Here is a 124,913-nt window from a genome sequence, read left to right as displayed (position 1 = left end):
GCGTCTCTCAGCGTCGGGATCGACGCCGCTCTCGCTGCCAGTGTCTCCGCCTGCGCCTGTGCCAGCCCCTCGCCATCACCCAAGTTGGCCCCCTCGAGCCGTTGCCGTCACCACCCTCGACGTCGGACGTCTCAGCGATGACTGCCGCCGGTACCTTCCTGACACCCGCTGGCTTACCACCAGCATTCGCCGGTTTGCCGGAGCTTGTAGCCCTCGTACTGGCCGGTTTACCGGAGCTCGTAGGCTTCGCACTGCCAGGTTTAGCGGCGCTCGTAGCTTCCCCGGGCTCTGAGGCTTGCCAGAAGTCGGCCTGCCAGTGGGCTTTGCCTTGCCAGACGTCGCGCCAGACGTCGCGCTTGTAGTTGCCTTGCCGGGCGTAGTGGCAGCAGGAGTTTTGCTTGACGACTGAGGCTCCGGTGTTGTACAAAGCAGCGGTTTGCCTGATTTCTTCGCTACAGTCAAGATTCAGTGAATATATTCTGTTAAAGACTCGCCTGGCCAAACAAGCCTGTAAACTTCTTTTCCCTGATGGTCTCTCAAACGGTCACCACCTCACATTAGATGTCTTAAGCTAAGAGAAATTTAGTGTTAGCGTATACCAACAGGTAACTGAGGTCATCTAAACACTCTACATTCGTCTTAAGTTACCATAAGCCTCTTAGTTGAAGTACGTAACCACTGTAAAGAAGTGTTGTGTCCGAATAGCTTCAATAATAATATGGGTTTTTCCTGATGAAGGCCGTCGTCATGTGGATGGATAGTACCTGCTGACTGGGAGCGTCCTGTTAGTCACAAGCCGGGTCATGGCGTACATCAAAGACTTGGGAATGGGGCATGTGGTCTTACCGGAAGAGTCATTGCCCGCCCGCTGCCCACAACAACGCTGCCGAAATTCGATCTTTCAAATCATGGCTGAGCAAGATAACGACGAGCATGAAGGAACGACAATCAGCATGGTTGAAGCGCAAACCCTCGCTCTAACAATCGGAATGCTGCTGCATGACTTAGAAAGTCATTGTCGAGCAACCGTGATAAGTATAACTTACCAGATCACGTACTTAACACTCTGCATGATCACGCGTTCGTCAAGGATCACCTCCTGTATGCTTGCAAGTCACTGGCGAAAGAGTGGGAGGAAGTTCCAAAGCGGTCGAAGCGGCTCATGAATCCTCCAGGTACCGGGTCGGATGCATCTGCCATTGGCACGAGGATCCGGAAGCGCGGCCGCAAGGGCGAGCCCGTGTCTCCGACGAAGGGGCAACGTGCCGCCAAGAAGCCCCGGCACTAGTGGGAGGGTTGGTAGAAATGATGGTGGGAGTGTTATTGCATTGAATGGCTTGTTTCCGTCGGCGAAGAATGAGAATAACGAATGTATTGCCTTGTCTTTGTACTGTGCGTACAATACAGATTATGTGGGACCGGACGCCCGCCACCGGACGCCCGCCGCCGGATGAGTGCCACCGGCCGGGCATTAGCTGAAAGTGACAACACACATCCGCCGCTGCATGTGGTCCCGCTGGCGGAATCAGCCAGTACTAATCGAGAGACAATCATGCGATTTCAACCCCTACATATGATATCGTACACCGCGTAAACTAGGCACAAGTTCGGACGGCTAACTACAGATCAAGACAGGGGAGTTGGCTCCCGGGACGGGTTGCGAGGATGAAAATTGTACCGGGGCTGTACCGGTTCAGCGGCCTTCTCCTTGCCTGTCTGCGGCGGCGGATCGAAGCACCTGTGCATTCTTGATCAGCTCGCGGACCAAGCGGTCACATCGCTCACTCACAGTGCGAGGGGAAGCTCCAGGTTCTCTTCCGCGGTGCAAAAATATTGCAAGTTGTCGCTCACAAAGATGTTTTCCCCGGCCACCAGATTCGCGTGTTTCACAAACCAGTCGCGCGCGCGAACCTGCCTGTCGTCTTCCGGGATCCGGGAGACCCCCTTCTTCTGATCCTCGTATCCCGTGACGATGACGGCAGTTTCGCCCCGGTCCGGGAGAAGCCCTGTTTTGAGGGGGGCTCAGTAATGGAGCCCGTGTGCTTGGGGATGGTACTCACAGCTCACAGGAGGCACGAGCTTGCTCCTCTCCAGACCCCGAATCCAGTCGATCATGCACAGTATGTCGTTCACGAATGCATTGAATTCGCGAGGCCCCTCGACCTCCGGAATTTCCTCGGGCACAAAGGGACCGACCCAGCACCGGCAGAACCAGTGCAGGCTCTCCACCGGCAGTATGTACCAGAGATGACGCCAACCATGCTGTGGAGGTGCATCAGACAACTGTAGGACATGTCACAGGCACTTACACTCACCTTGTACTTTGTGGCTGCAGCTTGTGGGGGCACGGATTGTAGATCCAATAGACTCCAGTGCTATGTCATGATGGTTGTGTTACTAAGTCAGTCACGTGAATAATACCCACGATATGGACTTCTCCCGTGTGCCGCTATCATGGTACATGTGCCGGTGAGTGTTTCCTGCCGGATGTCAAACAAACTTAGGTGTGAGAACAAAGTGGTCCCATGTCGCGGACGGAACATACCCAAATATATTTACACACGTTCTGTATATTGTTGTCCGCACTAACTCCGTGGCTGGAAAGCACCCCGAGAAGGCCGGTGTCATTGCCTTGATTGTAGCTGCTACTATCGCAGCATGTATTGCGGGTCCCATGAGTGCGCTGCACATGTGGGTTGCAGCGCAAATTGCTATCTCAATGCAGTCCGGACGGGGCATCAGCTGTGTATCACCCAGTACTCTTCTACGGAAGACATATCCGGGCTTCTGTGGACAGTGGATAAGCATGCGACGTCGGGTCGTGTTCCACGACACAATGCACGCCCCTTGATTGGGCAGCAGGCATGCCTCCGATGTGGCCCTTGTGACCGCACTCAACAGCGGCACATTAGCAAGCAAGGCATTCCGACGTGTGATGTGCTTGGTGTATAAAAGGGCGCACAGCGCCGCCACGGATCTCAGCAGCGCAAGTCTCACCGCTGTGGTCGGACAGGCTAACATTGGAAACATGGTACGCCGGGCCGCTTCGATCGTGCACGCGAAGGACACTTACTATGTCCAGTTTTCTTTCGACGGTCACCCCGATGTGGACGACCAACTCCGCGAAATGGTCCACCACTGGCATTTGAAGCCGGCCTCCACGCAATTTTCCCAGTATGGCGCGTGGACAAGGTACTTTACCTTGTGATTCCCCCGTACCTTGATCAAGCCACAAGAGCCGCTCCGCCCGTCTGTCCCCGGACAGCATATCCTTGACGCGGTGCCGGGCGGGCGTGGAAATGACGAGCAAGCGGCCGCCGGTCAAGCGCTGGCTGGGCGGCCCCCGACTAGTGTCGACTGGGACGGTATGTACGATTTCTGCAGGGCTTCCGGACGCAACCGCAACTGATTATTGACAGGAGGGATTGTGTACTCGCGCACGAAGTCTGGCACGAAGTACCCCGACTTCCTCATCAGTTCGTACTACGGCCTCAAAGAGCCAGGGGGTCAGGAGCTGGAGCGGGAGGTGCCACGCCTCGTTGTTGAAGTCAGGTCGCTGCGTCCCGACGAGGTGATTCCGACAATCGACGACCGGATCGCTATATTGAAACAGCTGCAATCGTACATGGCGCGAGTCGTCGCTCATGTGGACCTCACGAAGCATGAGCTGCCGTGGGGGCTAGCGATCATCGGGACTTACACAGCATGGTTGCGCCCTAGCCGCCGCAACGCCCAATGCGCATGGGAGTACATTGGCGGCTTTCACTCCGGTCGCGGATACTGGACGAGCATCTACGGGCTCGAATTCCGAAAGTATATCAATGAGCGGGCAGACAAGTGCCGTCTCAACTCCATTGCCTACGCCCGTGCGTACCGGGAGAAGCTCGATAACCTCCAGAACGCGCCGCCGGAAGTCATCCTCCCAGCGTAGACAGTCAATGTATCATTTCAAGTTAACGAATGGATGTTTACGCAGAACCGCTTCAGCAGTTGTACCACCGCTTCAGAGTGCAACCGATGCCAGGTCATGAGGGTATGCAGAAAGTCCACCAAGATTTCCATCTGTCCGGCGTCCGGTGTCCGACAGCGGGCGTCCGGCGGCGGGTGTCCGGTGGCGGTTGTCCGGTGGCGGGTGTCCGTCGGTGGGTGTTGGGGACGGACGCGTGGTAAGCCACAGCCATGAGACGTCGTCAAACGTCGTCGCCGCTACATTGCAGCCCTTCCCCCTGTAGTTGGATGAGCACCGCCACCGGGCATCACACATTGCCCACATCGATAAACGCGCATCATTTTGACGCCTGTCATCTCACACCAGTGGCTGCGTGGGAAAGAATACCCGAACCGGGGAGTGCTAATCAGACGTCGTGGATCAGTAGTGCTCCTTGCTCTCTACTTTGATCTCGCGAGCAACTTGGCTTCTCTGTCCTTCCTACCCTCTACACGATGACCTTCCCAACCGCCCAAGAATTTGAGGCCGTGTTTCATGACAATGCGGTTGCTGCGGCGCAAGCAGCGGCTCAGTCAACCGGGGCCCACGGGAGCACTGCCGCAGAGGATCGCGTGCTCCTCAAATCAATGGTATTGTATTAACCTTTGTTTCCATTTGCTGTAACGCACTGACACTGTGTTTTGGCAGTGTATGGCAGCGATGATCACAGGGTTCCAGCGCCTGTCCAATGAAGACACGCTGATGGTGTTAGGCATTACGGACGCCATGGCCCGGTTTTGGGAGGTCCTCGATGCCCCGGAACAATCTGGGGCTGCAGCACTAGAGCGCTTGAAGGACGTGGTGGTCCTGAAAGATGTATCGATGGAGCCAGAGGGAAGTCAAGGCACACGGGGAGTGCCTCCGATGACCCGGAAGCATGGATTGGATGATGGTATGTCCCGCTGGCTTGTGCATTTCACCGACCCACCCTAACTGGTGAAGAAGGGAACGTGCTCATCCCGCCTGACAATGTTTCCCTTTCTGCATTTCGCATGGAAATGAGGGACACATTCGACACCGAGGCCACTCGAGTGGAGGCCGTCGAGGCCTTGCTCGATGCGGAGATCACCAGGGAGGACGAAAGGCGTATGTCACTCGAACGCAGGCACATCAGAGAGCAACAGGACGTATGTATCGGTGCTGCATTCACTTGCGCTCGGACTCACATCGCGACCCCTAGGGAATCGCACATTACATCAATAAGCTGAACCTACGCCTACTGCCGCCCATGGTCATGCCAATTCCGGCCAGTCCACCCGGGCAGTACAGACAACTTGCAAATGGCGAGCTCACGAAGGTGTTGGATCCGGCGGAAAAGGTCCAGTATTTAGACAACATCATTGATGCCCTGATGACGCAATATGGGATCATGGAGGACTATATTTCGGCCGAAATAGGCTTCTGGGAATCAGTTTTGGAGGGCAGTGAGCGGGAACAGAGTGACTGGTATGCGCGGGTTGCCCCGCACCCGGTGATGGAGGATTCAGACTATTTTGCCCGCGGATTTACCGAGTTTCGTGGGTTAGAAGACATGCAGGAGGAGTAATGAAAGTGACATGTCGGAAAAGGTTTCCGAATCTATTTGTATGTGTAATATACGTTGTACAATGTTCCCAGCGAAAGTCCGTAGTGTATGTCGACCTTCACAATGCTGAGTATGTGTCGACCTTGATGGAAGCGTTGACAGCGAGATACCACCCACGAACGCAGTACACCTATGACTTTTGCAACGGCTGCAGCTGCCACCATCTGGCTTGGCGGGTGTCCGGTGGCGGGTGTCCGGTGGCGGGTGTCCGGTGGTGGTCGTCCGGTGGCGGGCGTCCGCTCGTGCTCCACTGAAGCATGAGCATTCACTAAGCAAAGCTGGAAACTTCTATGTTCGAATCCATAAAGTTGTAGATGCAATCAAATTTCATCATCGTACATTACACGTATATAGTGTTATTATTATTGGCCCAAGCGAGTGTCACACTGCGTCGGGATCATCGCTTGACATGTCCAAATCACTACCATCATCCATACTGGCCATGTCGCTGCCATCCTGTGTGCACAACGCGGAAGCATGCCGGAGTGTGGCAGAAGCAATGACAGTGTCGTCGGGAACCTCGTGTACGTCGTGGCTTGCCAAGTTGGGTGCCGGGATGGCATGCCTGCTCAGCGACGATGTATCCGGGGAGGCAGGAACGTTCGTCTGCGCCCCATGATCAACCAGCATCTCCGACGCTGCCGCTGCTCCGGGCTGGTGTTCAAAGTGTGTGAAAGCACGGATACTGTCTGCCAATTTGATTTCAGTGCAGTATGGCCCAGGGACTTCATGTCTGACTTACTACGTGCTCTCAGGTGTTCACGGAGTGTCGCGAAGTCCTGCCGGAGCTCATCGCACATGGTGCGGATCTCAGCATTCTCCTGTCGCAGTTCTCGGACTTTGTATGAGACGTCCGCCGTTGTTTCCAGGAGCTCAATGCCCTCTGCACTTGGGTCCGGCTTCCGATGAGCCAATCCTGTACATTTATCACACGTAAATAATGATCACAGCGGAATGGATGAAACACTCACTTGGCGGGAGTGCCCCAATGTATGCGCGGACGAAGGTGCACGGTTTGTCCGCATCCAATGTGCACTGCCCGGCAGCGCATGATTCTTCCCCGCTTCCTCGAGGGGTGGTGGCGGTGGTTGAAGCATTGTCCTGCTCCGCGGGCGCATCCGCGGTGGATTCCGGAGGGCCACTTGCATCGGGCAGAGCAGACGGAGATCGGGCTCGGTGTTGGGTGTTTGCGTTGGGCGGGGTTGGTGTGCTGGATCGACCCGCCCCGACCTCGTCAGCCGGGGACGGATTGCGGGCCTCGCTGGTAAAGCACTTTTTGCCCAGTCGGGCGCACTCGTCACACTTCGTAGCAGGACGCTTGGCGTTGGGATCGCTGGAGATCCAGCAGTGAATGCCGGAGCACCGCGTGCATGGAGGCTCCTGCAGCGGCTAATGAGTTCCCGGCGATCAAAAGAATGATTCAAGCTCACCATGGTCCTCAGCCAGATAGCTTTGCGCCGTCCCCGAATCTTCCCGGCGTCCCAGTTGAACTTGGGCAGGCGCTTGACAGCCCGCTCCCTGTTGAGCAGACTTGGGCTGCCGTCCGTGGTTGCTCTAGGACTCTTCTTCGTAGAATCGAAGTCCGAGCATGCCTCTGAACTTTTGGAACTTGACACGGCCCAAGTTTTTGGTGAAGAGGTCTGCCGGATTATCGTCAGTGCCAATGAAGAAGACTTCGACCTGTCGTTCTTCAATTAGCTCCCTGATATAATGATAGCGTATGTCGATGTGTTTCGACCGCCTCTCAGTTACAGGGTTGGAGCCGATGAATATCGCTCCTTGATTATCCGAGCAGATAGGTAGTGGGCCAAGTGGATATCCAATCTCCGTGAGGAGCATTTTAATCCATACGACTTGGCGGCTGCAGTCGCTGAGCGACATGTATTCAGCCTCAGTTGAAGACAGTGCTACCGTCTTTTGCCGTCAAGACAGCCAACTGAACACTCCACCAGCTAACTTCATAAAGTAGCCACTCTGAGACCTCCGCATCTCCAGGTCGTTAGCCCAGTCGGAGTCTGTGCACGCCGAGACACCTTGTCCAGTTTTGCCGCTGTATACAAGCGCATAGGACTTGGTTCCAATTAGATAGCGGCAGATATACAGTGCTTTATCCAAGTGGTCTTGTGACGGGTTCGCAGCATGTTGCGCGAGTTTTGTCATGGCGAAACAGATGTCAGGGCGAGTTCCAAGCATAATATATAGCAAGGAGCCAATGACAGTCTGATACCGACTTCGAAGTGCAGGGTCAACCGTGCCAGTGTAAGGCTCAGGTTTGTAGCCCGCAGGGAGTGGAGTAGGCGCAGATTTAGCATTCTGCATGCCACAGCGCTCAAGCACCTTCTCAAGGTAGGCAGTTTGGTCGAGATGAATCTCGTCGCCTTTCCGAGTAATGCTCATTCGCAGGAATTCCTTGACGTCACCAAGGTCGCGACACTCCCACTTCTTCATGAAGCAGTTCTTTAGAGCGGCCACTAGGGCCTTGTCTTTTCTGCAGAAAAGGGCATCATCCACATAGACAATGATGAGGATGAACCTCCCATCTTTTGTCTTGTAGATGAATATTCCGGCATCGGATACAAGGCGTACACAGCCAAGTTCCTTGAGGGACTCATTGAGGGTGCGCCACCACGCAAGCCCCGCCTGTTTAAGTCCATAGAGAGCACGCAGTAGCCGGAGGACTCTGTGCTCTTGGCCTGGGACTTTAAAGCCGTCAGGCTGCTCCATGTAAATCTCCTCGTCGAGTTTACCATAGAGGTACGCATTACGGACATCGAGTCCGGAGATGTGCATGCCCTTGAGCGCAGCTAGCGCGAGTATTAGGCGCACGGTCTCAAAGCGTACGACAGGAGAGAAGACCTGATCATAGTCAAGGCCTTCAATCTGGGAGTAGCCTTTTGCGACTAGTCTAGCCTTTTTACGACCGTCAGTTTTGACGTCGAAGACCCAGCGGTTTTTGGTAACCCTACGTCCCTTAGGACGGTCTACCAACTCATAGACATTGCGTTTGCGTAGAGCCTCTAACTCCTCGCGACACGCTAGTCTCCACTTCTCTTGCTCCTCTTTGGGTAGCTTGAGAATATCGCGGTATGTCCATTCACGTGGATTGGACTCTGGAGAATCATGTTCAACAGATGGTAATGCGCATGAAAGCAGCATGTTGACCATTCCTACTCCCCCTTCCCGGCATAGTCGTGCCATGAGTAACTCCTCGACTTCTTCGTCTGAGCCCGAGGCAGATCCAGAAGGTTGGTCTGGCTGTGGTTCTGGCGCGCTAGGTCCGGGAACCTGTTGCTGCGACCCTGATTGAGGGTTAGGGCGGGTGCTACCCGACCCTTCTCCGACAATCTTTTTCCACTGCCCCTTCTTTTCAATCTCTTTGTACTGGTCTACGGGATTGTGATTTTCTCCGTAGACGTTCCCTGGGCGAGTTACATGCTTCCGCTGACGACCTGATTTCCGCTGCCCTTGAGGCGCAGGAATTCCCGAAGGTTGTGGCGGCGGAACTGGACTGGGCGCCTTTGGCTGCTCCTGAGCATCGTCACGCTCATCGTCCGTTCCCTTTGGAAGGTGGTAGGGACGAGAGATATCCTCATCGTCTGAATCCTCCTGAGAAGTGGGTTGGTGACCCGCTTTGTGGTCATGTTTTGGCGCGCTTTGCAGCCTAGTATTACCCCGCCGCTTCATGCTGGGGCATTTGGGGAACATACTCTCGTCGAACAACGCATGTGACGACGTGTAGAGCACATTATTTGGTGCACGCATGAACAAGTCACCGTGACCTCCGGGGGCGACACCGAGGTATGTCATTAACTCTGACTTTCTAGACAGAGTGTTCTTGCGCACGTCCTTGGGGATAAAGACGTATGCGCCGCACCCGAATACTCGTAGATGCCTAATGGCAGGAGCCTCGCCATTCAACATCTCATATGGTGTCAGCCATTTGAGGCGACGAGATGGTGTCCTATTGTACACATGGACAGCGTGGTTCACCGCAAATTCCCACCAGGATTCAGGTAGACACACTTCAAGGCGCATAGCCTGAGCTTTGTCCATTATCGTCCTGTTGAGTCGCTCAGCTCTGCCATTTTCCTGAGGAGTGTGTGGCGAGCTTTGCAAGATCTTGATGCCCTCGTCTTTCAGCATCTTATCAAACGCGTCAGACTTGTATTCTCCCCCAGCATCCGACATCCATCCTTTGACTTTCTTGCCATATTGGGTTTTAACCGTGGCGAGAAATTGGCGCGTAGACAAAATCGCAGCACTTTTGGTGCGCAGATTCACGGTCCAGGCGTGAGACGTGTAGTCGTCATAGTACAGTATGTAGTACCTGTACTTATGGTAGGAGTCAAGCGGGAACGACTTCACATCACTGTGAATGAGCTCGAAGGGCTCTGTCGCTCGCTTTGTGGATGGCGGGAAAGCCTTGTTTGGCATTTTCCCTTCTGCACATCCAGGGCACACAGGATCCTCCGTAGGGAACTCAACCCTGAGAGGGAAACCATCGGTGTGTTTTTCAGCCTTCCGAAGAACATCCTTTGAGGGATGCCCAAAACGGCGGTGCATAGTTTCATAGTCTACAGTGTAGACCGTATTGTGGATACTTTGCGCATCTTCCCCAGAAGCTGCAGCATAAATCCCAAAAATAGAGCCACCTGGGTTCAGCGGTTTAAACACATATAGTGGATCCCGCGATCCCGGCTCATAGAGGTTGATGTGCTGCGAACCACCGCGCACAGTCATGCCTTCTTTGAGGAAAGTCCCCATGGACAACAACCGTTGATGCAGACCTTGGAAATAATAGACAGGGTATAGACGAGTTGTTATCATCTCACCGTCTCCACCTAGGAAATTGATGAAGACGGTCCCGCGCTTCGTGCAGCGGGCCGTGCCATTTGCAGTCTGCACCAGGATGGGTTTGCTGAGATCCTCAACTTCAGCGAAGTCACTCATCCGGTTGGTAAAGTGCATTGAAGCACCAGAGTCCAACATCCAAGTTGGGTCTCCATCAGGGTAGGCTTCATTGCCACCCTCTAGGACATCCTCAATCTTCATTTTTCCTTTACACTTGGAGCACGCTGCAAACTCTCGCGCGTGACGACAGTGTATATATTTGTGTAATGAACTACCAATACATTCATTTATTACACGCGACTTAGATGATACTCTACTACATGCGGCTGTGGGTAGCGCATTGTCAGTAGGTCGCATGGGAATTGAAGGTGAGGGTACTGACCTGGCGTCCTCGTCCAGATCAAGCCCGGCGGCCATCGCGATGTCCTTGTCGACGTTCTCGTCGACGTCCTCGTCGTCCGACCCCCAGTTAAGGGGTTCCTGGGTCTCGGCCCAGGTGCCGTCGTTGTACGAGTTGTAACCCGCATTCACCTCGTCGATCCTCTCGGCCATGTCGTTGTCGTCGTTGGAGAGACGAGCGCGCTTGGATGCACGCGACTCCGTGTCAGAGAGGTAGTCCTCGATCTGTGCGGAGTTGTCGACAACTTGAGTGAGCGTTTTGAGGCGCTCGACCGTTGGAGAGACGTCAACCTCTTCGGCCAACTTGAGGGCGCGTTGCAGCCATTGCTGGCAGTTGCGCATAGGGCGCTTCTGCACAGGCGCGTGCGTTTCGACGATGCGGACTTTGCTGCCCGAAGGCGCGATGTCCACGACGTGGGACGTAGAGGGACCAGCCACAGACGCCTGCGAGGCGATGTGGGCGTGGTCGTGGCCGTTGCTGTGGCCGCCGCCGTCCTTCTGGGCATGGGTCTTCTTGCCGCTGCGTTTACCGCGCTGCTTGCCCTTGCCCTTGTCAGCCTTCTCGCCGCTGCCGCTGCCACCGTCATGGCGCTGCTGCTGCTGCTGGAAGCTCGGCTCGCCTTGCTTGCGCTTGACGGCCGAGATATTCTTCGCGTCGTGCAAAGAAGACGCCTTCTTGCCTGAGCCTTGCTCAAAGGCGAGGTTGGCGGCGTGCCGGACATCCGAGATCTTGAGCTTCTTGACGTCCGTCGTTTGCAGCATGACCTGCACGACGTTGTCGTACCGTGACGGTAAAGCATTCAGGGCCATCATGGCCAGAAGCGCGTCGGGGAGCTTGAGATCATTGTCCTCGAGCTTCTCGCAAGCATCGATGATCTTGGCGAGGAAAGGAGCAGGATGCTGGTCAGCAGGAATGCGCACTGTCGTCGCAGTCCTGAAGGACACGTAGAGGTTTGCAGCGTTCTGCTTGCTGTACATTGTCGACAGCATGTCCCAGAGATCCTTCGCCGAGTCGTTTTCTTTGACGATCTGAACGACCGAGGGACTGAGGCGCAGGCATATCATGCCTTGCGCCTTCTCGTCCGCCTGGGTCCACGCAAAAACCTCCTGATGGTTCCTGCCGCCCTCTTCGAGTGTTGGGCGCTCACCGAGAGTCTGTCCGATCATGAACCAGACTTCCTGGCTCTGGAGGTAGGACTTCATGGCCTCCGACCACTTGGCGTAGTTGGAGCCGTCCAGGACAGGGACCATGTTGAGGAGAGCGTTGGACATTGTGTGAGAGTTGTGTTGAACGGGGGAAGTGTTTAAGAGCTGCTTGGCGAAGGCGACATCAGCGCTCTGTCACACAACGGACTGCAGCCAAAAGGCGCTGTCCACACACATGGACTCAGTGTCCTCATGGTGTTTAGCAGCGACGTGAGTCGCGCTTGAGACCTGCAGCGTTTCCGCGCATAGTCTCCCCCTGGCTTCAAGCCCGTGAGGGCGATGCCGCAGGTAAGCCAGTGCGCACCGAGTCGCAGCCGTTGAGGCGCAGTACTCAGGTGTCGACCGGGGCTCATAACCTGTTGAGCAGACTTGGTCACACGTAGTGGACCGCGCTCTAACTTACCTGCTTGAAGGTGTTGCTGTTAAGCTTGAGGCACACAAGTAGTGAATTGCAGGGGTAAACCCCCGGGTGTCCGGGGGCTTACCCGTACCCGTACCCGCCCGGGTACCAGACCCGCAGCGCGGGTACGGGTTTCGTGCGGGTGCTGCGGGTCCACGGGTCTACGGGTCCGTGAGCGGGTCCGTGGGCAGAATGGCGGGGGGGTGGGGGAGTGAGTGGGGGAGTGGCCACGGTGAGGAGGCTCGTGCAGGCGAGCAGGTAAGTATGCGAGTGCGCAGGCAAGCGGGTGGGTCACCGATGCACCCGCTGTCCTCCCCGCTCTCCGTGCTCGCGCTCGCGCATTCCCGCCATCGCACCCGTCCACCTGCTTCCCCGCTTGCTCGTTGTTATGGCCGCACACTCACTGGTCCTCCGCTCGCTTGTCCTCTGTTCGCCGGTCCTCTGCTCGCTCGTCCTCCGTTCGCTGGTCCTCCGCTCGCCCATCCTCTGCTCGCCCGCCTGCCGTTCATTGGCCGTGTCTGTGTGCTGGGCATTTGCCCAGCGCGCTCGTGGTCGGTGTGCGTGTCGTGGTGGTCCACGTGTTGTCCCGTCCGTGCCCGCTTGCCCACCCGTCTTCCTCGCGTTCCTGCCCATCCATCGGCGAGCTCTCTCGCTCGTCTGCCTGTTCTCCCGAGTCCTGCCTGCTCATCCGCCTGCTCGTCCGGATGCTCGTCTGCCAGCCCACCTGTCCGTCCGTTCACCCGTTCACCCGCTCGCTCGCTTGCGTGGGCCCGACTATTCGTCGGCCGTGTCTCCGTACCGGCTTGTTCGTCCTCTCGCCTGCCCGCGCGCCCACCCGTGTGCTCGCTTACCTGGCTCTCCTGCCCATCCACCGGCTTACTCGTCTGGTCGTCCGCTGGCCCGCTGGTCCGTCTGTCCGCCCATTGACCCGCTCGCTTTTCCTCCTGCCAGCTCCCTCGTGTACACGTTCGTCGGCCGTGTCTGCGCGCTGAGCATTTGCCCAGCGCGCTCACGGTTGCCGTGCGTGTCGTCGCCCTTTGATGTGCTGGCTTGCTCATCCGCTGGCCTGCCCGCCTGCTGCTCGTGTCCTTTTTTCTAGCCCATCCACCTGCGAGCTCGTTTGGTCGTCCGGTCGGGCAGTCATCCGGTCGTCCGGTCGCCTGCTCGCTGTCTGGTCGCCTGTGTGCCCGTTGTCCCACCTACCTGCGTGCGTACGTGCGCGTTCGACGGCCACGTCTGCGTGCTGGGCATTCACCCAGCGCGCTCGTGGTCGCCGTGCGTGGCGTGCTGCGCGACGACGCGCCCGTCGGCTGGCTCGCCCGCCTGTTAGTTGACCCTGGTGCCCGTGGTCCGCCCATCGGCTGTGTTTGCACACGGAGCATTCGCCCGTCGCGCTCGTGGTCGGCGTGTCTGCTGTACTGCACGTTGGCGCGTCCTATGCCCAAGGTCAGCGCGCTTGCTCACACGGCTTGCACTCACCTGGTCGCCCGCCGGCCTGGTTCCTCCGAGTCGCCTGCTGCCCACCCATTCACCCTACGCCCACATGCGGCCCTGCCCTTACGTCGCCCGTTCATCGGCTGTGTCTGCACGCGGGGCATTGGCCCTGCGTGCTCGCAGTTGTTGTGCGCGTCGCGATGCCTTGCGTCTGCTTTAGTGGACAAGCTCGTATGCGTCTGCACTCACCTGTAGGCCCTCGCCCGTCCCCGCCAGTCGCCCGTCCCCGCCAGTCGCCCACTCCTCCCCGCCGTCCACTCATCGTCCAGGCCTGCCGTCCGTTCGTCGCTGCGCCCGGGCTCGCGGTGTTCGTCGGCTGCGTTCGCCTTGCGTTCGCACGCGCGGTCTTTGCGAGTGCTCGCCGCGCGCGTGTGCGTCGTATTGCTGAGGCTGAGGCCGTGGGCGTGGGCGAGTCGACCTGGTGGAGGGAGACTCGAAAGGGGCAGACCGGGGCATCCCCGCGAGTTTGGGCGCTCGCGGGGTTGCCGCTTTGGGCAATACCCGCACGGCTGCAGGGCGGGTATGCGGGTACGGAAATCGCTACCCGGACCCTTACCCGCGAGTACCCGTACCCGCGACCCCCGCGGGTTACCCGAACCCCTGCAATGCACTACACACAAGTAGTTCCGGTGTTGGAAGTACTGGAGAGAGAGCTACGCTACTGGTGGGTCTTATATACATCTGAGAGACGCTGACTAATACTACTGTATAGTCCATTCCCACGCATGACTTGCTCTATGCGGTAAGTGCGGATCTAGCACGTGCAGTGCAATCCGGCCCGTGGAACCCGGCGGCCCGGTGGGCGCCTATATGGTTCAACACTTGTGGTCCGTGACAACGTCGACCGGAGATTCGGAGCCTTCGAGATAATGCCGCCACGTCTTGAAGGCTTCAAAAATAGCCAAGAGTTCCTTATCGTGAGTGTCGTAGTTCAGTTCCGCACCAGTCAAGGTCCGAGAGTGAAAAGCGATCGGGTGGATTTCCCCGGAGTCCACAGTAATGGACAATATTCCGGCGATTGCGTAGTCTGACGCATCGGTCTCGACGGTGATCTGCTTGTCGGGGATCCAGTGGTGCAGGATCGGAGCGGTGGTGAAAGCCTGCTTCAGCTCGTTGAACGCCTTACGGCAGTCCTCGGAGAAATTCCAGGCAACGGATTTCCGGGTGAGTCGGGTGAGCGGTAGGACGATTTCGGAGTAATTGTGAATGAACCGGCGGTAGAAATTGGCGAAGCCGAGGAACGATTGAACGTCTCGGACTTTGCGGGGTTCCGGCCAGTCCAGAATCGCCTTGACCTTAGACTCAGCCATGGTTAGACCGTCAGCAGAGAGGATGTACCCGAGGTACTCGACGGAGTCGGCGTGAAATTCGCACTTGTCCGCACGAGCGTAGAGGTGATGCTTTCGGAGCCGCCGGAGTACTTCCTTGACGTGTTTCCGGTGGTCCTCGGGGTTATCGGAATAGATGAGAATGTCGTCGAGATAAACCACGACGTGAACATCGAGTAGGTCGGAAAAAATCTCGTTGACAAAACGCTGAAACACCGCTGGGGCGTTGGAAAGTCCGAAGGGCATGACTTGCCATTCAAAGGATCCATATCGAGTTCGGAATGCGGTCTTCCACTCGTCTCCCGGAGCAATCCGGACAAGGTTGTAGGCGTGCCGGAGGTCAATCTTGGTATAGATTCTGGCCTTCCGAGGACTGTCCAGGAGATCGGAGATGAGGGGAAGAGGGTAGCGGTCCTTCCGGGTGATTTTATTCAAACCCCGGTAGTCGACACAGAGACGAAGCGACCCGTCTTTCTTCTTGACGAAGAGGACCAGAGCTCCGCACGGAGAATTGGAAGGGCGGATGAAACCAGAGTGGAGGTTCTCGTCAATGTACTCTCGGAGAGTGTCGAGCTCTAGCTTGGACAAGGAATAGATAGGTCCGAGGGGTGGAACAGCGCCGTCCTCAACGGTGATTTTGAGGTCGTACGGTGACGCGACCGAAAAGAACACAAAAGCCACACAAAAACCCAACCGTGAGGTCGAGCAGTGTTATGCGAGGCCTCTGCGTCTATGAGATGTACGGGGGACTGTACAGTGGTCTAGGTAAGAAGGAGGAGGACGGACAAGACTCCGAACGACGTGGGAGAGCTTCGAAGATGTCGAAGACTGTTAGAAGGCGAGGGCTAAGCCTCAAAGGTAGGAAGGAGGGTTTCGACAGACGTGTCGAACGAACGGTGACAAGGAAGGCGAGCGACGGCAGGAGGAGAAGTGTAGAGCCTCTCGGGGCAACTACGAGCTGGCGAATGTACTGGCGAACTGACTGACTGGCTTCGAACGAACTGACTGACTGGCGAACTTGCTGACTTTGAACGTACTAGCTGACTGACGAACCTCACCGGTGCGAGGTGAGATTGAGAGGGTAAGGGGGTCTCTGAGATTCGAGGGGAACAAGTCCCAGAGTATATACAGGAAAATACGGTCCGAAGACCAAGAGAGCCAAGAGAAATACAAGAAATGATGAATGAAAGTGATAAGGAAAGCAGCCAATCGGAGAATGTCACAATGCTCGACCCGGACCTACTAACACATGAGAGAATCCAACTCGGCCTTCCGCAGGTTCCGCATAACGGGCGACCGTCCCCGAACGGCGAAGGTCATAACCGGAGCCGGTGACAGTCCTCGAAGATATGAGACAGCTGCAGGAGTTCGCCTGACTTACACGAACATGCCGCACCTCGACCCAACTTCCGAAGCGTATGCTGCCCGCTACTACCGCCTCCTAGAGGTCCTCAAGACCGAGGGACTTGTCGAGCCGCGATACGATGCCAACAGTCCCGGAGAGTGGCTGGCTTGGGCCCACGGAGTCCGTTGGATGATTGTACGTGCCTCCGCACTTAGACTACCATTCGAACCATTGAACCGACCTTCGAACAGCGATTCTTGTTCGAGTCCTGCAGCCGGGCCATCCTGCTAGCGAACGATACACTTCCTGCTCCTAGGTCGTTCCCCGAGATCGACGAGTTGATGTGTTACCTCGACGAGGTCTTTCACCGCGATGGCAACCAGGGGGACATCCTAGGTTCGCCCTACCCTACGATCGCGTGGTCCGAGACCTTGGTACTGCTCGAACAAGTCAACCAGGCCGAGCGTCGTCCTCTCGCGAACCCGCAGTATCAGCGCGAGTCGTTGATCCTGTCCGACTTTCGCCAGCTGCCCGACAATCTCGAGTCCATGGGTCGAGCGATTCACAACATTGCAGTCGACCAGCGCCGCACGCACGGCACCCTCGTCGGGTTGCTCGAAAGCCTGCTCGAGCGCGTCAACACTGACCGTGGCTCCGACGCCGGTCCGTCTGTTCGTAGGGGGTGGCGGTCATGGGTGTGGAGGTCGAGGACATAGATACGAGAGTTGCCGAGGCCGTCACTAGTTACTATATCGGGTCACGATCTCGGCCACCTAAGCATTCGACAAGCCCTCCTCACTCTGTATGGGCCATAATGACCTGAATTCTTGTGAGGAGGTATGTTAAAAGACCTCAGGAATACGAGAAAAATATGAGAAAAAATATACGATCATTGAGTCGAGCTCAGTAGCTAACATTCTGGTCGAGAGTAGGGTGAGCCACACTGCTTACCAGAAATAGGTATCATCGCAAAGGGTGATTTTTCCTGCACACAGATCTCAGTGTATTGGCTTCAAATTCTGTACAGGCATTACAAGGATTCATTGAGACATGCTACGATTTATTTCATAGCTATAAAAGGGGTGATTGTTGAATGAGGCTCGAGTGACCGACTACCTAGGCTGTCCGAGATCGTGACCCGATATAGTAGTTTGACCTAGCCGTGTACTTGCTCCGGAGTCCTACCAATGTAGCGACACTTCTAAACCGCTTGCCTCTGTCACTAAGGGTTCCGAACATTGACGCTTGAGCTTCGAACATCGGGCGGTTCCCTTGAACGGACGGACAGTGCGTCAACCGTTCTGACTTAGTGTACCGTTGTATCGACCGTAAATGGCGTTTTCGGTGGGTAGATGAGCTAAGGGCTCATCATCTCCCCCTTACTGAGATACTGACCGTCCCCGGTCAGCGCGAACACGCCGGCGCTTGATTTGCGTCCGCGATCATCGAGATACTTCCGCACCAGGCCGTCCGAAGGTCTTGTCCAATGGCGAGCACTCGAGAAGCGATTAGCGAACGGCAGGACGCGCTTCGATCACGTTGATCCGAAGAATTAATCCCATTGGACGGGAGGTCAGCACTTCTTTCCCGTTTTTGACTGGTTCTGATGGGGATGATCCCCGTTGTTTCAGCGCCTCGAACGCGGTAGGTGGACCCACAAAGCTCGAGCGCACATATAGCGGGGGGGATCCCAGCCGAACTTCGCTTAATCCCCCGCTTCGCTCGTCCATCTTCGTCCCCACTTGCTCGCCCCATGTCCGCCTCGTCTGCTCCCGCGCCCACTCCCGCCTTCGCCAAGTCTCCCGAACCTGCCGGCGCCTCTGCGTCGGACGACAAGTACACCGTGGACGCGAAGACCGGCTTCCCCGTCCCTCACGACCCAAAGAGCCCCATGGCTCCTCTCGCCAACTGGGTCGTGGGGCACCTCATCCCCGAGAATCCGGACGCCATCGAGGAGTGGATCGAGGGCGCATACGCGGCTGTCGTGAGTTCGGGATCCGCCTCGTTTTGTTTGCGCTGACTTGAAGTGTTCGAAGAACCGTTTCACTCGCGTGACGAAAGGCGCGTTCCTTTCGCAGCGCCACGCGACGGCCCTTGGCCATCTCCTCGTCCTCGCCACGGACGTAAACCCGGACGCCGCACGCCAGTGCGCCGACAACATGGAGTGGCCTCTGCTCGAGGCCGCCATCAAGCACGCCGTGCTCGAACACGAGAAGCGCGCGCTCTGGGAGGCCGAACAAACCCGCCTTCGTCTGGAGGCCGAGGAGCGCGAGCGTCTGGAGGCCGAAGAACGCGAACGTCTGGAGGCCGAGGCCCAGAAAGCTCGCGAGGCTCGGGAGGCCGAAGAACACGCTCGTCGCGAGGCCGCCGAGGCCGAAGATCTCGAACGCCGCGAGGCCGCCGAGCTCGAGGAGGCCGCCGAGGCCCACAAACGCGAGGCTGCTCGTCAGCTTCGCGAGGAGAAGACTTTGCCGCGACGTGGTCGGTCAGGCGCTCGTGGCAAAGGTAAGTCCCGCGCGCAGTCCCCCACCGCCTCGGATGTCTCGACGGCTCGCGCCGAGTCGCCCGAAGTCGAGATCGTCCCGAGCCCAAGGGCTCGAAGAAGAACAAAAAGCGGAAGGCCCCGGCTGATGGCTCGGCCCCTGATGTCACGGACCCCGCCGTCCGCAAGCTCGTCGCTCGCGCGACTACCGTCCGTGACAGGACTATGGCGGTGAGTATTTCGGTTGCCTTTCTTTGTCGTATTCTTCTAACTGTTCGTGCTTTTAGTGCGACCGTTGCGCCGCGGGCTACGCGACTCCTAAGGAGTGCATTTTCGAGGCTGACGCGGTCGCCTGCAATCAGTGCCTGCACGATCAGCAGGGCTGCTACTGGGGCGCCGCCACGCTGGCGGGCACTCGTAAGGCGCGTCGTGCCGGTAAGTCTACTCCCTATCTTCGAAGACCGGAGGGTCGTTCGTAGCTGACATCTCCGTTTCGTAGGCAAGGGCGGCGACGCCGAGGAGCCTGCAGCCCCCGCACCTCCAGCTCCTGTCATGGTCCCGGCCTTGGGCGCTGCGGCCTTCATGACGTCGCGCATGCCTCTCCATCCCCGTGCCGCCGCGGCCTTGCACGCCGCGCAGACGCAGACCCCGCTGATCGATATCTCGGTGATTCTCCAGGCGCAGTGCGCCCCGGTCTGCTCGCTCGCCGAGGCCCGTGCCGCCTTGACTGCGACCACCGAGCGCGTCGGCAACGTCGAGGCATCGCTGAACTTGATGGGTCTCGAGCTTGCGGTGCTCGAGGGCCTCCAGGAGTACTACAGCCGTCGCGTCGACGAGCTGTACGTCGAGTCCACTGGAGTTGCGCGTGGCGCGTTCGATCCGCCCGCTGCTGGACCCTCGGCCGGGCCTTCGAAGGGCAAGAGTTTGAAGTAGGGTGTTCGTAGGTCGTGTTCGTAGCTTGTGTCCGTGTTCGGGGTCCCGTACCTGTACTTGTAGTGTCCTGACTATGTCTCGCGCATGTGGCTGCCGATTTGTAACGTCTCTTGTCCGCGTACTGTATAATGAGTATCTTGTTTCTAATGTTGCCACAATGTTCGAAGAATTGAAGTGAAAAGGAATGGTGGTGTTTTAAAGCCTGAATCTGTATAGGGTATACTTGCACGAGTCTCTTGACAGACTCATTCTTTGTCCTCTGAAGCTGAAGACTCATCGTCTAGCTCGTCGGGTAAACCGGACGCCTCTGGCTCGTCGTCCCCTAGAGTGTCTGACTGCTCCATCTCCCTCAAGCGTTCGAAGGGTATGTCTAAGTGTTCGAGTGAAATCGTGATTGACCTTCGAGCAAGATATGGGATGACTCGAAAAGCGGCGATAGGTCTGTCGAGGACCGTGCCATCTAGTTCAGCGATGATGTAGGCACCTCCTCGGTTCCGAGATACAACGACCATAGGCCCTTGGTATCGTGGACGCATCTTACGATTCAAGGCCTTTTCGATCGCTGTATTTCGGACGAGGACTAAGTCCCCACGTTGGAAGTCGAAGTCTTTGATCGTGTACTGGTGCTCTCGTTCGAAGCGTCGGGCCGCCTCACGCCTCGCTTCGTAGACCTTCGAATAGATCTTTGAAAGGTCCTCCGACCGTTTCTGAAGTGCTATGGCTCGTCGAGCAATCAAGTCGGTAGTGTCGAGTGCTCTCTCAGGCGGTGGGACAAGGTACGTTGCTTCGATGACGTCGAGAGGCAGTATCGGATGCGTGCCTGTCACCGCAAAGTATGGCGAACATCCCATTCTTCGACGAGTTGTTACGCGTTCGGACCATAGTACTGAATGGAAGACCTGTGACCAGCGCGACTGATCTCCGTCGGCAGCCTTAAACAACGCTTGTCTCATGTCAAAGTGCGACCGTTCGACGATACCGTTTGCTCGCGAGTTGTAGCCACTGATCCTGATATGGTTGATGTGATACTTCTTCGAGAGGTACTCGAGCACCTTGACCCAGGGTCCGCCGTTGTCGGAGACTAGTTCAACAAGCGTACCCCAGCGACAGACAATGTCTTGATATAGCCACTCGCCAAGGGTCTGAGCTGTCTCTCTTCGAAGCATTCGGGCTTCGGGATACGTGATCGAAGAACAGCGCGCTTGCGCTATGAGCTTATAGCCTCCCGAAACAGGCATGAACATCGTGTCGCAGAACACCTTCATGAATAGTCCGGCTGGCATCGCGACCGTCGGTGGGATGAGGATCTGTCGTAACTGACGCTTCTGACATAGGTCGCACGTTCGAACATACCAGCCTATGTCGGACTTGTGATCGGGCCACCAGAAGCGTTCGGAGACTGCTACGATCGTTGCGTGGATTCCGCGGTGTCCGATCCTATCGTGGCTCTCGCGTAATGTTCAAAGCCTTCGCTCGGGTGGTAGGACAACCTTATGCGCGCCTTGACCATTCCGTCTCCAGAGTCGATCCCCGGTGACGAAGAACTGTGTCGCGTACTTGTAGAACGCTTCGAACGCTTGTTGCGAAAGTCCATCTGGCTTGGAAAGTGTCATCAGGAAATGCTTGACTTGCTCGACACGTGCGTCTAGCTTTCGAGCTTTGTCTGAGCGTGAGCCCATCTAGCTAAACACCCTGTTGTTACCCGGCCAACCGACGTGAGATTCACTTATCGTTACCCGGTCACCCGACGTCGGCCGACGGTTTGACTCCGCCGTTAGTGCCCGGGTTGGCCGATGCTCAGACTTTCCGGCCGCCTGCGTGTCGGCCGACGCGTCAAACTGAATGAGCACCTCCGGGTCGGCCGCCCACCACAGGTTGTTAGCTCCTTACATTGGCTGCTGACATCCCTCGCCGGTCGGCCGAGAATGAGATTCCTATCTCCAGCCTCAGCGGCCGACGGTCAGAAATCCCTTGTCCACCCGGGCGGCCGGCGGTACGACCGGGCGGTCTATATCTGGTCGGCCGACCAGCGGGTGGCGTGTTCGTCCCGCGGCGGCCGCGCGTTGGATAAACCATGGTAGTTTTCCCGGCCGCCCTGCTGAGGATCTGCAGTCATTCTCAACCCAATCAGTGTCGCCTGGTGGGCCGATACCTTCCCTTGGCAATCATGCCGTAACAATACATCGGGGCGGTGGCACGTCGGCCGGAGAGTTCTCCAACAATAAGAGACTCACCATTATGTCCCGGTCGGCCGAGTCTGCTAAGAATGGCTTTCATGGTGCAGCAGCCGACGCACACAAGGCGATGCCGCTCTCCTTACTTTGTTGCCTCGGCCGGCATGAGGTATGTCGGATGCTGTCAGTTTGGCCGGGATGTGAGATTCCAGATCCCTATCGAGTCGGCTGAGACTCGAGCTGATCCGAAACTACATCCCTTTTCCTGTGGCTAGGGTGGTCAGTGGTTTCTCAGACCGCCGGGAAGCTAGGGGGGCGGGGCACTAGCATTGCTTTCCGACCAGCTGACATGATACACTGCAGCCATACCGAGTCGATCCCCACTGTCTCAAGCATCATCAGCGAGCCAGTTAAGGCTGCAAGCAATATATAATACACAACGGTTATCTAATTTCCACCACTTTTTATCTGCGCCGCAGCGCTCCTTCAGCCTCAGCAGCATTTCCCCGCCTTGCCTGTTTGCCTTCCTCATTTCTCGCAGTGCCTCCAATCGCGCCTTCACGACATTGCTCTCCTGCATCTGCCGTCGCAGCATCGTCAGAAGGGGGCCTTCGTATGTGGGACCCCGGACGATCCCGTGGGCAACTGTGGCACATATGAGAGATAATGGAATGCTCCATATGGAATCGGCCTACCTTGGAATTCCTCCTCCTCCGGCGATACTGCAGTGCGCCACGGCCCGGGCCACTCGCTGGGGGACTGCGATCGCCCGGCTGCAGAGGAATTCCCCCGGAATGGAGAACTGCTACCTGGGATATGAATCAACTTTGTGAGAAAGCCGCCACACCAGCGGATCGACCACCCCGCCCGCCCCCGGACGCCCGCCACCGGACGCCAGAAGTAGACTGGCTGTTCAAACGACTCACCTTCACCAGTGTTCGAACCCGACGGACCAGCAACATGTTCAGACCTGGCGGAGTCATGGGCCGGGCTACTGCTCAACGCACGTACACCCGAGCACTCTTCCACAAGGGGGATAGCCTGCAGTACCCAACTCGTCATCAGTTTGAATGTACCCACCATTTCGATGGCTTACCCTCGATAACGTAGCTTCAAATCGCTGTTCTTGTCCATCCGGGATGCTACCCAGCAAGACCCGTTCAATTCGCATACCGGCAGGCATCCTAGCTTCATCCCTTGGGCCAGTTGCCCCAAGCCCGAATATGTTTCCGAATCGGGCAGGAACCCGCGGTGGCCCACGACCGGCGGTCATCGTTGTGGGTCCCAGGGAAGGGGAGAACTGCGGACGGCTGGAGGAACGTGCCGCGTGCGGAGCGGCGACAGGCGTAGCCATTCTCGCCGGCCTGGGCGGGATGACTAGCAGTTGCTCGATGCCTCTCGACTCCATTTCCTCGTCACCCGATGACAAATCCAATGGCGTTGCAGCACGGGCAGGGGAGATTTTCGGATATGCAACGGCATGACCAGCCTGGGAAGCTGCGACCGGTGTAGCCTGCGGAGTTGCGACCGGCGTAGCCACACTTGCCGGCCTGTGCGGGATGAGGAACGGTTGCCCGTCCGCCCCCGAATCAGATTCATCGCCGCTTGATAGGTCGATCACCGTAGAGAGGAGGGAGCCGGTACGACTCGTCTTTGACCCGTGCGTTGATGAACCCGGGTGTGCTTGCCTGCTGGGGATAACAAAAGGGCCCACGGGTCCCCCTACATCCGACTCGCCGTCCGAGTCGCCGTCGGACAAATTGAGTGTTCCCGCACGCCCGCTCGATGCCGAGGTGGCAACGGTGCTTGCAGATCTCGACGGCATAGCCAGGGGCTTGTCCAGGGTGTCCAGATCGGAGTCAGTGTCCGACAATACCAGAGCATTCGTCACTCTACTGGCAATGCCAGTGGTTCCGGGTCTGGTCAGGCCAACTGACGGTCTTACCGGTGTATTGCTTTCGGGGTCTGAGTCAGGGCAAATAACTACGGGAGCACCCGGAGGCCTTCGCCGCGGGAGAGGGACAGGCATGACAAACCAACGGCGGGGTGGTGACGCCTGTTTGGTTTCCCCGTCGGAGACGACCATGGCATCAGCACCGGCACCATTATCTACACCGCCTGACGACGGGCCACCGTCCGGACTTGTGTCCTGCACCCGAGTCAATTGTATTCCGGGATTCCTGATGACTGTGCTCACCATGGCATCCGGTTCGGTGGGCGGAAGTGTACCGGGTCTCGGTGGGATGATCAGTGGTGCTGACACAGTAAGCCCGAGTCAATGTGGCATCCAGACTACAAGCCATTGCGACCCGACATACCTTGGTCATCCTCGACATCACTGGCATCCTGGGCGGCGTCACCGGGTGAGCGCACCATCCTATGTGAAACAATAAGTATCGACGCACCGACAACGAACCAAGCAAGTCACGCAGCTCCTGCGACCGCGTCTGGTCTGGATTTGCCTGTCCGGACGAAATACCGGCTGGCCCGGGTGTAGCGGGTGATCCTGAATATGGCGCTGTTAGGAATGCTTCCAATACGAGTATAAAAGTCACACTTACCATCTTTACGCTTCATAATCGCAACAACTGATTTCGACATGGTTGCAGGGAGCAAGAGGTTGGTTCAGATCTCATCAGTGAGATCGATCGGATGTCCCACGGCGCGGCTCAGCCACACAGGTCACGTGTCTGTGGCTGCGTTCCCACAGTTTGTCGCTGCCGCTCAATCGTCACTACCTGAATTCCATCACCAACGTCCACCCCATTGCCGCCTGTAATCCGCCTGCTTCGCCCATCCCTCGGCTTTCGTTTACAATGTCGTCGACAAACAACCCCGGTCCGGACGAAGAGGGCCCTAAGGTAGTGACGATGGAGCAAGTCATGGGATTGTTGGTCCAATGCGAGTCGAAACTCGAAGATTTTGTCAAGGCGGAGAAGATGCCCAAAGCCCAGGATGCGAAAGTAATGCAGAAGATCGTAAGTGCCTTTCTTTATATACACGGGACATACTGAACATGAGTGTGCGGACCAGTGGAACAAGGTCAAAAAATGGGGGGTGCGTGCATCCGCTGTAGCTGTCCTTGCAGCATTAACTAAAACGTTTGCCAGGTCGATGCTGCCAAGGCTCTCTCATCCGCGGCTGCAAACGAGTGGCCGGTGTACGTGCCACCATTGGTGATCTCCGCGATGGAAGAACTCGCGGCTCAACCACCATACCCTGACCATCATGGGCGCGTCGCCCGTATCACGCGGGACGACCCGAGAATCCTCCAGAATCTGTGGTATACCCCGCGTGGCCCTCCCATTGTGGCCTCGGGCAAGCCGTCACATGTTGTGGCCTCACCGCATCCCCTTCCCTCAAATTCCCGCCCCCAACATGCGGTCGCATTTGATCTCCCTGAAAACCACGAGGACGACATGGCCGTCGACGATTCCGGCGAGCCGGAAGTTAGTCCGAGGCCCACGAACCCCCCATTCCGCCGCCAAGTCACGCCCGTCAGGCCGGCGGCGAGACCGCCCACCCCGCCCACCAAGAAGTCCAACAAGCAGCGGTCAGGTGACGCCGAGCAAGGGGGACAGCGCCCCAAGCCCGGGCCGAAGAAACTGACCAGCACCGCGTCTGCTAAAGCAAAGGGAAAACAACGGGCGCGGAGCGTCGACTTTGCCGAGGACGCGGACGAGGAGCGAGAGCAGGTCACGCGGAAAACAAAGGCGACCCCGGGGACCAAGGCAAAAGGCAAGAAGCAAGCGGACAGCGTCCACCCTGTGAACGAGGACGAGGATGCGGACAATGTCCTCGTTGTGGACGAGGACGAGGAAGCGGAGCCCGTGGTGCCTAGGAAGAGCAAGACATCGAGCAGCAAAGCCCGCGGAAAGACATGGGAGGCAAGTGTCATGTCTTTGGACGATGACAAGGAGATGGGTAAAGGTGAGGAGCATATCCGTGGCGTCTAGCAGTCTCCCTGACGCCGCGCGCAGACCGTGAGGAATCGCCCACCGACCTTGAGAACGCAGCTGCGGAGGCAAAAGCATACTGGGATGTGGACATCACACCGGGTGAGGCCTTGGACCAACGCATTAGCAGGGCAATCAAGACAAAGGACATCAAGTATCTTGCGGATGTCGTTGCAGCCGAGCGCTCACAGGAGGGGCTGCCGCACTTCGACTGGGAGCACCCGGATATCATGAAGAAACGGCGCCAGAGATGGCTCAGAGTGCGCGTAAGTCATCCTGTTGCATTTCCCTCCGCACCGCTGACGCCTTTTGAAGCCCACGACTTGCATCAAATGCCGCTCCATGCATTGCTGGATCTCGAGCGACCCCGCGCGGAACACGAGGACCTGCGACGAGTGCTTCCGGGGCCACAATCCCTGTGTAGACTACGACACATCGGGAACCCATGAAATCAAGTGCGGGCGGTCCCGCACACCCACTGGGCGGAAAGCAAATCCGCGAAAACGGTCGCGATCTCAGTCAGCGACATCAGAGGCGACACCGCCTCCAGACTCTGAGTTTGACGGGGCAGCAGAATCGGACGCCGGATCAGTGGCCACTACGTCTTCTCGACGAAGCACCCGGACAGCTCGCCGTCCCGCAAAACGGCCGCGGATCGTGTCGGAACCAGTACAGAAAAAGAAGCACGCCGGTAGCAGATCTGCCACGAAGACACCGGAGTCGTCAGCAGAGCCAGAAGACGCAAGCACTCCAGAACCGGGGTCCCCGGGTCGCGTCGCCGGCCCTTCACAAAATGCCGGTCAAATTGAGCGACCACGCGTTGTCCCAGCTTACATCGGGGAGCCCCCGCATCGTGAGTTACTTCGTGGTGACCATGATGTGTTTCGCTCACATTGACCAGAAATAGCACCGCTACCTTCCGGGCAAGAGCCGCGGGGGGTTGTGATGCTCCAGTCAGCAAGCGTAATTTCGCAGGAGCTACACAAGTTGCGACAGGAGAATGTGGAGCTGCGGCAGATGTACCAGCAGCTTAGGCAGGAATTCGACGCTTTCCGTGCGCTCGTCCTTGGCCGTGGTGAGTCTTATTGGATGGATCCGTCGTAACAACACTGACGACTGCATTTCAGAGGGCCGCCTCCCTTCCGGCGAAACGGATACAGCATCGGGGCCGCCCGAGGCTTCGGGTTCCGGTACCCCTCAAGATCCCGAGGTCTTGTCGTCGACTTCGGACCGTGAGCCATCGGCAAGCGAGCTTCAAGACGCGCCCGTCTTGGAGAACGACATCAATATGGATGAAGAGCAGGTTGCTCCCGGCGCCGCCATCACACTCTCGTTCGCAACGGACGTCCAGGGAGCCGACATCGAGATGGATTGGTCGGCGGAGAACAACATTGGATGGGAAAAGGCGGAGAGCCCGAAACGAGCGGCGGGCCCTGTCCGCATGACCCCGCCTCCGACACTGAGCATGGCAGCGAGCCCCACACAGTCTGTTCGGTCCGAAATTCCACCCGCCGTGGTGGTCGAGGGCTCTGGCAGTGACAGGGCGCATCTCGGGCAAGATGACGCAGCGGCAGAGGCTGTGTCCCAGGACCTCGGTCCTGCGGTGCACGATGCCTCGCAGGTTGTTACCAGGCGGTCCCGAGGGCCATACCAGACTCCCCCGCCTCTCCCCCCCAGCCTTCCCAGACTCCCCCGCCTCTCCCCCCCAGACTCCCCCACCTCTCCCCCCACCGCCATGCCAAAGCCCTTCGGGTCTCGCGGTCAAAAACCACGATGTCAGAGAGAGTGGCGTGTCCGGCGACAAAGCAGAGGATGGGGGTGCATGTGGCCACTGTGACCCCCCGCCCCCCAACTCGCACAATACGGTTCCAGATTCACAGCCGCCGGTCACCCCTTCGCAGGAAGTCCTTCCCGGTATGACTCCGGCTGAGCAGCAGTCGTCAAATGAGGCCCAGGAGAACGTCGTGGAGACCCCAGGTAACGAGCCGGATAACGAGCCGGGTATTGTGCCACAAGGCACGTCTGCAGAGCCGGTAAGCAGCACGGTGCTCGATGCAGCGATGCATGCTCACAGCGTTGTGCAGACAGGCCAAACCCACGATGGGGAACGCCCCGTATCACCGAGTGTTACGCCGAACGCGCCCGGACTTCATGGGGACTCGGACGTGACAGCGCAGCGGACCGAGCCGCCGGATGACAATGATGTTGCGATGACATCCGGGGAACACGAACCCGGACCCAGCAATGATCAAGGCGGGGTTGCAACTCCACCGATGGTCCCCTCTTGGACGACGTTACAGGACTATGGCGGGGATTTGTAATTTGGTAGTGTAACGCACAATGTACTAGTAGATTCTGTATATATTGTTGGAACCTCTTTTGCTGGAACAAAACAATACATGAACATGAAATTGAACTTGGACAATCTATCATCCCTTGCACGCTTGCCCCGCCGCCGCACGCACGTCGCCGGTGCCCGCCCTCGGACGCACGCCGCCGGACGCCCGCCACCGGATGCCCGCCACCGGATGCCCGCCCCCGGGCGTCAGACATCAACATCCTCGTATGGACCGCCGGCCAATGTAGAGATTACCCGGCCGGCTGTGCCGGTGGCTTGGGTGCCGTGACGGCATTATGGTAAGGATATGTTGATATGTACTTATTTTGACCAATAGGATTTACTGCGGCCCCTCGGCCACATTTGGCCACGTGATCGTGGTTCGATTGCCACGCACGCCTGATCAAATGCCACCTGGTTCCCTCCCTGCACTTCGTTGATCTCCCCGACATAATCCGCTCACTTCTGTACTGCTCTCTGTCGCCTTTCATTCATGGCTTCGACCTCCGCTTCGTCATCCCACCATGCTCTGCCGGGGGCAGCCGCTGACCCACTTAAGGGGTACGACGATCCCTTGGACGCCAACTTGGTCCTCGCTGCATATGGCCGCAACATCGAAACCCGCTTGAGGCAGGCCGAAAATCCCCGTCTTCAGAATCGGACAACAATTGCGCGGCTCGTGAGTTACTCCCATTCATTGTTTCACAGGCAGTAACACTGGGATTCCCAATGACAGTGGAATGGCATAGAAAATTCGGTGGTCAGTCGTAGCTCAGATTGGCACTGGTTTCAACGCCTTACATGGACCTTAGTTCAAAATAGGCGCGATATTGGAATCGGCTTCAGCGAGAGAGTGGGTAGTATACGTACCCCGCTCGCTATTTCAGCGATGGAGGAAGTGGCCGGCAACGTGAGCGGAGACTATTCCACCCGCATGGCGCGCATCAAATCGGATGACGGGCCGAGAGTCTTCACGAATGCCTGGTACTCCGCAAGTCCCCCGCCCGGTGGCCACCCGCTGCCCAGCTTTACTGGCATGGTGACTTCCGCTGCCCCGGGAACCCACACGTCCCGACCGCGCCCGAAAGACATCGCCGGCTGGTGCATCTCGGCCTATGACGTCCCACACAGCGCATGCAGTCCGGTTCCAGCTCCCACACGCCAGCACTGATCCCAAGCACTGCAGTGAGACGCGGGAGGCGGAGCGTACTCCGGGCCCTGCGCTGCTGGGCGGAGAGGTGAAGTGTTCAACAGTGGGATGGAATTACATGGAGATATCGGAGGACAAGGCGGAACATTCTGTGACGAATGTGATGGTGGCTGCACCGGTAACGTTAACCGGGCACCGGCACGGGACAGCAATGATACCAGCGACGAGGAAGACGAGTTGCAGGAGGCCGTGGTGACGAAGTACAAGAGATCAGGGCCGGGAAAGCGAAGGGAAAGCGTCCGGCAAGCGAGATCAACTTTAGTGACGAAGAAGATCAATTGCAGGAGTCCGAGACGCCCACCAAGACAGTGAATCAGAGTGGGCAAGCTAAAAGGAAACGGCGGGGAGACAGTGTCGTGGTTGAGGTGCACAAAGACAAGAGACATGATCGTGAGTGACTCAGTATTGTATTGATTCATCCCGCCGCTTAAGATGTTGTAAGCGGTCCCGCACCTTCGTTCAGCACAGAAGAACCCGCTGCCCGTCGGCCCGTCAGCGGGCGATGTCAATGACGGCCCGGCGTACAGATACAAGGTCGACCAGGCCCTCAAAACCCACAACATCAATGCCCTCATTGATATCGTACAGGGGGAGTGTTGAACCATATAGGCGCCCACCGGGCCGCCGGGTTCCACGGGCCGGATCGCACTGCACGTGCTAGATCCGCACTTACCGCATAGAGCAAGTCATGCGTGGGAATGGACTATACAGTAGTATTAGTCAGCATCTCTCAGATGTATATAAGACCCACCAGTAGCGTAGCTCTCTCTCCAGTACTTCCAACACCGGAACTACTTGTGTGCCTCAAGCTTAACAGCAACACCTTCAAGCAGGTAAGTTAGAGCGTGGTCCACTACGTGTGACCAAGTCTGCTCAACAGGTTATGAGCCCCGGTCGACACCTGAGTACTGCGCCTCAACGGCTGCGACTCGGTGCGCACTGGCTTACCTGCGGCATCGCCCTCACGGGCTTGAAGCCAGGGGGAGACTATGCGCGGAAACGCTGCAGGTCTCAAGCGCGACTCACGTCGCTGCTAAACACCATGAGGACACTGAGTCCATGTGTGTGGACAGCGCCTTTTGGCTGCAGTCCGTTGTGTGACAGAGCGCTGATGTCGCCTTCGCCAAGCAGCTCTTAAACACTTCCCCCGTTCAACACAACTCTCACACAATGTCCAACGCTCTCCTCAACATGGTCCCTGTCCTGGACGGCTCCAACTACGCCAAGTGGTCGGAGGCCATGAAGTCCTACCTCCAGAGCCAGGAAGTCTGGTTCATGATCGGACAGACTCTCGGTGAGCGCCCAACACTCGAAGAGGGCGGCAGGAACCATCAGGAGGTTTTTGCGTGGACCCAGGCGGACGAGAAGGCGCAAGGCATGATATGCCTGCGCCTCAGTCCCTCGGTCGTTCAGATCGTCAAAGAAAACGACTCGGCGAAGGATCTCTGGGACATGCTGTCGACAATGTACAGCAAGCAGAACGCTGCAAACCTCTACGTGTCCTTCAGGACTGCGACGACAGTGCGCATTCCTGCTGACCAGCATCCTGCTCCTTTCCTCGCCAAGATCATCGATGCTTGCGAGAAGCTCGAGGACAATGATCTCAAGCTCCCCGACGCGCTTCTGGCCATGATGGCCCTGAATGCTTTACCGTCACGGTACGACAACGTCGTGCAGGTCATGCTGCAAACGACGGACGTCAAGAAGCTCAAGATCTCGGATGTCCGGCACGCCGCCAACCTCGCCTTTGAGCAAGGCTCAGGCAAGAAGGCGTCTTCTTTGCACGACGCGAAGAATATCTCGGCCGTCAAGCGCAAGCAAGGCGAGCCGAGCTTCCAGCAGCAGCAGCAGCGCCATGACGGTGGCAGCGGCAGCGGCGAGAAGGCTGACAAGGGCAAGGGCAAGCAGCGCGGTAAACGCAGCGGCAAGAAGACCCATGCCCAGAAGGACGGCGGCGGCCACAGCAACGGCCACGACCACGCCCACATCGCCTCGCAGGCGTCTGTGGCTGGTCCCTCTACGTCCCACGTCGTGGACATCGCGCCTTCGGGCAGCAAAGTCCGCATCGTCGAAACGCACGCGCCTGTGCAGAAGCGCCCTATGCGCAACTGCCAGCAATGGCTGCAACGCGCCCTCAAGTTGGCCGAAGAGGTTGACGTCTCTCCAACGGTCGAGCGCCTCAAAACGCTCACTCAAGTTGTCGACAACTCCGCACAGATCGAGGACTACCTCTCTGACACGGAGTCGCGTGCATCCAAGCGCGCTCGTCTCTCCAACGACGACAACGACATGGCCGAGAGGATCGACGAGGTGAATGCGGGTTACAACTCGTACACGACGGCACCTGGGCCGAGACCCAGGAACCCCTTAACTGGGGGTCGGACGACGAGGACGTCGACGAGAACGTCGACAAGGACATCGCGATGGCCGCCGGGCTTGATCTGGACGAGGACGCCAGGTCAGTACCCTCACCTTCAATTCCCATGCGACCTACTGACAATGCGCTACCCACAGCCGCATGTAGTAGAGTATCATCTAAGTCGCGTGTAATAATGAATGTATTGGTAGTTCATTACACAAATATATACACTGTCGTCACGCGCGAGAGTTTGCAGCGTGCTCCAAGTGTAAAGGAAAAATGAAGATTGAGGATGTCCTAGAGGGTGGCAATGAAGCCTACCCTGATGGAGACCCAACTTGGATGTTGGACTCTGGTGCTTCAATGCACTTTACCAACCGGATGAGTGACTTCGCTGAAGTTGAGGATCTCAGCAAACCCATCCTGGTGCAGACTGCGAATGGCACGGCCCGCTGCACGAAGCGCGGGACCGTCTTCATCAATTTCCTAGGTGGAGACGGTGAGATGATAACAACTCGTCTATACCCTGTCTATTATTTCCAAGGTCTGCATCAACGGTTGTTGTCCATGGGGACTTTCCTCAAAGAAGGCATGACTGTGCGCGGTGGTTCGCAGCACATCAACCTCTATGAGCCGGGATCGCGGGATCCACTATATGTGTTTAAACCGCTGAACCCAGGTGGCTCTATTTTTGGGATTTATGCTGCAGCTTCTGGGGAAGATGCGCAAAGTATCCACAATACGGTCTACACTGTAGACTATGAAACTATGCACCGCCGTTTTGGGCATCCCTCAAAGGATGTTCTTCGGAAGGCTGAAAAACACACCGATGGTTTCCCTCTCAGGGTTGAGTTCCCTACGGAGGATCCTGTGTGCCCTGGATGTGCAGAAGGGAAAATGCCAAACAAGGCTTTCCCGCCATCCACAAAGCGAGCGACAGAGCCCTTCGAGCTCATTCACAGTGATGTGAAGTCGTTCCCGCTTGACTCCTACCATAAGTACAGGTACTACATACTGTACTATGACGACTACACGTCTCACGCCTGGACCGTGAATCTGCGCACCAAAAGTGCTGCGATTTTGTCTACGCGCCAATTTCTCGCCACGGTTAAAACCCAATATGGCAAGAAAGTCAAAGGATGGATGTCGGATGCTGGGGGAGAATACAAGTCTGACGCGTTTGATAAGATGCTGAAAGACGAGGGCATCAAGATCTTGCAAAGCTCGCCACACACTCCTCAGGAAAATGGCAGAGCTGAGCGACTCAACAGGACGATAATGGACAAAGCTCAGGCTATGCGCCTTGAAGTGTGTCTACCTGAATCCTGGTGGGAATTTGCGGTGAACCACGCTGTCCATGTGTACAATAGGACACCATCTCGTCGCCTCAAATGGCTGACACCATATGAGATGTTGAATGGCGAGGCTCCTGCCATTAGGCATCTACGAGTATTCGGGTGCGGCGCATACGTCTTTATCCCCAAGGACGTGCGCAAGAACACTCTGTCTAGAAAGTCAGAGTTAATGACATACCTCGGTGTCGCCCCCGGAGGTCACGGTGACTTGTTCATGCGTGCACCAAATAATGTGCTCTACACGTCGTCACATGCGTTGTTCGACGAGAGTATGTTCCCCAAATGCCCCAGCATGAAGCGGCGGGGTAATACTAGGCTGCAAAGCGCGCCAAAACATGACCACAAAGCGGGTCACCAACCCACTTCTCAGGAGGATTCAGACGATGAGGATATCTCTCGTCCCTACCACCTTCCAAAGGGAACGGACGATGAGCGTGACGATGCTCAGGAGCAGCCAAAGGCGCCCAGTCCAGTTCCGCCGCCACAACCTTCGGGAATTCCTGCGCCTCAAGGGCAGCGGAAATCAGGTCGTCAGCGGAAGCATGTAACTCGCCCAGGGAACGTCTACGGAGAAAATCACAATCCCGTAGACCAGTACAAAGAGATTGAAAAGAAGGGGCAGTGGAAAAAGATTGTCGGAGAAGGGTCGGGTAGCACCCGCCCTAACCCTCAATCAGGGTCGCAGCAACAGGTTCCCGGACCTAGCGCGCCAGAACCACAGCCAGACCAACCTTCTGGATCTGCCTCGGGCTCAGACGAAGAAGTCGAGGAGTTACTCATGGCACGACTATGCCGGGAAGGGGGAGTAGGAATGGTCAACATGCTGCTTTCATGCGCATTACCATCTGTTGAACATGATTCTCCAGAGTCCAATCCACGTGAATGGACATACCGCGATATTCTCAAGCTACCCAAAGAGGAGCAAGAGAAGTGGAGACTAGCGTGTCGCGAGGAGTTAGAGGCTCTACGCAAACGCAATGTCTATGAGTTGGTAGACCGTCCTAAGGGACGTAGGGTTACCAAAAACCGCTGGGTCTTCGACGTCAAAACTGACGGTCGTAAAAAGGCTAGACTAGTCGCAAAAGGCTACTCCCAGATTGAAGGCCTTGACTATGATCAGGTCTTCTCTCCTGTCGTACGCTTTGAGACCGTGCGCCTAATACTCGCGCTAGCTGCGCTCAAGGGCATGCACATCTCCGGACTCGATGTCCGTAATGCGTACCTCTATGGTAAACTCGACGAGGAGATTTACATGGAGCAGCCTGACGGCTTTAAAGTCCCAGGCCAAGAGCACAGAGTCCTCCGGCTACTGCGTGCTCTCTATGGACTTAAACAGGCGGGGCTTGCGTGGTGGCGCACCCTCAATGAGTCCCTCAAGGAACTTGGCTGTGTACGCCTTGTATCCGATGCCGGAATATTCATCTACAAGACAAAAGATGGGAGGTTCATCCTCATCATTGTCTATGTGGATGATGCCCTTTTCTGCAGAAAAGACAAGGCCCTAGTGGCCGCTCTAAAGAACTGCTTCATGAAGAAGTGGGAGTGTCGCGACCTTGGTGACGTCAAGGAATTCCTGCGAATGAGCATTACTCGGAAAGGCGACGAGATTCATCTCGACCAAACTGCCTACCTTGAGAAGGTGCTTGAGCGCTGTGGCATGCAGAATGCTAAATCTGCGCCTACTCCACTCCCTGCGGGCTACAAACCTGAGCCTTACACTGGCACGGTTGACCCTGCACTTCGAAGTCGGTATCAGACTGTCATTGGCTCCTTGCTATATATTATGCTTGGAACTCGCCCTGACATCTGTTTCGCCATGACAAAACTCGCGCAACATGCTGCGAACCCGTCACAAGACCACTTGGATAAAGCACTGTATATCTGCCGCTATCTAATTGGAACCAAGTCCTATGCGCTTGTATACAGCGGCAAAACTGGACAAGGTGTCTCGGCGTGCACAGACTCCGACTGGGCTAACGACCTGGAGATGCGGAGGTCTCAGAGTGGCTACTTTATGAAGTTAGCTGGTGGAGTGTTCAGTTGGCTGTCTTGACGGCAAAAGACGGTAGCACTGTCTTCAACTGAGGCTGAATACATGTCGCTCAGCGACTGCAGCCGCCAAGTCGTATGGATTAAAATGCTCCTCACGGAGATTGGATATCCACTTGGCCCACTACCTATCTGCTCGGATAATCAAGGAGCGATATTCATCGGCTCCAACCCTGTAACTGAGAGGCGGTCGAAACACATCGACATACGCTATCATTATATCAGGGAGCTAATTGAAGAACGACAGGTCGAAGTCTTCTTCATTGGCACTGACGATAATCCGGCAGACCTCTTCACCAAAAACTTGGGCCGTGTCAAGTTCCAAAAGTTCAGAGGCATGCTCGGACTTCGATTCTACGAAGAAGAGTCCTAGAGCAACCACGGACGGCAGCCCATGGCGCCAGGATATGCTTCGTATGTCAGGGACGTACTTAGCAAGGGGGAGTGTTGAACCATATAGGCGCCCACCGGGCCGCCGGGTTCCACGGGCCGGATCGCACTGCACGTGCTAGATCCGCACTTACCGCATAGAGCAAGTCATGCGTGGGAATGGACTATACAGTAGTATTAGTCAGCATCTCTCAGATGTATATAAGACCCACCAGTAGCGTAGCTCTCTCTCCAGTACTTCCAACACCGGAACTACTTGTGTGCCTCAAGCTTAACAGCAACACCTTCAAGCAGGTAAGTTAGAGCGCGGTCCACTACATGTGACCAAGTCTGCTCAACAACAAGAACCTCGAATACTTCGCTACCACAAAACTCCTGACGCGACGTCAAGCGCGTTGGTCGGAGTTCCTCTCGCAGTTCAATATGATCATCCGATTCCGCCCCGGAAAACTCGGAAGCAAACCCGACGCACTCACGCGCCGTTGGGATGTCTACCCAAAAGAGGGGGATAGTGACTACTCCGTCGTCAACCCACACAACTTCCGACCTGTTTTCACGCAGGAACAGCTCGCTTCCTCTCTCCGGGCAACCATTCTCTGAGAACCAGTCCTCCGTGCATCCCTCATCCACGACGAACATCTACTCCGTTCCGACATCCGGACTGCTCAGTCCGCCTCCTTCCCTGACTCTGAGCTTGCTGCCGGACTCGCTCTGGCCTCTCAGGGCGACAACGCACGCTGGTCCATTGACGAAGAAGGCTTCCTGCGTCTTAGTGGTCACATCTACGTACCGGACGTGGACGATTTCCGTCTCCGGGTACTCCGATCCCGTCACGACCATCCGACCGCTGGACACTACGGTCAGAACAAGACGCAAGCCCTCATACTCCGGGACTACTCCTGGCCCGGACTCCGTCTCTTCGTCCGAGACTACTGCAAGTCCTGTACCATCTGTGCACGAGCCAAAGTCCCCCGTCATCTTCCTTATGGCACGCTCAAACAACTCCCAATCCCCAAGCGACCCTGGAACTCCATCTCCATGGATCTCATCGAGCAGCTTCCGGACTCCGATGGTTTCACCGCCATCCTCATCGTAGTCGACCGCCTCACCAAGCAGTCCATTTTCATACCTACGCACGACACCCTTACCGCTCCGGAACTCGCGGACCTCTTCATCCTCCATGTATTCTCCAAGCACGGAGTTCCCTCGCACGTTACCTCCGATCGGGGCTCGGAGTTCGTGTCCCATTTCTTCCGCTCACTCGGTAAAGCCCTCGACATGCGCCTTCACTTCACCTCCGGTTATCATCCGGAAGGCGATGGCCAAACCGAACGAGTCAACCAGACCCTGGAACAGTACATCTGGGTCTACTGCAACTACCAGCAGGACAACTGGTCGCGTCTCCTGCCCCTTGCGGAGTTTGCTTACAACAATGCTCCGAATGCGACCACCGGAATTTCGCCCTTCTTCGCCAACAAGGGTTACAATCCGGCCCTCGCTGTTCATCCCGAACGCGCCCTCACTTCCGCGCGCGCACGCGAGTTCGCTGTCAACCTCGACGAACTCCACGCCTTACTCCGGACGCACATTGCTCAGGCCCAAGCTCAGTATCAAGTCCAAGTGGACAAACACCGACTTCCGGCTCCGGACTTCAAGGTCGGAGATACGGTATATGTCAAAGCCGAGCATTTCCGTTCTATGTGTCCCGCTAAGAAGTTCTCTGAAAAGAACCTGGGCCCTTATACCATCATTGCCCAAGCAGGTTCCCATTCGTTCACCCTCCGACTTCCGGACACTATGCGCGCTGTTCACCCAGTATTCCACGTCTCCCAGCTCGAGCCTGCAACTCCGAACACCATTCCCGGACGAGTCCAGTCTCCACCTCCGCCAGTTCTTATCGACGGAGAACCGGAGTTCGAGATCTCCAAAATCCTCGACTCCAAAATTGACCGTCGTCGTCGTGCTTGCCAGCTATTATATTTCGTACGCTGGGCTGGTTATGAAGGAACTGACGAAGAGACTTCCTGGATTCTCGCTACGGAACTCGAACACGCTGCGGAGCTCGTCTCCGACTTCCATGCTGCTTATCCGAACAAGCCCGGACCTTTGGCTTCGCTATCATAAGTCACGCCGTTCACGCTTACAGGAGACAACAGAAATTATATTATATTAAAGGGCCCGGAGCCCGTACACTACTCCGCTTCACCATCCGTCTCCTCCTCCGCCTCCGGGTCGTAGTCCTCGTTGGAGTCCGTCATCTCCTCTTCTTCCTCCTCCTCCCGCATCTCCGCCAACTTCTCCAGCTTCGCGATCTTCTCCAGGCGCTTGACCATGTTGGCGAAGTACGCCGCCACGATCCGCTCCCGGCGGTTACCCTCGCGCTTCCACTCCATGCGGGCCTCCCGGACTTCGTGTCGGAGCCGTTGGACCTCCACCAGGAGGGCCTCGAAGAGCTCCGCGCTCGTCATCCCCGTGCTGGAGTCCCGCTGCCAGATGCGCCTGGCGTCGCTCAGGAGTACCTCGTACTCCTGAGCCGTGGCCTTCTTCTGGGCGGACCTTGCCTCCGACCTTGATGACCCGGCCACCGGACCCTCGACGACCTCCACGTCGGAGTCCGCGACCTCCGACCTCGACTTCTTCCCCATTTTCTTCGACTCTGCCCCCTTGTCCTTCTTTGTCCTCTTCCGGGTCGTCTCCGGCTTCTCCGTCGAACCCTTGCATGCCGCTTTGTCGCGCTGGCATGCGACGCAGGACTTCTTGCGTCCCACATTCTTGAAGACACATTCCAGGCCCTTGGCCCGGCATCGGTCGCACTCCGTGCTGTACTCCGTCAATTCCGAAAACCGGACCACGGACTTGGGTACTCACTGGGTCACACCGGGCACCTCCGGCTCTTCCGTCGCCTTGCACTTTCCCGCCCGCGCCTTCCTCAACTCCTCCGCCCTCTTCTCCTCCGCCTCCTTTTCCTCCACCACTGCACTCGCCCTCTGCTCCGCCTCGATGCGCGCAGCGCGCTCCTCCGCCTCCTTCCGCTCCCGCTCCTCCGCCTCCGCCCGCTCCTTCGCCTCCGCCTCCGCGCGTAGTCGCACCTCTTTTGCGGCTTTTGCGGCCGCGAGCTTCTTCTCCAGCTCCTCGACGTCGTCGACGGTGTTCTCGGGGTTGGTGGCGGCAATGTCGGACATGGTGAGAGCGACGGAGAGCGGGAGTGGCGAGGAGATGGTGGGGAGTGGAGGTCAAGTTGTGAAGATGCGGACTCCGAAAATTATCAGCCTTATATCCGGTCAGATCTCAGATCTCGGCCACTTGCCATCGCCTATGGATCTCAGGGGTTCGATCCAGTTGGGAGGCACTGTCACGTTCCGTGCCACCAAGGTCATTCCCGAATTCCGATTCCGTTCCTCCGTCTCCGTTCTCCGATTTCTGCTCTTATTGTCTTCGTCTATCTTATCTTCTCCCGCACTACAATTAGTGTACCGCATGGTCTCTGACTCGTACGAACAATTAGCTTATTGTATTCGCTCCGGATACTAATATCTCCGGACCTCCGTTATTGTTCTCCGTACCATTTCCTCCGACTTATTGTCTTCCGTTCACAATTAGGACTCTTAGTATAAAAGACCGAACTGTAGCACTGTTGTACTCCAGTTCGAATATCTCGTTTATCCTCGTTTAACCAATCCGATTTCCTTTCCTCCAAACTCCTGTCTGAACTCCGGACTTCCGTCCGACCTCTGTCTAGCTTCTCTCTTCTCTCTCTCGCTCTCGTCTTCTCCTCCTCCTTCCTCCGACTCTATCTCCGGACTCCGTCATAGTCCACCTCCGTCCAAGTCCAAATAGAGGACCTCGTCGAGTTCTCCCAGGGGCGTTGTTAATAGCTTCGCCAAGTCCTCACTCCACTGCGCTCCGAAACTCCGGACTTCGTAACTCCGACCTCGGACTTCGTCTCGAGCACACGATCCTAACACAGGCGATGGGTGAGGAGATAGGCGGACAGGTGAGCGATCGGGTGGGCAAATAACCGGGTAGGAGAGAGCTGACGGGCAAGCAAGCAGGCGACAGCACACGCCCACCGCGAGCGCGCTGGGCGAGTGCCCAGCACGCAAACACAGCCGACGGATGGGTGAGCAGGTGAGCGGATGGACAAGCAGGAGGGCAGGCGGACAAGCGGGGGAGGGCAGGCGGACAAGCCGGTGAGCGGACGAGCAGGCAGGTGGTCCAGAATGGGCGGATAAGCAAGCGGACAGGCAGGCCAGGCGGCGAGCGCGCAAGGAGGTGAGCGGGTAGGTAAGCGGACCAGCAGGTGCGGGAGAAAGCTGGTGGATGGGCAAGGGAGAGGACAGGCGGGCGAGAGGGACAGCGAGTGAGAGGGAACACGAGCGAGAGGGCCAGTGGACGAGGTACAGCGGGTGAGAGAACACAAGCGAGAGGGAAGCGGGCGGGTGCAGTGTGGACCAGCACCACATGCACGGTGACCGCGAGCACGCAGGGCGAATGCCCAGCGCGCAAGCACGGCCGGCGAACAGGAGGTGGGCGTGTGAGCAAACACGGGTGACCGCGATGGTGGGCAGACCCGCCCACTTGCCCGTGGACCCGCAGACCCGCCTGCACCCGTGCAAAACCCGTACCCGCCGTCGCGGTCTGTACCCGGGCGGGTACGGGTACGGGTACACCTCGGGACACCCGCGGGTGTACCCGTGCTCTGCACTAGTTGGTCCAAGCATCGCATTTTTCGGCAATGCCATTGTGACACTTACCGGCGTGAAGTGGAGCCAAATCCTGTCAAACGCACGCGAACCTCTTGCCACCGAGGACGTGGCAACCAAATTCTTGGCTGCCGAAGCATTGATCGACAACTATGACGACCTGTATTCGGACTCGTATTCCAACATTGTTGAGGATGATGTATGCTCTTCTATGCTAAGGCTCACCATCCACTGATACCCTCTGTCATACAGAACACGAAGTTTTGACCTCGTGGTGTCTGCTCGTAGCATCAATGCAGACCATCGGCACCACTGGCATGGCATTGCTTCGTACGCCCGGCGCCAAATTCCCTTACTATTCTACAGTCAATCATTCTTTGAAGCTGCTTCTAATATCTGCTAATCTCGCTTTCTGTCGACCTCACACCTCTTGTACTACTGCAGTGCACGTAGTATATTATGGACTAGTCTTCTTAGCCATGAGATGTGGCTTGAATATACTGTTTGTTTCGTATCTGGTGTCTGATCTGTCTGAACATTGTCTGATTGCCATACAGAGGTCAGTGTATCATATGTCTAATGAATGTCTCATGATAGTCTAGAATGGCTTGTATCAGACACGAATCTACTAATTGAACTTGTGTCGTCTATTTGTCCTGATCAGTCTAAATGTCTGTATAAGACCGATTAGGCGATCTTAGACGAAGTGACTGATTTGCTGATGCTGAAGATGTCAGTGATATCCTCGTCCATCCTCAGGTCTGTGTTTGGCCTGGTTGGTCTCGGAGTCGGTGACTCCAGAGTTCATGCTTGTTGTCTCATCATCCTTCTCCTTTTCCTCAGTGCTCCCTGCGTAGGTTTGCTCTATGCCTGTCATACTTGTCATTAGCTTAGGGGACCCAATGATTGAACTCGTGAGTTTTTTGAGGACTGCGTGTCCTTGACTCGGGGTTGTTGGTATTGGCGCCAGAGTCTCCAGCCTCACTCGTGTTTTTCCCTCAACCTGGTGGCCTTGGTTTTTTGGATTACCCTCGTGTGTGCATGTAGGATAGGGCTGGTGCCTATGATCTCCGCCGACCCCCTCTTGGGTCTCTTTGACTCTACTCATCTACCGGTTTTCTCTATTTTCCGAGTATGGGAAAAGTCGAGATGGATGTGGTAGTGGTGAGAGGCCAGCAGCTCAGATACCATGTCGCGTTTGTTGTGGAGAATAAGAACGATTAAGCGCCCGTGATGGCGGGGCCACGTGGACGGGCGCGCTGGGGACGGGTCGCAGTGGACGTGGTCGGGGCACGGGAGGCACAGCCTGAACTGTGAACATCGCCTTTGTCACGCTCTGCTGCACACGTTGACCCACTGGCCACATCACTTTACTTCTCTTTGCTATGAAGAAGCTATTCGGCCGCGATAAGTCGAAACCCAAGCTCGCTCCTTCCGACATCGGCTCAGGCGTACCAGATGTAGGTGAACTGGCTTTGGCCAGTACTAGGCTCACTCGTGGTGCTCAGAGCTATATTTCATCTGTGAGCGCGGCTCAAGGGCATGAGAGATCTCGGTCGGGTACTCCACAACCTTCCGAGGAACATTGGCATGTCGTCGACAGTGATGCACAATCCTACTCAGTCCGCTCCACCGTCTCAGCGTCCTACTCTCCCCCATTGGCCTCCTCAATAGCTCCCTCCCACATATCTACCCCTCGCGCTCTTCCATCGCTTTCTGCAGCACCATCTCCGGCGGTCAACGCAAAACAAAGCCAGAAGGACCGCGATCGAGAGCAGCCGCTACTGCGCAAGAAAGCACCGAATGGTCATGCTCACGGCGCGCTGGCCGCTGTTGGCATCCTCAAGGCTCTGGATCCACATCTCGAAGTTCACAACACCTCTGAACTGTCCGAGGACAACATGACAGAAATATCGACCCGTGAGGATAGGAAAGAGCGGAAAGGGTTCTGGGAACGGAAAGATAAGGACCGTGAACGAGACAAGGACAGGGACCGAGAGAGAGAGAAGGATCGAGAGAGGGGACGCGAGCGAGACCGCAGAGATGACGATGCACCGGCTGAGCTCACGCGCATGATCGGTATGCTAGTATCTTCACAGCGGTGTTTTGTCTATTCATTGATCTCCACAAGGCTACTTGACAGCAACAGCTTCGGAAGATTGGTCGCTCGTATTGGAGGTGTGCGAGAGGGCATCATCTAGTGAACCCAACGCCAAAGAGGCGGCCAAAGCCCTCCGCCGTGAGTTCAAGTGAGGCTCAGCTTGCTGTCGATCCTCCTGTCACTGACTGCATTCGTGGAGATATGCCGAACCGACTGCCCAGTTGTCGGCCGCACGGCTCTGGGCGATCATGCTACGGAATTCCTCTGCTGTCTTCACTCATCAATGTACATCTCGCAAGTTCCTCGACACTTTGGAAGATGTCGTCACGTCGTCACGCACATCGCCTGTGGTTCGTGAGCGTTTGCTCGAGGTTCTAGCTGCTGCGGCATATGCGAGTTCAGCTGGTGGGAGCATTGCTTTGCTCGACTCTACAACGACCGCTAATTCATCTGGTGCATAGGCAGTAAGGAGGCAGCCTTTCGATCACTCTGGAAGAAGGTCAAGCCCGCAGACAAACCCGATGACGGTGTTCCTATTGACACTGGTGACGCGATGTTCAGCCCACCTACTCCGAGACATCCCTCGCAAAAGTCCCAAACAACACCAGACCCTTCATCGCTGGCCGGATCCAGACCTCCACTAACGGTATGGCCAAGTATGAATCGCTGTTACTCTGTGGGCTGAACTTGCTATAGGTGATGCCCAACAAAACCAGAACGTCCTCCCGTAGTCAGGTTATTCCTCCGGAGGAAGACATGCGACGTCTCTTTCAGGAGTGCAAGGTCGGCCGCGGCAACGCTTCACTTCTGTCCGAAGCGCTTGCATTCGCCAGACCGGAGGATCTAAAACTCAAGGAGATCATACGAGTGCGCTCTCTGTACCAAAGGCTGTAAATTTCTCATTAATGGCTACGCAGGAGTTCTACGCACGCTGTCGTGCATCACAAGAGCTCGTTTCTGCGCAGATACCTTGGGCGTTTGCGCAGGCGGAACGGTCACGCCAAGCAGCGGGGCGCAGAGGCCAGCCGAATAGTGGTACTAGGCCGTCGACGGACTCGCGCACCCCCAACCGTACAGACTCACAAGTCTCCTTATCAACCATATCATCTACTGGCGAGTTGACACAGGAAGAACAGCTACTTGCCGCTTTGTTGGCCGCCAACGAGGACTTGATGGAGGCTTTGCGCTTGTATGACGACCTGGAACGTGTTGGCATGGAACGTGAAGCGGAGGAACGGAGCCGTAAAGAAACAAGGATGGATCGAAGCGTGAGATTGCCTGTTCCTATCGCAGATTCGCTCGCTCAACGATTTGCATACAGCACCTTCGTTATGAAGATCTGGATCATTCATACTTGGAACCAGGAGAAGCTCATCACGCTGGTGCATCGTCATCACGCAGTCCATCTCCTTCATCTCCTTCATTGTCTTCCGCACCATCCTTCGTCATTACAACGGTGACGCCTGCTCAATCACATCCCCTGCCACCTATCCCTTCAAATACGACGACACCGACCGCAAAACACCATCAGGCGCCCCCTATTACTACTCAAGGCTCTATTCAATCTCTCGCTCCCCCTCCTCATGCACCACTAGGACCGCGTTCGCCCGCTCATAGCACCGGCCCGCAATCGCGGACACCTTCGCCGGAACGCGCATCCTTGAAACAGTCTGTCCCGCGCAGCTCATTGGACTCTGCTCCCGGCTCGCTTGCTCGAGACATGAACAGGCTCAGCGTACACAACAGGGACAACCCTGAGGATATGCACGGGACACCTGTCAGACTCAGCGCAAAAGCTCTCGGAAAACGAAGGCAGATCGACCCAACAGAGTCTGACCGTGCGTGTCTCATTGTCGCATTTCTCGTCGTGGTGTCGTTGTGCTCATCAATGTGTGCAGGCGGCTTCGATCCAGATGATATCTTCTACGACAATGCAGACGATCAGTCTCGCCAGAACGACGATTCGCTCGAATCGGACTCGGACGATGGGCGACATCATCGGTGGCATCAGCCTGTGCAATATGTCTACGACGCTGCCGCAGAGCGCACGCAAGAGAGGATTCGACAAGGAAGAGTCGCTGCGGCTGCTCTGGTCGGCAGCGTGCATTGATCGGTTGATGTAGAGGGTTGGGAGAGGTGTGTCGTTACGCCCTCGGGCCCCTGTTATCTAGTGCCTTCTCAACGTGCAGTTGCTTGGTCTTTGCGAAAGCACTGTCATTGAGCTATGAGCTATCATGTCTGCAGTCGCGCATTTGCTGTTAGTTCGTCTGTGCAATAACTTATTACATGGACGGTGGATTGGGGGTTGTACAGGTACTCAAATATCTGAAGCAGGGCATCGAGGATAAGGCTTAGCGTGTACGGTAGAACTATGCATATATACCACTTATGTTCATTCCTATTTCGCCAAGTTCAATGCCAGAATATTATCCTGGTCGCCCCATTGCCATATATTGGTGGGTCGGAATTGGCCGAAGGATGACAGGCGTTCAGTAGCGATGGGATCTTGCTGATGCGGGGAAAGTCAACCGGTACGGATCATACAGTGGGCGGCTACACCGCTACAGAGGTCGCCTGAGGCAGTTGTCACGATGTACCGCTCGTTACAATCGCACATATATATTACGTCGACCATCCTACCTTCCGCCTATAGAACTTCAAGACGATGATGTTCCCTAGGAGGGCCCTGGCAGTCGTGCACCGACAGTATGTCCGAGAACTGTCCACTCGTGCGTCGGCGGTGCTCTCCGCTGTTGGTATTCCTGCAGATGGTGAGCTGCCCGGTGTGTATCATGGGGAATGGGTGGGCTCTGGGGATATTCTCGAGAGCGTATGTCCCACAACTGGTGAGGTCCTGGCGCGCGTTCGCTCCGTAGGTGCTCTGCATACTTTCTGAAATCACAGTGCTTAAGTGCTCCTGCGAACATAGGCTTCCCCTCAAGAACTTCAGACAGCATTGGAGAAGTCCAAGGAGGCATACACTTGGTTCAGAACGATGCCAGCTCCGAAGAGGGGAGAGATACTCCGGCAAATCAGGGAGGCGTTGGCTACGAAGGTCTGCCATGTCGTACGCTCTTGTGCACCGGCTAATATACCTCTCGTGTAGCGTGATGAGTTAGGTGCGCTCGTATCCCTCGAGATGGGAAAAATCAAGACAGAGGGAACTGGCGAGGTGCAAGAGTTTATTGACATAGTGCGCGAACATCCGTCTTACAGCTTTGTTGCGCGCTGAAGTGGGAACACAGGCTGACTACGCCGTTGGTCTGTCACGCATGATGAATGGTCGAGTCGTTGCCTCTGAGAGAGCAGGGCATAGTATTCTCGAAGGTACAGTTTCCTCTGTCATACTGCAAAGCATGAGTTATATGCTCACACTCATTCCAGTCCCCAACCCTTTGGGTGTTGTCGCGGTCCTCTCTGCCTTTAACTTCCCGGTGGCTGTCTACGGATGGTAATGATGGTGCTCTAAATGAACGTTTTACCTCTCTCACGCCGGACAGGAACTTGGCACTCTCACTCGCTGCTGGCAATGCCACGCTCTGGAAGCCCTCTCCGAGTACCTCACTCTGTTCGATTGCTATCACGAAAATTATCTCGGGAGTACTGGAGAGGAATGGCATACCAGGTGCTGTTGCTGGACTTGTAACCGGAGGGAAGAGTGTCGGCGAAGCGGTCGTCGAAAGTCAGGACGTTGATATGGGTGGGTCTATCCGCTAAAATCGGACATACAAAAACCGACATGCTGGAACAGTATCCTTCACTGGCAGCGAAGCTGTTGGTCGACAAGTAGGTAAGGTAGTACAGAGTCGCTTCGGAAAGGTGCTGCTCGAACTTGGCGGAAACAATGGCAAGTCACCGTTTCCAACTCGTTCTACCGTGAGCTGACGCTACGGGTTCCACCTAGCATCCATAATCATGCCCGATGCCGACCTCGACCTCGCAGTGCCTGCTGTCTTCTTCGGTGCTGTCGGGACGGCTGGACAGCGCTGCACTTCCACGAGAAGGCTGTATCTGCACCGGGACATCGCCCCAGCCTTCATCGAACGTCTTCAGTCACTCTACGCGACCATTCGCCCAGGGGATCCACTCGATCAAGCGACCCTCCTCGGCCCCCTGCACACGCGCGCTGCAGTGGGGATCTACTCTAACGCCGTGGACCGTTTGCGCAAGGAGGGTGCCCAGATCCTCGCCGGTGGCACGCCGTACCAAGGCTTGGCGAAGCCGCTCGACGGCGGTAACTTCGTCATGCCGACCATCGCGGTACCGACTTCAGTCAACGTGAAGGACGCCGTGTGGAGTCGGGAGACGTTCGCACCTGTGCTCTGTGTCGGCGTATTTGACGAACTCGAACAGGCGATTGCGTGGAACAACGGTGCTCCCCAGGTAATTCGTCCCTTGGGAAGTTGTATGGCTATGGAGAGTATGAGACAGACTGACGTGCTCTACCTAGGGATTGAGCAGTAGCTTATGGACGAGGGATCTGCGCAATGTTGGTAAGTGGATCGGGCCAGCGGGGTCCGATGCGGGCATTGTCAACGTAAGCTTCGTCAATAATTCTGCGCATATACATCCGAATGATCGAATCGCCAGGTGAACGTCGGCACAAGCGGCGCTGAAATTGGGGCAGCTTTCGGAGGGAACAAGGTAAGACTAGCGCAGCTCGAATACCTTTTGACTGAATGTGTCTGCCCTGTGAATTTGGTAGAGCACTGGATGGTATGTGGTGTCTCTCAAACATGGACACCTTTATACTGAGATTATGTCCAGGGGTCGTGAGTCGGGCGGCGATGCCTGGAAACAATACGTGCGCTGGAGTGCTTGCACCATCAACTTCTCAGACGAAGCCCCGCTCGCTCAAGGCGTGCAATTCTCTCCTACGGCGTGAACGGCCGGCAAGCGTGATCTTCTGGGACGGTCTCAGTCGGGGGCCCTGCGAAGGATTACCTCTGGTACGACTTGAGGCTTGTCCCCGAATATCGAGTTCTCTTCGTGACATCTTCGGTGATCATTACCTCCAATTGTTGATACATACAATAGTCGCAGCAGGCCGAATACTGCACTTACTATATTTGTAAATCAGCAGCTGTGGAATGTATCTTGATTGCACGTGACTTCAGGCCTAGTAGCGAGGCACCCGGGAGCCGAGACACTGCGACCCCTTTCCTCTCGCCATATCCCTCAGGCTTCGCTCACTTTGACCATGCCTGCTGCACTCGAGGATGATATCTACGACGGTAGGCGAAAGGGAACCCTCAACGTGCCTCACAGCGCTGAGTATTTGCAGACCTCTATGGCGATAGCACGGACATGAAAGAACCCGCATCTCAAGCCTCCTCGCCGACACAACATGCTTTTCATGAAGCAAAGTCACTACAGTCACCGCTAGAGGAGACCAAAACTCCGACAGGAGTTAGCTCTTTGCCAGCAAAACCATCCCAGTCTGAACTATCCTATTCGGCGCAAATCGCACAACAATTCTCTGCATACAAGCAGACTCCTGCACAGGAACGACAGAGCAGATCTTCGACGTCGCAGCCGTCGGGCGGAAACGACTCGTCGAACAATTCCCTTCAAGATGCCTCTGGTAGGCGGGCTGTGAGGCCGTCAGAGATGAAAGACGAAGGGTGAGTGCTTCCCCCTGTTCTGTCGAGCTCGTACAGGCGTACTGGATTGGACGACGCACGCATACATGGATATCTGGTACTTCACGAGTCAGACACGCTACGTGACACCTACAGTTCTGGCTTCGTATCGTCTAACACCATACGGTTGTTGTCGCTACTGTTACGCACCGTACGACTGTGCTGTGTCTCTGCCTCTGTCTCCCTCTCTCGTGCGTCTATGTTCCTAGCCTGTCTGCAATGCCTCGCCGCCTGCTCTCCTTACGACACCGACTAATCGCTTTCGACACAATCCATGGTACTCCTCAACATGTCACCGTACTTGTCTTCGCTACGATAACCGGACAATGCTATTATCAACAATTCTCTACTCGGTGCCTACATATCCAGCAAACTGTTCGTCGGTGGCCTGAGTTGGGATACAACTGATGGTACTCGTTGGTTCTGTCGATCTTGATCCTGCCATGCTGATTGTTGCCCTCACGTGCGTTAATCAGAGGGTCTGAGAAAATACTTCTCAGAGTTCGGCGACGTTGAAGACTGCACCATTCTACGTGACCAGGATGGACGCTCGCGAGGGTTCGCCTTCCTTACCTTCAAAGAACCGAGCTCCGTGAATACCGTGATGACACGAGAACACATTCTCGACGGGAAATCGGTAGGTAGATGCATTCAGAGCTCTATGGTCGCGCACTCACCGGTGTACTGCGACCTCTCCATAGATTGACCCAAAGCGAGCCATTCCTCGAGAGGAGCATCTCCGTAACACACGCTACTTTGTCGGTGGCTTATCGCATGTCACGGCGTCCGACTCAATGCGAGCATTCTTCTCGTCATTCGGCAAGGTCGTCGATTGCACTGTCATGGTCGACCGAGAGACCGGTCGGTCAAAGGGCTTCGGTTTCGTCACATTCGAGGATGCGAGCAACACCGACCAGCTCGTCGGTCGAAGCGACTTGATACTCGACGACAAAGCGGTATGTTGTCCGTACCCCGTGGATTACTCCAAGGCTCACGCCCAGCCACAGATCGAGGTAAAGGTTGCACAACCGCGCAATCAACGCGACCAATCTCGCATGGGCCGAACGACACGCGAGTCGACATACGAGGCCGGAGCAAACAGCATGGGTTTCCAGGCGGCGCAGCGGCCAGCCGTGAACCCCCAGCAGATGTCCATGCTGATGATGGGGCAGCTCCCCATGATGGGCGGCACCATGCCCATGGGCATGAATCCGATGGGCGCAGGCATGGGCATGGGCATGGGCATGGCAACACGAGTGGTGGTGGCGGTGGCATGGGCATGATGCCCATGAGCCCGCAGATGGGGGGCTTCGGCGGGATGAGCGGCGGCGGCGGGATGGGCTCACCAATGGGGGCCGGCATGGGCGGCGGTATGAACGCTTCCCGGGGCATGGGCATGGCGAACATGGGCAGCAACATGGGCGGCGGCAACTTGCGGATGGGCATGGGCCCCATGGGGATGAACACGCAGAACATGGGCATGATGCGAAACTTTATGAACAATGGGGGTCCGATGATGAGGCAGGGCATGGGGATGATGGGCGGCATGGGCGGGGGCATGAGCCCTATGGCACGGGGGAGGGGAAGTCCGATGATGAATGCGGGCGTGGGCCCGACAAGGAACGCCGTGCGGGGACAACATGGGTACCATCCCTATGCTCGGTAGTGGGATGGCCTATAATGCAGCTTTTATTGTATGTGGCTCTACGCTTCGTCATTTTTATAGTCAACCGTATCTTAAATAGCATCGTAGTCTGTTGATCGTATGCTCGCTAGGCTGATAGACCGTCCTCACGTCTCTTGGGAGCACAGTAGGCTCGTATATTTCAATGTCACAGGGGGGTTGATATGCACGATGCGCAGAGTTGGCCTGCCATAGCCTATGTCTGCAATGTCGTTCTGTGGATAGAACCTGCGTGGAATACATATGTAGTGTGTTCCGCGTCCCACTGTCCAATTGAGTTCACGAGGACGCTGGTAGAGAATTTGATTTGTCGAGAGGTACACTTTGACGGAGGCCGGTCCAGGAACATTCCAAGCGCAATAAGTTACCACTAGTCTATCCCGTCGACAATGATATGTGTAATGTCCTTCAGAATGACCTCAGAGAGATTTGTGGTTTGGGCGCATCCACTGCAGGACCTCGGTTGCCAACAGCCTGTCTGACAGAAGTCTCCAACGTATCGCGCATCTGCTGGTTGAGCTTGCCTGTCGCTTCCTTAAACGCGGCTGGTGAAACTGCAGCAATCGCAAGGAGTTGCCGAACACTCTGTGTGTGCATCTTCGACGGAATAACTCGGGTAGGATGGAGTAGCAGGATCATGGCTGGCATCAGAACACCCAGAGCTCGCGAGCCTATATGCAAAGATTATCAACAGCCTTTGAATAATAATGTGATCACTTACGAAGCTCCTCTGGGAGAGATGACAATAACGCGGTGAGTGCCTTGAAGATCTCGTCTGCCATGGCTAGCTGAGAATCAGTAGCATCGTCTGCAACAGACGCAGCGATCTTGGCAAGACATTCGACCATGCCAGGCAAGAGTAGTCTTGCGCAATGACGAAGCACAGCATTGCCAGATGTCGACGCAAGTATCAACGTCTTGGCGCAGTGAGCTGCCGTCAGTGATGCCTGCAAAGCGTCAGACGTAATGTCGTGTATCGACTGATCCAGAAATGCTCACCTCGTCCGCGTCTGACAGTTTCTGCGAAAGCAAGAAACAGCAGTGATCTAGGATTGCGCGTCCGACCTTCACGTTTGGAGGAATCACAGTCAAGATGAGCACAGCAGCTAGAAGGTTAGTCTTGATCTTTCTCGTTGAGATGACCCCTTGTCGCCCCCTGCACGTATGTTCATTGACTAAGAAATCACTTCGTCCAATTGCGAGAGGAGGACTGACCTCATCTCATCGACGTTCACCAAGCAGGCAGAAAGGATACCATGGATCGCTTTCTCGTACTTGTTATCAGTATCCACCAGGTCGGCGGGTTTATCGAGGAGGATCTTCAGCGATTGCAGGGTAGGCCCGACCAAGTCGACTTCTGAGGTCTCATCCTTTAGGAGGTCTGCATAGGAATTAGCTTTAAACTGCTGTGCTGCTACAGAATTGCGAGTGAACTAACCGCCGTACAACGTGATGCCTATAGCCCTAAACTCCTCTCTTTGTCTGGTGCCAAAGGATGACGATATCTTGACGAATGCCTCAAATGTCGCGTTGATGAGCTTTGCCTTGTCTAGAGGGGTTGAGCCATCGACTGATAGAATTAGATAGAATCAGAGTAAGGCAATTGTCACGTAGCACGAAGGACATGCAAACCCACCTACTGCACTAATACGTGGACCCGTGATAGCTCTCCGCAATACATAAGCACATATCCGCACGCAATGTACTTGTGGTAGGCTCATCAACTCCTGGATCGATGTACCTGGCCTGTTCACAGGGAGGTCAGTTGCATTCGACGTAGGCAAAAATTGTATGCGACATTGCCGGTCCACCCCTCTGCACTACGGCCAGGCCTTCCGCTAGACTTGCGACTGCCTCCACCATATATACTTGCACAACTGCCGGCTCTGTCAACGCCATGCGATAGAAGAGATTGACGAGTTCTTCGAACAGCACAGGGTCAGCAAATACCTTCCCGCAGTACTTCGGACAGACAAGCGATGTCAATGCCTGTAATGCAATCGTGCAAACTCGACGCGCAGCAGCGTCTGCGTCAGGAACCGCGGTACAAAGAGCCTCGTAAACGAGACCGAATACGGCGAAGAAGAATGCAGCAGGCTCTTCTCGCATGGAATCGTTGGACTCTCTTCCGGTGGCAGCAACAACACCCTCTTGACCGTCCATGGCGGCTACGATGTAAGGCTCGTCTTCTTCCATTGCGGTGGCCATTGCTTGAAGGATGACTGGCCATGATTCGACATAATACTACGGCACCTCAGTAGACGAGCGCAGACGATGTAAAACGTGATGACACACCGGTAAGAGCACCTCTTTCCCCAGACTAGTATACGACGAGTCTATCGCGCCAGGAGGAGCATCTTCGACAACCTCCGTATCGGCACGAACACTGGCGTAATCGCGTAAAGATGCTATCCATAGGGGGGCAAGCACCAATCGGTATGGTTTGACGACGTCGATTAAGTATTTCTGACTTTTGCTTGCTACTTGCAATTCGGCCCAGGCCGACAAGGTGGCAATGCGCAACATGACGGATGCGTTAGGACTAAGCTCGGCGGCCTCTCCAAGCGACAGCATTCCAGACTCTGCTCGCATCAATAAAGGCTGCAAGACACATCGCTGAGTGAATGTCACCTTTGGACTGCTCCAACGCAGATGTCAGAAGCTTGAGTATTCGGCCCATTCTGCCAACATCCTTCACCACTCCGCAACCAACAAACACGGCGCACGCTCCAATAGCTGTTGCGAGGATTTCCGGGGTCGAATCAGACGAAAAGGCAGGCGTCAACGCTGCGGTGACAGGAGCTTGATGTTGTTCCAGCAAGAGAGCGTCTTGATATTCTGGATCCGGTGTCCTTGCAAACATCTATCTCGCGATGAATATAACAGAGTCAGGCATTGACTGAGCCACTGACCTCTATGACGTCTCGTAATACGGTTAGGCCCTCTAGGCGGATTTCCATAACGTGAGCTGCCGAGGCAGTAAATGCAATCTTGATCAAGTCTGGCACTCGCGAGACCAGTAGTCCACGGACTGGGATGCCTTGACTAAGCGCGAAGACCATGTCCAGATGTTCTCTGCGCCCCGACGAGCTGACGATATTGCAGATGCTGTGTAGACACTGCAGAGCGAAAAGTTGAGTTCTCCACCGCGACGTTTGACGACCGCTAGCTGCCCCGGATTCTTGACTTGTACCCACACTCAGTGACTGTCCTTCATCATCCATTAAGTCGCCCTTCTTAGAAGCCGCGTCTGCAATCTGCTGGGAAGCGGTCGTGCGAGACATGATGCGTTGACATAGGTCAATCCAAGCGGATGGGTTGTGGATGACGGTCTGCTGCAGCCAACTTGTGATGACGTTCCGAACTCCGTCTACAGACGAGTCATCGTCAAGCATAGCAAACAGCTCCTCGACAAGTTGATCGCCTCCTAGCCTTGACATCGCGAAGGCGTCCTTTTGCACAAGCTGGTAGAGGGCATTGATCGAGGCGAGCTTCAGAGGTCGACGTGACGACGATAGATACCCTCTGAAGCGGACCACCAGGTCCGGTACGTTGACCGAGTCTGGCGCGAACATCAGGAAATGTTGAATACAGTTGATGGCCTCCACGCAGATGCCGTCGTCGTCCTCGCTGTTGAACTGATGAACAAGATCGAGAACAAGAGTGCGAGAGCGAGCTGAGTCCTGGATGTCAGGTCCGAGGACAGTGATCACGGCATCGATGTTTTGACAGACGACCTGATACGCGGGAAGATCACCGCTGACGTTCGCTTGGTTGAGCGCACCACCCTCCGGTTCATGTGACTCCATCATATACACTTTGAAGAGTAGCCCGAGTGTACTTGGGACGAACGGAGCATAGGCCAGACTAGCAGCGTCGATGACGCGCGCGAGTGCCGTAAGTGCCCAAAAGTGGACGACGGGGTGAGGGTCGTTGATCAGGACATGAGGACATGCACGGTGGTCTTCAGAAGTGGCCCAGCCGCCATACCACCAACGTGAGCATGAATCTCTCCGAAAGCAAGCGCACATCCAGCTCGTCCGTGAGGATCGCGGTTGCTAACGACCTGGTCGACTAGAGTTTTCGCTTGGTTCGTCAGGAAGTTGGTCCCCGCGATGTTGGCTAGGCGGCCGATGGCTTCAGCACGCCTTTACGCAAACTGAGTCTCCATCCACCAGAACCTCCTGCATATAAGTAAGCGTTGTGGCAATTTTTGAACTCAAGAGCTAGCAAAGCTTACCTTCAAGAACGGGGCCAAAAGAGAAGTCACCTGAGGACTACCGAGTACCTGTCGTGATCGGGCTCCAGTAACCTGCCTGAGAGCGAGCACAAGAGCTATCGTGACATTAAGAGACACCGCGGCTCTCCTACCAGAGTTCTTTTCGAGCTTGGCAGACCCGGTGAAATCAATTAACTGCGTCAAGGAACGAACGGTAACAGACAAATCCTGCAGAGGCAGGAGTTGAGCAAACAGGTGTACAGCCGCATTGACGGCAGCGGTAGCGGGAGGTGGCGGTTCGGGCCATTGGCTGGCAGTGTCGGTCGTTACCCGTTGGCAGAGAAACAACGGATCATGAGAGCATGATCTGAGGATTGGTTTTGTGTCTGACTACTAGTCAGTAGATGTTCGTATTTTAGTCCACAACATCAAGGCTCACCAATTCCTCGATAGAAACCTCCACGCTGTCCCGGTTCATACACGGCCTGAGTCTCTCTTCGATTTCCACATCAGACACGCCATATGCATATCCATCTGTGCTTTGCCAAATGGACGTAAATGAGCCAGTCGAAGAGGCGATTGCGGCCTGCAAGGACGACCCCGCGTATCCTCAGGACTCGCGAAGAGCGCGATAGCGGACTGCAGAAGGCTGGACTGTATCGACTCCGTCGCACCCGAATGGCCGATCAGCGAGAAACACAAGAAGATCCTCGTCCGCAAGAGCGCCTCGCGGTTTCCAACGACAGCTCCTTCGTCTCGGGCTGCGGCATCTCCGGCGTCTCCTCGACGCGTCGGGACGTGAACGTGTTCGCGAATGAGAGCGAGTTGCTGAGCATCGATGCGATGCGGCGCGTCACGTCGGGCGTGACGAGCGTCGGGGAGTTGTATTTCAGGAAGCAGTAAACGGCTCCGAGCGCGCTCTCGCGGAGGTGCAAGAGGAACATCCACTCGGCGGGGCTCCTCCCGGCCTGCGCGTCCTTGCTTGTGGGCTTCGGGAGGGCATTTCGCCAGAGGACGAGGAGCTGTGGGAGGTGAGCTCGCACGAAGTTCGGGCCGAGCGCCATCAATGCCGCGATGCACGTCCAAGCGACCTCCACCTCCGTCCTCGCCACCCGTACCTCATGCTCGCCCGCACGTTCAGGAGCTGTACAGCCATGTCGAACACTTTAGCACTGATGTCGTAGCTAACGTACAGTGGGCGCTCTGGGATGACAGCTAGGAGCGCTGCGAGGCCGTATGCGTGTCCGAGAGTGCGAGTAGTGATGTCTGCGGGAGCGGCGGGCGTGGTGAGTGTGCTGATGTCGCGCTGCAACATCTCGACGACGCTGAGGAGGACCTTCGGCAGGCGGAGAGGAGTAGAATAGCAGAAGCACCGGAGAGCCCACGATGCGTTCACGCGGATGGTATGATTCGGGTGCCCTAGAAGCGTCTGCAATGGCTCTACCAGAGCGTCCTGCAGCATGACGCGTCACTAGTGTGTCAAACAGGAATGGGCTCGAGCCTACCTGAACGGGAGGAGGTGCATTGCCTAGTTGTTGCAGCAGGCCTGCGACCTCCCTCAGCGCGACGGCGAGGCACAGTGGGTTCGGCGCCGTCTGACCCGGCATCAGTGCAGGCCACCGCTTCAGATACACGGTCGACAATTCCTGGATCGCGCTGATCTGCGCCTGCTCGCCGAGCATCCTCACGCCCACCAAGTCCCGCAGCAACACCTCCACTAGCGCCCTCACCAACAGCGTCTCATACCGTGTAGTCGAGTTCCTCGGGTTTGCCACGATCTCCGTCATCAAATGGCCTACGAGCAGCCCATAGTTCGCCTCCACCCACCCACTCCCAAGATGGGCAAACAGCGCCGCATAGAAGTCAAAGATGCCCACGCGCGTCTTTTTGCTCGCCTGCGGCTTGTTGAACTGGGTCGACAGCTGCGCGAGCATCTCCTGCGGAGTCATGATCGGCTTGGCCTCCTCCGCCTGGACGTGCATGCCTGGAATCGCGTCCTCGTCGTCCTCGTTCGCGTTCTGACCCTTCTTCGCCTTCTTGGGCGGCTCCGCCACGGGGATGACGCGCTGGACCTGCGTAGTCGCGAGGATGTGTGCGACGAGCTTGGCGAGGGAGCGCCGCGTGAGCTGGTCAGCATTCTCTAGGCTCTTCGTGCATGATACGACGAGAGGGTCGACGTCTGATACCAGTCGTGAGCTGTCGTCTGCCGGGTACATCAGGATCAGAACCTAGAGCTTGATGAGAGGGAGGTGCGTAGAATTGAACAGGACACTCACATCGCATGCAGCCCGCTGGAGAGGGAGGGCTTTGTCGCTGAGTGCATTCTTCATCTGCTTGGTGATATCCTTCACGAGCGCGTCAGTGACTGCTCGCTTTGCTGTAGACAATGTCTTCTCCAGAGCACCGAGAGAATGATACTTCAGGATGATTGGCTTGAAGTTTCATGAGCACAAGGGCATCGTTGGACAGTTTGCGTAGCACTCACCACGGAGGATGTGCGGTAGAGCTTCAGACAGGTGGTGACAATCTCTATCACGAGGGACATGACCTGTACAGCGTCGTGAGTGTTAGAGTACAAGATGACACATGCATCATTCCTACCTGGCTACCAAACATGCCCATCAACTCTGCGACACAGTACATCGCTGCTCTGGTTAGGACACCGTTAGTTGGACTACGGAGAGACTGGTACTCGGGGTGACTCTTCCGACACTATTATCCCCTGGAGCCTCATAGAGAGCCCATGTGCATCGTACACTGCATAATCTAGGATATGTTCTCCGTCGTGACGCTTGCGATCGAAGGATCACCCAAAGCACCACACGAGAAAGTTACGCACATCTTGCTCGAGTCCTTCCCCACACCCTTCGGCTCTCCGATTATCTTGAGGAATGACTGGATTGTATCGTACAGAGTCTTCGTCTCTCCTCTGGTGTATAATGCGGTCAGGCATCTCGCGACAATGCTTCTGACAGGTCGGCCGGGAGATGGGTATGGTTCCGGGGAGGAGATGATCTTGACTAGGGTCTCCTCAAGGTCTGTCTGGATCGTCTTCAAGTCATCCTAGCCGTCAGGTCAATACTATACAAGCGGTAATGGAGGTTGACATATAGAGCGCACCGTGCTGGCTTGCCGGACCGCTTTCTCGGTAGACGCGAGCCATTGGAAGAGGTAGATCTCCCCAGTCTCTTCGGTGAGCTGGGACTATGGACGTTCGTGAGGTTTATTATGCTCAGTAAACAAATAACAATCACGCACTTCGTCGACGGGCTCGTAGAGTGGAGGGGCTTCAGCGGACATGGAGGGGAGGCAGACGGGCAGTGAACGACTGCACCGTCCGCGATCTCGATCGACGCGCGCGTCGGTGGCGGGTCGCTCCTCCTTCTCAGCCACCGCCGCCGCCGCCAGCACTCTGCCTGCGCGTCTGCGGCTTGCTGTCGGTCAGGTCGCTCGTCCTCATCGTCTGCGATGGCAAGCTCAAGCACTGCAGTGGCGAAGGCACTGTCGCCTACAGGCAGCAGGAAACCGTCTCTGCCCCCGCTTGAGATACCCACACCTCTTCACTCGGACAACGCAGAAGTAGTCTCGGATACCAGCGAGACGGTAACACCAGTCTCACAACACTCACTGTCGTCTGTACCAGGATCATCGATACCCGAAAGTCACGTAGAGGTTGCCTCTTCCCAGTCTCACGAGAGCAAGCCACAGTCGTTCATAGCTGCTGCCTCCACAACCCCTCCCTCCGTCAACCCAGCGCCTCACACCGAAGACCAGTCTCTTGTTTTCAACAAGTTCATTCTATACGAGAACCGGCTGCGCTTCTACATTGTCGCATCTAACACGTCCGACTCACGACACAAGATCATCAAGATCGACAGGACCTCGCAGGATGAACTGGAGGTAGTCGAGGATGAGGCCGTCTACAGCGGGAAGCAGATGAGCGCCATGCTCAAGATGCTCGAGGATGGGAACCGGGGCAGCGGAGGCCTTGGGCGAGCGAGGGTGTTCTTCGGCATCGCTGGTGCGCCTTGCCGTGGTCAGTCTCATGTATTTGTATCAACGAATATATCAGGTTTCGTGCAGTTCACGGCGGGGTGGTACATGATTGTGATCTCGAAACGCTCTGTGGTCGCGCTGCTCGGTGGGCACTACATCTACCACTGTGAGAGCACGGACATCCTGCCGGTGTGCTTCAACCACAAGATCGACAAGCCTGCAGAGGAGCAACGCCTCATGAACATCTTCAAGCAAGTCGACATGTCCAAGAATTTCTACTTCAGGTGTGCCATAGCAGTCCCCCGTTGTCGTGAAGAATGAACCAACAGTGACCAGCTATACGTATGATCTTACATCCACTTTGCAACACAACCTCACTCGCACGGGTCTCCCTCCACACCGGCGGTGGTTGCTCAATGATCGCTTGCATGGAACAACCACATGCTGACCTCCCATTCAACGATGGAAAGTCACCAGCTCGAAGAACCACTGGCTATTGCCCTGATTCACGGGCATGTCGATCAGGCTAGTGAGTACATTCACTTCGTTGTTGCGTCTGCGCTCTGACCGGGTCTGAACTCAGAACTCACCGTGCTCGGACGTGTTATCTTCATCACCCTCATCGCCCGGCGGTCCAGGCATCATGCCGGCGCACGCTACCTCAAGCGCGGCGTGAACGACGAAGTGAGTCCACAAATATTTCCTCTAATCCAATAATGAACTTGTACTAGGGCAACGTAGCCAACGAGGTTGAGACGAGCAGATCGTCTCCGAGACGCTCACCACCCGTTCTACTACCCTGCGCGGCGCACCCCGGACGGCGAACACCAAAGCCGGCGACCAGCCCCAACTTCACGAGCTACGTGCAGGTAAGCAGCTCTCCCAACAGAACAACCTGACGCGAGCAGTACGAGGCAGCATCCCGTCTATGGGCACAAGAGACCAACAGCATGAGTCCCAAGCCGCCCATGAGAGTACGTCCTTCCTCTCAGCGTTCGTCGTCCGTCCCCTGACCGTCGTTCTCGCAGTCAGCGTCATGGACCCGTTCTACACTGCCGCGTCCCGACACTTGCCGATCTATTCGCGCGGTACGGCGCACCGCTGATGCTGCTCAACCTCATCAAGAAGCGCGAGCCCGTCCCGCGCGAGAGCAAGCTGGCGTCGAGTACCAGCAGTGCGTGGACTACTGAATCAGTTCCTCCCGCCTGAGAAGCGGATGATATACCGTGCGTGGGACATGTCGAGGGCGTACAAGAGTAGGGCGGTTTGCGTTCGGCATGTGAAGTGGCCTAATGTGTTTTAGGAAGACACAAGATGTGATGGGTACTTGAGGATATCGCTGAGGAGTCCATACAGATGACGGCTTCTTCCACTCTGGGCCGGAACCCTTCTCGCATGCACTCGACATCGAAGCTGAGTAAGTCCTCTATGCCCAAATCCTCTATGTATCCGTCACTGACATGCAGCGTTTAGAGGCTGAACGCGTCAGACAGGTCATGGCGTGGCACGATGCTGCTGCAGAACGGCATCTGTCGGACCAACTGCGTAGACTGCCTCGACCGAACGAACGCCGCGCAGTTCGTCTTTGGAAAGCGCGCGCTCGGCCACCACTGTACGCACTGGCGTAGTGGATTCGCCCAACCTTGCCTTTGACTCGGACGCAGTGAACATGCTCACCGAGATGTACCACGATCACGGTGACAGTGTGTACCGTTCCTTTCCCTGCACTGTGAACCATGCTGACATTGGTCATGGCTCAGGTTTGGCCCTCCAGTACACCGGGAGCGCCCTCGTCAACCGTGTCGAGACCTACCGCCGCATGCCCCACTGGAACAGCCATTCACGCGACATCATCGAGAACCTCCGCCGGTTCTACGCCAACTCCCTCCTCGACGCCGATAAGCAGGCCGCCATCAACCTCTTCCTGGGATCAACCCCGAGCGCGCCGTCGCACGCGCGCCGCAGAGGGGCAAGTACCAGAAGTGGTTCAAGGAGGAAAACCTTGAGCCTGCGTATGCGCTTGAAGATTGCGAGCGTGGGATCAGCCAGTTCATCAATACTCGGGGCGACTTCTGGATCGAGTATTATAAGCCGCTGTTGTTTACCTCTTTGGGGAAGCACTTTGCGTTTTCGATGAACAGCACGCTGAAGCTGCCTGGGTAGGCCCCTCCCTCCTTCAAGTCTCAAACACCTTATGTTGACAAGCACTGCAGCAAAACCGCGCGAGATATCAATCACAGTCCTTTTCTGCCCCAATACAACCCATCATCGCATCATCATCACCATCCGAAGTAAGCACTATAGACTCTTTACGTCAAGCATGTCACTTACACTTTCGTTCTACAGGCTGATGGACGGAGTACGGCGCTGGATGCGCTCTAGCCCAAAGGGCTCACACATGTCTCCCGTGGACGGAGTGGCACGTCCACGCTCCCGCTTCGTCGGCAACGCAGTAGAGCTGGATCCAACTTCCACTGAGGCAATCGCTACGCAGCTCCTCAACCCAAACGTGGCGCCGAAGGAAGAGGACGAATACCAAGAGTGTGTACAATACCCTCCAATGATGCATAGAAACCTTCCACTGACAGCGTACGCAGATACGTCAACCAGTACGAAGAGCTGCTTGTGACAACTGACGACGGCGTGGCTCGTGACGACCTCGAGAAGTACCAGAGCGGGTGTTCATCGCCCACGGTGAGCACAACTGGCTGCAAGAGCCGAAGGAGGACGTCTTGTCACGTATGTGAGAGCGTGAACCCGCAGAGGCTGGATGGTCCCCGCGATCCATACCGACAAATTCGACTACGAGAAGTGGATTGTAGGCACAGCAGTGCACTGATTGTTGCAAAATGTAGTATAGTACAATATTAAACGAGTGTGAACAGGATATGAGCAAGAAGTGAGGCCCGAAGCACAAATTCAACATATTAGAAGTGGAACAACCGAACAAGCCAGTCCGACCACCTACAACAGATCGTACAGTATGTAGATGCGAAGAAAACAGAACCAATGTGAACCATCTAGACATAGTACAAACACCAAAGACTCAATCTCACCCTGTCCATATACTAACGATACACGTATCCACAAACGGGACGCTAGAGCCTGCTCTCGACGAGGACATCGCTCCGTCTCCATCCAACGACGCCCTTCCCGAACGCGGCCTCGAGCACCTCCTCGACCGTGCGCACGAACACGATCTGCATCTCAGCACGGATCTCCTTGGGCACGTCGTGCTCGACGTCCTTGCGGTTGGCCCAAGGCAAGATCACCTTCGTGATCTGCGCACGGTGCGCACCGAGCACCTTCTCCTTGATGCCCCCGACGGGCCCGACGCGTCCGCGCAGGGTGACCTCGCCGGTCATGGCGATATTGCTTGGAACACATACACCCGTCAGCAATGATACAAATGCACACGTCTACGAGACCGCAAGTCAGTCAGGTCAACCAGGTAAACATTCAGATCAAACGCACCATTGCGATCCCCGCAGATGGCCCGTCCTTCTTCACCGCCCCACTAGGCAGATGCAAATGCACATCCACCGGGTCCGGGTTCTTCAGCGGGTCCTGCGCGCGTGTCTTCGTGATATACAAATCGTACGCATGCCGCTTCACCCAGCTCAGCGCGAGCTCGCCGCTCTCCTTAATCACCTCGCCGAGGCTGCCCGTGAGCTTCAGCTTCCCGCTCCCGGGCACCATGATCGTCTCCACGGGGAGCACGCCGCCCTCGCCCATGCCGGTGACCACGAGTCCGTACACGAGCCCACACCGCTCCTCTCGCTCCCGCTCGTCCTCATCCCACCGCGCGATGCCGAGGATCTTCTCGAGCTCGTGCTCCTCGACGGCTGCCCTGTACCCTGCATCTGTGGGACTGCCAGAGGCCTGTCGGGTGGCCACGTCCGAGAGGAGCGCGTTCGGGTCGGCGCCGACGCTGTCGCAGTACTCAGCCCATTCGACAGCCTTATGCCGGACGACGGCGCTGATGGCTCGCTCTAAGGAGCGCACACCAGCTTCGCGAGTGTAATGCGTCGCTATGTGCGTAAGCGCAGAGTCGCTGATGCTGAGGTGATCTGCAGTCAGGCCATTCGCCTGCAGCTGCTTCGGGAGAAGGAAGCGGCGAGCGATATGCATCTTCTCGTCATAAGTATAGCCTAAAGTGCTGGTGAGCAAGACTCAAGCATCGTCGGATCGGACATACCAGACAAATGTACAATCTCGCAGCGATCCAACAAAGGCGCTGCGATCGTCTCTAGTGTGTTTGAAGTACATATGAAGAGCACCTGGCTCAAATCGACAGGTACATTGATATAATGGTCCTGTCCGCCCATGAGCGACGCACGCAGCACGCACAGACGGTACACTCACATGGAACGAATGGTTCTGTTCAGGATCCAACACCTCCAGCAGCGCAGCCGCAGGATCCCCATGGAAGTTCCCGTGCGAGATCTTATCAATCTCGTCCCTGCACCGGCCTCATCAGCCTCCCCCCGCCCTCGCCCAACGCACGTACTCACAATAGGATCACAGGATCAGGCCGGCCAGCTTTCCTCAGAGCCTGCACGATGTTTCCCGGGCCACTGGCAACGTACGTCCGTCTGTGCCCGCGGATTTCGCCCTCGTCGCGCACACCGCCCAGCGAGATCCGCTGGAACGGCCGGTCAAGCGCGCGGGCGATGGACTGCCCGAGCGAGGTCTTACCCGTACCAGGAGGGCCGACAAAACTGCGTGTCACATGAGCTGAATATTACAGACAGAGAGTTTACACAGGAGTGACTTACAGTAGGATAGGGCCCTTTACGTTCTTCTTCCTCAACGGCCTCGAAACGGGAGCTGGCAAGGCCTTCGGTATGGGAATAAGCGACTTGCTCTCGTCCCTTCCCTGCGTCTCTGCCTTAGCCTCCCCTGAAATCTCTTGCTGCGCCTGCGCAGCTTGCTTCTCTCCCTCGAGCACAGTCAACTGACTCTCCTTCTCCGCTTGCAGTTCCTTGAGCCGCACGACCGCCAGATACTCGATCAAGCGTTTCTTGATCTTCTCCAGGCCGTAGTGATCCGCGTCGAGTTGCGCCCGCGCTTTGGTCAAGAAGCTACGGTCGCGCAGGGCCTCGAGGGAGGCGTTTGACTGCGCCTCGCGCGCGGAAGCGGGCCAGGGGACTGCAGTGAGCCATTCAAGCTGTGAACGAGAAACGAGTCAGGATACTGGGGAAGGACATATGAAACGAGCACATACGTAGTTGCGGATGACACCGTGCTCGACACTGGTGGCCGGAATCCGTCTGAGCCGCCTCCACTCTCGCACGGCCGTCTTGCGCTCCTCGCTCTCCTTCGCCATCGCCTCGACCTTCGCGCGCATGACAGACATCTCGTCCGCCTCCGCTTGCTCCTCGTCGTCCAGCTCCGACACCGGCGCGTTCGGACCTTTACTCTCCACAGCGTCCGGTGTGCCCGGGCGCGCAAGGGGCAGCGCGGACCGGTTGAGGTTCCGGAGCTCGCGCTGGATGGCGGCGAGCTGCTGTCGGAGGAAGAACTCCTTCTGTTGCTTGGACAGACTCTCGTCGACGGACTGCGCGATCTTCTTGCTAACCTCGGAGATGGACGTCTGCTTGACGAAGATCGCCGTCGCGCGCTTGAGGCGGTCATCCGGGCGAACCGCGGACAGGAAGTCTGGTGCGGACGGCGTTAGTGCGCGCGCGGATGGAGGGAAGGTGAGGCACAGCAATGATATCGAGGAACTTCTGCGTGAGATGCCGGATGACATACCCCCTCCAAATATACCGCGCGTGGGCTGCCTACAACAGCTGCGAAGTTTACTTTGGCAATGGTAGGCTCACGCGCGAGTGCAATGACCGACGGAGAGTTGGTCATTGCAGGTATGTTCCCCGATCAGGCGTCGAAACTGCACACTCGTCCGCCGGTACCATAGATGGTAACCCGCACTCGGAGACTCCGGTGTGCTTGCTGTGAGGGTGGACGGAACGGAACGCACCGATTTTGTCCGCGTATTCTGCGTTGAGGCTCGAGACGAGCATGTCAGCGAGCCAGGGGGCACGCTGGGCGGTCACTTCGTCGACCATGTTGGATAGCTTGACATAGAAGTCGCGCTTGGAGTCATTGGGCGCATCGCGGGCGAGGCGGTCGAGCAGCTTGATCGCGGCCGCTTTGAACGTGGCCGCGAGTTCTGCGGAGGGAGTACCCTCTGCGTTCGGATACTCTACGACGCGTTCCGCAAGTCCGTCGATCCTCTCTCGCGGGCTGTCCGCCTCTGGGAGGTGTACACGGGCGAGGCCCTGGAGGGTAAGTAAGTACGGCCGATGGGTATCGCGAGCGAGCGACCGCGGGGGTCGGACGACGCGGACAATGCGCGCTGCCGTTCCCCAGTCATGCAACGTCGATGCATCGGCCGAGGGGACAGGAACAGCAGCCACGACTGGTGGGGTGTCGACCTCCTGGACGAGTTCGAGGAGGAGTTCGCCGGCAGCATTGTTGACGGGGATTGTGATGCGTGCAGTTGGGAGAAGAAGAAGAGGGTAAGTAAGGGGTATAACAGGCAAGGCTTGTGAGGACATTGTGGAGAGAAGAAAGAGGAACTTGAATGAGGGAGAGTGGGAATGGCGGGCGACTGTCCCTTCTAGGCGCCCGTCCCCCGAGTACGCGTAAATGGCAGTCACGCGACACGTGCCGCAATCACAAGCATCCGCCATCCTCCTCCTCCTCGGCCTCCTCCTCGGCGAGTCACCAACTAATTCAGTGCATATGCACCTTTATGCATACCCACAGTTCAGTACAGGAAACCCTCAGCATGCATGGCTAGTTTACTGCGCAACGCCGCAAATCAGCACCCAGTGAGAGCGGAGACGTTGAGCGCGCACGTCGGAATCAGAGCAGCTTATTGTTTCCCCCTCACGGCGGTCGCCGAGAACGCTATGCGTGCATGTTACCCGACACCCGACACCCGCAACCATATCAAGACCGGACGCGCTGTCAAAGAAACCGTACACGAGGCAGCGACGTCGGGCACATCCCAATGCGGACATCGCGTCGTAGCGAACCGCCCTGGTCCCATACTTTCGAGAGGTCTCCGACTAGGAAGGCTCACGAACCTTTATTGCAAAGCTAGTGAGTGAAGTTGGCATGTCTGACTTCGTGTACATTGAATGCATTTTTATAGGCCATCGAGGTTGCGACGCTTGCCGACTTCTTTAGCACGCAACAGAGACTACTACGAACAAGCACATCATAACAACCGACTAGAAGTCCAATGCGATATTGATGCTCCTGTCCGAAGCAACATACGGCAAGATATGATTTCTCGTGTCAGACGTCGACATCGAGGCAGTGAGTGTTGAAGTAGTTGTTTATCGTGCACTGGTAAGTACTCGACGACACAGACAATGAAACATGACAAGACTGTATATTCAAGGCTTTGTAATAGCACAGGCTTCGCCTTCCTGGGTCTCGTATAACTAGCCTACTCGATTCGATCCGCGTACAATTCAGACTCATAGCGATGTTTTGACACAGGCTTTGGGTATTCAAATTCGATTGTGGCGAGTCCGATTAGAGTATTACAATGGCTCTAAGCCTCAGAACATAGCCAATTGAATGCATATCTGGCCACACAGAAGGTAGCGTTAGTCTTGGAAATTGAGCGTCGCAGTCCCATTGACCCCGCTCACTAGGTCTCCTCCTTCCACCCGTCAGAAAGAATGTGCGGAAACCGTCCAAAAGATATCATCGATGAACCGCGGAAACCGCACGCGCCGATGTTACAGCTTCGCACATATCCCTTGTGTGAGTAGCACTGTAACAGGCAGAGGTTTGCTCCGTACTACGTCACGATGCTCTCTGCGTGCCATAACGTGCAGCTCTTACGTTCAGCAGTTTAAGGTCAGACCGCAGCGGGGAGTCGTGCCCTCTTACCGTTATCGTCCGAGTCTCATATGGAAGTTACCCTGCCCTATACAGTCATTCACGTTTAATATGTTCGACGTAGCATCGACATACTTCAATTCGGAATCAAATACATACCTTCGGCGTACGAAACAGCGGCGCCATGCTGCGAATCGTAGTCCAACGAACACATGCAGTGCTGCTCGAGGCACATGTAAACATGTTCGGCACGAATCCATCCAGTACCCTGGTATGTGCACCTGCGCCTGTATCCTGCTGTTTCTCCTTGCCGTTGCCCACGCCATGCTGCTGTGACTTTGCCAGGGAGCTTCTTCACATATGCCTGGCTCCGGTCACTTCAAATCTCCGCCCGCTGAACCGTGCGCCAGCTTCCCCTTGCCCGGGTTGTGTGACTGTGAAGCAGCCTTAAACAGCCATTGAAGTGCGCCTCGGCAGAACCACTTTGTGGCTGGACCCCCTCTCGGGCGAGTCATACACTGAACCAGAGCCGACCTCGGAGTCCGACGGCCACCGGGCTCATTGGCATGCCCTACGTTGATACGTGGGGGAGGGCGGAACATTTACTGGTCGGCGAAGTACTAGTAAGCGTACCCAACTAGTAGGTTGAGGATGCTCAGGAGACACTACAGCCCCTGTTTGGGCAATCCAGTAGTTTGGTCTGGCGGCGGCGCGGGAACCCCACCTTCTATAGTCGACCCAGAGGACGCGGGCGGTGGCCGGCCGCAAGACTGTTATGCTGGTAGTGTTGAGCTGTGAGGCCAATTCGTCCGCTATGGCTCGTGCGATAGTGCGGCTAATCTTGAATGCCGTTACTGATCTCGGTGCGCCGCAAAGGAAGGCTATAAGAAAAGACCTATATACGCAACAAGGTGCGTGGTCATGCATGTCAGCGATTCTCTACACCCCCAAACAAGCACTTAGAAAGCACCCACACGAAAACTGGGTGAGCCAACATGCCCAGCATGGCTACAGCCAAAAGGCTCATAGCTAAGGGTCGGTCGTGGATGACGGGGTCCCATAGGCGTGTGCTGTGTGGATGCCACCTCGAGTCCAGCCTCAATCATAAGGCACATCTGGACCTATACCAGGAATCTAGCTGTTAGCATCGCCGCACATAGCAGCTCGATCCGTTGTATGCCAGTGGGGATCTGCCAAGGTGAGTGACAATTACGACAATCACGACAACACAGAGGGGACAAGAGATTTCCTACCCAGGCTGAGGCTGCGCTGAGTCTCCAACTCGTGGCAATTGGCAGTGCGGGTCGGCTGGCCGAGCACAGGTGGTCAAGCTGTCATGCAAGTAACGTGTCAAAAGGTAACCGGAATATAGATATAAGTATGAAGTCCGTCGTGAGCTATTAGACATAGGTGTATCAGAAGAACCCGCATCAAACGTCCGCAACTAGTACTGTAACATATCCTCGCCAATTGCAGCACAAAAGTGATTCAATCATCATACCCCTACTGCATCGTACTAGATCTCCTGGGAAGGTATCAGTGGCCCTTCCCATTGACCCCATACATGTCCCTGACGTTGACAACAAGCAGCATCGTGCTCGAAACCCATTCGGGTGCGACGTGGAACGTGTAGAACAGCGCTTTCGCCGTGGGACCGTTGAGCGAGCCTGGCCCCATCGACGTTAGCGAGGTGGTGAAGCTCATCATCGCTGCCAGTCGGTACACAGTGGTGACCATCTATCCCCGATGGCGAGAGGGATCGTAAGCATGAGCATCTGCTTCGCGGCGGCAACATGGGCACTCACGATGACACTTATCATGGCGCAGAGGTATAGCGCAGGCCGACGAGGTGTTCGCTTCGGGCGCGTCAACAACGCCCAAACAACCTCACCCAAAGCGAGCATTTGCAGGAACAGTACGATGATCGACGAGGCATACCTGCGATACATCGAACCCGTCAGACAATGAATATCGGTGAATCTCTACGACACACCTCGTTTGCTGCACGATGTTGGCCTGCACCACACTCACGACACCCATATAGAACGCACCGCCGGATACGACGGCCGTGCCGATGGCTAGTATTCGGACCAATATGCACGCGAGTCCGATACGTTTCAACCAAACGCGAATCCTCGGTTCGTCTTCGAAGACATCCTCCTCGGCGGTTGGCACTTGAGAGTACGACGAACTAGCATCCCTGAAAGGGTCCATCGGCGTCGTGAGTGGCTGTTCTTCCTCCATACGAGGTGCACATTCAGCCGGTGGAATTTGGACGGTGAAGGGAGTTCCCTCTGTCGTCTTCATGACGAACAGCCGCGCAATGTTACCGAGGTCCCCCGTTATACTGAGGAAACCCATGGCATAGGCGCTTTGCAGCCACGACACGAAGAAAACTCCGGTGCGAATGCTGGGCTTCTCGGCTTCAGCAGCACGGATGGCAAAGTCAGCGACACTTAGAAGGCGTGAGTCAGTGACTGCGAAATATTAGAGTCGAGTAGAGTACACTCACCGCTCTATCATGAATACCACGGTGCCGGCGATGGCAAGTGTCCGTGACCGTTTGGAGATCAGTCGGTAGATTCCAACTGGGACGACGATGGCATAGAGAATCGTAAATAATAAGGCGGGGGCGAAATCATGAGGAAAAGGAATGCCACCAATGGGCGAAGGAAAGGGATGATCACCAATAGGCATGATACAGACGGAGAAAGGGTGATGAGGGTGGTCTACGATGCATCAAGGCCCTTTTATACGTGAACAGCGAGTCGTGAACAGACGAATGCTCAGCCATCTTCTCTGGCTCAAGGCACGATTCGACCGGACAAAGTAGAGGTGTGGAGTGCGCCCATCACCGCCCCCTGTCGATGCGAGGATCGCTAGAAGACCTGCTGTGACCGCAAGTAACAGTCGTAAGCGCCGCAGCGTCGAATACCGGCCAGCCAACGGCGTCACCCCAAAGGCCGCATGAGACCATGTCTCGAAGCGGACGCCTATCCTACTACTACTGCCATGGCCGCAACAGTGCCGACCGCAGCAGCAGTGCCAGACGAGCGTGCTACCAGTGGCTTTGAAGCGCGCAGAGCGACCATTGGATGAATGCTGTTTCGTGCCTGTACTCCATGTCTATGCTATACACGGGAAATAGTGGCTCAACACGACGCACCCCGAAGCGGTGTAGGATCCGATACGTTGCACAAGGTTCAACGGCGTGGACCGCAGTGCAGATGGGCCCTTTCTGCCTCTGACTGACGAGCATCGACGACTTATAGTAACCATCACGTTGTATGTTCGGCGGTCACCCGAGGATACGTCGCGACCGTCGATGGTTGTGAACATTATGATGGTTGGCTGTGCCCGACTTGCCAAGTTGGGTGTCGAGTTGTTGTCCAGCCAATAAGTTGGCTCGGTTGCAACTGCGCCACTCTGAGAACGAACACAGCAGTGGGAGCCTCACGTAAGTGATGTCCGCTCGAAACATTTGTCACGAGTAGGCTGGCGAATCCCTCTTGTAGTTGAGAGGCCGAGGTGAGAGCGCGTGTGTGGCGAAGTCAAGGTGAGGCAGCCGCGGGCTTCGAACTAGTATAAGTAGTAGCACGCCCAAGTCGAATCCGTCAGGCTGATCGTGCGCGCACACTGCGTGGGTCTGCGTACAGGTTTGCCAACGGGGAGTTCTTCGGAAACGAATACTGAAGCCCTGAAGTTGCAAAATTTGCGTAGGCTATGATCTGCAAGCAGCAAGTCATCAGAGTGGAGTTCGAGTTTATCTTGCATTGAATACATGGGTGTAACGATTTCAACAGACCAGCATATGCAACAAGCATAATCGTACTACGCGAGTGATATCTTTCCCTTCAGGAAACCACGGCATTAGGAGACTCGGAGCTACTCCGGTCCAGACTCAGCGACATTATTGAAAACATAGGATGCAGCACCGGACGAGCGAAAGTGGGCGAGGGCGAGGGCGGGGAGAGGCAGACGATGAGATTGGACGGATGGGACCAGGGATACAATGGTGGAAAACAGGTGTTCGTCGACGGTGTAGAAGCCAATAGTCCTATAGACATGAGTGGCGGGCCCCGCGATGGGGCGCCCGCTCTACTGTGCAGTGCATGCGGATGACGTGCCTCCTTCAGAGGCGAGATGCTGAGTGCGAGACATGAGACGTAGGAGATGGATCGAGATTATTGAACGAAGAAAACAAAACGAGAAACACGACTGTCGAGCCCGTCGACGCAGCTCATCAGGATATCTATGCAGTGGCCCGCTTGACCATCTATAACAAAATGTCAGATATGGGTGGTAACACGGGATATAGTCAACCAACCTCGCGTGCCCAGCGCAGAGTCTTCTTCACGTCTTGTGGGTAACGACCCTTCGCACGCAGCTCGTTCATAGCCACTCCGCGATCAGAAGCTGCTTGATCTGGCCATCAGGGAAGGTGTCTGCGAGATCACCGACGAGGCCGAAAGACAACTTCACGACAGAGTCCGTCCGCTCGCTGTCCGCCATGCACTTTTGAATGAGCTCGAGTATATGCGGAATGTGAGGCAGGAGCAGCGTGGCTAAGCAAGCGACAATGAGTTGTGTCGACTCTGATGAGAAACAAGAGATAACGACGTACACTTCTCCGTGTTTTTGATGCCCGTGACGATACCAGTGTATGCCTCGAGGATACCTTCCCGCAGAGATGCGACGTACTCAACCATGTCCAAGTCGAGCTGCAATCGATGTTGAGCACGGCACATCACCCAGAGCATGACATACACCTACCGGGTTTGGTTGCACCGCCCCAGCTTGCCGCAGCACGCCCATTGTCGTCTGCATATACGGCTCGAACGCAGGCCCAATCGCCAGCGCGATGTCCCCAAAGCACGACAAGATCGACACCTTCACGTCGCGGTTCAGAACCTCGCTCGACAGATCCTCCAGCAGCACCCCCATGAACGCGTTCGAGTACTGCGCGCTGTGCTCGCCGAGCGCACGACAGATATCGCCGATAACGCCGACAGCGACTGTGCACAGCTGGGTGTCGTCGAAGGCCTTGAGCGCGGGGTAGAGAAAGGGGAGGAACGCCTGGATGTATGGCGAGAAGCCCTGCTCCAGGGAGGCTGCGAGCGAGCCGACGACGAGGAAGGCGTCCTCGAGAATGGTCGAGGTCTTTCCTGCTGCAGACATGAGCTGCAGGATGAGGGTCATGATGCGGTCAGCCAGTGGTTGGATGCCCTCGCCCAATTTGCGCGTAACACTCTACTCCAAGCAGGCGCATTTAGTCACCAGAACATACGATGAACTTCGTATACGCACGATGATGACGCTGCAGAAGTTGCTCTGCAGGTCGTTCCAGTTGTTGCGGTCATCGACGCCGACGATCTGATTCTGGACAAGGGTAAGCTCCAGTCCGCAGAGCCTCATTGACCTTAGGTTGACTCACTTGCATGGCAAGCAACTGCTCCATCCGCGCAAGGATAGCAACCACCGTGTTCTGAACAACGGGGATGGTATCCGCGGACGAGTGCGTAACGTAGGATGTGATCGCCTCGTACGCAGCGGTACGGTAGTTGCCTTCGTTGCTGGCACTGTTCGCGCACCATGAGATGCGTCGTCGCAAAGCATATATGCGTACTCACGTCTCAGTCACATGCAAAAGTGCCTGCACGATGCCGTCGACGTACGGCGACAACGGGTTAGTGTTCGCCGCCGATTGGTCGTCGCCCTCGCTGTAGCCTAGCTGGTCCGCAAGGTTCATCAACGCCCAGCAGCAGTTCGCGACGATGCGTGGGTTATCCTGCAGGCTGTTGACGAGCGCAGACACGAGCGGATGGAGGTGTACGTCCGGTTTGATTGTGTTGATCAACAGATCGCATATCCGGCCAAGCGTCCACGCATCCGTGTCCTTGACGTGCAGGTTCTGGTCATTCATCATGTCGATCAGGATCGGCAGCGCCTGGTTGACGAGGGGCGTGAGCACGGTTGGGTCAGGGCCCTCGAGGATTGAGCCGAACGCCATAACGGCTGCCTCGCGGTGGTGCCAGTCCTGTGCCTTGATGTTTGCCTCGATGAATGGGATGACGGCGGGGACAATCGTGTCCGTGACGGCCTGCGCGAGCAGGCCCAGGCACGTCCCTGCCGCCATGGAGATGTTCCACTCATCTTCCTCTGCGTCCTCCTCCTGGCGCGTGAGGAGCTGGAGTAGTACGGGCACAATCTCGGGCAGCGCGATCTTCGCGAAGAACTTGCTTTCGTTTTCGGGCAGCTCGCCGTATTCGGAGGCCTATCCCCGTACGTGGTCGGTATTTGGCTATTCCGGTAATCTCGGAGACGCACCTCTTGGGCTTCCCATGCCAAATCCGTCTCGATCTCGCAGACAGTCGACCAAAACTCGACAGCCTGCAGGGCGATGGTTTCCTCCGTGTGTTTCATGCCCATCACAGTAAGCTGAATGAACAGAATGAGGGGAACGAATTGGTGTGGCGATTGTGAATCACGACTTACGCCGAACAGAGCACGCTCCATGTAGAAGCTCATTTTCTCGTAGTAGAGGGTCATGATCTTCACAAGACACTCGAACGCGCCGACTTGGACGGGTACGGAGTTGCATTGTGTCGCCTCGCAGACAACTTGCATGATATAATTACGCTCGCCCTGCGCCGTTGTCAGCAGTGATAGACACAGCATATAAGTCTGCTCTCACCTCACGCTCAAAGTTCTCGCGTACGAACTCCAGAGAGTTCAACAAAGAGGTGATGGCCGCCAATTGAACATCTGCAGACGGCTCCTCTTTACGCGCACCGTGGATGACAGCCGTAAGGATCTCGTTCGAGCGCATTGCCAGGATCTCAGGTTTCTGGCGCGCAGAGTCAACATGTGGCGTCCGTGGCTGCTACCAACACACTCACAATGGTCTCGCAGATGAAGCCAATCGCCTGGAGCGTTGCGATGCGCATGTTCGTGTTGGACTGGTTGTTCACGAAGCCGAGGAGAATCTCGATCAGCTCGGACCACTGGCCCTGCGGGAGCTCGACGGACGCGATGGCAGAGACGACCTGGGCGGCGACGGTGCCGATTTTCGTGGTGGTCGAGCCGAGGGCCATCATGCCATCTTGCTTTACCTTGTTGCGCGTGCTCTCGTCGAGCGCGAGCCATCGGCCAGAGTAGTCTAGTTGTCGTGCGCTTTCCTGGGTCGGGGGTTAGGCCGGAGGGCGAGAGGAGACGGGATGATCTCATCACTTACTCGGGCGGTCAGAGCATTCTTAAGAGCGAGACCAGCCGCGTTCCTCACGTGTGCGGGCGAGCTTTCGTTGACGAGCTCGGTGGAGAGCATCATCATGTACGCGGGCTGTTCATCGCGGACGCATGAGTCAGAAGGGGAGAGGATGTGCGGAACGGGCGACACTGACATAGTTCTCCTGGGACGCGGCCTCGAGCTTTGCGGTCGCATCCTGACGCGTAGGTGCATCTGTGCGCATACGAGGACATCGTAGCAGTGAGTTTTACGGCGGAGGACGCGGAGAGAGGAGAAAGGGTCGAGTGCGCACCGGCAGATAGGGTATTCGCGAGGAGTTCGCTAGCGTTCATGGTCGTAAGTCGCGCTCGGGAGACGGCGTGTGGCGAGAAGAGAGAAGGGTGAAGGGATTTTGAAGGACCGTGGTGGGTTGTTGGGCACGAGGAGAGTGGCGGCTCGTGCGGGATGGAGGAAGGAGACGAGATGCGCTCGGGTGGGCTGGCTGCATCCGCACGCGCGGCGTCGGATTTTCAAAGCCACCTTCTCCATCCAGCTATCAACACGAGCCGCTCTCGCCTACCACAACAAGGCAGGCCCTCTTTGTTCTCTCCGTGGCCCAAGCTGACCCTTCATTGTTGCTTCGCAATGCTCAGGTTGCCCCGCGCGACCCGCATACACCCCGTGCACTCGCTTGGACCCGACGCGCTTTCCTACTCTTTATTCGTGTAGCACTCTCAATTGAAGACTATGGCCGACAGGGTATGTGGTCGGTCTTTGTCTCGTCTTTGTTCTCTCAGCTCATGTCCTTGGTGCTAGGGTCGTGGCGCAGCGAGGGGCGGCGCGCGAGGTGCAGGCTCGTCAAACAGAGGTCGCGGTTCACAGTACGTCCTTTGAACACTCGCTTGAGTGCTCGACTGATGTATGCGTGCTTTGCGCTCGCAGAGCTCAGCCAACGATGGACAAGCCGAAACGTGAGGCTATCCTCGATCTGTCCAAGTATGCAAACGAAAGGATACGAGTCAAGTTTACGGGTGGCAGAGAAGGTAACATCTGCGCAAGCTATCAGGATGCCTGTGCTCACCGTTACCAGTGACTGGTGTGCTCAAGGGCTTTGACCAACTACTGAATCTCGTGCTCGATGAGGTAGAAGAAAATCTACAGACAGGTCAGGGAGAGAAATTTATTCTCTTTGTATGTCCTAAAGCAGTATATCAACAGAATCAGAGTCTCAACCATCGACGCGTAAACTCGGCCTCGTCGTGCTCCGTGGACCAACCATCACCCTCCTCAGCCCTGTGGACGGGTTCGAGGAGATTGCAAACCCTTTCGCGCAGCAAGAATGAGGCGCACCGCCCGCAGCAACAGACATACGATATGGGAACTTGGCGGACATCCTGGGGGTACTGGGCCCGACAGCTCGATTTGGATATACCGATCTCGGTGTGTTCGCACAGAAGCCAATCGATTGATGAGGAGAAAGGTTCGCGCCGGCGATGACGAACTGGAGTACGTATGGACCATGGACTCACCTACGTACCTTGCTGATCTGTAAATCACCTTGCTGTCAAGTGTATCATGTATCTTGTACCGCCAACGCAGGCTGAGGACAGCCATTGTCAGTCTAGGCTTGAGTTACGAAGAACACTCGTTCACTCACCACAGGACGCGGACCGCTTCAGCGATGTAACGCCGCACTCGGTGGGCGAATAACGTTTCGCGAACTTGGGTACGCAGTACTTGCCTAGCCTCGAGCTCTACATGAACAGCTTGACGCGCAGAGGTTTGAAATGACTGCACGCACATGCTAGTATCATATGCATTGTAACGTACTCACTGCAATTCATTCACTAGTGTCACTCCTTGCAAAACGGCGTGAACAATCTCAAACAGCAAGGCCCTTTATCATAAATTTATTGACCGGCTTACCTCGAGGACACGTTAACCCTCTTCTCGCTTAACACGATGATCCAGTACTCGCACACTCTCCCTGACAGCCAGCATCGTTGCCTGTTACACTAAGCTAGGAAGCTGATTTGCGTCATGAACGTCTGAGTAGAAGCTCAAGAGTACCGAATACAGAGGTCAGACCAACACGAGGAGTAACGAACCCTATGACTAGTGTACAAGCTCTTTGTATTACGAGAAGACGACATGCGTAGATATGTACAGAAGCAGCACGTCTACCGATGGATGTATGTAATAAGCCACGCTGAGTCCGTCCAATGCAAGCAACCGGTCATGATGATACGCGGCAGGTGCACAGATAACCTCCGCCCAATGATGAATGAAGACCTCGAGGCGGCCTCGCACCTCACTTCCCCGCCGCAGGTGCGACGTAGTCTCGCGAGAGGTCGATCTGCCCCTTCAAATGCGTGTTCGTGATGCGTACCTGCCGCTGCCGCGCCGCCGATTTCTTCCCCTTCTTCCTCCCTGCCGGTCCTTTCGGGACAATCGCCTCAGCCGCGGTCGCTTGCAGGCCTTCCGACGCGAGCTGCTTGAGAAGGTCGACGTCGTTCGGGACGGTGAGCGAATGCCACAGGTCGTTGAATTCTGGGTTGTAAATTTCAGGATGTTATTAAGCCGGTCGAGGATTCCGAACGTACCTTTCTCGACCGCCATGCCCCCACTCTCCTCGTCGGGCTTGATTTCGTTCCAGAACACCATCCGCATCTGCCCGTCTTTCAATGTCCGTGTGACATAGACCTCACCCTCCTTCTCGAGCTCCTCAACCGCTTGTGGCGCCTCCTTCCAGCTCTCCTTCAGCGTCCGCACGGATAATCCGCCTCCCTTTCGTGTTTGTCGCTGTATTTCTGTGAGGAGCGCGGCTTTATTTCGTACATTGAAGTCATGCTAGCGAGACGAGTAAGGGTCAGTAATGGCGAATAGATCGAGCATACGCACGCGGTAGGAATATAGGTCCGTCCGTTGATCATGTACGACGCGGTCGTGTGCCCGGAACTTCTCTAGGAGCGCAGGAGTAGTGTCGACGGGGATGTTCGTAATGATGGCCAGGTCTTGCAGTCGCATGGGGTTGCCATTGGACTTGAGGTGGTTAACAAGATACACGAGCTGCGTGTTGACGTTCGTGCCCGTGCCCGTGTCCGCAGGCTGCGAATAGACAACATCTGCGCTCGCAGGTCAGCTGCGCGATCATGACAGGCGAGTCAAGCGGGAGAGACGTGCTCGACTTTGGCCGCTTCTTCTTCTTGTGCGGCGGTTCGACGGTGTCGGCGGCGTCGGCGGGGGGCGCTAGTATCGGTGGTGGTGGTGGTGGTAGTGCAGAATGGGGTGGTGGCGGCTGGGAGTGCCAGGAGGAGTAGTCCTGCCTGCTAAGGGCAGACTTGAAGGCCGCAGCATCCCTAGCGAGCGTGGTCATGGTGGTCAGAGACGAGGCGTGCAGTGTGCTCCCCGCTCAGCGCTCAGCCATCGAGTTGTGGGCGTCTGTTTGGCTGTGTGTGAGCGGCACGTGCGAATGCGCGCAGGATAATCGCGAACAGGTCGTTTGGTCAAAGTTGCTCTGAGTCCTGACCACCACCTGGCCCCGGATGGCTCAGGGTGACATGGCCTTCTTCTCCAGGCCCTCCTCTGCCGCCGTCAAGATAGTCGCTCCTTCCACTCAGGACCCACCGAGCCCACGGTCGGCCTCTAAGAAGGGTATGTTTCCTGCACTGCCCTCGGAGCCCTTGACTCACCCCCGCACAGACTCGACCCAGCGGCAGTGTAGAAATATTCTCATTTATGGGTACGTATTGCTTTCGGACACCTCGCAGGCCGTCTCGAACGACTCGCAGATCCTGTAAATTCCAAGACAAAGGCTGTATCTATTACCATCCTCCTGCCGTGCGTGCCTCCCCGCGCTGTGAGCCACACCGCACTCATCCACTTCCAGCGCGACGATTCTTCGCCTGTGTAAGCGTGTGTCTCCGCTCAGTGTGTCTGTGTGCTCACTCTCCCCAGACCACCTGATTCCCCTGTCCCGAGTGCAGCGCTCCCGGCCCAGGCTGTTAACGCACCTGTATTCGTCCCAAAGACCGTCTCCCCGGAGAGCCCTGTGCCTGTTCACGCGGTCCCGTCGCAGTTCTCGATAGCCCCGTACGTCTTCCGCGATTCGTCTATCGGCACACCCTCACGATGCTGCAGTTCATCGCCCGAATTGCCGCCGGACCACCAGTTCGACTACCAGGAGCAAGACGACCTCTTCGACCCGTTCGCGTACAACGGCACGAACGGCGACAACTTCAGCGATGGTTCCCATAGCGTGAGCCTTCCGTCGCGCGCCAGGTTCTGTGCCTCACGTCCACCAGATGGCGAACCCGTACGCAAACGATCCTGCGATGATGGGCTTCGATGGGGATCCGCTGTACTCTTCTCAGTTTACCTTTGCTCAGCAGCCGGTGCGTCCTACGTCAAGTTATTCTGTTTCATTGTGTTCTTTCCTCTCTTGTGCCGAGGGTCTCATCGCAGGGCTACGATGTTTGATCCTCAGATCGCAAAGCTGAGTCTTGGTGCTCAGCTAAAATTGGCCAGACGTCCTATATACGACCTCCGGTTTCTGCGTGGATGACATCAGGTCTCTGCGCAGACTATTGTTCCGTGTTCAGACTTCGTCGGGCCCGAACAGTGGCTGTCTAGTGGCCAGCAGACTAGAGGTCAGCGGAGTTGCTGCTACATGCTCTGCGACACCGAAGTCGTGCCCGCCGTACTTCACCGCAGAGATATATCTTTCTCTGGATCGCGTTAGGACCATGGTGTAGTGCTACCTGCCCTCGCGGTGGGCGCGCGAAGGCACGTCGTCCCTGAGGTCACGTGCAGTTTACCTGGCGAGCAAGGGTTCCGAGGCGGCGGACAGGTCTCAGGCCTCTTTCTCCACCCGGCTCTATTCCTTTCACTCGTCAGGTGAGTTGTCAGTCTGTGATTACCGTTGGATGATCTCAAACTCGCATGCAAGTATATGATGTCTAGCCATTGCTCGATGGGTTTTAGCCACCGGGAGAGGTTCAGTGTCCGCTATGGCATTTCTGAGTCGTGCAGCCTCAGCGATAGGAGGGACTGAGTGCGCTTACGCGTGGTCTATACGTCCCGGGGGGGTGCTTATTTTATCTCCGAGTACGTTGTTCCAGGCGTGACGGATTGTGGAGGGCTAGGAGGCCGAGCTTCGGGTGGAGCGTTACATTCATAGTGGCAAGCCATCGGTTGTGAACAGGCGAGAGGCCATGTCACCGGTCATTTCCATCCTCTCCTCGCATGGAGGTGGAGTATGCCATAACTTCGCAGCATCTACACGACGTTTACTTCCGTTTGGGACCCATGCGTCCGATCTCAACCATCTGTTTTCAACCTTCTGATACGTGCCCTTCTCGCAGTTAAATTACCATCTGTACACACAACCCCGGCCCGAGAACTTGGCTCACCGGTTCTTCATATCCGACACCGTGCGCGAGGAGCTGCAGAAACGCGCAGAAACGCTGTACAACTCGCCCGCGCACGGGCTGAATCTGCCGGAGGAGCTGCAGGGATACCATTCTCTGTTCCCCCTGGAAGCAACGGCTGGCGAGCGGCGCAAGTTTGGGCAATGGTACTCGACGATGTATCGCGCGACGAATTCTACGGACGGATTGTCCTACGCGCTGCGGCGCATCGAGAGTGAGTACAGTGCGGTTGACGGCCTGCCCAGTGAAGGATTGATCTGCTACAGATTTTCGCTTGATGCAGCAAGCGGCGTTCAGCGGGATCGAAGCGTGGTCCCGTATCCGACACCCGAACATTATCGCCGTGCGCGAGGCCTTCACGACGCGTGCCTTTGGCGACAACTGTACGTACCCGTCGCCTCTCTTCCGCAGTTCTTCTCACCACTGCTCGCAGCGCTGGTCGTCGTGTACGACTACCACCCGAACGCGCGCACGCTGTACGAGGCGCACATCAAGCCAAAGGCGCCGCAGTACCAGAACGGCCGGCTGATGACGCAGAGCCCGCGCCTGGCAGAGAGCACAATCTGGTCATATGTGATCCAGATCGCGCGGGCGATCAAGACGGTCCACGACACGGGCCTCTCCATGCGCATCACTGACGCGACGAAGGTGCTCGTCACTGGCCAGAACAGGTGCGCCCCCATCCTCCGAGCGCGCCCGACTGCGTTGACGCGGCATCGGCGGCCGCAGGGTCCGGATCAGCTCATGCGGCGTGGTGGACGTGCTGATGTACGATGCGCGCGCACCCGATTTCGCAATCCTGCAGCAGGAGGACTTGATGATGTTCGGGAAGCTCGTGTTTGCGCTCTGCACGAACAACCTGGCGGCGATGAACAACTTTGCGAAGGCAGTCGAGAACGTCGGGCGGCACTACTCCGCGGAGCTGAAGGCGGTCGCGCTCTTCCTCGTCTCGAAACCCGCACCGAACAAGGTTCGCCTGTCGAGCGCCTGTCTGCGTCGCTGGAACGGGGAGCTGATGCGGGCTCGTGTTGTAGACAATTGGTCATTTGTTTGAGATGTTCGGCGGGCGGATGCTCGCGGAGATGGATGAGATGCAGAAGTGAGTCGTGCCTGGGGTTTTTTGTGGGGACGATCGGCCTCGTGTTGACCACGCCCCTTCCTTCCCCACAGTACTGTCGATCGCCTCGAGAGCGAGCTGATGAGCGAGCTCGAGAACGCGCGTCTCGTGAGGTTGCTCTGCAAGTTCGGGTTCATCAACGAACGACCTGAGTAAGTTGTTTCTCGTTGATGTGGTGGGCAGTTCTGACTTGTAGGGTATCAGGTTTGCGCGGGAGCCGAGGTGGTCTGAGACGGGGGACAGGTATATCATCAAGCTGTTCCGTGACTATGTCTTTCACCAGGTGGACGAGCATGGTAATCCTGTGGTCAATATGCCGCATGTCCTGACGTGTTTGAACAAGGTGAGGCAGCGGCTCGATATCAACGCCCGGGGAATGCAACTAATTATGAGCACAGCTGGACGCCGGTAGCGAGGAGCGGATTATGCTTGTGTCTCGGGACGAACAAAGCTGCCTGGTTGTGAGTTACAAGGAGGTCAAGTCCTGTATCGATTCCGCATTCAGGTCAGTTTACTCAGTCTCAGACGCGGCGTATTGCTAATAATCGGATTAGCGAGCTTTCCAGGCGCTGACGAGGGAAGATAAACATCGCACAGAAAATAGCTAGAATCAGAAAAAGACGCAGAAATACAGACAAAAGTGACGATTCGGTTTTTCCTCACACACGGCCTTGCATTGCATGCTCCCGATCTGCTACCATATTGACGATAAGTCTGCCTCCGAGTCTCCTGACTGTTGGGGTCGTGGTGCGCGCATGGATCACTTCATTCTCCGTGTGTTCGCTCTCATTAGTGTGCTCGATCGTTCCCATGATTGAATTGGTCACCGGGAGTGCGCCCCGCCGAACCGCAACTTGGTCTGTGGCGTGTTTCGCAGGACGTGGGCGGAGAACACCTGAACCGCTCCCAGGACAGATGAGAGGGCCGCCGGCTGCCTGGGACGCCGCGTTTCAGTCGTCCGCGACATTCTGCGGCGAGTCAGTGCATGTCGGAAGTGCGAAGATACTCGTGCTGAGCGCAAAGATAAAAGCGCGTCTGGGCCAAGGGATAGCCCTTCTGACGTCCTGTTGCACGCGTTCTGAAGCGCACAGAACTGTCCTACATATTCGCGGCTTCTGTGCATGTGTTCTCATGCCATACTCTATTTGGCATTCAGCGATGACTCGTCTGTTCCTTCCGTTCGTAGCCCTGCGTTATGATTGTGTTCTGCATTCCTGAACATAGCGGCCTGGAATGCATCGTAAGTGTGCTTTGACACGCAGCCGCAGGGCCAGTGGGACCGCACTGGTGGCGAGGAAGTGTCCGGACTCAGCCACCCGGCGATCAGCGCGTCGCGTACTGACCACGGCACGTGACGGGGGATGCCGTCGGTAGGATGGTTTCCAAATATGGGATAAGAATATGGCGGGAAGGCGGGCGTGCTCATCACCTCGCCCTCTCTGCAAGCGTCGCCCGGCCACAGCGTCCCCCGCCACAGCACAGGCCGCCCTTCTTGCTCGCTCCCCGCCAGACCGCGCACCGTCGCAGGCCTCTCCATGGCTACTGCATACGCACAGCCCTCCAGCGCCCTCCAATCGCCCCACGAGCACTTCCTCCAGCCCAACCAGCTGCCGCAGCCCCGCAAGCACGCGTCCAGGCAGAGGTTCGCTCAAGAGTTCTCCCAATGTCTCTACGATTTTGTCATCCAGCTACTGCCAACCTCCGAGGAACTCGCCGTCAAAGAGGACGTCCGCAAGCTCCTCGAGCGACTGATCCGTACTATCGAGCCCGACAGCCGGCTGTTGTCGTTTGGCAGTACTGCGAATGGATTCAGTCTTAGAAATTCAGGTGCGCAAAGTCTGTGCGCGTCCTTGTCTCTCCTGGCTCACGACCGCCTAGACATGGACCTCTGTTGTCTCATCGACTCTGAGGAGCGTCTCTCCGCCACTGACCTGGTGAACATGGTCGGCGATCTCCTCGAGCGAGGTACGTACCCCCGCCCACCCGCCGGCGAACACAATGGCAATACTGGCTCCTCAGAAACCAAATTTCACGTCAAGCCCTTGCCTCACGCGCGAATACCGATCGTGAAGCTTTCCCTCGATCCAGCACCTGGCCTTCCGTACGGAATCGCCAGCGATATGGATTCGAGAATAGACTGGCACTAGAGAACACACGTCTGTTAATGTGCTATGCGATGATTGATCCGCCTCGCGTCCGAACAATGGTCCTGTTCCGTGAGTCGTTGTGGCCGCCTACTTATCACGCCACTGACCTTCGTGATATGCGCACTCTGCAGTCAAGGTATGGAGCAAGCGACGGTGAGCCTTGTGGCAGTTAATGTGCGGCACGACATGCTGACCGTGATGTAGGAAAATAACTCGCCTTATAAAGGCACACTGTCATCATATGGCTACGTCCTACTTGTAATCTATTTCCTTGTACATGTCAAAAGCCCGCCAGTCTTGCCAAATCTGCAACTCATGCCTCCCCTCCGGCCTATATCTAAGGTATGCATGCCCACATCGCGTATTGCGCATTACTCATGGTGTCTACAGGAGGAAACTCACCTAAATGGACATAATATATGGTTGGTATGGTGCGACTTGCGGTTGCGCACATGACTGACTATATGCAGGTTCTTTGATGATATCGAGCTATTGCGACAGCGTTGGAAGTCGTCAAACACGGACAGCGTCGCAGAACTGTGAGTTTGAGCTATCTCGCACAAGGTCATAGCTAACCGGATGTGCATACAGTCTGATTGATTTCTTCAAGTTTTATTCCCGCGAATTCCAGTACACGCATGGCGTAGCATCCATCCGTGCTGGCCTGTTGACGAAGGACAGCAAGGGCTGGGAGAGCGAGGTAGGGCGTTCTAAGAGGCAGAGATATGCGCGGTGCTGATTGCATGCAGTTTGAAAAGGGCAGTCCTCGAGAACGCAATCGCCTATGTATAGAGGTCAGTCCACACCCGTACCTTGATGACAAATGTTTCATGCTCACACATCGCAGGATCCGTTTGAGGTCGATTACAACGTCGCGCGATGCGTGACGAGGGATGGTCTCTATACTGTATGTACCCCCCGTCGTTGAACGTGTGCTTGGCCTAAACTACGACAATTGGTGTAGATACGCGGTGAGTTCATGCGGGCGTCTCGCGTCCTCACTCTTCGGCCCGAGCGCGCCATCGTCGCGCTCGCCCAGCTTTGCGAGGAACGCAAAGAAGAGGAACTTGCTCACCCACTACCACACAACGGCCTATTCATCCCGCCACGTCTATCCCCCCTTCCGCCACAAGTTCCGTATACCGTCAACAGCAGCCCCATGCGACCCGCGCGCCTTCCGGTTGCCGACCAGGTTTCACCATCGAATACAAACCCGTCTAGCCCCTCCTCGCCGCCAACAGCGTCCTCGGGTCCGTCTTCGCCGCCCCAGCAGCCAAAGTCGTCGCCTCCTGTCACTGTACCCATCCGTCTGCCGATGGATCAGCTCGAGCACATGGCTCCGAAGCGAGGGAAGTGGACGAGTCCCCCGCCACCTGATGCGCCTGAGGAAGATCGTTCCGCTTTCGAGAACCGCTTTGGGCAAAGCCTCTCGCTCGCCACTGCACTGAGTCCTGCTCGGCAACCTGAGCGCTCTCGACCGTCACATGCGACTTCATCCAATGCAAGCGATGCGTATACCGACGATGACTCCCGGTCCGACATGACGAACTCTGACGATGTGCACTCGGTGCAATCTTTCGTGGAGGAAGGTGCACCCAAGCGGCGACGCGAGAAGGAGCGAGGAAACGACCGAGAACCCACTGTGACCGTCGAGCGCCAGCAGCTGAGGCAGACGCACACTGATCCCATACCATTTGCCCCTGATCCATCTAGCTCGCGGTCTACACTCAGGCAGGAAGGTGGTATAGACCCCAGGATGCTCGCTCGAATACGTGGACGACCGGCCTTGCGGCTTGCGCAGCAACTCAGCGAGATGAACACATCCGCATACGTAGACGCCCAGCGCAGCCAGAATACCTTCACGCCTCCACCGCGCATCGACTCCCCGCGGCGGTCACTGTCGGGCCCAGCGCGGACGTCATTGCCCCAACGACTTTCGCAAATGGCTATACCCAACTACATACCCAACAACAACAGAGCACCATATGTATCCCTAGCGGACTACCAGTCCCCGCAGCAATCCTCATCCACATATATCCCCAGTGGCAACATATTCTACGAAACAACACCCGCGAAGGAGAAGCTCTCCCGTGCTGTACCATATGCCTTCAATATGTCCCCCGTGTCTCCTATATCTCTCCAGCAGCCCTTCGAGGTGCGGAACTATTACGACAGCTCCGTCTCGTCCGGCGCCTCGTCCTCGCCGTCGTCCTCGCCACGACATATGTCGACTGTCCCTCAGCAGATGTCGCCCTCACAGAGACAATCTGCTCCGAGGCACCTCCCTCCCTCCCTGCGGCGCAGCTCGAAGCTCGCCCAGCCTGCGGTGCTGACGCCGCCGCCCCGCTACGAGACGACGATGCTCTCCCCGACGATCGTCACGTACTCGCACTCACATACACACTCCAACTCGACCATCACGTCTGCGTCCACCCCACGAGCGCACATCCAGAGCTTCAGCAACGGGCAGACGCTCTCTCCGTCGCTCTCGCGCTCGCGCTCGCCCAATGGCCCGCCGAGCCGCCCGAACTCTCGCCCACACTCTAGGCAGCAGCTGCCGCCACGCCTCAGCGGAGGCGGGAGTGGGGCCGTGCGCCCGGCGTCCCCGTTCGCGTCGATCTCGTCGGGGAGCGCGTCGCCGCCGATGTCGTGCACGAGCTCGCTGTACGCGCCGTCGTGCTCGCCGCTGTCAACGTCGCCTCCCTCACCGGCGCAGAGTGATTCATTCGGTAAGCAGGCTGCTGTTGCTGTACCCCCGCATGCACCGCTCTTGCTGGAACATGAACGAGCGCCGGCTAATTGGCCCGAACATGAAGAGCCGCCACCAACCTCCCAGCCAGCGGATGCATCTGACAAGGACAGACATCGGCGCAAGGAGGTACCACTTCAGCACCAAGTTGTGAAGGCCGCACATGAAGAGAAGCAGATCCAGGAAGAAAGCGTGGCTGAGCGCTAGCAAACGGAGGACGGTTTTGCGCGCTTGATCCTCTCCCTCTCCCTCCTTGCTTGCAACGGACCGTGGCGCTCAGTGCGAAGTGTGCGCGAGCTGGGACGCTCTTCGCAGCAGTCTGCTTGCTTATTGTACATGCTATGGAACCCGCTATGTTCTGCATCGACCATGCTTTGGTTATCCGTCATGTTGCATTGTCCGTACGGCTTTCGAGGGTACTTATCATACGCATCTACATTAGTAACCCCTGTCCACTGTTCCCTCCCGAAGCCCGAGTCTCGTTTTCGTGCTGTGCAGGTTGTGTCTTGCTAGGCTAACGATGCGCGGTCTGCCCGCATCTAGAGCTTCGCGGCGGTGGTCTCCTGTCATGGCTGTGCGTGCGTGCACGAGTCTGTGACTCAGGCTACTTTCCGCTTTCCGTGCTTCGCGTGTTTGTAGCAGTACCGTGACACGTGTGTACTGTACATTGCTCAATACACCCGTTCACAAATTAAGGTACTGTCTGGATTTGCTGCGGGGACTTCTATACCCTGGTCTGCCGTTGATTTCTCCCGTTTTCCGTGTTGTTTCTGTTCACAGTTGCATCGCATTGAGCTGACTGATTCAGTTTCGCAGGTCAAATACGATCTTCCTCTACACCAGCATGCTCAGCCCGACGCTCCATCTTCCCATCTGCATGGCGCTGGTTCGGTGAGCGAGCGGATTTTTTGTTATGCGATGTCAAACTACTCATTGGTAATCATTGTAGAGCACCCATCGATGGCCTATTACTTAGGCTATCGCGTCTTTTCGCGTTGGCCTCGCATCTTCATGGCGATAGTTTGAACATTCACCCAAGGGGTCGATTGCTGGCATCCGTCTTGCAACGCCGTCCAGTCGATCTTGCGCAGAAGTCCATCAGCCGCTCTCGCGACAGCTGTCGGCGATGGCATGTTTCAGTACCTGGCGTCTTCACCAACCATCATTCGGCCATATGCGATACGGCACGCAGTGCAGGCGAAGTACTAATAAGTACGTCACAGACTCCTTTCGTGCCGCATCTGATTACACGGGGCCACTGTTTGCAGATCGTCATCCTGCATGCTTGAACGGGGCTAGCAGGCTCAAAGCACACCGCCGGAGTTGATCAGTTGGTTGGACTCACAGCAGATCCGTACTCAAGATCTATCACTGACTATCAGGTTCACACTGTTCTCGTTCAAGAACACCACTGGAAGCGCCGATACAGCACAGCAGTCAGGATGCGTTGACTCTGTCAATGATATTACCCAGTGAGTTGCGTCCGAGTTATAGCGATGCAACAGCATCATTTGTCGCTCTGCACGCGTCAATTAGTAGCACCAATGGCAGCGACCTCCGACGCGACTTAGGATAATGCCGATCCTCGGGCTGCGATACGAATTGCGCCCACTCTACTTACCAATGGCGCTGCTATGGTGGTCGCCATTGGTGCAATGAAGCAGGATACCGTCTGCCTTGAGGTAAGTCATGCTCCCGTCGTGTATGGACTAGGGCTGCTGGCCCAGTTAGCCGCATCGCTGCGGCGCTTGTGGGTGACAGGCAGTGGCAGTTCCCCGAGGCTCCCCGAGCGATCCCCGATGCATATATTGACAGCCTGAGGGGCGCTGATCGCCTGCATACCACGCCTCCGTATCGCATACTCGAAATGAGGCAGTCTATCCGCGACTCAAATTTGTCCCCATTACTCACACCGTATAAAGGAGACATCATGCACTGTCGGCTGGTACCTTCATCACCCTTTCTCCGTTCATCCTATGTCTTCTGGTGATCACAAGTTTCCTTCGCCCATTGGAGGCATTCCTTTTCCTCATGATTTTGCTCCGGCCTTGTTCTTTACAATTCTCTATGCTATCACCGCTCCAGTTGGAATCTACCGGATGGTCAACAAGCGGTCACGAACGCTTATGATCTTAGGCACCGTGATATTCTCGGTGGAGCGGTGAGTATACGTCTGTCGAACCCTCTGCAACCTGCTGATGCGACTTGTTTGTCAAGAATTGCCGACTTCGCCATTCGTGCTGCCGAGGCTGAGAAGCCCAACATCCGCACCACAAAGTTCTTCGTCGGTTGGCTGCAGAGCGCGTATGGCATGGGCTTCCTGAGCACGACGCAGGACCTCAACAACCTCGCGCGGCTCTTCGTCATGAAGACGACAGAGGGCACCTCCTTCCCCGTCGGAATCCCGCCAGTTGGCCGCACCGCCTCCCGCATGGAGGAGGAGCAGCCGCTCGCGGCGATGGGTCCGCTTGGGGATGCCGGCTCGTCTTACAGCAAGCTTCCGACCGTCGAGCAGGAGGTTTCGAGGACGAGCCGGCACGTCGTGCCCTGCTCCGGCGTACTGGGATCGCCACCTTAGTGCTTCGGCTTCTGGCGGTTGCTCTGGCCGGGGTATCCGGCGGTCTATACTACAACGGAATTGCGAGCGAGAGCCAAGCCAGTCTCGTACAGCACACGAGGTGCGCTGTGAACGTCGACGTGTTTCGGGATCGTCTGACGTTCTGCGTGTACGACAGGTATGCATCAACGATCATCGTGCTGTTCCTACAGTTCTTCGGCCTGAGTGAGGTCCTCTGGGCATTGGCGGCGCGTCCTAAACGGACACCGCGCGGACCCGCGCTATACATCTGCAGCATGATATGCATCATCGTGAGTCTTCACGGTGCGCTTTCAACAAAGAGGTTCTCACGACTTCGCCCATAGATGATCACCACCGTGTATCGCCTGACAGCGATGTCCAGCTACACCGACTCGCTGACGTCGATGGGCCAGGCTCGCTCAACGGGCCCACCGCGAAGGCGCTGTTTTACGCGTTCCACATCGCGCCCGAATGGCTCTCCGGCGCGATGCTGCTCGGTGTGAACGTCAAGGACACGTTCGGGCTCTCCGGGGCCTGAAGGACCGTTGAAGCCTTTCGAGAGGGTCTGGCGGACTTTTTGACGCGGCCGCCTTCTGATGTCTCGATTTTTTTAAGTATAGCCATCGTCCTCGTACTCAGGCGTATCTACATCCTGTCTCCTGCCTCTCGAATCTCGGTCGGATCGATTTTTCTGGCACAACCGAGACTGATGAGACGTCTTTCTGGTTCTCACTGTACAATTCAAGCGCCCTGTGTTCATCAAGCTGCCTCCCAAACAGGGATCGAGGTGCGTATACTCGACCTGGTGCTGCTATGTGTCCGTCGCCCGCCTGCCGAGTCGCAGACGAGCGAGTCGCCTACGGCAACCGTGGAAGGGTGGACCGGGAGACGCGACCTTCACAGACCGATCACCGTCGTGTATATCTGGAACCTTCCGTGACCGCTCGCGCGGCTTGGGGTGGATGGATCAGGCAGTCCGCACCCGACTGGGTTTTCGGAAGTGGTCGCGTACTTACAGTCGACTTGTGCAGCGCCGCTGTCTTGTGGTCATAAATCAGAACCGAGCAGTGCACATAGACAGATTGTACATAGACTCGTGCACCGCGAGCTCGACAGGAAACTGCGCATGTTCGCGCAGCCGTGGCGGTGTGCGCGTGGCGAGAGCTTCGGCGCTGCTTGGGTGCAAACCACTTGAGCTCGAGCTACGCCGGGGGGCCCAAATCCGCGATCTGGTCCCTGTAGGCATGCGAACCTGATTGAATGCAAGATGTTCAGCATCCTGGACTGCCCACCTCAAGCCCACCTACTCAACCTCGAATTTAAGCACGAGCCTCAAGACACCGATGTTACTGTCCGTATGCATCAACCCGCGCATGCGTCGACCCCAGACTTCCTCGTCCTGCTGGCACGTAGTCTCGATGGCATAGCACAAACCCACAGACTGACATCTTTCGTTGGTGTGACGGGCACGACCAATGTTCCGCCATGCATTTTCCGTTCGCGTGCGTATCGAGTTCTTCCTGGACTACAACCATGATGTTCAGCATTCATATGCGGAAGATGAAGGAACAAAAAGCAACAGAAGTCTTCCGCTTGGCTGACTCGAACAACCGGCCTCGTCATCGCGGTGATACTAGTGACGCGCTCTACCAACTGAGCTAAAGCGGATACATGGGCGCCTCCGCTCAACAAAGGACCAGAGCGATACCCGCTCATCCAGGGCCAAGCAAGAGTGCGTCCACGGATATTCATCCGCAACCACACCGCGAGGTTACAGAACTTGAACAAAGCGAACTCACCTGCGGCACATGCACACAGCAATTGTGTCTGGCTGTAGGTAGGGTCAGTATTCGTCGCGAGTGAAGCGAGCACACTTCGGCCTTGGCCCGTGTCCATGTACTGGAAAATCCTTGGAGCAGAGTTACGGACTCGACTGTAATGAATGCAAAAGATCGAAATTTGAGGTGGAATGGCGTGTGTCAGCTCTTACTTTGTAGCGAGCCTCTCTGCGTCAATAACCGATGTTGTATGGTACCCGGCGGGGGCCCCGGTCGAATGCGACGACGCACGAGGTTCCTAGATGCGGTTGCCGTGATGGGACCGTACAATGGACATCCAGCCATTCAACAGTCGACGACGTTCACGAGAGATGGCACGACGCACCTGAGTAGGCGCAGTTGTGTAGTACACACTCCGCGTACTGACGGCTACACGGGAATAAGAGTGTTACCTAGTGCCAGTCAAGTGCCGGAGCCGCGGCGATGCGTCTGCAACCGACGTTTACGTGCTGGGCCACAATCGATTCGCAGTGGTGTGCTCGCGAGGGGTCGTCAGGGCAGCGCACGATCGCACAGCGATTGGGCGAGTCGAGAGGCCGCGGCGGGGACGATCTCCTATCGATGGCGCAGATCGCCCGCGAAGGACCCTGCAACCGGTTGGCGGGGGGCGGGCAGCAGCGCCGGGAGCGGGGCCGGCGGGGGGCGACGGCGGCGGGGGGCGGGCAGAAGAGGGATCAGACAGACGGCGGGCGGTGAGGCGGGGGGTGGCCGGAAGAGGCAGGCGAGCTGCCAAATGGGGCGACGCACGTGGGCGCTCCCTGGCGGGGCGATGGAGACGCTCTGTCTTTTTGTATCGCCCTCTGTTCTGCGCGCGATGGCAGACACAGCGAGCGCAGCCCAGCTTCCCCAGCGCCGCACCCTCCACTCCAAGCGTTCCTTCGGCACACGCCACACCATGCAGCAGCACCCCACCACCGCCCGCTCGACTCGCCCGCCGCCTACGACGCCTCCGAGGAGGACAACGACCCCACCACCGACGACGCCGCCTCTGCCGTCGGCGTCCCCGCCCCCCGCGCACCCCCGCCGCGTCCCCCGTCGCACCCCGCGCAAAGGGCCCGCCCCGCGCGCGCGCCGCCGTCCTCGCCGCGGACGACGACCACAGCGGCACCGACTCGCCGACGTACGACGGCGACATCGAGAGCAGCACCACCACCCCCGGGCCCCGCGGCGGCCCCGCCTCCGACTACGGCTTCGGCTACGACTCCTCCGCCAGCACCAGCACCGCCCCCGCCCTCGCGTCCCCCGCCCCCGCCCCTGTCTCGCTCCCGCCGCCCGCCTCGCCGCTCCCCCTCCCGCTCAGCGTGCCCGCCGAGCCCGCGCCCGCCGCGGTCGCGAGGGACGCCTTCGACCCCGCCAAGCTCTCCCCCGCCGACATCCAGGCGTTCGCCGCGCGCGCGGTCGCCGGCGAGGACCCCGCGCGCGCGTACCGCATCAACGCGCCCCCGCCCGACCGCCCCGCGCGCATCTACGCCGACGGCGTGTACGACCTCTTCCACTTCGGCCACGCCCTCCAGCTCCGCCAGGCCAAGCTCAGCTTCCCGCCGATACCCGTCGCGCGCCTGGCTGGCGCGGGCGCGCAGGCGAGCGTGGGCGGCGAGGCGAGCGTGGTAAGGAGCCCGCTCGACCACGCCCCGCCCCAGGGCACCGTCCCCGGCGTGTACCTCCTCGTCGGCGTCAACTCGGACGAGCAGTGCGAGGAGCACAAGAACATGGCCGTCCAGAACCACGCCGAGCGGTGAGTCGCGTCTATGCACTTTGACACCAATGCCAAGGATGGTCGGCGACGCAGGTGCGAGGCAGTACGGCATGTCGGTGGGTGGACGAGGTCGTCCCCGAGGCGCCGTGGGTCATCACGGAAGAGTTTCTCCAAAAGGTGAGCAGCCGTCCGCTGTGTGTTCTGCCCCCGTTCTCCGCTTCCTGCGTCCTGCACTCTGTTTTTTCTGCCTGCGTTCCTCGCGTCGTTTCGTCCATCTGGGTCGAGCGCCTCCGTAAATTTCCCGATCGGCCGCGAACCCACGAACCAACATTGCACATCCAGAGCACAGGACCCTGTTATATGCGGGGATGCCTGATTCGCAACTTCTAGCTCTTGGCCTGTATGCTCGGACAAAATTGGCAGGCGCAAGTCCGGATGAATTCTGGCTTGTGCCAAATTTTGCATCATTGTCTCAGGGCCCAGCGACGGCCCCGTCATTTGTACGGGACTTCGTCCTCTCGAGGCGTAGTTGTTGCACCAACGTGCACGAGAGCCCACGTCCGGATATTACCCGGCCTTCGGGCGACCACCAAGGGCTATCCCGGACAATTCATGAGCCTTGTTCCGCGACAATGGCTCATGTCCGAACTAAGCTAAGCCACACTCCCTCACGAACGCCCGAGTTCGTGCGGATTCTGTTCGGGCTTCCTCCCCAACTATCAGGCAGAGCGTGACGGCGCACAGCGCTCGACTCCGACGCGTCGCGGCCTCGCCATCTGCCTGCGAGGTGCCCGCCGCCCAGACGGGCTTCTCGTCTCTCCTCGACCCTCTGATGCCGATTCGCTGACGTCCTTTCTCCTCTAGGTACGCACATACTGCCTCGGTTTTCGCATGCTGACCCCTCTCCCGTCCGCGTGCTCAGCACCAGATCGACTACGTCGCGCACGACGAGGACCCGTACGTGAGCGCGGGGATCGACGACGTGTACGGGTACTGCAAGTCCCAAGGTGCGTCCCTCCCCCACGCATCCTCCGCGCCCCAATGCTAATGCACCTCTGCTCCATCCGCATTCTCCGCACCCCTCCCGCGCGCGCAGGCAAGTTCATCCCGACGCGGCGCACGCCGGGCGTGTCGACGTCGGAGCTGCTCGAGCGGATCGTGTCGCGGTACCGCGCGCGCGGGTTCGACAAGAAGCTGCGCAAGATGGGCCACGCGGAGCTCGCCGCGGAGGGCTCCGACTGGGACGACAGCCGCCCCGGGAGCGTGCGCGCGAGCAGGGCCGGCAGCCCCGGGGCCGGCAGGTAGGTGCGCTTCGCGTAGAACGTAGAGCGTAGAGCGTGGAGCGTAGAGCGTGGAGCGTGGTGTGTGGAAGGGCTGCCTAGGGTGGCTTGGATATCCGGTGGTGCGTCGGTTCGCGCGTTGCGGAGTGCGTGGTTGAGGTCTGATCGAGGGCGGTTTAGGCGGTTGCGTGCTGAAAGATCATTCGCTCATACATACAGTTAGCGGTACGTCTATGAAATCGTGTAATGTACGTGCAGAATACGCGTCGAGGCTGTAGATGCTCTGTGCAGTGGAGGCTGAAGCTGAAAGTCGGTCAGCTAGGCAGCTTGTCGAGTGCGCAGGCCGTCCCTGAGATAGAGAGCACCACCATCTCGCACACGACTCGCGCCGCGCGACTGCGCGACCCGACCGCACACGAGAAGGCCATACACTCGGCCCCTGAGGCGGATCATCGACCCACGCAATGCCCGGCGGCGACGTAGCGCCGTTAGCAGGCCGTCAGACTCATCCGATTCCCGGTGGTGCCGCTCAAAGCGACGGTGTTGCTCCGGGTCCTGGTCCGACGTCTCGTTCGCTTGTGGGAGCTCCCTGTCCTCAGCCTGCGAGCGGCTATGAATCCGCACTGCTACTGTGCGCGGTCGAGTAGTCGCTGTGGCCCCGGTACGTCAGGGTGCCGGCCCTGTCCCGTCGCGGCTGCGATGCGCTATGTCGACGACGCGCAGACCGTAGGCGAATGAGCCACCCAGTCTGCGCGCCCCGATGCGGGTTGTGTTGCGGTATACTTTCTCCGTATATCGCGGGAGGTGATGGACTTTCGCCTTTGTGACTTCGGTGGAGGGCCCTCCCGCCACTCTGCTCGCGCGCTCGTGCCGGCCCGTGGCGGGCAGCAATGGCTGTTGCAGGTTCGGTGCACCACGGCTGCAGAGTTGGAAGGGAGCATATACGTACGCGGACCCAGACTGCGTCATTGAACGGGTGAACTCGGCAACGTGAAGGATGTCGATGAGGAGTAGCCCGTGCGTTCGTCCGCGGGGCGACTGGTGCGTTCTTCGGCTCCGGTCGGATCTGGATCTGGAGTGTCACGAAGAGTGGTGGGGGACGGTGGAGCGTGTCGGCCATGTCCGATCGTCTTGATGTGAGCTCGCGGCGAGTGGCCACAACGCGATGTCTGCCAGGTCGTATTCCGCATCTACGGGATATGTTGGCGAGGCAGCCGGATAGAGCTAGGAAGCAGACATTATTATGAAAGAGGGGTGGAGAAGAGACGCTGGACAAACCAGATGAAGCAAATTGGGATGCTACACCTTCGAGGTCGCCAGCCCCCGGTTCTTCTTCCTCCTTTTGAAGGTTGACTTCGCCGAGAAGAAGTCTCGGGTCGATTGTTTCTTCGGCAACCTCGGCTGTATTTCCACTGCGGTGCCGGACCGTCTCTTCGACTCGGAGCACTGTATGCGACACTTGCACCCCGTCGACGGTGGTGGGATATCCCCGAGGTGACGACCACATGTCCCCGAAGGACAGCGCTCGCGGTAGTTTCTCTTCATCCGTATGCTCGAATTTACTGATACACCGCGAGTGTTGTGCGAACGTGGCAGCGAGTGGCAAGGAGGGTTTGTCGTCCGTTTGGAAACCATCGGTTTGTCTTCGTACATGAACTCTTCGCTTCGCGCGGCGGCCCACCAGTAGCGGTGGCCTTCTCTGGGTAAGCTGCATCAGTTCGTACAGCGACGGACGGCGAAATCGCGAGGTGTCGCTCACCGACGCGTCTAAGCTGCTCTCCCAAGTCGTCGCACCTCGTCGTTAGACCCTGATGATGCCTGGGTGTCCGCAGCTGCCTTCCGTGAGTGCAGAGTCGGCACATGACTCTCTTGTAGTCATTGGGGTTCTTGAGTCGCTCGCTTGGTGATGCCTGACCTGTTGCCCCAGAATGAGCGCGGCCCAAAGGGATGGTACACGACCCGCCAGCGAGCCACCCTGCAGAGGAGCGAGGTTCAATTTCACCGCGAAGGATGCTGGTGGTACATCTTCCGGGGAAAAGTCAGTTAGCTAGTCGCGGACGAGCTTGAGTCACTGACAGTCGATCACGTCCCAGAGTCGGGGCTCCGCGCATCCGGCGGGAGGATCTGGGGTTTGTATGCTACCCGCGGTCCACAAGGCGCTCAAACTCCCGGTATGTGGATCGGCGAGTCGTCTTCACCGCTCCAGAGCGCGAGACGGACGGTCCGCGACAGGGAAATCCCGTAGTTGCGGGATGTCGATCGGCGAGCGGATTGCGGTGCAGATGGTTAGGAGGAGTGGTAGCAAGGGGTGCGTATATAGTACGGTGAGATACATAGGTGTCAAAGCGATGTGTGTCGGTGGACCGTTAAGCACTGAGGGGGGCTTGCAGGGGCCTATTTATACTGGAAGCCCTGCCATCCCGATTAGGTGGACAATGTCCGCGTCCAGTGGACAATCGAGGGACATGGATTGTTTCACCACTCACGCAAACACATAATCCGCTCCGAATCAGACTTGAGAGCCTACCAAGAGTTGTTCGACGTATGGAAAGCCGGAAATAGCCTTGTCAATGTCTGCCATGCCAAACGGACGTCGCTCAGATGAATGGTTAGTTTTCGCAGATTGCAAGACAAGTGCCAGTACTAGTGTATGAGCGCCGAGTGGTCATAGAGCGTAATTCATGGTGCTGGAACAATCGTACACGAGCATGAACGCGTCGAGTGTATGTAATTGAGAGAACAATCGAATCCCGATCCCGGCGCTTGTGACTTAACTGGGCCAAGCCAACGCGATCACGTGGCTTAGCCCGGGACGACGCGTGCCACTGTTTACGCCGCGTTCGAAGGGGATTCAAGGGGCTACGGGTATTGTTTGCTGCCAATACTCTTGAAATGCATCATGCGAAAGAGACTGTACACTTTGCCGCGAGAATGCACTCATTGAGCGATGAGTTATCCAGAGCTACTTGCCATTGACCGTACACTAGTAGCATGCTGATGCGGTGCGCCGCAAGCACTGTTCTTCTTGTAGGGCGCGATACATGTTTTGCAGTGATAAATAAAGCCAAATCAAGAGACATGTTCACCGTATGCCCGCCTGTTGAGAATAATTAATATTGCTCAGTACTCAAGAGTCCTCGATATGAACAGAGTTCCGTCGCAAGAAGTGCGTGACTAATCAGCGGCTGATAAGAACTTGATAGGCGAAGCGCTCGACATGGAACTCGCCCGCCGATCGCCCACCGAACTCTCTCAGCGAACGCACCCATCGACGATATACAACGCTGTCCAAGCACTGGTAAGAGGTCGTCATACCTGCTGTGCCACGAAACTAGTCGACTGAGTGTTAAGACCATGCAGGAATGCCATCAGCACCAACTCAACTGCCGCTCGAGTTGTGCGAAGCTGTCATCGACTGTCTTCACGACAACAGAGGTTGTCTCAGGATCTGCTCCCTGATCTGCCGTTCGTGGTCTCCGCGCGCACGTCGCCACCTGTTCCGCAAAGTACAGCTCTTACGGAGAAGACAAGGCCTGCGTTTCCTGGCGGCTCTAGAATCATCCTGGGAGGCAGGGACGAGAATCGGTGAATACGTCCTCGACTTGGAGCTCCCTCGTATGGGATTGACGGGGAAGCATCGCGATTTGCTACTGCGATGCGCTCTCCTTGTAGAGATCTCACGTCACCTGCCGAACCTCGAGTGTCTGCGGATGTACGACTTCGACTGGAACGGACTGATCTTCTTGATGGAGTCCGCTGGACTCGTCGACTCAGCATCGGAGATCCCGGACAGGTCTAGGACGGCGAATGCACCAGCTACCGAGTCGGAATCGGCTTCCGCATCGTCGCCTTCAATGCTCTTCCCGCGATTGACCTCGCTGCGCATCTCCAGCTCTGCGTCTTCCCTCATCGCGTCCGGCGAAGCAGTCGTACAATTCTTCAAGTCGTTCCCAGAACTGAACGCTCTCGACATCGCGTTCATGCCCACTCTTGAGGCTTCGCGATCCGTGCATCCTCCGGATCGCATCATCGCGCGTGATAGCGGAGGAGCACCGTGCGTCCGCCTTCGTGAGCTGAGGTTGGATACGAGCACGTGGGCTGCGTCGCCCGCGCTGGACTGGCTGTCTCGTCCCTCGGTCGAATTAGACCTCCACAAACTCGACATCGACCTTTTCCACACCTGGGGGGCGACGTCGCGTCTGGCGGAGCTCCTCGGTGGGAGGGAGTGCGCCATGTTGGAGCATCTTGCCTTTTCTCTGTCAGATGTAAGAGGCGAGTGGCCGAGTCAATGTAATCCGCACGTCGATGGTGCTGACATGTAGGCTTTTCCCTGGGTTGCTGTACAGTCCTCCCGCTGCTCGACCTCTCAAAGTACAGGTTTCTGCGCTCCCTCCACATGCGCTCATACTACCGTGACCTGCTCCCGCACGACCGCTCACGGACTTCCTGTCTTCCTTTACGGGCAGCGACTTGAGAGACTTCAAGTACATAGCTCAGGTGTTCCGTGATATGCATGAAGAGGATGCGGGAGATCCAGTGGATTGGGAAGCATTGAACCATGCACTCGTTTCTCTCTCTCGACGATGTCCAGGATTGTCGATCACTTTTGACTGCAGGTTCGACCTCGTGCCTCCGGCGGATAACTTCATACGCTACACAGTGCGGTGGATGAAGGACAGACTGGCTCCAACTTTGGCTGCGCGGCATCTAGATGCCAAATTAGTTGTAAATGGAGTACGTTATCATTGATCGCGCACCTCGGAGGAATTCGAACTTGAAGAACGTGTATGACCATGTAATACGGGATGGCTGTGGCGTTTATTTCGCACAAACAACACTGGAAAGCAGCTAAGAGACGAGGCATGCGAATCGAAGACTGAGAGAGCGGAAGGCCCAGAATTCTCGATTCGTGTCGCGTGTGTGTTCAAGTTGCATGTATGGAGCAGCTCGTGTCTGCCAGTGATGTTAAGTAGTAGCATTGATGATTGGATATTGACAGGTATACCGTCATCCTTCCACTGAGCAGAGTCGTACTTGTGTGGGGTGTGCCTACTAGGGAAGACCTGAGGGACACGAGTTATCTGAGTTGACAGGCGATCGCGAGGAGGTCGTGTAATAGGGGACGCGTCTGTCACACGCACGGGAGTTTGTGTCACGTCACGCGACGCGGTTCACAACAGCGAGAATCTGAGATGCGCCACCTTGAAGACGGATCGTCGAGGTGGCACCGACCGGTCGTTTCTACTCACATTGATCCTCCCACTTAGAACCTCAAGCGGACTTGTCTCACACACTACCCAACTATCTTAAATGGGTGTCGCTGGCTTGTGGGATGTACGTGGTCCTTCGTGGAGCCCCTGAATCGCAGGTATTCTGACATTCGAACAGATCCTCCGTCCGGCAGGAGAGACGCGCTCTCTAACCCATCTATCTGTCGTCGATGGCTTCGAGGCAAACCCCGACGGAGTGCGCGGCTTCCGCGTCGGCATAGACGCAAGTATCTGGTTCTTCCACGCAGCGTACGGTCGAGAAGGGGAGAATCCCGAACTCCGCACGTTGTTCTTCAAATGCACAAAGCTCATGAGCTCTCCCTTCCTACCCCTCTTTGTGTTTGATGGTCCCAAGAGGCCTGAAATCAAGCGCGGAAGAGAATTAGCGGCAAGAACCACTGGATGATACAAGGCATGCAAGAAATCATCAATGCATTCGGATTCGAGTGGCGCATGGTGGGTTGTGTCCCTCTGGCATCTATCAGCGTCATAGTGCATCACTGACACGTTTTGACGAATGTCAGGCTCCTGGAGAGGCAGAAGCGGAGTTGGCTTACCTGAATCGCTTGGGCGTCATTGATGCAGTTTACACCGACGACGTGGACACGTTTCTATTCGGAGGGAAAATGGTTGTCCGGAAGTAAGTGATTTTCCTTCTGTTCGTGGATACGCGTCGTGATATGTCTACTGCGCTCATTTCATGGGCTGAGACCGCCCGGCCTGGGTGGAACATTCGTCATTACCAGAGCCCTGCCCATTCATTTAGTTGGGCCCCTAACGCAGATATGCGGTCATCATCGATGTTCGTGGACATTCAGCGCGGTTTCCTGACAACACTCAACGAGGCCCTACTCGTCTTAAATACGACGCTCCTTCTCACTCACCATCATTCTTCACTCTAGATACTGATGCATTCTACTTAACAGTGCCAGCATAACTCTATCCGGTAACCGCGCACACTCCCTTAAGAACAGCGCAGGTCGTGAAGACGGCAATCATGTTGCAACCTACACCTCACACGCCATCCTCACGCACCCCTCCATCCAACTGACACACGGCGGGCTAATTCTCATCGGTGTCCTCCGTGGAGGCGACTACCATTCCGGTCTTGCCGGGTGCGGTGGCACGATTGCGCACGGGCTAGCGCGCTGCGGGTTCGGCGACAGCCTCCTAACCGCAGCGCGCACTCTCCGCGCTCGGAGCTCCCTGCCTTCCTGCGCGGCTGGCGGAGGAGGTGCGCGCTGAGCTACGCTCGAACGCGCGCGGAATTCTTGGCAAGAAGTACGCTGCGTTGTCGAAGAAGATCCCTGAAGACTTCCCCGACATCGACGTCCTCCTATCGTACACGAACCCCGTCACGTCCGAGTCGGAGGCAGCTGCCAAGGGCCGCGTGTCGAAGAATACAAGATTGATTGGGAGAAGGAGCCTGACCTTGGAAAAATGCCGGCTGTGCGAGATGTACTTCGAGTGGGGGTGAAGGAGATCATCATCAAGCGCTTCAGGACGGTGCTCTGGCCTGCTGCTGTGTTGCGAATCCTGAGACGTGTTGCGTTGTTGGAGACAAGCGTGCAGCGTCTCGGGCAGCGCGTACGGCAGTCTGTAACCCACGACCCCTACGAAGAAGGGGAAGGATAGGGAGCGTCGCGTTCCCGGGACGCCGTCGTCGGTCATTACGAGCATTTCTCCTCGCTGCAGCTGAACTCGCCCAAACGCGCAGGAGGTGACGACTCCGACAGCGAAGATGAAGATGACGAAGACAAGCTCATCGTCAAGATTCACTCGTCACGACAACACGCATCTACAGATGGTGTCCTCGAGTATCGTCTCGAGGTCGCCCCCGCACATCTCATCCGGCTGTCTGAGTCCGGGGTGAGGGGTCTCCGTACGGCATTGGCAACGGGGCTGGACGATGATTCAGACTTGCCAGAAGACGACGACTCGGATGGCGATGGGAAAGGGAAGAAGCGTGTACCGAAGCCGCCACCCGATCCTCAGAGTCACTTGAGGATCTGGTTGCCTGCGTGTATGGTGCGCGTCGCGCAGCCTGACCTTGTGGATGAGTTCGAAGGGATCCAGGAGATGCGTGCGGCCAAGAAGGCAGGGAAAGTCTCTGCCGCTGCGCGTGGCTCCAAGGCCAAAGGGACTAACGCTGTCGGAACGAAAGCTAAGGCAGGGAAGAAGGTTCCTGTACTTGTCCTGGAAGAGGAGGAAGAAAGTTCAGATGGTTCCGTCTCACCGACTCCGAAGAAAGCAAGGCCGAAGGCCAGTACAGCCAAGCAGAAGCTAGCCGTCGTCGCTACAATTCCTAAACAAGCCAGCACCGTCAAGGAGTTCTTCGTCGTTGGTAAACCTACACATACGAGCGGCAAACCGAGCAAGACGAAGTCAAGTACCGCCAAGGTTTCTGCACTGTTCGCTGAGGAGCCCACGACTTCCAAACGGATCGTGTCGAAGCCGTCCGGCCCGGCCCCTGCATTCGACACTGATACTGAATCCGACCTTGCTCGATCGGCTGCTTCCTCGTCAAGGCTGCCTTCTCTTACAAACACCTCTCGCCCATCATCCACGGGCCTGAGCCTGTCAGACTCATCAAGCGAAAGACAGACATTTGTTCCCGCCCCCTTTCCCATGTCCTTCGACAAAGATGAAGTACGCGACGACAGGCCAACCTCCACCGGATTGATCAGGGCCGACAGCGTGGGCATTCTTCGTCCGTACGCGAAGCGATTGTCTAGCCGCAGCCAGTCGCCGGTCGAGAGACATATTGACAAAGCCAACCGCGATGGACCGTTGCAGAAATCTCCGCGTAAATCGCAGAAACAAACATCACCCCGTAGGCAGGGCAAGACCAGGCCGACATCCCCTGTATCCGTCATGTCATCCAGTGAGGGTGAAGAGTTCTCAGACAGACCTATTTCCCCGTCGCCAATCCGCCAGCCTCCCAGTAGGGTGGCCACGAAGACTTCGTCTTCATCGCCGCAGCGAGACCACTTATTCGATGTGTCAGTGATATCTATATCGAGCGACTCAGAGCCAGAGGGCCCTCGTCAGCCCAAGATCGCCCCGTTGTTCCTGGCGAGGACCAAGGTGTCAACAACGTCCAATGTATCGGCAAAATCCACATCGGCGAGAGCGAGACATAAATTCTCGACACAAGTACTCGTGGATCCCCACGATATCATCGATCTAACGTGATTTGCAGTCTGGCGGTATCAAATGTATTCGTTGTTTACTACACTCCATTCTTTGCTTTCTGTGAGTCCGGGAATACGAGATGATGGATGGGAGGGTCATGATCTACTATGCTTGCTACAGAGATGCCAGAGGAAGAGAGGAGACAGCGATGTCAAACCAAGAACACAGTTGAAACCCTACTAATACATTCCTAATATATCGTCGTGAAGTCGCGGTACAGCTGTGCCTTGGGGCCTTGCTCTTTTGCGACATCGTCGGTGAACGGTTGCTGAGACAGCATCTGCGCGCGGAACCTCTTGATGGCCTGCAAACGCGAACGCCAGTTCGTGACCATTTCCGTCCGTTCTGTGTCGTTCTTCGTATGTTGATACACGGATACAAACCAGTCGGTGAGCAGGCTCAACTGCCTAACGAGAAGCGGAAGTTTTTCGGCCGAAATCAGCTTGAAGTCACCGATGGGGGTGAACTCCGTCATCCCTTCTGCGCGCTGCACGATGACCTTGAAGTACTCGTTCTCGTGCAGGTTGTTTGAGAACGCGGCAATGGCACCGCGAGAATGAGGCTCGATGACAATGTTGACGAATTGAAACTGCGTGGCCAGGGTATCAAATCTGTAAGGCATGCCCGAATCGTTCCAGACGATCCGAACGAAGTCATTTCCGATGTGCGCTTTTTTGTTCAGACAGTTCGCGTCCGAAGCAGGCATAAGCGTCGCCGTGTGAAATAGGATCTGGCCAGTGTCATCCCACCATGCATACGCATACTCGCCGTCATCGTCTGGATCGAGCCCTCCAGCGTAGACATCTTTCTGTCCGCGAAGATTGATCAGCCGTGCGAGACCCTCCAAAAAGCGGCTGTAGGCAGGCGATCCGTGACTATTACGGAGGATCTCGCTTTCTTCTCGCTGGCCCGGCGCCACGTACATGATGCCGACTTTGTGCGTGTCGATCACCGGCATACGGTCGAGACTGCGAAAGAAGCTCTGCAGTCGATTGGAATCGGTCACTGGACGCAGCTTGGCAGAGGAGACGTTGTCAGGATAAGAGGAGAGCTGCAGGGCAAAATAGGCTGGATCGATGGCGACATTCTTCCGCCTTTGCGACGGAGCAGACCCGCTCCAAATGTAACCGGTGATAGGGTCTGGTTTTAAAGCTTCATCCTCTGTGGGACCGCCCATGTTGCTCTGAAGCTCATGCTGGGCCCATATGAGCGAAGTCCTTAATACAGAGAATCTCAACTCACATGACAGACTCTTCACCCTGCGATGACGATTCTCGTGCCACTCCTCTACACCTCTGCTATGGAATCCTCGGTCTAGCGTCAATGTCGCCGCAACGGAAGCCATGTCGGGGTCAACGTCCCCAACGGGTACCATCGGGACGTTCTCCGCTCTGCAGAGGAACTTCGTGAGACCAGATGAGCGGCGGGTGATCACCTCCATCCAACCACGCCTAGCCAAGGTGCGCACTGTGATGACGGCAGTACCACCGATCCAGGACTTCTCGCTAACAGCAGGCTCGTGGTGTTGCTGCTGCACGCTGGGATTCATGACGATGTCGTTGAGCATCGACTCGGCGGGACGAGGATCGGCACTGGCGTATGTGTAGCGCGCAAGCCAGTCAAAGCACACTTCCGTAGGTTCATCAATCTCCTCTCTGCCCTCGTTTGCCAGCAACAGTTGCCTCGATATGTACTTGATATGCCGAGGGCGGTCGTGGAGGTCCACCGCGAGGAACCAGAGGTAGACGATGTAGTATGACATGATTCGAACATGCTGCGCCAGAGCCCCGGATATAGGCATGTCGTTGGAGTGATTGTAGTGTTGCAGATATTGCAGCGCCACGCCGAAGACCATCTTGTAGTCGTCTTCCGTGAAGTTCGAGTGTAGGGTAGGAACGGACCCGACGATAGCCAGAAAATCGATGATGTGAACTGCCATAGCCGGATTCGACATGATATCCGACAACTTCTTGAGGATCGTGGACAAATACCTCGTCATCGAGGGCTGTAACTCGAACGCAGACAGTGACAATGCATGCAGACAGCACTTGATCGTAGACGACTGCCCGCTGAGCCCCTGCAGAAAGGCCTCCACTACCAGGTGCCGAACATGTAAGTCCGGGAAGCAGCGCTTGTAGCTGATCAACACGGTCAACGTATGATACGCCAGACCATGTGCATCTCTCGGAATGAGGTTGTCCGGCCAACGCTCGATATGCCCGGCTAGATTGTTGTTCAGGATGCCCGTACAGATGGCATGAACCATCTCGCCCAGCACGATTTTCGACTTCGGCCCGCAGAACAGATGCTTGTTGGCAAGCTGTGTCGGGAGGTGGCAGAGCACATATGACAGGACCTCCCACTCCTTCTCGCCTTCAACCATCTCGACCAGCCTCCGCAGGTACTTCGACCACGGAAGAACGACGCCATCCTTCGGTCCAGAAGGGTCATATGACATGATCACCTCGCTCGGAGTATCGACGAGGTCGATGGTGAACGGTGGGGTTTCAGGAAGCAACCACAAAGGATCTCTCGCCTTGAACTGGCGGAGAGACGCAGGCGCGGACACAAGCCGCGGATTCGTTCTTGAACGGCTTCGCGACTCCATCTTCGCCGGCTGTCCGCCTCTACCCCGGGACGGCCTCCTCCCGTCGCGTTCCTGCGGAACTCGAGGACGCGCCGTGCGGACCTCCTGGGTAGGAGTCACTTGTTCGGCGGTCGCGGGATGGTTAGGATTACGATTGATAAGCGCAGCGAGCGAGGCGATATTCCCATCCTTGTCGTAACTCTCCCGGCTTGCGTAGTATAGCTTATGGTCCCGATCCACGCGGAAGCGCATGATGAACTGCAGGATCGTCAGCCTCGCTCGGATGCACTCCGCTGTCCCAAGGAGCTCGATCAAGGTTTCGAAAACACGTCTGGCGAGGAGCATATTTTCTTCGATGTGTACGAGTGGTGTGAACGCGAGCTGACTGAAGACAGACGCTAGTGCCGCTACAGCACCCACAGACTTGAGCATCGACGGCGCCTCTGCTGGTAAAGCGGGCGGCGACTCCGTCGAGGGTGCACTGTCTAACGACGGCCGAGGTTGTGACTGCGAACGAGAGGAATGACCGGTATTGAATGTGTTGGTGAGGAACGACGACATCGCCGATAAAGACGGTAGTCCTCCGTCTCTCTCCCTCACAGGAAGCTCCGTCTGCGACCTTACCAGAGTCGGCGAGGACGCGGTCGACGCCATATGCGACGCCTGCGGGGACATCGACATAGGCGCATCCGTCGTTCTGATGGATGCCGCGTCATCCTCCTCATCCTCCCTCTCTCCCGCGAGTCTCGTTAAGAAGTACAGAATTTGATCGGCGACCTGGGAATCCTCTGACTCCCCGCTCGTATCCGCGTTGCTCTCCGCACTCCGGCATATGACCTCGTCACCGAGGACGCGGAACACGACGCTCATCGCAACGTCTTCCGTCCGTCCTTCTGTCTGCTGCTGCCAGAACTCGAACACAAGCTTCGCAAGCGGCCGACGGTAGTCCGGGATGTCCTTCACGAACTCCCACACCGCGTCTAATATTGACATTGCGTGCTCTCGTGTTGACACGCGCGATGACCTGAATAGACCCGGGATCGCGAGGACGCTGCTCCAATGTGCGAGCCACCCAGGGGACATCGGCGACAGGCTCTGACGCTCCGACATCGTCTTCAGCAGAATTGCGGTATCCGCATCCGGAATGTGGCCTGCGACGGAGAGCAGGATGCCCGGGAGAACGGGATAGATCGCAGTCGTGTTTAGATCCTGTCCGAGGAGGGTCGAGATCGCCGCAAGGAGGGGTGTCGTATCGTCCACGCGCGAAAGCGAGAGTACTACGGGCATGCCATCATGGTCCCTTCAAGCGGATCGTCACATCAGACACGCGGGCAGGAGAAGAATGACAGAGATGACCTACGTTAAATGCTGCACATACACGACGAGAGCGCGAAGAATGTCTCCAACCGCATCCACCTCATCGTCGTCCACTTCATCGTCTTCGTCCCGCGCATCGAGCGCCTGCACGACGTCCTTCACGATGTTCGCTGCCTCCGTGAGCACCTGCTCCCGCGCTGCCGTCGGCGCACCCTGCTCGCCCTCGCCCTCCTCCGGCGCCTCCACCCACGCCTTGATCGCACGGCAGAGCACGCCACGGAACTTCAGCAAATCCCACGAGGCGAGCTCGTCCTGTGCGTACGCGCGCGCCAGAGAGTCCTGCTCGAGGTCGATGCGCGTCAGCACCCCCGCCGGCGTGTACTCCGTGGCGTTCGCTCGTGTGATGAACGCGCGCACGAGCCGTCCGGAGAGCGTATCGCGAATGGAGAGGCGCAACGTGCGCAGCGCACCGACGGACCTCTGTGCGTCGCCGCTCACGCAGGCCTGCAGGGGCGGGAAGAGGTAACGTTTGACGAGGATCGTGCAGGAGGAGGAGTACGGGCCGGAAACGAGATCTTTGAGCGTCTGTGTGACAAGCTTCTCGAGGGGATGGTGATGGAGCGGGTTCGACGACAGCGCTATGCGCGGCAGGGGAGTGGAATAATACGCTAGACAGCGGAAGAGAAGAGGTAGAATACTTTTGAGGTAGTGTGGGGCAAGGGCAGTGAGCCGCGTCGCCAAGTACGTGACGTACGCTTCAACGATCATGTCGGCTGGATGCCTCCGCTCCCTCATCTGAGAGATGGAAATCGACGATTGATGCCGCCGGTGGGCCAAGTGCAACCTGCTCGGCGAAGTCGTCTTCGACGCATGTACGTCATTCACCGGAGAAGCTGGCATCGACGGCAAGGGAAAAGACTCGGAAGAGACAGAGAGCGCACGATCTATCAGCCTCCCCCATAGATTGAGCACCTCGGACGTGTCCTCTTCTGAGAGCCTGGACACAAACTCGGCCTTGCCTACCAGGGTTGTCAGAAAATCGGTCAGGAGCTTTACGCTGCGTTCCCGTTCCTCCCATTCATCCGCAGAGGGCGGCTCTCTGCGCGTGAGCCCCTCAAATGCCCCCTCTATCCACGACCGCAGTACCTTGAGGAGGTCACTCTCCATCTCGACCGTCTCGGCACCTGACTGGATGATCGCGACCAGAGCGTTGAAGCGCGGTTCCCAGAGTTCAGTCGACCATGGAACAGCCGAGTTGAAGAACAAGGATAAGCACGAGAGCCTATCAGCAGTAGTGAGGATGGAAGAGCCGGAATGCTTCCAATACGTGCCCAGTATCTCGTATCCGGCGGCTTGCAGGGACGGAGGCGAATCAGAGGAGGAGAGTGAAGCCACGATCGGGCTTAGGACGGCGTAGCGAGGACTTGGTGTTTGGGTAGTGAGCACGTTGCATAGGTTCCGTGCATGGGAGAGCGAGGGCACGGCTGGCGGTGTAAGAGCTTCAATGAGCGCCTCTAGGGTAAGAGCAGGGGTCGGCGGGGCAGGCTGCGTCGGTGCTGTGACAGAGCCTGATCTGGGTCGACGCCAGGGCAACTGTGGAAAGGAGCTCGTGCTCGCGCGAGGACGGGAACTGCGGGGCGAGTCGTCATCTTGAGGAGACATTCAGCGCTGAGAGTACGAGTTAATGGGTTCCGCTTGGACGAAGTACTGTCACACTGACCTCGTCAGACGACGCGCTGCGATTCGTGAGCCGTCGTAATGGATTTGGCTATGATGTGCAACAGAAGATAGCTGTGGGGGACTGGCAGCAAGTTGAGCGGTCGTGCGCAGGAAGAGGGCTTGCTGTGGGCTTGCAAGCGAGAGGCCTCTTTCAGGCGCCGATGGACCTGTTGGATCGCTGCCGCAACTTGCCGAGATGCGCATCTCACGCGTTGAAGCGCGCTGCGGCTCACCCCAAGCTCACCCTGCGTCAACGTGGAGCCATGTCATGGTTTGAGCGATACGATGGACAGCAGTGGTCAATTCCAATTTGAGAGCATCACACGGAATGTCGTCAAGATCTGCAGCCAGTGGTGCAAGACACATCATCAGGTCAGTAAGAACTATCTGGTATACCAAGATGGAATTACTCACGTCGACGCAGCGATCCGAGAAGACGCAAGGTGTCAGGCCTTCAGGTTTGATTCGCGGTTCGGTGAGAGGCATTCTGCATCGAAGCGAAATTATAGTCAGTTCATGACAGATGATTACTTCGGCCGCCAAGAGCACTTTACTGTTGACATGGTCAACAGCATATGAAGCACAGCTGCGGTGTCTGCGATGTATGTCTATGACTGCATTGTTTCAATATCGTCGGGCCCACCAATGGTTCAAGATAGGTTAGTGCAAATAAATCGGCGGCTCGTTTTGGTGACAGAGACATGCCTTATCAATTCGTACCTGCTGAAAGGCCCTCGCATAACACGATTTTGGTCAAGAGCAGAGGAAGCAGGTGCCCTATCGAAATAGGAGGTAAATCAGTTGGGCGAACATGCTGCGGTGACAGCTTCTTCAAATCTACACAAAGCTCTGGACATCACCTCAGGCCCGAAGTGACTCGGTCATGGACAACGACGCATGCCCATGCGCTTCAACGTCTATGGTTCTAACCGATATCGCCCTGCCTTAGATTGTACCGCATTGCTTCGGTCCATGTCCATGATAGGTGTGAGTGGTTCATCACATTCGGCGATGTTCAACAACGCAAGGCACACATGTAGCATTTCCGACGGATATTGCTGACTGACACATTAACATCAGTTATGATCGAGAGCCTGAGTACTCAGGCTGACGTCTTACTATCATAACCCCCTCGACTCAAACGATCCTCCATGGAAGCATACCGCGTCTCACTCATGTTGATTCAGCATGCTCGCAAACCGATTGAAATCTGGTGCAAATTTGAAACAGTTTGTACCTGGAACACCAGGACCCGACATCCCCGACTCACCTTCCATAGCCTTCTTGGCTGTAGCCATCCCTTGCACCTGCCCACGTTCTCGGACTTTCTCGCTCTCGACCATCTGCTTGGACTTGTTTTCCGCCAGATTCTGCATCCTTCGTGAGTATTGATCATAATTGCTCGTGAACAGTGCTGCTTACTAGCATCTTCTGTTGCTCCCGCGAGAACTGCAGGAGCAATTTGCGGATCTCGACTTCGACGCCGGCGTAGTCTTGGACGAACTTCTCGTAGACAGTGGTCCTGAAAGTCCGTTGAATGCATGCTACCCGACGCGGACGTCTTCGGAATGTTACATTTCAGCGATGGCCTCCAAATATTCTTCCCGGTGCGATTCAATCTACACGACATAGAAGCGGCGGGGGTGAGTCCTCGACGCACATAAATCATCCTGGCCATCTTACGTATTGATACAGTACAGCCTGAGCTTCGGCGAAGTACTTTGTTTCCTTCTCTTTCCGTTTCTTCTCCCATGACGCTATGCGTCGCGCATGAGCGAAGAATCTGACTATATGCGCCCTACGTACACTGCATTTGCTTTGCAACAACCGCCATAATGCTTCATGCACATTGGTTTGCGGTCATATCAATGGAGTGCTTCAGCATAAACGCACCCAGAATCATCGCTACTCTGAGACTCGAGTAACGCCTTCATCACGAGTTCAGCATCCGCTCAGTGACTTCGGTAGCAGGTGGATGGACGATCAATCACCTTAGCATTGCTGGTACGAGGCATTGTGGCGTGAGCGGACCAAAGAAGTGCGAAGAGAAAGGAGTATGCTTGAGGTCGAGAGCAAAGTACCGAGTATATGCGTTTCCTCAGACGCGTTGTCTGAAACTGTCGCGATCGTGCTCAAGACGCGTCACGATCACGTGTGCGAATACCCTGTTTAGCGCCGATTTCGAGGCAATACATGGGCGACACATTCATAAAAACCGACCAATACGTATATACAGGAGATACAGCGTCCGATCCAGAAGAGATTTGAAGGTCAATTGAGCTGGCTAGGAGTAAAGCCAAAGGCACTAAAACGGAGCAAGCCAGAACCTTGTGCAGAACAGGACCGTCCGGATATCAGTAGCCTGCCCCTCCGACAAGGTTGGGCCGACAAGATCCGAGTGGACTAGCTGTCCGGCCAGATCACGCGGAACGTCTAGGGTATGCCACGGTTTCCATAGGAAGACCTCCCTTCCAACTTTAAGGTCACCCGGTTTCTGAAACCTCACCGCCGACGCCCCAGACGCAGCGTCAAAGTTCAGCAGCAGCATCGTCTCCTCCTGTCGAAACTCAGGCATGATATTGCACCTCAGAAGCGTGAGACATGGTGGGTGCGATGTGCGGAGATGGTCAGCCTCTGTGGCTGAGTGGAGGATGGAGATGATTCGGAAGCGCATGTCGGGTGTAGGGCGGCGTTTCGCGCGGAGCTCGAGTTCGAGCGAGGTCTGCCAGAGCGAGAGGGCCGTCTGACGCTGTTTGAACTGTATTCTGGCTCGGTCAGCGAGGCCTCCTCTGTACATGATGGCGATGAGCACTAGTGAACTACGTGCAAGGGTGCAGACCCACCTAGCGAACTTCGCATTCTTCGTGTGCTTGAAGAGCTTCTCCGGGCTCTGCTCCAGTCCACGTTGCAGCTCCCTGTCATTGGGATCCACGAATCCGTGTCCGTGCTGCTGAATATATATTGAGAGCACCTCGGCCTGTCCACTTTCCGAGCGGAAGTCAGTCGCCAGTGCGACGTTCGTCGCGAAGATTGACTTCAAATCGGAAGCAGACAGACGAGAGGATCCAGCCACCGGAGGAGGTGGGGGCGCCATGCTCATGAGCGGTTGAGCCTTCTTCAGGGGTGGAGGCGTGACCGGGCGCGGCTGAAGACGCCTGATACTCGTGAGTTTCGCATTCGTGTCTTGCGGGATTGGAACAGGCGGCCTAGACGTCAACGCCGTCACTTTCTTCTTGGGGCTGTCATCCTTCGCAGCGTTTGGCACGGGTGGGGGTTTCAAGACGCGCAGACTAACGGGTTTAGCAGATGTCGTCCCTTTTCCCTTCACGGACGTTCCCAGGTTCGGAGGCCGAGGAAGATCTAATGAAGGCACGCTCGCCTTGACATTCCTCGTGGGCTTAGCCCGTGGTGGATGCGTACGCGTCTCGAATGCAGAGACAAACTTGACCGAAGCAACTTTCTTGGCAGGGCTTCCTGTCCTCTCAAACCCATCGGGAGGTTCAAGACGTGGTCTCTTCGCAGGGCGAGGCTACCCAGTACCGTTTCCGTTGGACATACGCGGGTGCGAGAGTATTCGTCGCTGCTCACCATGTTCGGACTATCTTTTGGGGGCATCGGAGGCTTGATCGAAGACCTGCGTGTCTCTGTGGCGTGCTCAAAGGAATCTCGAACTTCAGAGAAAAGTTCAAGCAAGACAGATGAGCGTCGTGGGGGTAGAAGGGCTACGAAGGGTGAGCTCCGAGTCGCTGAAGCCGCCGTGACGGCTGCTATGGTGTGACCGACGCGTCGAGTCACGGCTGCGTCACACTACTGGCAGCTCAGCGCGTACAACCAGAAAGATCTACTGCCATCATACTCTCTCACCAGCTGTCAATGCCAGACTCAGAGTGGCAATTCCGTGCACAAGACACATGCGTACCCATGTATATCACTTGATAGGACGTACCAACTGGTTGTTGTGGTTACCCCCTGAGTGTCACAGATCCGCCCTCAAGTTCCCCGAGTCAACAACCTGCTCCAGATCTTGTCTTGCTATCATCCTTCCAGTACCACAACTTTCTGCTAGTATCTGCTCTCAATTTGCACAAAATGCCTGTCGATCTCGCGATCTCGAAAATCACGGCAAGGGACGTTCTTCACCTTGCTGTTGATGTGGCAGCTGCGACCCAAGAATTGGCCAATCTTGCCTCGTTCCCGCCAGCAGCCATAGCCGCAGGCATGTTGCTCGAGATTTTTCAGACTATCCAGGTCAGTTGACGTTTAGAATGATTAACAGATGTCCTGACGTTAGATTTAATGTATAGAAGATACAGACGAACAAGGCAGATTGCGGGCGGTTGGCCAATCGTTGTCTATCAATCCTCTGCCGCACTCGCGACCAAATGGAAGGCCGTTGGGTGGATGCGCCTCCTTCCCTCCTAAAGGCGCTCAAGGCCTTCGAGACGTGAGTGGACGTCCACGACGGGTGACAGGCGATATCACAGCTTTGTCATAATCCTAGTACCTTGGAGAATATCCAAGTGTTCTTAGCAGGCGAGGCGTCGAAGAACTGGCGCACGCGGTTGCAAAGGAAGAGTACCATTGAGAAAGCGTTGGCCAGTCTCGCCACACAATTGGATGATGCGGAACGTTCGTTTCAGGTATGTGTCCCTTCCCGCGATCGTTTTGTCGAGGATGTACAATAATTGCGACGGTGTCTCAGATTGCAACGTTAATTAACATACACCGTGCCGTCGGAGACGAGCGCAAGCGAGTGACTTCTGCCGTTCGGAAGACCGAGAATTCATGCTCTGGAGCGAAAAGTACTCCCGTCGGGCAAACTACACACTCCGAAGTGAGCAATGTTTCACAATCGCAGCACACGCGCCGTCTCACCCTCAAGGCCAGTTTATTGCAAGTCAAGGCACGGCGACCCGGAAAGACTCTGACATGTCAGACACCTCTACTCTTGTGGATTTGACGGTGTCACAGAGGCCTGAAGTGGTCCAGCCCGTGTCTAAAGACACCGTTGGCTCAACCTCAGACGTCGTCTTAGAAGTTGTCCCTGTCGCGCGATGCTCAGGGCCCCAGTCTGTCGAGAGCCAGACATCCCTCAGTGTCGCCTCCTCCCCCAAGCTAGCGTTCAAATCTGCTGCTGCCAAGGTGAAAGCTCCCGCAATAGATGACGAGGGCGTAAGTGTTCTGCATTCCTGCTCATGATTGGCAAATTCAGATGTTCATTTCAGTTTCGACGATATCACCAATCCGATCTTGTCCTTCGAGGGCGCTCCCGCGTGCAAGATGGATGGTGGGCAGGGGTGACTCAGGCGGAGGTCGACGGACGGCGTGTGTTAGTCAAGCGGTATGAGGGCCCTCGAGACGCAACGTCTGAGGTACGCTCCATTACTCGCCTCGACTTGAAGTAAAGCCATGCTCATCGTCAAACAGCGATGGAGGCGCGACGTGGATATTCTGCGACACGTCCAGTGAGTCCAGATCGAGGTTATGATTGCATTGTGGCGCCCCTCACGTCTGAGCTGCATAGTGATACCGATATGGCACGCATGCTCGGTTATTCACGCGACGAATGTCCCACACCTTTCATTGTGCTTGCAAACAGTGAGTCCGCCGACGTTCTACGTCCATCCTTTCTGATCGTGTCATCCAGATACATCGCGATTGCCTGATGGCCTTTTCTAGATACCTCTACACGTCTGGATTACGCAGCTGTGCGTCTAATGACTGGTTAAAGGAACACAGTGTCAACTCGTATAAGACGTTAAGTGTAAGCTGTACCCAGTGGCCGGTCTTTCTCAGGCGATTGGCTGTGTCGCCGTACAGAATCATCAGTCGTCACGTCCGCCCCGCCCGTCACATTCTAAGTCACACAGACTGCAGATGCGCGGATCGCCCTGCTATGCAGCGACTGCCTACTTCGCCGCAGAACCCAGCCCGCATCATGGCGCTTCTACTGATCTGAAGATGCGCGCTGGCCGCTGGTGAGTGACATCGCACAATGTACTACCGATAAGTACAGCAATGAGCTCTGTGTCGCCGGCCCTCGTCTTCCGAGCGGCCAAGCATTCTGTCTTGTTCGCTAAATGTAGAATGCATCGTGCGTCGTCTCAGGCATAAATACGTGCGAGGTGGTCTCTTAGAACGCTGTGTTCCTGCGCCTTAACCATTATGATCTGCCCTACGCTGCCTCCCCGCCGCGTATCATTCCTCCTGACCATTGCCCCTCAGACCAGATGCAGCAGAACTGTACAGGGCACATTGGTCGCCCCTATGAGAGTGAGTTCTCTCTGTGCGACGATTCAGTCTACGCTGACGAGGGTGACTCTAGCAACGCATGGCGCCCCGTTCACGATAAGAGCGCATAAGGGTACTCCGACCATGGGTTACGTTCCGGAGAGTAGCCTACCCGTCTACCAGGTATGTCACACATCTTACGCACAGTACAGTACTGCCCGACGCTGAACGCTGCTCCTATCGACAGAGTCATCACCATATGGGGCCGACCGAACCAGACTTCGTTGTCGGGTTGTCCCAAATCTAGTCATGACGGCTGAGATTTTGAAAGGGTGAGTCAAATCCTTTGTTCGTAGCGCCCTGACGTTGAAACTTAGTTCCATGCGATCGTCCTACGATGACGTGAAGTTCGCTCAGGAAGCAACTGTCATGCCGGATGCCCCCTTGGCCTTCATTTGCTCCTGTTCGACGCACAATTCGAACAACTCGCGCCAGTGCAAGCTGCACAAGGCGGCACAGCAGCAATGACCCCCGAAGTTCTCGCTCCAGACCACGAGACGCAAGAGGGCAACAACGACGCAGATGTCTCCCCATTGTTGCGCGCTGCACCCGGTTTCAATGAATGCATGCGGCTCTACGAAGAGCACGCAGAAGAAGCTGTAGGAATGCAGCATGTTAGTGTCTCTCCGATGCTACTTCCATGGTCAGTTTCTCTGCTTCTTATTCTCGTGTACCTTCATATTTACGAACCATCAGGGTGTCCATGGGGTCCTCAGGCTCGCCCAGCAATGCTGGTGAATCAGCAGGGCCTTCAAACCTCGAATCAACGACATCGCCGTTAGTACCGTCGCATGAACTTCCTCCGCCTAGGTACAATTAGTCCTCCACAAAGTGAGCTTCTACTAATTCGGCTTCCAATGCTAGTGCGGAGCTGCCCCAAACACGTCGCGTCTCACGGCGACCCATCCGAGTCCCAGCTCTGTCCGCCTCGTTGACTACTCGTCTTAGAACGGCCGCTTCTATGCCCGGTGTCTCTGCCACGAGCACTTCATGTTTTCTGGAGTATCTAGGGTACGACAACCCGTTGGCGTGCCTTCCGAAGTGTTTCCCACCAGGTGCAATTAATCTTGGAGGAAGGCTTTGCCATCATCCTCCACCTACGCTCCAATGCCGAGTTGACCATCGGATACGAGCGCTATTCCGCCTCCCGCTCGCCTCCGGCGGTAGTCCACAAATCCTCAGATGAGAAAAACGCCTTGTGTCCAGCGACAAGTCACTGCAGTAACGACTCGTCAGCTGGATGACTTGACGCTCCTGCCGGACATTCACGGCGTCATCCTGGACACCGATGATACGAGGAAGCGACCGATTCACGGCTGCCCTTCCAAATCTGACTCGGAAGCCATTGCCAAGGCGCAAGCAGTGATGTAGGCGCATGCCTTTGGACCAGGTACGTCACATATCACACGGAGAATCTCTTCCAACACTGAACGTTGCTTCAATTGATAGACTTACGGCGCCGGGTGATCCAAAAAATCTCGCTATTGGGTTCCCCGAGTCGTCTCGTAGTTTCGATGGCTCGCAAAGCACCGACTCCAGATTAGACAGCCGGGGTGCGAATGACACTCCCCAGGCTCTCGTATCTGGCGATAGCAACCCGTCTGGGACCCGGAGGCGTCTATTGCCTCGCGAAAGGGTCTGAAGTATCGGCGCCGCAGTCAATCTCGGGCAGCGGAACTCTGAATCTCATTCAGCCTCCAGTGCCCAAAGTCTTTGCCCGCTCTCAGAAGGCAGACAAAGCACAGGCGACGGAGCGTACTCGAACAATGGACGAGGAAGACCGTCTTGTTATTCAAATCCTTCAAGATCTATAGCTCCGACGAGACATACTAGTACATCGATGATCCTTACGAGTTCTTCCGGAGTGAACCGAACCTGCGTACGTTGCACTGGGCAACAGGAGAGTCAGGGCACGCAACCGATGTCAGTGGCTCTGTCAAACCACGGCTTTTCAGAGGCTCCATACCAAACGTGCGGTATGCGAGCGTCTCTGGTCGTCCTATCTTCACAATCCAAGCCGGATTAGGGTATGAGAACCCTTGCGCGAACATTATTTGTGGAGATGATCACGATTCGAATTTGAACCCGGATGGGCCATCGGGCGACCCTTCGAAGGATTTCAGCGGTTCCCGTTCTGCCACATACAACATTGGCCTCCACCGACATGGGCGGTTGCGCACCTCGGGACCTACCAACGCGATCTCCCGCCAGCGACACGTGACGTACCGCCGGGGTCGTGTTCGTCTCTTCCCCTCTCTCTCTCTCTTCCTTTCCTCAGTCGAGTCACCACGCTGGCTGAGGTAGGTCTCATTCTTTGCGACCACTGTACTTGAAAGACTGACGAAACCTGTATTTAGTGCTTACCGACGAGTCCAGGATTCTATGAGCCTCGGTCGGCAGTCACCGATCCATTCCTGAAAGCCTAAAGCTTAATTTCGCCTTCCACCAGCATTTCTGGTACCCAGGCACCCATAGAAGAGCGCATATATCCACTTTGTCTCGCTGGTTAATGACTGCCAGCACTCCGTCCAGTCCGAATACTTGGGTCCCCACGGCACCGAAGACTCCAGGAGGCTCGCAAAGCACCATATCCGCACCAACGGATCTCCAACTAGCGGCAACGCTGTCCCCGCCCACGTCGACTATCATGAAGATCAATGTTGTCACCCTTCCGGAGCCCCTGTTCTCCGGCGGCATCATTCTAGACCGCGCAAAGAACAACTGGTTCGAATGGAAAGAGTACATTACTCAGTCGCTGAAGATGTGCTCGCTCTGGGACTATCTAGTCGGCCTCATCCCTGTTCCTGACTCTACGGCCGACCCGGAATCCGCCTTCAACTACAAATGCAACGAGCAGATGATTATCGCTTTCCTAGGATCGAAGGCGTCACGGGAGGAACAGAAGTTCATGGAACGCTACACCGGCGCGCAGAATGTCTGGACAGCTCTTTGTCTTCGCCACGAGAAGGAACTTGGGGCGTATACGCAGATTCTTCTACTGCAGGAGCTTTTTGCGTGCCGTTATTCACCCTCAGAGCACTTCTCGGTCACTTCTACGCGTATCGCCAAGCTGGTCGATCACATCTTCAGCATCGGACCTCCGACCCCGGACGCGCTGCTCACGGCCGCCATGCTGAATGCTATGAACGGCCAACTCAAACACCTGCAGTCTCAAGTCCGCACGGCTCTCTTATTGGCGACGCCGTCTGCTCCGTACGGCTCCACTCAGATCGTTCAGCGCCTGGAGTGGGAGCAGCTGATGGTCGACGCTTCTGCAACTGCTGGTGGCGGTGGCTCCGAGGGCAAACCTGCCCGGTCGGCTCAGAAGATGTGCACCAATCCGTCCTGTGCGCGCAAAACCGGCCACACTATAGCCGAGTGTTCGTCCTCGGGCGGCGGTACGAGAGGCAAGCGGCGGGACGAAGCCTCGGCGAAGAAGAAGAGTCGTTCGGCGAAGCCCAAAGACAGTGCGGTTGTTGCGTCGAGCGCCATGGTCGACTCCCAGGGACGTCCCCGGTTCATTGTCGACAGGAGCACCGGCCGTGCCTACATCCTCGGCGCTGGTCCTGCCTAGTCTGGTACCTCACATTCCGTCTCCATCTGCGGTCGACACGTCTGATCCTGAGCTCGCTAGGGTGACTACGGACGCTACTTCGAGGAGGCTTATGTCTGTTGCCACGCCGGACTCGGAAGATCTGCTCGAGTACGGACACATGCTCAAATTGGAATGCAGAGTTGCAATGTTTTATAATCATCAGTTGTTTTGCATAGCTCCGCTCCGATCTTGTTGTGTCTTAGAAGACTAGCAGCACCACCTGTGTCGTGCAGCGTAGCTTAGTGCAAGGCCTGCTGTAGTACGGCATTTGCTGCCCGAGTAAGTCATGTTACACATCCTATGAAGCGAGTTTACTAGGCGGGGTCAACTAGAGCGTCTAACAATAGCTGCGACGCTGGAACACAAAGTCACTTTCCAAAGCAAGCCTCAAACCCAGTGAAAAACGCATCTGCTGGGAGATGCTCTGAGATGCTCGGAGCTGCTCGGTGGGGCCACTGTCAAAAGGACATCTGCGAGCAGCTCCGAGCAGCCTGGAGCATGAAATCCGGACTTTTTGCATTTTTCAAGATGCTCGGAGCTGCTCTGAGGGTGAAAATTACGTGTATGCAGCTGGGAGCAGATCCGGGCATATTGCTAGATGCTCCTGTATTGCACTAGCTGCCAGAAAAATAATACAATTATCGTGTATACATTGCCCGCGTCCTGCGCCGCCCGCGCCCTGGATACCACGCCCGCGCGCCCACACCCTGCGTACCACCCGCATGCCACGCCCGACGCCCGCATACCGCGCCCATGCGCTCCCGCCCAACCACCCCACACACCACCTGCACACTACGCCCACCCGCTTCCTACGTACCGCGCCCGCCCGCACCCTGCATACCGCACTTGCACCCGTTTCACGCCTTCGTCTCACTCGCATGCGCCCGCCGCTCGCCGACATTTCTTGGCTGCTGTGCTTCATTTCGTCACCTTCGTGGACTTGACGACTCCTGTAGGTATTGGCAGAATGTGAGTGTTACGAGTGCCGAGTCCTACCATACACAATCTGAAACATACGCATTATTGTCTTGAAGTCGGGGACATCGAGAGCCTTGCGCAACTTGTGTGTATGTTCCTCAGGCTTAACTGCCGGCTCACTGCCTACGCACCTTGTTCTCCTTGCAATGCCGTGATCAGTGAGAAGATGCGTGAGCGACTGAGGCGAGCAAGTGAATGGGCAGGCAGGGCGAGCGGACAACAAGCACGCAGGCGAGCAGCAGTGGGCAGCAAACAAGCAAGACCAAGGGAGTGACCACTGCGGAGCAGACACAATCAACGAGGAACAAATGTGTGCACAAGGGAGTACAGGTGCGCGAGGCAGAACGGGTGTGATGGGCTAGGCAGGGGACCGGGTGCGCAGGCAAGAGAGACCGCGGGAGAGAGTGGGCACGCGAGCGAGAGAGAACGGGGGAGAGAGCGGGCGGGCGCACGAGCGGGAGGCACCAGGTAAGAGAATGGGCAAGAGACGGGTACACTTGAGAGAATGGGCAGGCGAGTAGGCGTGCAAGTCGACGGGTGGGCGAGTCAGCAAGTGAGCGAGAGAGTTGGCAAGCTGGAGAGCGAGCGGGAAAGCAGGAGAGAGGGCGGACGAGCGGGCGGGCGGGCAACGAGGCGAATGACTTCAATGAGGAACCAGGCGAGCAGACAGTTTGTCTGCTGCACACTCGGAAATTGGTGTACGCACCATGCTTGCCCATCCATTGCGTTCCCAAACGCGGACGCTTTTGACGCGTCCCTGGGCCTTTCCCGTCCATCCAAGTGTGTCTTGAGACGCACTTATGATGCGTTCGCGGTCAAACCGGCATTCTTGCGTGCCCCACGCTTGACGCGCCGTGTTTGCTATGCCTGTGTGGCACGACGGCGTGATTGAGCGCGGCGCCGGGCGAGTGGTGAACAACACTGTGAGCGTGGCCAGGCAAGATCAGGCAGAAGACGAGAGTGGGCGGGCGGGCGTGAGATCGCGTCGCTCGGCGCGCCAGCGATCCTTACGGCGATGTGCACGGGTCCCGCGAGTCATAGTACCGACAGGTGGATAAGCGGGTGGGCGAGTCAGCCAGTTAGGGAACGAACGGGCGAGTGGATGGCCAGCTATGTAATGTGTGAATGAGACGTGCGGACAGGCAAGAACGCGCGTGGAAAGTGAAAGATATGCATGGGCAAGCGAAAAGACGCGTAGGCGAATGAGACAGGCATACCGGAGGGCGAGCAGGCAGACAAGTGTGCAGACAAATGAAGAAGTGAGCAGGCAAGCGCACGGCGGGCGAGCAGTAGACAAGCGGCGGGCAATTGAGCACTAGGTGATGGTGGTAAGAGCATGAGAGAGAGGGGCAGGAAGACGACGACGACGACGGTCGTTGCTGCGAAGAGATTACGTCATACCAGAGCGGGCGGGAATGTTAGCTTATAATGCGCATCGCGCAGTGTCGCCGTAAGTACTTAACGCAAGGGGACGTCCACGGCAGACTCGACTGCATATTGATAGGCTACAGCCCCAGCTCAGAGGCAAAAGACATTAAGCTCTAAGCTCTAACGACGATGAGTTAACTCGCTAAGAAGCTGTCATTTGGTGACTTTGCTGTAAGCCGTCAGCAGCTCGGAGCAGATTCGGGCAGTTTTCGACGACGCGCGCAGCTCCGAGCAGCTCAGCGCATCTCCCAGCAGATGCGTTTTTCATTGGGCCTCAAAGCTCACTCAAGCTCGGCGCGCGACGCGCGTCGCACGACTGGGGTCCATATGCCACGTGATCGCGTTTGGATGGTCCAAACGCCCGCCGCCGGAGACTGGGCGCTTTTCACTGCTCGGGTCGATTCCAAGTCAGTCAGGAACGAACTGCCAATTCGTACAGCCTTACACAATGATTCTCGGGACGAAGGATCAATTACGCTTGTCTATCACGTCTTTACTGGCATTCGTGCAGTAAGGGTTTGAACGATCTGAACCCTTCAGTCAAGCCTTGCCCACCGTGGCTCCAGCTCATAAGGAACCTCTGATTCGGTATCACCATCCGACTCTCCTCCATGCCCCTTAGATACATTCGCCGGAAAGTGACCACTGATAATGCCGTCACCATCGCGATCGCGACAACAGCTGCTGCGACGAATCTGGCAGGCATCGCAGCTTTTCCTCCGGTAGCTGTCCCTGCGGCCATTCTCTTGAAGATATTCCAAGTCATTCAGGTGCGTCTTCATTAGTCTGCTCATAGAGTATTATACTTACACAGTTTTATCGTGGAATACAGGATATTAAGGCGAATCAGGAGCAATGCTACGACCTTGCGTTACGATGCCTGTCGTTCCTGGATCTCATCAGGGACCAAGTACTGGATCGCAACAGAGATGTGCCTCTGTCCCTTGTGGATGCGTTGCGAAAATTTTCCCAGTACGTACCCCTCGCGTGAATTTTTACACGATTAATGAGACCGCGCTCTGCCTAGGGCACTGGAATCCATTCATTCCTTTCTCATGAGTCAAGCTGAGAGCAACTGGCGGACGCGTTTGGTCCGCAAAGGGAGCGTGGAAGCTGCTTTGGCAGCTCTCAATGCAGAACTCGATGACACCTTCAACGCGTTCCAGGTAGTTCGTAGTGTTGAGTAATGATGCATCTGGCTTATCATTGTTCAATGTCCCGGTAGATTGCTACATTGATCAACATTCACTATGCGATAGGTGACAGACTGGTTGCAGGCGCTTCTCATCAGGTCAACGCCGGGCGACAAGATTCGAACTTCCCATCCATGGGCGGCGAAGCACAGACTATCTCAAATGTCTCTGACACTGAGGTGATTTGCCCATCACCAGCGCTGTCGCATTATGTGAGGAGATTACACAGGACGACATATACGGTGCTTCCTGACATGACGTAGGAATTCGACCACTCTAGTCCATCCTCAAGGCAGGCTTCTGACGAGTTGACTCTGATCTATGAGCCGCCGGTGGATGCAGTCTCATCCTGTGCGAGTGGCGAGTTCAATCATCTTGAGGAAGAACTTCGAGAACTCGAGGATCATGGAGTACGTTCTATCCGGACTTGGATTTGATGTTGCTTCGTACTGACTATCGCTCGCAGTTCCACCGCTATGACCGCTCTGACCTTACCATCAAGGGCAGCTCTTGCATCAAAGAGGGCTGGTGGACCGGGACACGGCACGCTGATGTCGAAGGACGTGCGCTCCTTGTTAAAAGTTATGATGAACCAAGATATGCCGCTTCAAAGGTGATCGCACCTTCCCCTTCGCGGCTGAAACGTGTGTGCTGATCCTTTGGTCAGAAATGGATACGCGACGTGAGGATTCTTCAGAATGTCTTGTAAGTCCCAAGTTGTCCATTGATTCCTCCAATGCAGTAGCGCTGACGGTGTGTACCGATAGCCACCCGAATCTCCCACAGATGGTTGGGTTCTCGGGCGAGGAATGTCCGACACCTTTCATTCTGCTTGCGAATGGTGAGCGCGCTCGGATGATCTATTATGGAATGCACAGCTCAGAGCACTGTACAGTTCAGACAAGGCTTCCACAAGCATTGGTCTTGGACAAACTTCAGCATGGAACGCTCGCCGACTGCGTCCTGCTCATCAGTCGTTTTGTGAGTACTGTCAGTAAGGTGATACAACAATTCCCTATTTAATTGCGTCTCACGTTCAGTATCTTGACCACATGGTCCGTCGCATACTAAACAAGGTTTATGGCGACGGTTCCTGACGCAGCTGTAACATGCAAGGATGCAGCCTTATATCTGCAACAACAGCTACATCTGTCCGACTCCAAGATCCAAGACTACGTTGAGGTAAGCACGGGCACCATACAGGCGTGGACAACTGGTTCTCATAGCATGATTGGCACGTAGAACGCGAGCTATCGTATAGACGGTCCACAGACCCTCGTCATGGGCTTACCTCCACCTGAAGTGGATCGCTGGGTGTCGGCGCGAAACTACGATCTGTCCCATTCGGTCAGACGGGTATACTTAGATGTACGTCTTACCTCCTGGATACTGTGGAGAAGCTTATCCGACGCTTGTAGCTGCTCCCGAGCCGTGGGATGGTGCCCGAGAAGCCTTACGAGATGTCTGAGATCACGAGTACGCTCGATACTAGTCGTTCTCTTCGGCAGTCAGTCACTGACCTATCTGGCGACATAGCTACCAATCTAGAAATGCAGCGCAAAATCAGTCATCTCACGCACGCTTTGAACGTCATTCTACCGAGTTCGCGTTCCGCCCCACGAATTTCGGAGCTACAAGAGTTACTACAAACAGACGAGAACGATGCAGAGTCGATGGCTGCGTCACTGCACCTCCGGAAGCTGAAAGGCGTTGCGCGGGAGCTTCGTACCAACCCTCCTGTCTGGAGGGAAAAGCTCGTCCCCGCCTACACATACTCGGTGGGCGACCTAGGGTACCTCGAGAGAAAGGGAGACTTTGCATCTTTCAAATTGATTTGCAACGTCATTCAAGAGGGCCACACCTCTTTCTCTATTGTTCAGTCACAGTATGGTACGCAGTTAGAATGGCGTCGCGGCCCACTCGTACACGTTCCACTGGACGCATTCCCATGTCCCGGAAACCGGCAAGGGTAAGTCATCTATTCGAAGTCTAGTCTTCTGCCTCTTCATTCGTTCTCCCTGATAGATGGGCAGTCGTCGTAGAGCCGAACGCTAATTACACTGTCACGGCTGTGCATGAAGAGCAAGTGAATCCTATCGGTCCTGCTGGACAGTACGTCTTGGACTATGGCCGGTATTTTGCCAAGACACACGGAGTCGATCCGGATGACCTGATGCTCAGTAAGGCGGCCTTCTATCATCATTTAAGTCATCCACTGACTGATTTCTACTATCAGTCACCCGCGTAGGCGTAGATCTTCGCTTCAGACTGAAAGGCCCTTTCAAGCCATTTATGCATAACAATTCGTCTTCAGCATTCCCTCAACATGGCTTCGGACAACACTCTCACATGTCGCGTGGGTTCGGTCACGCCGGGGGATTTGCACACCATCCACACGTCGGTCACCACTTCGGGCAGCCCCCTACTCCGCCAACCATCGTCTACATATCAACCTCCATTGACAAGGCCAGTTCGCCAACTTGGTCGCAAAGCCCGGTGTTCGATCTGCAGGCGGAGCCGTCTCATAACGTAGCGGGCTGTACGATTGGAGCAGAGGCGTGAGTCCTGTCTGCATTATGGCGCCTTTTACACACTCACGTCATACAGTCCACTGGGATACTTGAATTACGTGCAATTGCACGAGGAAGATTTTCTAGGCACAGAGGGAGCGACGCCTCTGTCGACAATGAAGACAAAACGGGAACGGCCCAAGGCGTCAAAAATCCCTCCCAGGCCTGCGCGAACTGGAGGTCGGGGTATGCGCCGAAAAGTATCCAAGCCTTCCTCGTCAAAGACATAGGCAACTCGCTGCGATGGAACCATAATATTCACTTCGTAGGCTTCATACATTATATGATATGCGGCATGCATTGTAGTTCGCACCCAACGTCCTGGATCATGCGTTCCGATTCCAAAATATTAACGATCTTTAGCTACATGCTGACCGAGAATTGACCGTATCATAGGACCACGAGCGTATTCCGAAGTAACGACTTAACTTACTTGCGAGGTCCATCACTACTCGTTACAAGAAGATGCAGTGGTGCAAATGCAGTATCAAAGGGATATTTGCTGTCCGTGCCGTGTGATGAATGGCGTGGTAGTAGTGAACAGCCGCGATGCAGTCGTGAAAGGTCATAAGGGTCGTGGTATCGTACCATATAGCGTCTACGCGGAGGCGAATCACTTCGGGGAAGAAGTCTTGCCGTTAGTCTTGGGCTTGCCCGCGGGCGACGGCGGGGTAGAGGGTGCTCCGTTGTTGTGTGCGCCTAGATGAGGGGGACGAATCCCACAGTCCATCGGCGCATTCTCCCCGCACTTGACGTGAGCACTGCACCGTAACAAATCCATGATCAGCCCAGGGCAGTTGTACATCTGTTACAAATTACGCACCGCAGACCGCAGTCGTCACACTCGAGGACGGGCTTCCATCCCAGTCTCTTACCACAGATGTCGCACTTCGCGGCCAACAGAGTACTCGAAAAGATGAACTCGAGCGGGTTCCTACTCCAGAGCGCATCCGCCGGCGTCGGCGACCCACTTCTGCTCCGCGCCTCTGCCGCGCCTGTACGCTTCGCGCCAGGTTTCAAGAGCGAGAAACGGTGAACAAGAGGTAGACTGGAACTGCGAATTGTAGAGCCGCCCTCCGTGGCGACGGCAGCAGAGATCGAGGACGACGACGCTGTGTAGTAGGACTCGATGGACAACAGCGACTCGGCCGGAGTAGGCGCTTCCGCTCCTATGGGCGCAGGATCCGCCGTGGTCGGTGGGCGGATAGTCATGATAGATGATAGAGAAGGAGCGGAGGACTCGGTGCTTGGCGCATGGGATTTGATGACCGTGGTACTGTAGTCTGAATGGGTACTGGATGTACCATCGAGCAATGGTTGTCCGCTATCGCCTCTACCTATACGAGGGTCAGTGGCTACATGCGAATACATTGACGCGAGACGTACCTGCCACTGTATCACCCCACACGCTGTTCAAATCGACATGACTCAACGTCTCGATGGTCTGCGCATACTCTTCGTCACTATCCGCGCTCTCGTCGCTTGAGTGCACCTCTAATGTCGATGACGAGCGTATGTCTTTTCCGACGCCCATCCCAAAGCTCGGTATCCGAGGTGCAGCGCCGGCTCGCCGCTGGCCACCTGTCATGAATTTGACAGTTCCGAGATGCATGTCGTCCGCCTCGGACGGGCGCGAAAGCACCTCAGCCTCGATCTCCCGCAGCTTATCCATAATCATGCGTGTGTTCGGGCGCAGCGCTGGGTCCTGTGCAAGACAGTCAAGCGCGAGCTGAAGAAACGCAGGCGGACAGCCCGGGCTAGCTAAGTGGCGCAATTCGTCCGGGTCGATCTCGAAAAGCGGTGGCGTCCGTCGGAACGTGTTGTCGTCTGCCAGACGTCGCGCAGCAATCTCGCAAAAGATGACGCCCAGGGAGAAAATGTCCGTCGGCAAGTCGAACTCCGTGCCAGTTAGGATCTCCGGCGACATGTACGAGTCTGTGCCACAGAACGTGAGTCGCTTCGATTCTTCTGCGTTGCGAGCAGCGATACGCGCAAAGCCGAAGTCCGTGATCTTGAGACGACCATTTGCGGTCACCAATAAGTTCTCGCCCTTGAGGTCCCGATGGATGCACTTTCGCGCGTGGAGATAGGCCAATGCGCGTGCTATGTCAGTTGCGAAGGATATCCGTAGCCGCCAGGGAAACGGCTTGGTCTTGTCGTGGATGTAGAGTCGCAGATTACCGTTGTCAATGAACTCCGAAATGATGAAGATGCGGCCATCGGGCGCTTGAGAGAGACCGAGGTACAGAACGACGTTAGGGTGTCGTGCTTCCCTATGAGTAAGCACGGTTAGCCAAATGCTCAGAGCTGCATGTGCCGCAATTCAGAACAAGCCCTCAATAATCAGAGGGGAAAGATTTTGCATCGGGCGCAGGATGGTAGACGGGCAATTTCCGCCTATACCAAACGCTCAACCGACCCGCTTGCCAAAGTAGCTACGCCAGGCTTTAACGGGCGGGCAATAATTGCCGTGGCGGAGACATGAATTCCGTGCGTTCTCGGTAGCTAATGGCACGCTTCAGGAAGTGCACCAAAACGTAAAGAGCCATCGATACACATTGCCAGGTTCCAGTCCTGATTCCCGCCCGAAAGCGAGAACGAAGAGCAGAGGACCCGTGATAGAAAGAGAAAGCGAAGTCAACTCACTTCATTAACCGC

The 124,913-nt window shown here is 56.4% G+C and overlaps 34 protein-coding genes and 1 non-coding gene across 35 annotated transcripts; 21 read left to right on the top strand and 14 right to left on the bottom strand.

Moving 5' to 3' along the window:
* Positions 1-79: 79 nt before the first annotated feature.
* B0H18DRAFT_958923 (uncharacterized protein) lies at positions 80-2,463 on the bottom strand (the record flags this gene model as incomplete). Its single annotated transcript, XM_048042757.1, has 10 exons — positions 80-452; positions 649-678; positions 1,047-1,099; positions 1,180-1,284; positions 1,494-1,535; positions 1,690-1,738; positions 1,790-2,006; positions 2,061-2,262; positions 2,316-2,375; positions 2,422-2,463. Coding segments are annotated over 10 exons (1,173 nt in total), but the record flags the coding sequence as incomplete, so codon positions are not given.
* A 713-nt stretch (positions 2,464-3,176) lies between these two features.
* On the top strand, positions 3,177-5,534 carry B0H18DRAFT_958922 (uncharacterized protein; the record flags this gene model as incomplete). Its single annotated transcript, XM_048042756.1, has 8 exons — positions 3,177-3,192; positions 3,237-3,365; positions 3,420-3,913; positions 3,977-4,142; positions 4,466-4,578; positions 4,637-4,880; positions 4,931-5,115; positions 5,169-5,534. 8 exons carry the CDS (start codon positions 3,177-3,179, stop codon positions 5,532-5,534), a joined length of 1,713 nt encoding a protein of 570 aa, XP_047887617.1.
* A 420-nt stretch (positions 5,535-5,954) lies between these two features.
* B0H18DRAFT_958921 (uncharacterized protein) lies at positions 5,955-7,006 on the bottom strand (the record flags this gene model as incomplete). The annotated part of the gene is made up of 4 exons (XM_048042755.1): positions 5,955-6,262; positions 6,316-6,489; positions 6,545-6,962; positions 7,004-7,006. The coding sequence occupies 4 exons, from the start codon at positions 7,004-7,006 to the stop codon at positions 5,955-5,957; spliced, it is 903 nt and encodes a 300-aa protein (XP_047887616.1).
* Positions 7,005-7,271, top strand: B0H18DRAFT_885024 (uncharacterized protein; the record flags this gene model as incomplete). Its single annotated transcript, XM_048041057.1, has 1 exon — positions 7,005-7,271. The coding sequence occupies one exon, from the start codon at positions 7,005-7,007 to the stop codon at positions 7,269-7,271; it is 267 nt and encodes an 88-aa protein (XP_047887615.1).
* Positions 7,272-22,476: 15,205 nt separating this feature from the next.
* B0H18DRAFT_958920 (uncharacterized protein) lies at positions 22,477-24,786 on the bottom strand (the record flags this gene model as incomplete). Its single annotated transcript, XM_048042754.1, has 11 exons — positions 22,477-22,601; positions 22,624-22,830; positions 22,881-22,994; positions 23,112-23,155; positions 23,197-23,226; positions 23,282-23,327; positions 23,359-24,334; positions 24,383-24,441; positions 24,504-24,531; positions 24,591-24,691; positions 24,747-24,786. The coding sequence occupies 11 exons, from the start codon at positions 24,784-24,786 to the stop codon at positions 22,477-22,479; spliced, it is 1,770 nt and encodes a 589-aa protein (XP_047887614.1).
* A 2,300-nt stretch (positions 24,787-27,086) lies between these two features.
* B0H18DRAFT_958919 (uncharacterized protein) lies at positions 27,087-28,462 on the top strand (the record flags this gene model as incomplete). Its single annotated transcript, XM_048042753.1, has 4 exons — positions 27,087-27,216; positions 27,269-27,762; positions 28,022-28,174; positions 28,226-28,462. 4 exons carry the CDS (start codon positions 27,087-27,089, stop codon positions 28,460-28,462), a joined length of 1,014 nt encoding a protein of 337 aa, XP_047887613.1.
* A 510-nt stretch (positions 28,463-28,972) lies between these two features.
* On the top strand, positions 28,973-29,650 carry B0H18DRAFT_958918 (uncharacterized protein; the record flags this gene model as incomplete). The annotated part of the gene is made up of 3 exons (XM_048042752.1): positions 28,973-29,158; positions 29,188-29,239; positions 29,292-29,650. 3 exons carry the CDS (start codon positions 28,973-28,975, stop codon positions 29,648-29,650), a joined length of 597 nt encoding a protein of 198 aa, XP_047887612.1.
* A 10,749-nt stretch (positions 29,651-40,399) lies between these two features.
* B0H18DRAFT_1124353 (uncharacterized protein) lies at positions 40,400-40,812 on the top strand (the record flags this gene model as incomplete). Its single annotated transcript, XM_048034843.1, has 2 exons — positions 40,400-40,744; positions 40,798-40,812. The coding sequence occupies 2 exons, from the start codon at positions 40,400-40,402 to the stop codon at positions 40,810-40,812; spliced, it is 360 nt and encodes a 119-aa protein (XP_047887611.1).
* A 1,033-nt stretch (positions 40,813-41,845) lies between these two features.
* On the top strand, positions 41,846-45,082 carry B0H18DRAFT_1038853 (uncharacterized protein). The gene is made up of 8 exons (XM_048030474.1): positions 41,846-42,005; positions 42,054-42,624; positions 42,677-42,794; positions 42,846-43,051; positions 43,108-43,292; positions 43,343-43,513; positions 43,564-43,914; positions 43,968-45,082. The coding sequence occupies exons 1-8, from the start codon at positions 41,931-41,933 to the stop codon at positions 44,754-44,756; spliced, it is 2,466 nt and encodes an 821-aa protein (XP_047887610.1). The 5' UTR covers positions 41,846-41,930; the 3' UTR covers positions 44,757-45,082.
* A 162-nt stretch (positions 45,083-45,244) lies between these two features.
* Positions 45,245-47,715, top strand: B0H18DRAFT_1038851 (NAD-aldehyde dehydrogenase). Its single transcript, XM_048030473.1, has 12 exons — positions 45,245-45,518; positions 45,576-45,701; positions 45,753-45,839; positions 45,892-45,973; positions 46,031-46,097; positions 46,147-46,346; positions 46,398-46,493; positions 46,551-47,029; positions 47,097-47,183; positions 47,237-47,290; positions 47,352-47,362; positions 47,414-47,715. Exons 1-12 carry the CDS (start codon positions 45,312-45,314, stop codon positions 47,529-47,531), a joined length of 1,614 nt encoding a protein of 537 aa, XP_047887609.1. The 5' UTR covers positions 45,245-45,311; the 3' UTR covers positions 47,532-47,715.
* A 238-nt stretch (positions 47,716-47,953) lies between these two features.
* On the top strand, positions 47,954-49,954 carry B0H18DRAFT_1087357 (uncharacterized protein; the record flags this gene model as incomplete). The annotated part of the gene is made up of 6 exons (XM_048032160.1): positions 47,954-48,270; positions 48,658-48,698; positions 48,765-48,925; positions 48,990-49,244; positions 49,296-49,544; positions 49,589-49,954. 6 exons carry the CDS (start codon positions 47,954-47,956, stop codon positions 49,952-49,954), a joined length of 1,389 nt encoding a protein of 462 aa, XP_047887608.1.
* Positions 49,955-50,380: 426 nt separating this feature from the next.
* Positions 50,381-57,354, bottom strand: B0H18DRAFT_1087356 (clathrin-coated vesicle protein; the record flags this gene model as incomplete). Its single annotated transcript, XM_048032159.1, has 24 exons — positions 50,381-50,643; positions 50,694-50,919; positions 50,972-51,128; positions 51,188-51,353; positions 51,411-51,542; positions 51,609-51,713; positions 51,784-52,216; positions 52,268-52,554; positions 52,604-52,835; positions 52,885-53,158; positions 53,180-53,936; positions 53,963-54,120; positions 54,223-54,419; positions 54,453-54,581; positions 54,631-54,725; positions 54,809-54,900; positions 54,933-55,335; positions 55,365-55,644; positions 55,697-56,419; positions 56,468-56,623; positions 56,677-56,739; positions 56,793-56,841; positions 57,031-57,211; positions 57,312-57,354. 24 exons carry the CDS (start codon positions 57,352-57,354, stop codon positions 50,381-50,383), a joined length of 5,601 nt encoding a protein of 1,866 aa, XP_047887607.1.
* A 305-nt stretch (positions 57,355-57,659) lies between these two features.
* On the top strand, positions 57,660-61,090 carry B0H18DRAFT_1124349 (SacI homology domain-containing protein; the record flags this gene model as incomplete). The annotated part of the gene is made up of 16 exons (XM_048034842.1): positions 57,660-58,212; positions 58,264-58,471; positions 58,658-58,716; positions 58,771-58,871; positions 58,919-59,056; positions 59,096-59,161; positions 59,220-59,361; positions 59,544-59,604; positions 59,663-59,799; positions 59,852-59,890; positions 59,948-60,160; positions 60,214-60,346; positions 60,401-60,478; positions 60,534-60,728; positions 60,785-60,881; positions 61,073-61,090. 16 exons carry the CDS (start codon positions 57,660-57,662, stop codon positions 61,088-61,090), a joined length of 2,238 nt encoding a protein of 745 aa, XP_047887606.1.
* Positions 61,001-64,805, bottom strand: B0H18DRAFT_1096752 (Lon protease C-terminal proteolytic domain-containing protein). Its single transcript, XM_048032466.1, has 8 exons — positions 64,171-64,805; positions 63,415-63,848; positions 62,966-63,357; positions 62,702-62,908; positions 62,553-62,649; positions 62,386-62,503; positions 61,662-62,338; positions 61,001-61,606 (listed from the first exon to the last, which is right to left on the bottom strand). Exons 1-8 carry the CDS (start codon positions 64,748-64,750, stop codon positions 61,286-61,288), a joined length of 2,826 nt encoding a protein of 941 aa, XP_047887605.1. The 5' UTR covers positions 64,751-64,805; the 3' UTR covers positions 61,001-61,285.
* Positions 64,806-67,589: 2,784 nt separating this feature from the next.
* B0H18DRAFT_958911 (uncharacterized protein) lies at positions 67,590-68,750 on the bottom strand (the record flags this gene model as incomplete). Its single annotated transcript, XM_048042751.1, has 4 exons — positions 67,590-67,790; positions 67,859-67,991; positions 68,047-68,508; positions 68,566-68,750. The coding sequence occupies 4 exons, from the start codon at positions 68,748-68,750 to the stop codon at positions 67,590-67,592; spliced, it is 981 nt and encodes a 326-aa protein (XP_047887604.1).
* A 1,365-nt stretch (positions 68,751-70,115) lies between these two features.
* On the bottom strand, positions 70,116-73,771 carry B0H18DRAFT_74927 (ARM repeat-containing protein). The gene is made up of 14 exons (XM_048039236.1): positions 73,592-73,771; positions 73,454-73,512; positions 73,288-73,392; positions 72,953-73,231; positions 72,748-72,900; positions 72,549-72,698; positions 72,381-72,491; positions 71,684-72,327; positions 71,488-71,632; positions 71,361-71,432; positions 70,827-71,303; positions 70,678-70,774; positions 70,381-70,618; positions 70,116-70,329 (listed from the first exon to the last, which is right to left on the bottom strand). Exons 1-13 carry the CDS (start codon positions 73,629-73,631, stop codon positions 70,446-70,448), a joined length of 2,505 nt encoding a protein of 834 aa, XP_047887603.1. The 5' UTR covers positions 73,632-73,771; the 3' UTR covers positions 70,116-70,329; positions 70,381-70,445.
* Positions 73,772-74,025: 254 nt separating this feature from the next.
* B0H18DRAFT_1124345 (uncharacterized protein) lies at positions 74,026-74,621 on the top strand (the record flags this gene model as incomplete). The annotated part of the gene is made up of 5 exons (XM_048034841.1): positions 74,026-74,037; positions 74,095-74,159; positions 74,221-74,321; positions 74,369-74,443; positions 74,497-74,621. 5 exons carry the CDS (start codon positions 74,026-74,028, stop codon positions 74,619-74,621), a joined length of 378 nt encoding a protein of 125 aa, XP_047887602.1.
* Positions 74,622-75,263: 642 nt separating this feature from the next.
* On the bottom strand, positions 75,264-76,679 carry B0H18DRAFT_1038803 (transcription initiation factor IIE subunit beta). The gene is made up of 4 exons (XM_048030472.1): positions 76,462-76,679; positions 76,180-76,403; positions 75,882-76,128; positions 75,264-75,828 (listed from the first exon to the last, which is right to left on the bottom strand). The coding sequence occupies exons 1-4, from the start codon at positions 76,652-76,654 to the stop codon at positions 75,590-75,592; spliced, it is 903 nt and encodes a 300-aa protein (XP_047887601.1). The 5' UTR covers positions 76,655-76,679; the 3' UTR covers positions 75,264-75,589.
* Positions 76,680-76,795: 116 nt separating this feature from the next.
* On the top strand, positions 76,796-80,622 carry B0H18DRAFT_1038795 (uncharacterized protein). Its single transcript, XM_048030471.1, has 16 exons — positions 76,796-76,932; positions 76,981-77,020; positions 77,070-77,118; positions 77,168-77,187; positions 77,236-77,370; positions 77,419-77,536; positions 77,583-77,672; positions 78,642-78,921; positions 78,974-79,090; positions 79,141-79,378; positions 79,437-79,677; positions 79,742-79,806; positions 79,878-79,976; positions 80,029-80,167; positions 80,223-80,329; positions 80,379-80,622. The coding sequence occupies exons 1-16, from the start codon at positions 76,824-76,826 to the stop codon at positions 80,395-80,397; spliced, it is 1,866 nt and encodes a 621-aa protein (XP_047887600.1). The 5' UTR covers positions 76,796-76,823; the 3' UTR covers positions 80,398-80,622.
* Positions 80,623-81,260: 638 nt separating this feature from the next.
* On the top strand, positions 81,261-85,401 carry B0H18DRAFT_1038791 (uncharacterized protein). The gene is made up of 12 exons (XM_048030470.1): positions 81,261-81,651; positions 81,703-81,789; positions 81,844-81,925; positions 81,961-82,040; positions 82,103-82,107; positions 82,176-82,313; positions 82,362-82,393; positions 82,442-82,510; positions 82,563-82,671; positions 82,721-82,765; positions 82,819-82,878; positions 82,936-85,401. The coding sequence occupies exons 1-12, from the start codon at positions 81,360-81,362 to the stop codon at positions 84,925-84,927; spliced, it is 2,991 nt and encodes a 996-aa protein (XP_047887599.1). The 5' UTR covers positions 81,261-81,359; the 3' UTR covers positions 84,928-85,401.
* A 204-nt stretch (positions 85,402-85,605) lies between these two features.
* Positions 85,606-86,399, top strand: B0H18DRAFT_1038788 (uncharacterized protein; the record flags this gene model as incomplete). Its single annotated transcript, XM_048030469.1, is given in 5 exon segments — positions 85,606-85,658; positions 85,671-85,932; positions 85,989-86,054; positions 86,125-86,192; positions 86,257-86,399. Coding segments are annotated over 2 exon segments (321 nt in total), but the record flags the coding sequence as incomplete, so codon positions are not given.
* A 297-nt stretch (positions 86,400-86,696) lies between these two features.
* Positions 86,697-87,836, top strand: B0H18DRAFT_1124341 (uncharacterized protein; the record flags this gene model as incomplete). The annotated part of the gene is made up of 5 exons (XM_048034840.1): positions 86,697-86,881; positions 86,938-87,182; positions 87,236-87,398; positions 87,456-87,601; positions 87,643-87,836. The coding sequence occupies 5 exons, from the start codon at positions 86,697-86,699 to the stop codon at positions 87,834-87,836; spliced, it is 933 nt and encodes a 310-aa protein (XP_047887597.1).
* Positions 87,837-87,978: 142 nt separating this feature from the next.
* On the bottom strand, positions 87,979-89,556 carry B0H18DRAFT_74774 (uncharacterized protein). Its single transcript, XM_048039235.1, has 5 exons — positions 89,289-89,556; positions 89,098-89,231; positions 88,611-88,823; positions 88,401-88,550; positions 87,979-88,334 (listed from the first exon to the last, which is right to left on the bottom strand). Exons 1-5 carry the CDS (start codon positions 89,419-89,421, stop codon positions 88,311-88,313), a joined length of 654 nt encoding a protein of 217 aa, XP_047887596.1. The 5' UTR covers positions 89,422-89,556; the 3' UTR covers positions 87,979-88,310.
* B0H18DRAFT_t139 lies at positions 88,886-88,966 on the bottom strand. Its single transcript has one exon. It is a non-coding gene; the product is annotated as a tRNA-Thr (tRNA).
* A 141-nt stretch (positions 89,557-89,697) lies between the features above and the next one.
* B0H18DRAFT_1087348 (uncharacterized protein) lies at positions 89,698-90,875 on the top strand (the record flags this gene model as incomplete). Its single annotated transcript, XM_048032158.1, has 2 exons — positions 89,698-89,828; positions 90,239-90,875. 2 exons carry the CDS (start codon positions 89,698-89,700, stop codon positions 90,873-90,875), a joined length of 768 nt encoding a protein of 255 aa, XP_047887595.1.
* B0H18DRAFT_1038780 (uncharacterized protein) lies at positions 90,379-92,455 on the top strand. The gene is made up of 6 exons (XM_048030468.1): positions 90,379-90,871; positions 90,937-91,009; positions 91,755-91,839; positions 91,929-92,167; positions 92,209-92,234; positions 92,293-92,455. The coding sequence occupies exons 1-4, from the start codon at positions 90,846-90,848 to the stop codon at positions 92,135-92,137; spliced, it is 393 nt and encodes a 130-aa protein (XP_047887594.1). The 5' UTR covers positions 90,379-90,845; the 3' UTR covers positions 92,138-92,167; positions 92,209-92,234; positions 92,293-92,455.
* Positions 92,456-95,367: 2,912 nt separating this feature from the next.
* Positions 95,368-96,945, top strand: B0H18DRAFT_1038775 (uncharacterized protein). The gene is made up of 4 exons (XM_048030467.1): positions 95,368-95,410; positions 95,473-96,384; positions 96,459-96,524; positions 96,590-96,945. The coding sequence occupies exons 2-4, from the start codon at positions 95,475-95,477 to the stop codon at positions 96,859-96,861; spliced, it is 1,248 nt and encodes a 415-aa protein (XP_047887593.1). The 5' UTR covers positions 95,368-95,410; positions 95,473-95,474; the 3' UTR covers positions 96,862-96,945.
* A 477-nt stretch (positions 96,946-97,422) lies between these two features.
* Positions 97,423-100,577, top strand: B0H18DRAFT_1087347 (uncharacterized protein; the record flags this gene model as incomplete). The annotated part of the gene is made up of 12 exons (XM_048032157.1): positions 97,423-97,446; positions 97,501-97,729; positions 97,753-97,838; positions 97,907-98,022; positions 98,309-98,502; positions 98,585-98,736; positions 98,790-98,831; positions 98,862-98,948; positions 99,060-99,488; positions 99,516-100,266; positions 100,288-100,384; positions 100,406-100,577. The coding sequence occupies 12 exons, from the start codon at positions 97,423-97,425 to the stop codon at positions 100,575-100,577; spliced, it is 2,379 nt and encodes a 792-aa protein (XP_047887592.1).
* A 190-nt stretch (positions 100,578-100,767) lies between these two features.
* Positions 100,768-106,143, bottom strand: B0H18DRAFT_884997 (uncharacterized protein; the record flags this gene model as incomplete). The annotated part of the gene is made up of 2 exons (XM_048041056.1): positions 100,768-104,464; positions 104,525-106,143. The coding sequence occupies 2 exons, from the start codon at positions 106,141-106,143 to the stop codon at positions 100,768-100,770; spliced, it is 5,316 nt and encodes a 1,771-aa protein (XP_047887591.1).
* A 1,106-nt stretch (positions 106,144-107,249) lies between these two features.
* B0H18DRAFT_74566 (uncharacterized protein) lies at positions 107,250-108,353 on the bottom strand. Its single transcript, XM_048039233.1, has 8 exons — positions 108,192-108,353; positions 108,094-108,128; positions 108,007-108,038; positions 107,884-107,957; positions 107,776-107,819; positions 107,623-107,722; positions 107,471-107,570; positions 107,250-107,410 (listed from the first exon to the last, which is right to left on the bottom strand). The coding sequence occupies exons 1-8, from the start codon at positions 108,213-108,215 to the stop codon at positions 107,370-107,372; spliced, it is 450 nt and encodes a 149-aa protein (XP_047887590.1). The 5' UTR covers positions 108,216-108,353; the 3' UTR covers positions 107,250-107,369.
* Positions 108,354-108,382: 29 nt separating this feature from the next.
* B0H18DRAFT_1038751 (uncharacterized protein) lies at positions 108,383-109,921 on the bottom strand. The gene is made up of 3 exons (XM_048030466.1): positions 109,789-109,921; positions 109,044-109,729; positions 108,383-108,989 (listed from the first exon to the last, which is right to left on the bottom strand). The coding sequence occupies exons 1-3, from the start codon at positions 109,813-109,815 to the stop codon at positions 108,506-108,508; spliced, it is 1,197 nt and encodes a 398-aa protein (XP_047887589.1). The 5' UTR covers positions 109,816-109,921; the 3' UTR covers positions 108,383-108,505.
* Positions 109,922-109,945: 24 nt separating this feature from the next.
* On the top strand, positions 109,946-112,066 carry B0H18DRAFT_1038749 (uncharacterized protein). Its single transcript, XM_048030465.1, has 9 exons — positions 109,946-110,448; positions 110,505-110,644; positions 110,702-110,840; positions 110,903-111,034; positions 111,088-111,372; positions 111,426-111,572; positions 111,628-111,665; positions 111,725-111,798; positions 111,848-112,066. The coding sequence occupies exons 1-9, from the start codon at positions 110,290-110,292 to the stop codon at positions 111,877-111,879; spliced, it is 1,146 nt and encodes a 381-aa protein (XP_047887588.1). The 5' UTR covers positions 109,946-110,289; the 3' UTR covers positions 111,880-112,066.
* A 695-nt stretch (positions 112,067-112,761) lies between these two features.
* Positions 112,762-113,890, top strand: B0H18DRAFT_74533 (uncharacterized protein). Its single transcript, XM_048039232.1, has 3 exons — positions 112,762-113,134; positions 113,188-113,301; positions 113,356-113,890. The coding sequence occupies exons 1-3, from the start codon at positions 112,956-112,958 to the stop codon at positions 113,675-113,677; spliced, it is 615 nt and encodes a 204-aa protein (XP_047887587.1). The 5' UTR covers positions 112,762-112,955; the 3' UTR covers positions 113,678-113,890.
* Positions 113,891-119,103: 5,213 nt separating this feature from the next.
* On the top strand, positions 119,104-122,247 carry B0H18DRAFT_1124333 (uncharacterized protein; the record flags this gene model as incomplete). The annotated part of the gene is made up of 17 exons (XM_048034839.1): positions 119,104-119,262; positions 119,325-119,464; positions 119,520-119,661; positions 119,718-119,897; positions 119,949-120,095; positions 120,152-120,298; positions 120,353-120,390; positions 120,453-120,526; positions 120,581-120,666; positions 120,726-120,740; positions 120,802-120,867; positions 120,928-121,053; positions 121,104-121,161; positions 121,222-121,526; positions 121,588-121,654; positions 121,719-121,865; positions 121,922-122,247. 17 exons carry the CDS (start codon positions 119,104-119,106, stop codon positions 122,245-122,247), a joined length of 2,223 nt encoding a protein of 740 aa, XP_047887586.1.
* Positions 122,248-122,868: 621 nt separating this feature from the next.
* B0H18DRAFT_1124332 (kinase-like domain-containing protein) lies at positions 122,869-124,620 on the bottom strand (the record flags this gene model as incomplete). The annotated part of the gene is made up of 4 exons (XM_048034838.1): positions 122,869-123,016; positions 123,079-123,592; positions 123,642-124,528; positions 124,586-124,620. The coding sequence occupies 4 exons, from the start codon at positions 124,618-124,620 to the stop codon at positions 122,869-122,871; spliced, it is 1,584 nt and encodes a 527-aa protein (XP_047887585.1).
* Between the last annotated feature and the right edge of the window lie 293 nt (positions 124,621-124,913).

The sequence above is a fragment of the Fomitopsis serialis genome, assembly GCF_022376445.1.
Source record: "Fomitopsis serialis strain Sig1Antser10 chromosome Unknown B0H18scaffold_121, whole genome shotgun sequence".
Lineage (NCBI taxonomy): Eukaryota > Fungi > Basidiomycota > Agaricomycetes > Polyporales > Fomitopsidaceae > Fomitopsis > Fomitopsis serialis.
This window is presented reverse-complemented; position numbering and strand designations above follow the sequence as displayed.

Excerpts from the sequence above, each read along its gene's own strand:
- B0H18DRAFT_1038803 (XM_048030472.1), bottom strand. The coding sequence starts at position 76,654 with ATGACCACGCTCGCTAGGGATGCTGCGGCCTTCAAGTCTGCCCTTAGC. Across the intron at positions 76,404-76,461 it reads GAAGAAGCGGCCAAAGTCGA|ATGTTGTCTATTCGCAGCCT; the intron begins GCACGTCTCTCC and ends CTGCGAGCGCAG. Across the intron at positions 75,829-75,881 it reads GGGCATGGCGGTCGAGAAAG|AATTCAACGACCTGTGGCAT; the intron begins GTACGTTCGGAA and ends TTTACAACCCAG.
- B0H18DRAFT_1038749 (XM_048030465.1), top strand. The coding sequence starts at position 110,290 with ATGCCTGTCGATCTCGCGATCTCGAAAATCACGGCAAGGGACGTTCTT. Across the intron at positions 110,645-110,701 it reads GCGCTCAAGGCCTTCGAGAC|TACCTTGGAGAATATCCAAG; the intron begins GTGAGTGGACGT and ends TCATAATCCTAG. Across the intron at positions 111,573-111,627 it reads CTCGAGACGCAACGTCTGAG|CGATGGAGGCGCGACGTGGA; the intron begins GTACGCTCCATT and ends ATCGTCAAACAG.
- B0H18DRAFT_74566 (XM_048039233.1), bottom strand. The coding sequence starts at position 108,215 with ATGCCTCGTACCAGCAATGCTAAG. Across the intron at positions 107,958-108,006 it reads TGTTGCAAAGCAAATGCAGT|CGTCATGGGAGAAGAAACGG; the intron begins GTACGTAGGGCG and ends CGCGACGCATAG. Across the intron at positions 107,411-107,470 it reads AGCCAAGAAGGCTATGGAAG|ATTTCAATCGGTTTGCGAGC; the intron begins GTGAGTCGGGGA and ends AATTTGCACCAG.
- B0H18DRAFT_1038851 (XM_048030473.1), top strand. The coding sequence starts at position 45,312 with ATGATGTTCCCTAGGAGGGCCCTGGCAGTCGTGCACCGACAGTATGTC. Across the intron at positions 45,702-45,752 it reads GGGAGGCGTTGGCTACGAAG|CGTGATGAGTTAGGTGCGCT; the intron begins GTCTGCCATGTC and ends CCTCTCGTGTAG. Across the intron at positions 46,494-46,550 it reads CGAACTTGGCGGAAACAATG|CATCCATAATCATGCCCGAT; the intron begins GCAAGTCACCGT and ends GGTTCCACCTAG.
- B0H18DRAFT_1038791 (XM_048030470.1), top strand. The coding sequence starts at position 81,360 with ATGGCTACTGCATACGCACAGCCCTCCAGCGCCCTCCAATCGCCCCAC. Across the intron at positions 81,926-81,960 it reads GATCCAGCACCTGGCCTTCC|ACTGGCACTAGAGAACACAC; the intron begins GTACGGAATCGC and ends ATTCGAGAATAG. Across the intron at positions 82,672-82,720 it reads GCAAGGGCTGGGAGAGCGAG|TTTGAAAAGGGCAGTCCTCG; the intron begins GTAGGGCGTTCT and ends GATTGCATGCAG.
- B0H18DRAFT_74533 (XM_048039232.1), top strand. The coding sequence starts at position 112,956 with ATGACCCCCGAAGTTCTCGCTCCAGACCACGAGACGCAAGAGGGCAAC. Across the intron at positions 113,135-113,187 it reads TCTCCGATGCTACTTCCATG|GGTGTCCATGGGGTCCTCAG; the intron begins GTCAGTTTCTCT and ends ACGAACCATCAG. Across the intron at positions 113,302-113,355 it reads CATGAACTTCCTCCGCCTAG|TGCGGAGCTGCCCCAAACAC; the intron begins GTACAATTAGTC and ends TTCCAATGCTAG.
- B0H18DRAFT_1038775 (XM_048030467.1), top strand. The coding sequence starts at position 95,475 with ATGCCATCAGCACCAACTCAACTGCCGCTCGAGTTGTGCGAAGCTGTC. Across the intron at positions 96,385-96,458 it reads TTCTCTGTCAGATGTAAGAG|TCCTCCCGCTGCTCGACCTC; the intron begins GCGAGTGGCCGA and ends GTTGCTGTACAG. Across the intron at positions 96,525-96,589 it reads CCACATGCGCTCATACTACC|ACTTCAAGTACATAGCTCAG; the intron begins GTGACCTGCTCC and ends GCGACTTGAGAG.
- B0H18DRAFT_74927 (XM_048039236.1), bottom strand. The coding sequence starts at position 73,631 with ATGAACGCTAGCGAACTCCTCGCGAATACCCTATCTGCCG. Across the intron at positions 73,513-73,591 it reads CGCGAATACCCTATCTGCCG|ATGCACCTACGCGTCAGGAT; the intron begins GTGCGCACTCGA and ends GTATGCGCACAG. Across the intron at positions 71,633-71,683 it reads CTTTTGCATGTGACTGAGAC|TGCCAGCAACGAAGGCAACT; the intron begins GTGAGTACGCAT and ends GTGCGCGAACAG.
- B0H18DRAFT_1038780 (XM_048030468.1), top strand. The coding sequence starts at position 90,846 with ATGGCCGTCCAGAACCACGCCGAGCG. Across the intron at positions 90,872-90,936 it reads GTCCAGAACCACGCCGAGCG|TACGGCATGTCGGTGGGTGG; the intron begins GTGAGTCGCGTC and ends GGTGCGAGGCAG. Across the intron at positions 91,010-91,754 it reads CGGAAGAGTTTCTCCAAAAG|CACCAGATCGACTACGTCGC; the intron begins GTGAGCAGCCGT and ends CCGCGTGCTCAG.
- B0H18DRAFT_1038751 (XM_048030466.1), bottom strand. The coding sequence starts at position 109,815 with ATGCCCCCAAAAGATAGTCCGAACATG. Across the intron at positions 109,730-109,788 it reads CAAAAGATAGTCCGAACATG|CCTCGCCCTGCGAAGAGACC; the intron begins GTGAGCAGCGAC and ends GGTACTGGGTAG. Across the intron at positions 108,990-109,043 it reads AAGAATGCGAAGTTCGCTAG|AGGAGGCCTCGCTGACCGAG; the intron begins GTGGGTCTGCAC and ends CATCATGTACAG.
- B0H18DRAFT_1096752 (XM_048032466.1), bottom strand. The coding sequence starts at position 64,750 with ATGTCCTCACAAGCCTTGCCTGTTATACCCCTTACTTACCCTCTTCTT. Across the intron at positions 63,358-63,414 it reads ACGGTGTCATCCGCAACTAC|CTTGAATGGCTCACTGCAGT; the intron begins GTATGTGCTCGT and ends TCTCGTTCACAG. Across the intron at positions 62,650-62,701 it reads CCTGATCCTGTGATCCTATT|GGACGAGATTGATAAGATCT; the intron begins GTGAGTACGTGC and ends AGGCCGGTGCAG.
- B0H18DRAFT_74774 (XM_048039235.1), bottom strand. The coding sequence starts at position 89,421 with ATGGCTGGATGTCCATTGTACGGTCCCATCACGGCAACCGCATCTAGG. Across the intron at positions 89,232-89,288 it reads GCAGAGAGGCTCGCTACAAA|TCGAGTCCGTAACTCTGCTC; the intron begins GTAAGAGCTGAC and ends CATTCATTACAG. Across the intron at positions 88,824-89,097 it reads GCTGTGTGCATGTGCCGCAG|TCCAGGAAGAACTCGATACG; the intron begins GTGAGTTCGCTT and ends TCATGGTTGTAG.
- B0H18DRAFT_1038795 (XM_048030471.1), top strand. The coding sequence starts at position 76,824 with ATGGCTCAGGGTGACATGGCCTTCTTCTCCAGGCCCTCCTCTGCCGCC. Across the intron at positions 77,021-77,069 it reads AGAAATATTCTCATTTATGG|ATCCTGTAAATTCCAAGACA; the intron begins GTACGTATTGCT and ends AACGACTCGCAG. Across the intron at positions 79,379-79,436 it reads CTCGTCACTGGCCAGAACAG|GGTCCGGATCAGCTCATGCG; the intron begins GTGCGCCCCCAT and ends CGGCGGCCGCAG.
- B0H18DRAFT_1038853 (XM_048030474.1), top strand. The coding sequence starts at position 41,931 with ATGAAGAAGCTATTCGGCCGCGATAAGTCGAAACCCAAGCTCGCTCCT. Across the intron at positions 42,006-42,053 it reads TCGGCTCAGGCGTACCAGAT|AGCTATATTTCATCTGTGAG; the intron begins GTAGGTGAACTG and ends CGTGGTGCTCAG. Across the intron at positions 43,293-43,342 it reads GATCCAGACCTCCACTAACG|GTGATGCCCAACAAAACCAG; the intron begins GTATGGCCAAGT and ends AACTTGCTATAG.